This window comes from Oryza brachyantha, chromosome 12 (assembly GCF_000231095.2).
Source record: "Oryza brachyantha chromosome 12, ObraRS2, whole genome shotgun sequence".
Taxonomy (NCBI): Eukaryota; Viridiplantae; Streptophyta; class Magnoliopsida; order Poales; family Poaceae; genus Oryza; species Oryza brachyantha.
In genome coordinates, this window is record NC_023174.2 from 2,587,150 (window position 1) to 2,720,139 (window position 132,990).

The following is a 132,990-nucleotide window of genomic DNA, read 5'->3' on the forward strand; positions in this document are numbered from 1 at the left end:
AGTAAGTAGAAACCCAAACAAAATCTTCTGCAGAGCTGCTCCTGCATTTTCCTTAATAGTTCTGCAGAGGATCTGGACTAGTATAAACTCTTCTACAATTTTTCTTTTTAGATTATTAAGTTATATAAAGGCCATAAAAATCACGCTCGCGTGCACCATACACACACATTTGTACTGCCTTTTCCTTAGCGATTACATCATTTATCTTAAAAAATAACTTCTATTGATGAATATGGATAACTGGTTTATTCATAGAAACTATTTTTTCTATGATAGAGGCAATAGAGATAAATTCACAAACCTCATAAAAATACTCTCTCCCATAATAAGTGTATTTTTATAATGTCTATGTTCAGTGTTTAATCATCCATCTTATTTAAAAAAATATAATTAATATTTATAGTTATTAGATAATAAAACAGTAATAGTACTTTATGTGTGATAATTTTTTTAATAAAACGAAAGGACAAACTTTGGACGTAAAAAATTTATAAATCCAGTTATATTGAGACGGATGTAATATTAATGGAGTTGATGGCAATGTCCAGGGAGTGGACTGAATGCACCGTGCAAGAGCCACACTGCACAATGGATTCATGCAGAGAAAAATGCAAGACAGAGGCCACAAGCCGCAAGTGCAACAGAATGACTGCCGGTTGCCACAAGCATGCTAAACCTGAGCAGTGTTGCTGCTATTTTTACCCATAATCATATTGCCATTGACATGAATAATAATAATAATAATAATAATAATAATAATAATAATAATAATAATAATATATGTGTTTGATGATAGGATTTTTGCCGATGGTTAAGTTACATCTCATGTAACCTATTGATATAATATCTTATGTATTTTGTGAAAGTGGGGGTGGCGTTGATTTATATAACCCGATGCAAAAAAATATAATAAATATGGTTGCCTTTATTAATTATCTCATGCCCTACTCATCCGTTTGTTAATTTTAAATATAGGTTTGTGTGGCCTTATCTTGCGTTTATGTTTATGTTCATAGACATGTGTTTTAGCAAAATGTGCTCTTCCAAAGATTATATTTTACATCATAAACTTAAAAGAGACCAAAATATAATATGATATTTTATCTTGTCCTTTAAACAATTAGTCCACTAAATTTTCACGATACAATTAAGTGAGGGAGACGCATGCGACATGATTGTCACTTGCTTCTTCAATTTGTGTGGTTTTTGGAAGGATCTTTCATTTTGCCTAGTCAAATGCTTCCCGGTTTTATGAGCTTGTTTCACTTAGTGATGCATTGCAGCGGCCGTGTCTACATTACAATCATCACAAATTATGCTAAACTTGTTATGGTTGTGTAGCCGCGACCATACAAATGTAAAAGATTGTAAGGTTTAAATTATGCTCCTAAGTATAAAATATCTTGCACTAGCTTATCACATAAATCATCTTCCCTTTAAATTTTTATCAGTTTCAGTTTCAACTACCATTCACAATAAATAAGAGATATTATCGTGCTTTTACTGTATCCTTAATTTTTTTCCCAAAATAACCTACTGTACCTTACATTTTTCTAGAGAAGGATATTTTTACCCGGTCTCTATATCCAATCGGATATACGCAGTTATTTTTTAAAATTCAAAAACTTAGCCCAAGTAAGGAATTTACCCCTTAAATACCCAATCTGAAATTCAAGCTCCTAGATAAATTTGAACCCATATTTGAGATTTGAGATAGAATATTACGTCTTCAACTTGGAGTAGAGAGACATTTGTGGAGAAATAGACGGCATCTCTATCTCTTCCCTCAGAAGAAGAAAAGGAAATGCTTCCGGGAAGGAAGCAGCAAAAAAGGGACCGGAAACGTTAGAATACGACTTCTCTCCCCTGACAGCTCAGCCCGCCCGCTGGTACGAAGAATGGCAAAAAGAAAAAGAAAAAAGGAATCCTCGTCAGCAAGTGGGTCCCACCACAGGCAGGCCCCGCTGCTCGCGCCACGTCAGCGAGTGACGGTTGCAACTGACATAACTGCCCCACGTTCCGCCCCCTCGTCCTTTCCAAAAGGTGGGGGCCCACGCCGTCGAGACAGCGTCAAGTTCCCTCCTCCCGTTAGGCAAATTTACGAAACTATCCCCGGGATTTTGTAATGTATAAGGGGGTATTACCGTAATTTGGCGATACTCCGAGGGTGCAACGTGGGCTGCCTCACCGCCGCAGACTCTGGCTGGGTCAGCGCCCCCAGCCGCCAGGTGGGACCCACCTGTCAGTGGGGCCGCCTGGACATCGCCCTTGTTTTGTTCTTTTTGGTTAATGCGTGTTTAGTCAGACAAATGCGTGATTTCGGTGTGTGTTATTATGGAGCTGATGCTGTCAGTTTGTGTTTCTTTTAACAGTACACCGCATAAGCTTATAACAGCACGCATCCTCGAAGTAAGTCACCACAGGCGTCTCGCCGTCGATGGATACGTTGTCTATTACCGAAAGTGCAAAGCTGTTAGAATCCTAATATATTCACTTCGACAAGGAGTCGAATGCAGGATCTTAAATGCTACTAAGGTCTTTATAACTATTAGGCTACAGGTTCTTTCGGTAATGGGTTGTGTTTTTGGATGTGCTGGTTCAATTAACCTCTGCCCCCCTTCTTTTTCCATCTAAAGAGAAATGTAAACGGTGGTGAGACTCGGTTCTTTAGAAACTTTGCATCAGGCCATATTCCGTTTTATTGTCAGTTATGGATTAGCATTGATATTTTTTCCCATATTAAATGGGACGTTCTGTGCAAAAATTTTCTAAGTAAAATGTTTCCATCTGATACTTATAGAACAAACTTTTAATTTTATATAGTAGTTAATTCAGTTATCTCTATCATAAAATAGTTATTACATAATCTGGAGAATCTCATGAGAAAGAACAAAGCATAAGTCCAGTTATTGCGGGGTTTCATTCTTATTAAATGGCAATGCCACGTAGATAAATAGTGGTATAGAATTTATGACGAGAGAAGTGACTTGAGTTTTATGGAGATTACACTTGGTGTACACAGTTGCCTAAATCATAAAACTAGATTGAAACATCCACTAATACTACGAAACTGAATTGAAACATTCATCGAGAGAGTAATTCATTTCATCTTCCCACATTTACTCAACTTCTATAGGTCACTTGTATGTAACATTTAAGTGATGCATTAGCCTATGCAACTGTAAAGCGAAATTTTTTTATTGAGATGGCTTGTATCATTCATTCACTCAAATATGTTTTGGTGATATAATACTTTTGAAACCCGCACAATAAAATAATGCATCGAAAATAGCTCCAGTGTAATGCCAGATTCAGGATTTTATACCTTCTTATTTGGATTCCTGTCATACTCCTATATATGAACAGCATGTCATGATTCCAAAGCTGTTTGAAAATCAAATAGCACGTGGTATTCTGTGTAATTAGGCTGATAAACTACAAAACGTTACACTTAAGGTTCCAGAGATGCAATGTATATGCATAATTTGTTGGATCCCTTCTTCAATTGGTTCATTGGGAATCATCATAGCACATTTTTATATAAAGGTGAAATTATAGTAGGAGCAGTTCCGTAGTTGGGACAAAACCACAAACCCATAATAATTGGAAACATGTCAATTGTCAAAGCTCACAACTAACCACATCCCAACAAAAGCAAAAGGCTCATTAATCATACGAACAAATAACTTAAGCAATGAGTTGAGATCAACTAATTAGTAGTAGTACAAAAAATTTACCTACATCTCCAAAGGACTCAAATCCAAAACAACTCAACCTCCCAAAAAAGTGAACAAAAAAACAACATTCCAAAACCAAAATAAAATAAAACAAAAATAAAATAAAATAAAAAACCCATCCTATAAATAAATACAGCAGCCTGTTCCAGCCTCCCAAAATGACCCAATTAATCCGGTTTAATTAAACCTAATTACGTTGGTAATCTAAAATTAATCAGGCCTCCCCTCCTAATCAGACGCCCTCATATAAAAGTCCCCACCCCCTGTTGCTCCGGGCCACCCACTCCGCTTTTCCTCTTTTCGTTTGCGCCATTTCCGTCGTCGCTCTCGCGTCTCGCCACCGCGCGCGCGCGAGATCCGCCGGCGATCTCGCCGGAGGACCATGCCGGTGACGGAACACCAGGGCTCCTCATCCTCCCCCTCGCCCTTCTCGTTCGGCCGCTCGCTCCTCTCGCTGCGGCGCGACCACGCCGCGATGCCGTCGGGCGAGGAGGCGGACCTCGAGGCGTTCCAGCGCCACGTCGCGGCGAGCCTCGGGGAGCTGCTGCCTGGGGAAGGGGAGGGTGGGGGTGGGAGTGGGGGAGGGGGAGCGGGAGGGGAGGAGATCTTGTCCGTGGCGTGGATCCGGAGGCTTCTTGAGGCGTTTATTCTTTGCCAGGAGGAGTTCCGGGTGTTTGTCGCGCAGGCGCGCCGCCGTGGGGGCGCACTCCCGGCCGCCGGGGAGAAGCTGGTGGTGGAGTTCCATGAGAGGGCTGTGAAGGCGCTCGATGTCTGCAACGCGGCGAGGGATGGCGTCGATCAGGTGAGGCGGTGGGAGCGGCTCGCTGATATTGCGGCGTCCGTGCTGCTCGCGCCGGGGGAGATCCATGAGGGCCAGCTCCGCCGCTCGCGGAAGGCGCTCTCCGACCTCGCCGTGCTTCTCGTCGATGACACCACCGCCTCCGGCAGCGGCGGCGTCGCGTCTTTCCTGGCGTCCCACCGCAACCGCTCCTTCGGCCGCGCGCGCGCGTCGCCGTCGCGCTCCGCCTCCGCGCTCGCCGGCGCCTCCTCCGCCACCTCGGCGTCCCACTTCCGCTCCCTCTCCTGGAGCGTGTCCCGCGCGTGGTCGGCATCGCGGCAGCTGCAGGCGATCGGGGCCGGGCTCGCCGCGCCGCGCGCGCACGAGGCGGGTCTCGCGGCGCCGGTGTACGCCATGGGATGCGTGCTCCACCTCGCCGCGTGGGCGCTCGTCGCCGCCGTCCCGTGCCCCGACCGCTCCGCCGCGCTGCAGGCGCACCACCTCCCCGCGGCGCCGCCCCGCGCCGCGTTCCCATGGGCCGCGCCCCTCCTCACCCTGCAAGAACGCCTCGCCGAGGAGGGAAAGCGCAAGGACAGGCGCAATTCCTGCGGGCTCCTCAAGGAAATCCATGTCCTCGAGAAGTCCACGCAGAAGCTCGCCGAGGCGATCGACGCGGCGCCCATCCCGCTCTTCGGGGACAGGGAAGCCGACGTGCGGGAGGCCGCGGCGGAGCTCGCCGCCGTGTGCGCCGCCATGAGAGACGGGCTGGAGCCACTGGAGAGGCAGGTGCGCGAGGTGTTCCACCGCATCGTGCGCAGCCGCGTGGAGGGCCTCGACTCCTCCATGCACAATGCCGATTGATTGATCCTATCCATCGATCAAAAATGTCTCCTTTTGATTCGGCAAACGTGTTGGTCATAGGTAGATTTCTTGTTCTTGGTTTGCTTGTTTGAGTTCCAATCGTAATTGAGTATAAATGTGTACCTTCGTGTAAAGAAAGGGGATTAGAGAGGGCCATCATTATGTAAAGATGGCTACTTTGTTCCTGTGTTTTTGTTCTGCTGCATTTGGTATATATATCTCATCATTTTTTGTTTGTCGAGTGCGTTTTCGGATAAATTTTGATGATTCACTTCATGTTCTACAGCTCGTCAAGATCATTTTAAAATTTTGATCTTTGTCATAGTTAAGGGAAAAGCTTCCTGGCTGTTGCTGATTGGCATTGTTGTCTGTTGATGTAATATTGCTTTTAGAATATTGCATGCCGACATTAACCTGAGGTGTCATTCCAGTGGAAAGTTTGTGATGGAAATGTGGTTAAAATATATTCACTGTTATTGACAGATTTAGGACTGTTGTGCCATATGGTCTTATTCTCAATCTTATCAAATGCTGATGACCAATCTCATGGTGAATCTGTCTTTTCATGAAAAGGAAGAAATCTGAACAGGAAAGAGATGGCCCATCTTTCACTTTTGTGAATTCAATTTGAAACTTCTGTATAATGGAACATGAAAACATGTATATTTGCAAAAAAAAAGTTTATGAATAAAACTTTTATATATGCATTCTTAGTGATTTACAGTAAAAGTCAAGGCTGAAAATTTTAAATTTTGACTTATAAACAATAGCATACTTGAAAAGATGGGGTGGTAGAGTATTGGAGACCACCATCCAGTTTTGTCACCAAGGTGTAGGTGACTAACATCAGTTCTGTTGTGTCTACAGCCATGTGATCTTGTCCTCTTTTTTTAAGACAAGCCTGTTTAATTGTTTAGTCAGCTGTCCATTTCTCCACTTTTATACTCTTACATGTTTCAAAGCTGGGTCTTGCCATACTGGTATTAGTGCTTAATTGTCAATGCCATGAACACTGCCACAAAGTCAAAGTTATTCCTATTTGCTTTGAAGACTTAACTGGGAGGAATGTCTTCTTCTCCTTGAGGCATGTGGATTTCAGCCGAATTATTAACTTATAATAAATGACATCCGCCGAGTTGTGCAATTCTTCGTTACTGTCCATTCTGCATCTTCTGGAAACCTATTTCATGCAGTGTGTAAAGCTACGGGATAATCTCCGTCTGTTTGAGCGTGTGTTAGAAACGTGCACCATGTTAAAAATAAAATAAAATTAATGGTAGTTTCAGAAGCTTCTGTTTTGTTTGGGCATGACAAATTCAGCAGCACAGATCCCTGTGGTCACAGATTGTGGTTGCTGTTATACCTGTGACGAGTTGTTGATAACTGATACCTACTGCTGTGAGCTGTATGGGTCCCTGAGAAAACTGTCATGCTGAGAACCTGTCTCCAATGTGGTAGGCTCCTCCAGTTGTTGCTGCAATAACAGCAGCACATCACTGCAAATCCCATCACCAACAGGTCAAAGAAAGAAAGAAAGAAAAGATGCTCCACTGCCGTGACGTTTTCGTCGGCGGCGACGGCGACACGTCGGCGACGACGGCGGTCTCACGTCGCCGGAGGCCGGCACGGCGACCCGCCTCTGAAGATTCTTCTCCGATGCTTGGTGACATTGAGGCCTTGACCAGGTACTAGTGCCTGTGATGCCAATGCTTGGTGATTCAACGGTCCAACTGAATTGTTCCACACGTCGGTCCTGTGACAGGAGGGTTCAGACGTGCAGCAAAACACGGCAGCATGTCTTGCCCACAAGGGACATTGCCATGAGAGGGACAGGAACAGGATCATACAGCTTTCGGGTTTGTGCACAAGTGCATCCCAGCAAATTGACCTGATACCAGAAAGAAGAAAAGAGAGTGGTTTCATTCCTTCATTCATTCGTTCATTCATTCATCAACTTGATGTTGGAAAGGAGGAAAAATAGGGAATTTCATTTTCACCAACCAAACAGTATCATCCATCATGGATCTTTGCCAGTTTCACCATGGGATGATGGTTAAAAGACAGACAAACACATATCATGCTTATTTTGACATAAGCTCTGGCTGGCTGTCTGGTCATCCTAAACTGCAGTGTTTACATACACCAGACAACAAGGGATTATAACTGACGGCAAAAATCTACAGGGGCTATAGGTTGAAATGAAATGAAGAAATCAGGACTATTTGTACAATCAAATCTAACAGGCTGGAAAAATCGTTACTGCGCTAGGAACTTTACAGTGCTACCAATCTTGCTGTTGAATTGCGGTGAAAAATTTCCACAAGGGTATTTTTTCTTGCTTGGTCAGTAGTGCACTATATAGGTTTCATACGGGGTATCCAACCCAGTCATCGAAAAAGCTCAGGGAAGGACCACATGATGAACTTGGCATAGATGTCAGTCTCCAGGAACTCTATGTGCGCTGCTCTGCCAATCATGGTGTTTAGGTTGCGTCCATGAGCAGACTGATCAAAGTTCACATCGCATCGCATGAAGATCCGAGTCTCAGATGAGGGTGCACGGATCTGATCTAAGCAATTGTTCAGCATTTCTGTAAAGACTTGCCCCTTCTTTGAGTTATCTGTAGATGCAGCAGGGCAAAGCTCGATTCTTGCTGAATGATACGGTACATAACCATCCTGGCAAGGCAAAGAAAATGTTATAAACTCATGATTCAGAGCAACCTAAAAGATTCAGAGCATGCAGAATTCTGATTCACATATAAATTGAAGCTGTTAAGCACAGAAAAGAGGATAACCTGTGGTGAAGATAAAAGTATGATATTTTTGAAGTTCTCCAATGTCTTCAACTGAAAAGGAATGGTGATAGTCAATTTTTGCTGATCTGATATAAATTGGCAACAGGTTGGATTGCTGAGTGTGCTCCAGAATGAAGCAGGGTGATGCCATACCTTACAAAGTTTATAAAAGAATGTATTCTGGGGATCTTGATCATCACTGAAAGTGAGCTGATGGATGCACTGCGCTCCCTTGAGCTTTTTTAGAAGCCAGAGGCCAGAGTTAAATAAAGAGTTTGAGCTGTACCAGTAGCCCAAGTGAGGCCCTGATATTGACATGTACGTGTACAGGTTCTTCAAGTATGGTTGTAATGCTGGTTCTATTGAATATGCAAAGATTGAGTTAGCTCACTCCAGGAACTTGCCTGTAAGGAATTCATTGAGAAAGTCAAGTAGTACCTGCAAGCGCGGTTCTGATGATAACGTTCCCAATTGAGTGACCAACAAAACTAAGCTTCAATTCTTTGCAGCCTCCATACTTTGCAAGCTTATCAACTTTCTTTTTCAAGAATGCAACTACTTCCCCAGCAAGCCTACCACCCATTTCTTTAAAATCACCAGATGTTTTATCTTCGTTAGCCTCAGACATTAAGCACTCAGCTCCAGGATCCAACAGAAGCCATTGATTTCGTACAAGACGTAAATCCAAATGGTGCCCCTGCTTTTTGTATATCATAATAAGTTCAACAGAATTGCATTATGACTCTAGAACTTTAATAAAAGTAGTGGTACTTGCCTGAAACCCATGTACAAAAATGACAGCTCGCAATATGCGACCACCTTTTTTACCAGCACTGCTTTTCAGCGCCAAAGAATCTCCTTGTAGTTTAGGAAGTACAATCGTATCCTTTTGTTCTGAAGAATTTGTTGCCAAGTCCTTGCTAGAGCCATGTTGCGGAACAACCATGACATGTTGTTCTATAAGAACAACAGGAACACGCGAAGGATCCGCATATATATACATATCTTGAACAGAAAGCGTGTTGATCTGCAGCATGGTTTAGATCAGTAAACAAATTAAATTAACAAGTTTCTCACTCGTAAAGCTACTCCAAAAAATAACAAGCCAAACCTTCATCTGTGCTATGCTTTTCCTGTGCAGTTCAGCCCGTGAGGCAGAATTTTGTACAGGCTGCGCGTTAATGCAGATTATTAAGTAGAGAGAAAAAGGAGGCAACACTGTTTTCCTCAAAAAAGAAGTTATTTAATTTATGCATTACAGAGAAGAAAGTTACATCATCATGGAACTTCCTTGAGCCAGAAACTCTCATAAGGGAATGACGGTGAGATGACTCTTCACTCATACTACGTAAATAGCGGTGTGGTATCTCAATTTTTGAGTGAACAGTCCAGATTGACCATTCTGATTTCCGGTCAAGGGCCCAAATTTCACGCAGGTGGTCCAATATCTTGGTTTTATTTATCCTGTAGAGACAATGAATACATTGTTGGACAATGATAGATAAAAATCTTAAATAAACATGGGCAAGGCAAACGGACAGCTCCTAGGGCCACTGAAGAAATGTATAAAGTGAAAATAAGAGAAACAGTGAACTTAACCTATGAAATTTCAAGAAAGCATTCCATAGAAGTGAAAGTTGGCTGCTCACAGTTAGAAACAATTCTAACAACTCTTCCTTAGGAAGTGTATACAGCATAACATCATTGGCACCATCAACTGCACTATTGGGTTTCTGTAGAAGTTGTACAAATAAATATCAACAAATCAGCAAGCCTCATGCGATGAACACGTTCATAGATCACTGGAGCCAGATAAAGGAAGCATACCTCCAGAAAGTCATGTAAAATGCCAGCCAAGTGCCCAACACCCTTGGTAGTTGCTGGGAAAACCTTATTAGAATTAGGTAGAGCTGATTTTGCAGGCTGAACTGCCTCGTATTTACCAAGACTTAAGTCCGCAGCATCTAAATCCTCAATTGTTTTACCAATTGCATCACTGATTTTCTTTAGTTCTTCAAGTAGCATTTCCCTAGAGGTTAATAATGCCTTCACAATGTGATGCGATGTTGGTCCTAAACCTTGGTCTGGTATCTGCATATTAAATGCCATCGTTACTTTGTATACCCACCAAACAGAGAAAGAAATCGCCAAGATTGAGCATACTACATTATCCTTCATGCTGCAAGAACCAATTGATTTGGGAGTAAATGATATTTTATGATAGTATAATGCTAGCTTCTACATGATCATTGCTGCATCTTAAACAAATTTACAGCAGCCAATGGTATACTTTCTGAGAGATGAACCCTATAGTAGTAAATCTACTCTGTAGACGATCTCAACAAAAAAAATCCAAAGCAGTTCTTGGGGTTTGTGCCAGGATTTGAAATGAAAACATCCTTAGGAGTTAAATTTCAGGTGCTGAACTAGGAATTCATAATCACACCAATCAAGCTATATAGTTTGCAGTTACCTAGTTTTACGTTTATGTCAAAAGGTGTTCAAGCCATCCAGTTACAAACTTAGACATGCTTCCATAGAAGCACCATTTCTTTTACAGATGCTAATAAAGCTAAAGTTCCACAAACCTGTGTACCTTCAATGATGATTTAGCTGCACCAGCTTTGAGGTACACAATATGTAAAGTCAGATCAACAAGCACGGAGTGGAATGCGTCAAAGTGAACTGGACAATATGAGTGTGAACCAAGGAGTGCTCGGCGTGGGACTCTAAATTCATGCACAGCAGCCGAAGATGTGGCACTAGAAGCTTGAATATCAGATCTATAACAGAAGAAACCAATAGCAGCATAAGTATTGATGGCTAAAAATCCAAATTCCATAAAATATGAATGCATATTCGACAATGTGCACCATATTGAAAGCACTACACATAGGATTACAAAGCATCTGCTCACCCATTCTCCAGTGTAGGGGCGTATATCAGCTCAAATTTCAATATAATAGATGAAGCAGCTGGGCCCTTGAATAAATAAAGCAGATGCTCTGATTAGGCTACAGTAAAATTTATTGAAAAAGGAAAGGGGGTAATTAAAGTGACCAACCTCTTCTTCACTGTTGAATATATTAAAAGACACCATAACTGATAGATAAATGTCTTGTCTAGCATATTTAATTCGAAATGGCTGTGTGTAGAAGCTGTTATCGGCATCATCTATTTTCCAAATCCCCAACGCATCGTCCGCACCAACATCAGGAGCTGCACAATCCACCTAGCATGTCATTACCTATCAGCTAAAGATTGGAAATGACACAGGTTCTAACAAATGGAACCTATGCAATCAACAGCAACTATTTAAATATATACTTTTTTTCAGATTAAACATTTCTCCAGCTAATAATAAACATAGGAAATTTTGTTGAGTGAGCGCACATTCTACAGTATTAGACCCATGTTAGATACTGTACCACAAAGTTTGTCATATTCACAGGCTAAAGATCATCCTTTAGTTGTTCCCTCATTGTCCAGCATTGTTTAGCACCAAAAGGGGCAATTATCATAAAGCTCGGTGTCAAGACAGTTTGACCAATGAGTTCATCCATAAGGAATATATATGTATATCTCTACAGATATTCTGCATGATATGGTAACTAATGGAATCAAGAGCAATGATGCATGACAAGTCTGTATTTTAACTTTCCATATACAGTCCAACAACCTCTTCGATGTTATCTTAAGCATAATTCATTGGTAACAAAACAGGTTTGGTAGTTTAATATCAACAGGTTAGCACTAAAATTGTAACAAATACCCTCCCCGTTTCAACAGTTAGATTTTTTTTTTCACCGTCCAACTACAGAACTTCTTCTTTTTCATTACTTCCATGCCCTAAAGGAATACAATAAACACAATCAATTATTGGCAATGATCAAGCAATTGGTTCACTTTTGTCAATACGCCAGTAGCTTACAAGTACTCATCAAGCACATCGATTGTAAAGGTGCCAATGTCACTACACAATTCCATCAGAAGCATCTTGAAATCATGAAAGTACTAATAGAAGTAGATGATGAGGCCTTCATATGCAACATCAGAAATGATGCACGCACCTTCATACTGCACGACCCTTGCAGGTGAAGCTGGTGCCTTTGCACCACCTTCCTCCCAGGTTGCACTAATCTTCATTTGATACCACCTGAACACAGTGCAAAACTAGTGTCAGAACAAGGCAACAAAGCACCTCGCCCGAAGACAACTACAGGCACACGTAAAATGTTGAACACAAAAGCCAAGTTCTGCAGTAAAATGTTAAAAAAATGTGGCCAACTTCAAAATTCAGCAGCTCGGCGACAATGTCCACAGTTCATAAATGAAGGCATAACTCAAGTACAGCAAAAGAAAAGTCCAAAAGAACGATCTGAACTTAAAAGACTCCAAATCAGAAACAAAAGACATTTAGCCAGAGTGAAAGAATGAAAGATTCACCCAAAACTGCATACATTTTTCTCGATCTGTCACTCTAAAAAATGTGACCATAACCACAAGCCGCTTCGAACTTTCCATTCTACCCAAAAAGAAACAGAACCCAAGAACACATTCACGGAAAAGAAACCCAAAAGAAAGGCCAAAAAGCGAAACTCTTCACGCTCCCGTACCCTTGCTGGAACAGATCGAGGTTGTGGAAGCGGTGGATGTAAATGGCCACCTCGTGCACCGTCTCCATCACGTCCGGCGAGCGGAAACTGAACCCACTCTTGTCCTCTGTACCGGCGGCGGCGGCGTTGGAGTTGGCGTTGTGCACCCGCCTAGAAGCCGGCGAGACCCTCCTGACCGCCCCAAGCGGGCTGTCCTCGACGCCGCCGCCGACGAGGCACCTCATGCGGCTGAACATGGCGCGACGTCGCCGCGCCTCCTCGCCCGCCCCGATCCGCGCATCCCTGCCTCGATCCCCCCGGCGGCTAGGGCTACCGACCTCTAGCCCTCCCTCCAACCCTAGGTTCTCGAAGCTCCTCCAAACTCCCTACAGCAGGAGACGCCGCAGCCGGCGGCGGAGAGACTTAAAAAGAAAAAGATCAAACGCCGCAGCAACGGCGGTGGAGGCGGCGGCGGCGGCGGCTGCTGCTGCTAGACGCCGACGCGTCGAGCCCTCGCGGCAGGGACCGACGGAGGCGGCGGCGGCGGAGTGGTCCCCACTCCTCAGTAGGCTCGCCAAAATTGGCAGATCGGGAGGAGGGCGCAGTAAACGGCGGCGGCAGCGGGTGCCAAAGTGGGAGACAGGCGCCGCGGTGAGGCGCGCAGAGGCCGCGGCGTGGGCCCACCTCGCCGGCGGCCGCGGGGTGGGGGATCGGAGGCGGCGGGGTGGTGGGGTGAAGCGGCGGCGGTGGTGGAGCTGGTGAGGTGAGGAGAGAGAGAGACGTGAGGGGGAGGGATTTTAACAGCTCGCCCCACTCACTGACATGTGGAGCCCGGCAGAGCCGGTGCCGGTGGACCCCACCTGTCAGCGGACCAACGCCGGGTGGGGGTGACACGTGGGGCCGCGCGAGTGGGCGGGCGATTATGGCCGTAGCTGGACGGGTACAGCGGGGTGGGTGGATTAGGGCGCGCGTGCTGCTGGGGCCCACCTGTCAGAGACCGTCCTGGCGCCATCAAGCGCGTTCCCGGAAAAGCGCCCGCTGGGACGAGCACGCGCGCCGCGAATCCCGTTTCCTCTGCAACGGAAGCGGATTTTTGAGAATACGCCTTCCTGGCAGTAGTAGTAGTACATCGGTGGGCCCAGCGCGACGAGGTGACAGCATGATTGGGCATGTGCGTAGGTCAAGCGATTTTTGCAACCTGACAGCGACACATCTCGTCGTTCAGGGAAGACAACAACGTCGATCAGAACAAGGAATAATAATTTAAAAAACGCAGAACAAAAGAATTTTTTTGCACCGGTACTTGGAGCTTACAGTGCCCACAAACCATCGAGTTTCCACGGAAAAAACAGCGAAAAATGATGCTGATAGATACTACTACTCCAGATAAAAAGTCCGTAATTATCCCTGCAGTGCAGTCACTGTCAGTAGGACTTTGAACGGGAAAAAATTCACGTTGAAAAACACCGGGAAAAAGATCCCTCGGGTACCACCAAAAATGCACCGTTTCAGAAAAAAAATAAAAAAGAAAACATGGGTCCACATGTCAGGAAGAGAAAGAGAAAGAGAAGGAAAGGAAAGGAAAGGAAGAAGAGGCGGATGCTGCTGCATGCAGAGGGCAGAGCAGGCAGATCCAGAAGGGAATTTGGAAGGGATCACCCATGATTGCGTTGGCCCTGTCTGCCTGGTTCGCTGTCGCCTCACTTCAGACCCCTTTTAATCACCGGAATAAAAAAATTGAAGAAATATAAAAAGTATAGGTTTCTAACATAAATGTATTTGTATGTAATAGAGGATTACAAAACACAGGAAAAATACAGTAATTTGAGGAGAGATATAGACTCAAATAATTTTTTTCATGATGTTCAACCTCTTGTTAAATTTCCTCCAAAATTTATATCGGAAGATGTATTTCATAGGAATTTCATAGGATTTCATAGAATTCATTCCTTTGATTCAAAGGGTTTAGTAGAAAAATTCCTATAAAAATGAAATTCTCTAAAATTCCTATAAAATTCCTTTGAATCGAAGGAGGGCCTTCATCTGTCTTTCTTCTTCTTTATTTCCCTTCCCTCACCGGCGCCCGACTAAAGATGGCAACGGAGACCCGAGACCCGATGGGTATCTACTCCATTAGGGTATGGGTACGAGTTAAATATATTACCCGTAGATAAGTAATTGGGCAAATACTTTCACCCGATGGGTACGCGGGTATGAAAACGTTTTTATGATCCCCATACCCGTTTACCCATGGAAAATAAATACCTGCAAGTTTAAATGCATGTCATGGCCTAATATCAAATTACCCTAGCCTAATTAACCAAAACCATAGGTATTTAAACCATCCATACCTTTTCCACCACACTATATGAATGTGTGATGTCCTAAACATCTAGCGTCTATGCAATATACTATATGGAACCGTGATATTTAGATTATTTTGAACTTTTACGGGTATATGGGTGACCCGACGGATAAGGTTTCCCCAAGCGGGTATGGGTATGGAAAAATTTTCTTACCCGTGACGTGTATGAGCATTTTAATGGTACGAAATTTTACTAATGGGTATGGGTATGAGATAGCAATACCCGATGGGTATTTACTCATTGCCATCCCTACGTCTGACCGGCCTCAGCCTTCACATGCGGCCGTCACTGTTCTAGCGTACGTGTACGAAGTCGCAACGGCATATATCCCGGACTGCTCGCTCCTCCGGCCAGTGCATCTCGCATCATGTTCCTCTTTACATTCAACCGATCACGTTCTCAGGATCCGTCTGCTCTAGCCGCCGCCGCCGTGACTCGTCACCAGCTAAGAGCAAGTTCAATACTATAGCCAACTACTAACTCCAATTCATCTATAGTCAATCTAATAGTTAATTCATACAATAGTTAGCTATAAAATAGCAATACATGGTCCCACATGTCATAAACACTGTGTCTTGGAGTCCGTGTGCAGCTGGCTATAAATTAGTAGCTCATCTCTCTTCTCTCTGCCCTCTTATCTCTTTAAAATATGGTTATAGATGGCTTATAGCCTGCTACTGTACCTGCTCTAAGATAGCTCACGGCTCACCCTCACGGGCTATGTAACTATGACGTGTGTGTTTGTGTTGATGTTGTGTTCTTTTCTCGCCCTCGGAAAAGGGGTTATTTTGCGGTGACTGGTTGCGTAAGAATTATTAACAGTACTAAGAATATAGAATGGCTAAAATCTAAATCTTATTTTAACTATATATATCAAAATATTCTATCTCTAAGTTAATGTGTACTTCAACAAACTATCTATCCTCGCCCTCCAAATCCTAAGGACAGGGAGGATGACATGTGGACCTAACCATGTGAGACACACATGTGGCAATCCTACTGGGTAGAGAATGACTTGCCAGATTTAACCATAGAGAACCATGTTTAGCCACATAGTTTTTTTAGAATAATTTTTTAACATAGCTGTTAAATTTGGTACAAATAGATAGTCTCTTAGATATGTTCTAACATATGAGTGCAGAGATGAATAAGCACACATGTCAATGACGATAACGGTCAATAACAGATTCAAAGGTGAATGGACCTCAAGTGTTAGCAGCTGCAATGACTATAGTAAATCCATGTTTGTTGATTGATGGTCAGATGTAACAAAATGTCTGGAGGTGATTGTTCGATATTTTTAAATAAAAAATAATTTATGAAGAAAAATTATATATACGTATTTTTAGAATTATAAAAGAAAGGCTAAAAATGGTAAAAAAAAACCTATAAAATCAACTTTAAATATAAGGTTGAAAATTTAAATTTTAGTATATAATAACAAATACGAGAAGGTGGTGGGGGAGGATGTTAGGTACAGAAAATCCTAATCCGGATGACCGGATCCCACTGTCGTTCACTGGTGCTGCCGACCGGCGCACAAAGGCCTTGAGCTCTCAAGGGGAAACAGATCCCTCTGTGATTCCACCAGAGCACCTCCCGTATACCAGCGAATCGTGTCATTTGGGATGCGTTTGGTTTCTTCAATCTGGTTAACCTAGCTCGATAGATGCAACATCTTTTTGTTTGGTACCCAAGAGAGCACTTGGCCAGTTGGCATGGCCCGTGTTCCCTTTCTGGTGAAGCAGGCTCAAACCGGCCAAACTAATGATAAGATTAGAGAGTGATTAACATATATGAAGCCATATTAGCGCCGGTTAAATTGTATCAATAACTAAAATGGTAAGTAACAACCAATAAATTGTCTATAAGATCACTAAACATTTTTTATATATTTTTCTTATTTAATGCAATCAACCGAACAACATCGTGACACATTCAGGCTCACGGCAGCCAACCGACCAAACAAGGCACGCTTACATTCCCATGTCATGGTTGAGTATGACATATATACTAACCAAACACACCATTGAAGACTTGGCCACACAGACACAGCTCTGCGGAACAGATCTTGATTGATTATGTAAGGCAGTACTCCTACATATACTGTGGTTGTTACTGCTCAAACATGTACGACAAATCGATAATGCATACGATGTTCACATTCAATGGATCACCACCAGCAGCTCACTGCTCACCCTCACAGGCAATGTCGTGTTTTCCCTAGATGTGCTGTTCCAACTGGTCCGAAAGCTTAAGCCGATCTATAGCCAGCCAGACATGACAAATATTATATAGGCGATAATATTATCAATAGGCAATACTAGAATATTCAGATCCAAATCTTGTCACCTCGTGCTCAACAGAGCCTCATTTTCTTTCAAAAAAAAAAGGACTCCGCATCCACAGCAAAATCGGCCACTTCTTACGGGCAAGTCAAAATAAACAACACGCATAACAACAGAATTACCCGAGCCCGGAGGCGATGAGACCAGTTCTCCAAAACCTGAAAACTGGGGCCATGCACAAGACACCACAGGCAACATTCTGGAACAGCTGATTACTTTTTGCTTTCACCTCTTGCCAGGCATCATGGAAGGGACGCAAGTTCATCGTACGTAAAGTCAAAGAACATGGTCGTTGACATATAAGGTTCACCGTCTATAGGCCCATATATCAGCCACAAAGTTGGGCCTATATCAGCCACAAAGTTTCTCGGACTTCTACATCAAAGAATCTCATGTCGTCGTGGCATATGGTCCCATGGAGGTTCAAGTAGGCCTAATCGTTCGGTCTCGGTCTTCGGTCTCCAGAGAAAATTCGGTCTTTCAGAACTCGGATCCGATCGGTCTTGAAAAAAACGCAAGACTGAGAAATTCGGTCTCGGTCCCGACCGAAGTGCCCGAAATTTCAATAAAGTTTAAAAATCACAGAAAATTTGAACAGTACCTCCCCAATTTTTGGGACATATTTTTAAAGTGAAAATGACACATTTTATAAGATAAAGAAATATCATGAACTATAAATAAGAGGAACTAAACATAGAATTCCACAACACAATTCATAAGTTCGGTCTATTCGGGTATTTCGGTTACCCAAGCCCTCTACCCAAAGACCGGAGCGAATTTTTCGGTCTTTCACCTCCTCTACCTGAGACCGGGACCGAATTTCTCGGTCTCGATCTTTTCGGTTCGGTCTCTCTGATCTCGATCTCGGTCTTTTTGTGCCCAGGCCTAGGTCCAAGACAATGCAAGCAGGGGTAAGAGTCCAAGATCAGGATCATACAGCAAATCGCTGCACGGTTTGATGACTTTGTTTACAAATCTTGTGTGTGAACACCAAAAAAGGGCAACTATATCCCATTTAAGGTTTATTTAAGCACCCCCAAATCCCTAAATTTACAAGCTTGGTATCCAGAAGAGAACAAACATTACACCTGTGCTATGAGACGCCTCCGGCCTCTCTAGAGTCCTGGCTGTAGTTCAAGATTCACAGAGAACTTTACAGAGAAGCAGATTTCTGCAGTTTCAACAAGGAGGCACGAGGGCAAAACGCTTCCGTCTGTAGCGTGATGGTAGTTTTCTCTCTAAGCCGTATGGTCATCTTCAACAAGACCTGTCCCATGCTGATTCGCTCAGAGCTAGGGTGAACAAACGTTCCCAAGTTGCAATCATCTTGATTGAACCACTCTGTAGTTCAGAATCAAATCCTCAGGCTTCTTCCAGACATAAGCCCGCACAGTGGCCAAGCTCATTTCAGGCAGCAAAACCTGCTCCATATAGTAATATTTAGCAAAGTTGCGTAAGAACCTGATGCAAGAAAAGCATAATGCAGATCTCCAAATTGAAATAAACAGAATTCAGCATTTGTCTTTTCTTTTACTGACTCAGAGGATTAAATCAATCATACTTGTAACAATTTATAGCAAATTAATCTCAAAACACCATTGCTAGTTGTTAGTCAGATGACGTGAAAAAGGAAATTTCATGAATCAAGCAATAAGAGGTTGTAGACAAGGTAAATTTACTGTACATAGTCACAGAGAATGCTTATTAAAGATTGTTTGATAAACAATTGATCAGAGGTTAAAAACAGTTGAGAATGTAAAAAAAAAACATATTGTGTCCACATGCTGCACTAGATTTCAAAATATTTGGAGCAAACACAAATACATGCAGGATTAGACTTAAATCCGAATTCAAATCTATTATGAGGGATTATTAGGGAACACATTTGGCGGAACAGAAAAGGGGTAAGTTTTTTTTCTTTATTAGTGGTAACATTGGCCCTAAGTGCAGGGGCTTGTCCTTATGTATGCAACAGGACATTGAAAGAAAGAAAACAACAGTCGAATTTAGAAATACTTGCCTGGCTGTTACACAATATCTCTACAGACGGTTTTGATTTTTGCCATGGCTTTAGTCCAAGCCGTGATGAACTATCTAGCGCTGAAAATTGTGATTGGCCAGAAGTTAATCCCATTGCAAATGTGCTGTCAGCATTTCCGTCCAGTGGTCTATCAAGTTTCTCAACCACATAGTTAGCAACCTGTCAAAGAAATGGCTTCAATAGAGATAACATGATAGACTGGCAATAACAAATGCGAATTTGCTATAAAAAATGGAAACACTTTCTCTACTCAGCTGATTTCTTATACAAACGATGGCTCCTCCCTGCTCTTCCGTTTTGTATCGATTATCTTTCTAAATGAATGTTGGTTTGCATTTACACTAGAATATCCTTCCTGAGAACCAAGGATTTAATGACCTGTCCAGTGTTAGCGTGTTTTTGTTTGTAATTTTTTTTCATTCATGATTAGTAGCCTTGTTTGATTTCACTTCTGTTTTGTGAGATTTATGGATCAGTATTGCTATTAAAAAAGGTGGCATCATATTAATCTGCATTGATACTTTTTTAGGGAAATAGGGGATTAATCTTGTTCATTTTAGTTCTATATATAAGTGCTAGACAAACCAGTGTGTTAGATTTAAGATTTACAATGTATTTGAAATTTACAGTGTAAATATATAGAGTTTACAATGTAATATATGGAATTTATATGAAAACTACATGTTGAGAAAATTGGCTGCTTTTTGCTGAAAAGTATGGCACCATAACTATATACAATCCCCAACAAGAACAATCAGTTCATAACATGTAGATGCAAGTTGTAACTATATACAATCCAGTCATGCTGTGAATATACGTATGATTATTTAAAATCCAGGTTCATGAAGTATAAATACCTAGTAGTAAGATCACACAATAAATCAATGAGAACCTAGAATTAAAAAAGGCATGGTTCGGTACCTATTGTCACTCCTGTCCATACATACAAGATGCAAAAAAAATTAATTAACATCTGTTTTAGCTATTTTCACTCTTCTGTTATGCATGCAACCGCTTCAAATTTGTTACTTTCATGGATCGCCAGCAAATAGTTCCATAAACTTTTTTTGTAGAAACAAATTCACAGTTTGTTACTTAGGACCGGTTTATGGGGGCAGATATAGTGGATAACAAATTCTCAGTTTTCCTAAAAACCCGTTTTTTTGCGTTTTGAGAAAAGAAAAATGACTAATCATGGTTTTCCTAAACTTGTTTATTAGCCGCGTCTTATTCTTCCCCAAACAAAAAAATCCGTAAACCCAAAACAAATACTAGAATATTAGTCTTGCTAAAACAATATCTATAATTCTTGGGATCCAAACAGGAAACAGCTACTGCCTTACATTTGCTTATATATATATCAAAAATTTTGAAAACAATCTTACTTTGTGAATCCGCAATATCCGCGGAGCACTAAGTTTCCCTTGTGTTATGTTCGGAGCAGGTGACCCTTCAGCAGGATGCAAATAGAATCCACACCTGCATTAAAGAAAATAAAATAAAAACAGCAACTAGTTTATTTGATGGAAGTTATGCCTACGGAAAGACACTGTATTACGTCATTTTTGCAGAAAACATCAATCCCAATCTCAATTTACTTATATTTTCATTGTTTTCAGTAAATACTCAAAATACGATCCATCATTAACAAGAAAATGGGACATATCCAAAAAGGATATGGTGCACGTTTCTTTTTTTACATCCTTGGGGATATAGCACTGACAAAAATAAATACCAGTGAATTAGGTGTCTTGCAGATATCTTAATAAACCTTGTATAGAAAATTACCAGTGGTTCAAACATAACAGAATTAATAAATTTAAATCCTTTAGAAAGGAAGTACAGATAACAACATCCACTATATACATTGTCAGAACAACTATTAGTGCTGAAACTTTCAAAGAGAATATCAGCTAACCAGCTTTGCCAAAATAACATGGCACAAACCAAGTGTGTGTGTTCAACATGTTCGGTGAAAGAGGCAAAATAGAGGTTAAAAACAGGCTTTATGTAAATTGGTAGCATGAAAGGCACATCTCACATCAATTACAAACTGCTAGAGAGCACAAATTTGAATTCCTGCAAAGTGACGAATAAGGACATAAACAGCATCACCAAGATTCAAGGAGGAATATCAAAAAATCTACTCAAACAACCATCTCAGCGCCCTCTAGGCAAAACATACCTAAATCTTGACTTAAGTTACAGTTCAGCAACAAAAGCATCAATAGAATTTGGGCTTACTATCGCAATTAAAATGCCTTGGACCCTTGACCTTCTAAAAGCCATGAAACACTACCTTCCAGGATAGTGTATCTCACAAGAAACTTGAGCCATAGTCCAAAGATATACAGAAAAAGATATCTTAGAAGAAAAGAGAGTAGAAATGAGCAATTACTTTGTATTCTCTTTTGGAAATCGATTGTGCTCAACACAGTCCACAATCCACCATGGGATATCACTCTCAGTTCCATCCAAATCTGTAATTCTCTTTCTCCAAGGCCCTCCACTAGAACCTTCTGTGATGATTGATGGAGGTGAAACTGTAGAAAATTCAAATGAGGGAAGCATCTGACTTGCATGGTTTTCAGCCCCATCATCAACCTCAGATCTTGGATGTGGCAAATTTCTCAAGGATACATCCTTTCCTGTTGAAGTGTCACCATTCGACAAGCCATGTGAACCAGATCTCTGCTTTCTTTTACTCCAATGAACTAACAAACCACGGAGAGTCTCCTGGGCCAAATTAATCTGCAATTTTTTTTGGAGGAAATTGTGAAGTTGCATCAAGTACAAAACTGATCTCACTTGCTAGTGGCAAGCATATTATGGTAGAGTGAATTTCATCATTATGTGCCACGGATGGTTTTAAGCAAAGAGTGCAAGCTAAAATATATCAAGGAAAAGAAAAGCATCTAAATTCTAAATAACAGAATAGTTGAACTACCAGTGCATCAAAAGTTTGAAGAATGATAAATAAAACAACCCGTTGAATATTATGATTGTGTGCAAACCTTAAGATCTTCCTGTGCTCCAGCAACATTTAAGTCAACTGCATATATCTCTGCAGAAAAGCATTGAGGTGTATCCAGGTGGACGGACAGACATCCCAATCGAGCATCCATGGTAAACCAGGCAGGTATACTAACCTAAAAATAAATACAGAAATTATGTATTAGTAGGCAGCAGATTTTTACAACACGTAGAGATTACGAGTTTATCAGTAAATACCATCTCAAACAACTCTTTTTTCTTATCCTCAAAAGGAACCTGCACGGACAAAGTAGAGTGGCTCAACGTTCTAGCAATTATCCGATTCCATTCAAAAAATTCAGAAGGTTCTCAGTCTGAATTAGAGGGCCCAAAATTAGAATTGTTGCTGACCCTGAACATATATATCTTTTTTTAGGAAAGAGTTATTCGCTAAATTGAGCAAAAACAAGAACCTTGCCAAAGTCTTCGATAACAGCTCCTCGAGTAATCTCCCATAATTTGACTGAACCAGCAGTGTCCTATGAAATAGGAGCAAGGTACATAATTGAACTCCTTGCAGTCTGATAATAGAAGAACAAATGAGGGAAATAACACTCATGATCACCTTTGTCAGTACATGCCTTCTATTATTCAGGATCTCATGCTGAATTATTGCTGGAATGCCAGGCATAACGGAAGATGGTTCTTTGTGTATAGGGACCTAAAGTGATATAGACCATGATATATAAGCACTCATTAAGCACCAAAAAATGTTTCCCATGGGTAAATAAAATTTTCAACATTTACTCAGGCGTGTCACACAGTTATTCTGTTGAAAGAAACTGTCCACTTCAGTGTGGCAAAGCATGGAATGAATGTGTCTATGACATGTTGGGTCACTAGGCCAAGACTTTAGCCATGTATCACACCAAAAGTGTGGCAGGCCAGCACCAAAGAACAGCCTTAAAAAGTCAAATTTGGTTAAGTCATGGCACATTGTAGCATGCATGTTACTTTTAAAGATCAGTCAATCTCAAAGTTAAGTTCACAAGGTATACTGCAGAATCTCTTATACTCTACACCTTCCTTTTGTCTTTCAAACTTAACATAGTCAAGTTAGTTTCGATGTGCACAGGTATGGCAGTCGCTATGGCATGTGGAACTATCATCAAGACTTAAAGTGCATATGGGCAGAAACACAATATCACTGTTCAAGATAAAGTACGTCTGGAAAAGTAATGATTTATTATAGATGGCAAATGCATGCTTACAGGTGCTGATCCTTCTAAAGAAGCTCTTGCCCTGGAGAATGACAAATTCCCAGCTAAGAATGAACCACCTTTTTTGAAAAGATTTTCTGGATTCTCCCTTTCAGCTTCCCATCCATGCACAGAAGAATCAGTTGTGGCAACCCATATCATATCATCCTGCAAGGACAATTGTAGGACTGGGTGCTCATTTGTGCAGAGTAAGACACTCTCTCGGTTGCCTAAATCTGTCAAGTATACCTGCCATCCAAGAAAACAGGAAAGTTCAGAATTCAGAAATGAAGCAATTATGAAATATATTTGATAATATTTGACTCACCGACTGATCTCTTCCGCCACTATAAACATGAGTAAACGAAGGAGTGCTTGCAAGTGCCCAAACAGAATCAGTATGCACAGCATAAGAATGCACACATCGCTGCTGTCCCAGATCCCATAGTCTGCAAAATCCAAACATGTGCAGACAAGTTATCCGAAGATAATATGTTTTAGTACGTGCATACACACATGCACAGGATAATGGAGTGGTCGAGACCTGAACTGTGTATTTACCTTATCATTGAATCAGATGAGCCTGAAAGACAGAACCTGTTAAAAAATTATAAACGAAATTAAATATAGTAAAACGAATTAAATGAGATTGAATAGAGTTAGATTACTTACACCCCCTCCCCTCCAACCCCCCCCCCCCCCACACACACACACACACCCCACCCAACTGTCTATATCATCTATGTATGAAGTGGAAACATAATGTAGACAGCACCCTTCTAAACCACGGTTCATGCTCTTAAGAACATTTCAATATCTCAGGATTATGACAGATTTTAGACCTACAGATACTAAATACAAAAGGGGAACAAGTAACTGCAGGAGACTGGGAAAAAAAACACCTATAAGTAACTACTGTAGAATAAGAGGCTGGGACTATTGTAGAATAAGAGGCTGGGATAGATTTAGATGACAGTATTGAAGTGGGGCAATAATAGGAGAACAGAAGTAAATTTTAAGGGATCTTGTCAAGGAAAAGAAACATTATTGTCTAGAAGAATCTAGAAAAGCATTCCATGATGACTACACACAAACCTGCCAGTAGAGTCAATAAGTAAAGCCCTGATATTGTCAGTGTGCCCTCTCAATTTCACCTTTTTTGAACCTGTCCTGGAGTCCCAAAGCCGAACAACCTACACTAAACAAGTACATCTAAGGAAATATGGCAGAAGTCTTTTCAAAAGAAAGTCCATAGAAATTTCCACTTATGGGGCCTTGTAACCCCCAAAGAAAATTTACACACTCATTCTCAAAGATGAAGAACATAATACCTTTTCAGTACCACCAGAGACAAGCAAGGTTCCTGTGTCATTCATTGCCAATGCATAAACTGAATCTTTATGACCTTTGGCAGCAATTGGACTGTACCCATGTGATTGACCATTGGTGGAAGCAAGGTTGCTGCTAGAATTTACATTGCACAAGGTTGTCAAAGCAGGCCCACAGTTTCCATTAGGAGTTTCGTCCTCTTTTGCATCTACAGATTTGGCCACAGGAGCAAGAGCAGAATCAAGGTCCCATATAAAGACCTCACCACCAAGGCCACCAGAGGCACAAATATTACTCTACATTGAAGAGGTTAAAAAAAAGCATGTAAAACCAAAGGGATAAAATTAGCAGTTCCACAGAAAAGCATAGGGTGGATCATATACATTATTTTCAGCTGCAGCAAGACAGGTCACGTAATCAGAATGCTGCCGGAGAGTCCTGGTGCAAGCACCATCTGACAAAGAATTCCAAACCTGTGAAACAACTAGGAATTAAAAAAAAAACATGTAGATCCAAATGAATATATAAAAATAACAGTTGAAACAACAGACCTTTAGAGTGGTATCTGAGGAACAGGAAACAAGATTTTGGCCAACAACAATGGCATCATTAACCTGCATGAGAAAGATATCAGTTTGAACCATAGAAAGTTCTTCAGGAATAATAAAAGAGTCCATGTTACAAAAATGAGGTCAAATATCCCAATTTTGGAAAGATGGATTTCTCTATTCAATGCCAGAATCCCATCCCAAGCTATAACACTTAGACATTGAAACTATGTAGTCTTCTTTCCATCTTATCCTCTTGTTTTTGGCCACGATGATTAGAAGCCTTTATTCAAATAAAAGTGGCAATGAATCATTAAAAACATGATAACAATTACAGGCATTGAGCCCTTCCCACAACTTCTGTTACCTAAGAACCTCCCTAAACGCCACAGATAAGAAATATAACCCTGAAAAGACAGCTGGCAAACTAATCTCACAGACGCATGTGTAAACACCCTTGTGTGCTTCCTCTTCATGTATGTGAAAAATCCAATGGTGTAGCCACAATGCATTCAGCCTTGATCATGAAGCCAAAATTAAAACTTGAAGGTGAACTTTCTATTCCCATGAGTGACAATTCAGATAGTGTGATCACGAGAAGCTATCAATCAAGGGCCAGAAATTTCAATCTTCTAGTGTGCTTGGTCTGTTTTCAGACTAGAATGGCAAGTCAAAGAATCATGTCACTGATACCATCTAAGAGCATCTCTATTTATGATTACCTACCCAACTATTGCTACAGTATGCCTCATCATGAAATTTTGTAGTAGCAGTAGTAGAATTCAAAACATAGCGGTCAAATAATAATGCTAAGTCGCTGGAATAGAAACAGAGAAACACATACCCAGTCAACATGTGACTCAAAAGTCGCCGAGAAGCTTGGAACTCCATTTTTTGACTCCCATCTCTTCAAGGTACCATCCCGACTCCCAGTAAAAAGATAATCACTTGTGCCAGAAGTAGATGCTTTTAGGTATGACAAGCAGTTGATCCCAGCACAATGCTGAAAAACAGATGCAAGGAAACGCATGAGACCTTTGCGCTGAACATATTATTTTAAATTGATTGGAACCATCTAAATTAAGAGGGCAGCTAGATCTGAAAGGGGAGCTACCTTTTTGTTATCAGCGTCATTGAGCACATACGTAAAGCGCTTCTCCTTCCTCGGCCGACTTGAACCTGCCGTGTTACCAGCACTCCCAACACGATGCATTGAAGGGTGCCTAATCTATCTACGACGGGAGCAGCTTAGCCTAAAAATCATTGACAAACAGCTTTAATTTAACAATAGATGAACATATCAAGCCAAGCTGCAAATATTGGGATCTCACGAATATACATCAAGCCAAACTACGAAATTTCACAATACTACAAGTAGAAATAACACCGGACACCCCCTTGGCACCGAATTGTCATCCTACCGCCAATCAGTGGGGAAACCTAACACGCAGTGGCGGATCTAACGTACGGCATGGGGGCTCAACTGAACCCCCAAACCTTCTAGGAACAAAAACTACTGTCACTAGCATCAAGGTCTAAGGCAGAATTAGGAGAGAAACTTCCGGATCTGGATGACAACCTAGGGTTCATGCAAATCCCAGAAAAAAAAAAGTGCGTGGATAGATAGAGATGAATGGACGGATGGATGGAATCGTGGAAGGGTGGATGCTCACCGGCGAGGATGCAGCAGGACGGCGGAGGATCGGCGGAGACGGCGGGCGAACGCGCGAGGAGAGGAGGCGAGGCGAGACGAGACGGGAGCGAGAGCAACCAACGCCGTGCGAAGACGAACTGACGAGACCGGAGGGGGCGTCTTTTCGGGTAAAAAATAATGAAAATAAAGATAAACGCGCACGATAAATTTGCGCTGAATTTGTTGATTTCATCGAAACATAATGCGTCATGCCTTGATCTCTTTCATCCCAAAAAGTTTGTTTAATCTCTTTTTTGTTCGATTTGGTTGGGTACTGGATTTTATCTTTTGGTTTAAGAAATTGTTGATGGGCGTATTTAATCTCTTCCTGATGTAATCAAGCAAAAGATTTGTTCGGCTAAGGATATTATTGACTGTGTTTTTAATTTAAAGTATATGTGTTATCGCTAACCGTCCAAAGTATCTGAACCAATTATTAAATGCCTATGTATTTTTTTAAGTTTTGTTGACTTAGGCTTTAAAGTGATATTTTAGCATCCAAATTAGTAATTTTAGGTCATACGATCATAAGTCAAAGGCAGCATTCATTATATGGGGATTTAGATGGTCATCTCTCGGGCGTTTAAGGAAAAAGTCAAATGAAATATTTGTAAATAAAAAATAATTTATGAAAAAATTATATATTTGTTTTAGTAATCTAAAAGCAACGGTTTAAAAATAAAATACGATTAAAAATTTTAAAATTAACTTCAAATTTAATGTTACAAGTTCAATTTGACTTATAAGCATAAGCAAAAGCGTAAATACTGTGCTGTCAAAAAAAGTGTAATTAGTTGGGGGACTCCATAAAGGCTGCGTTCGAACCGGCTGGCTGTAAAAGCTAATTAACCGCACAGAAAACGATAAACGTAAGTAGTATATGATTAATTAAGTATTATTTATTAAAAATTTAAAAAATAGATTTATTTGATCTTCTAAAACAAGTTTTATATAGAAAATTTTTACATAGAATATATCATTTTAGTTTGAAAAACGTGCTAACGAAAAACGAGACGTTTTTTTATCTCAACTGGGTGAAACGAGCGCACCCAAAGATGTGGCTCTATCTTAATAACATGTAATTTACTATAGTACACTAAGGCCCCGTTTGGTAGGAGAGCATAAGTTAACTTATGTCCTGGTACAGAAAACGTAGTAATAGATTAGTACATGATTAATTAATTAATAATTATTAAAAATATAAAATAGATTAATATGTTTTTAAAACAACTTTTCTATAGAAATTTTTTGCAAAAAATACACCGTTTAGCAGTTTGAGAAGCGTGCGCACGGAAAACGAGGGAGGCTTAGTTAACTTGTTGGCATGGCCGAACGCAGCCTAAAGCTTTTATTGTATTATTTTCCAATTAAATGGAGAGAGATTTCTCTGAGAAGATGGAAATGCCCCTCAGGCCCTCTCTTTCCCCCTTCTTGTCCTATTCTCTAGGTAAAAAAAGGAAAACAAGAGGATTAAAAAAAACAAATCGTTGTTATTCCGTGTTGCACTAGTTGTGGAAAAAGGAAGTGGCTGGACAAACTTGTCTTTTCTGCACTATTTTTCTCTCCATTTGTTTAAGAAATAGAAAATGATGGTTTTAGTGTTTTTCAGCAAATTACACATTTTTTTAGTATAATATAGGATTCATGTGTTTTACCATGTCCCCATGCTAATTGCATGTTTTCTGGATGGCATATACCAAAGTCTGCCTAAGTTAAACACATAAAAAAAACAAAAGTATATCTAATTATAGCTTTTGTCTTATTAGTAGTATATATGTTTTGCATACTCATCTTTTTGCTTTCTTCTGCATATGCTTAAATTTGTTGGAGATGGTTTTGACGTTTGCTTTACAATCAATAGATAAATATATATATATATATATATATATAATTTATAAATTAATTTTTATATAAGTATGTCGTTTCGTTTTTTCCTTTAAAAAGCTAAATGGTGATACCTCTGTGTTTATTGGGCTTCGAGCCCAGATCCACGAGCATGAACATGTAGATGGACGTGAGCCTCTTGCCTAGGAATAATTAATTTTTTTGCGGCTCTTGCATTTGGTCATAATATACATTTGGTCATAATAGATTTATTATCACTGGATCCACGTATCGTAGACACGTAAAGGACCCACCTGTCATAGACAGCGAGTGACAAATTTGTTATCATCTATTTTTAAGAGTGGCAAAAAATTAAATGCCCCTGTAGACGTAAGCCTCCTTAAATTAGGTTTGGAAATCTTTTGGTGTATCGGTGCGTCTTCCATATCAAATTCAAATTGTTTGTGAGTATCTCTGTCCCAAAATATAAATATTTTTGGGTTATTTAGTGGGATTAAGGTTTAAGAAAAAGGTGAGTTTGTTTGGGCAAATCGGTTGAGCAACCTTCTTGTTTTCTATTAACACATTTCTCGAATAGCGTATTTAAAAACTTATATATATAAGTTGCTTTTAAAACAAACAAGCTTATTTTCTAAGTTTAGAATAATCAATACTCAATTAATCATTTACTAATGAACTACCTCGTTGAAAGAGAATCCATTTTTGGCTTAGAAAAATCCACCACAGTGATCTTACAAATTTGCATGGTAGGTTCTTAGGAATACCAATGCCCCCCCCCCCACCCACCTACCCAAATAAAATAGGGTTAATTAGATCCATGTCATTACAAATATACCAATTTAGAATAATACCATTGCAATTCAACTAATTGAAAATATGCCATTATAATTTTTACTTTCTAAGAGACATTTTCATTTTCTACTCCATAAAGGCTGTTAGACCTTCATATTGCCCAACATGCCCCTAGGACTAGAGGTGGACCACGGCGACCGACCGGTGTGGAGACGTCGAGGGCGGCCAGCCGACTGGTGCGGCGACGGGGGGAGTCAACGGCGACAGCTTTTCAAGCAGCTTCATGTGCATCAAAACACCTTCTGCCCTCTCAACCTTGACATCATGGCATAAGTGCAGCCTCAAAATAAAAGAACAAGCAAAGAGATTGATTAAAACCAAGGGGGAAAATTTACTGTTAGGAACATTGGGCGCGCCATATCAGAAATTAGAGCATCGAAATTTTAGTTTTGACATGTGTGTATTTGATCAAAGATGAAACTTTGTGACGAAATCGAACATTCAAACGCAGAGACGAAGGGAGAACTAAGCTTGGATAGGAACCTGGCGTTGAAGCGGGGGAAGTGCGTCCAGAGATTGTCGGCCCAACGGCCTCGGGCGCGTCGGCGTCCCTGAACCGCTACAGCATGTCGTGGTACACCCCCAGCCTCATGTGCTCTCTCGCTAGCTTCCATGGTCCCGACACTGGCACCGGTGCCGGATGGAGCCGACCACCGTCCATCAGATCAACCTACATGTGACACGCTCAACAAAATGCGCACAACAACTGGATGGCGAGGGGCTGGCGCGGCGACGACGAGGGCGGTCGACCGGCGCAGCGATGGCACGGAGACAACAGCGGCCAGGGCGCATCAACAGCGGCAGCCGGGGGATCAGTCCTCTCTTAGAAGATAAGATCGAGATGAAGTAAAGGGCATTTTAGGCAATACGAAAATACAGTAGTCCTTTAAGGTGTAGAAAATGGCATGTCTCGGAGAGACGAAAAATTATAATGGCATATTTCCAATTAGTTGAATTGTAATGACATTTTTTAAACTAGCGTATTTATAATGGTATGGATCTAATTAACCCAATAAAAATACCCTTTTATCTTTGTTTTAAGTCTGTAAACGGAAGACACACTGGAAAAGATCAAGCGCGTCTATCAAACACACTAAAAATTCCATTTTATACGGTATAACAATATGCCACAAAGGCGTAAAACCACAAAAGGCGCCTAATACGTCACACAATTACGTCATGTTGGATGATGCGCGCGTCGTCCAGTCCAACACCGGCGCCACTACCGCGCCAGCTCACCTCACTGCCCGCCCGGCGCGCGCTGCTGCCGCCGCCTCCTCGCCGCGAGGATCGCGAGCAGGATCACCGCCGGCGCCACCACCATCCCTAGCGACAGCCCGCCGCGCCTCCTGCGTCGCGGCCGCCGGCCCTGCCCCTGCCCCGTCCTGCGCCGACGACGGCCACTGCCCGTCCTGTTCCCGCCTCCGTCGTTCTCCGATCCGCTGCTCTCGCTGCTTCCAGAGGATTCTTCGTCTTCTTCTTCCTCTCCGGCCCTTGGCTCCGGCTCCGCTTCTTCGGCGGGTGGCGGTTCGACCGCCGCCGGTGGATCTTGCTCTTGCACCGGTTGTTCTTGCGCCGCCGGTTCTACGGGCGGCGTCTCCTCCGGTGGCTGCTGCTGGGAGGGCTCCGGATCGACGGGAGGTGGTTCCTCCGCCGCCGGTGGCTCTGGGTCTGGCTCTGGCTCTTCTTGCGCGGTTGGCGTCTCCTCAGCTGGTGGTTCCACGGCGGCCGGCGGCTTCGGCTCCTCGGGCTCGTCCGCAACAGCCGGCGGTTTCGGCTCCTCGACGACGCAGGGGATGTTGATCGGGTCAGGCGCGTCGGGGGGAGGCGCCGGCTCGACGTGGGGCGGCCCGACGACCTCGATCGGCGTCTCCACCGGCAGCTCCCGGTACGCCGGCTCGAACACGACGTCACACTCGATGTCGACCACCGTCGGCGGCAGCTCCTCGACCGCGACCGGCGTCTCCACCGCCACCTCCTCCTCCACCAGCACGTCCTCCTCCACTGGCACTGGCGTCTCCACCGCCACTTCCTCCTCCACCGGCACGTCCTCCTCCACTGGCACCGGCGCCTCCACCGCAACGTCGCGCGGCGGCTCCGGCTCCGACTCCGAAGACTCGACGTCGATCCAGTCCTCGTACTCCAACTCGAGGCTCGATGACTCGTCGTCGAGCTCAACCTCCGTCTCGACGGCGACGTCGTCCTGCTCAGGCTCGACCTCGAAGTCCTCGGCGTTGGACGACCCACACTCCGTGTCCGCGCTCTCGACGTCAAGCCGGCCCTCGCCGCAGCCGCTCTCCGCCGGCGCCGGCCGCAGTTTGGGCATGACGACGACGAGCAGATCATCGTCCTCCTCAAACCCGACAGAGATCCGCCCCACCTCGACGCCGTCCGGCACGTCGAACACCCTGCAGAACCCCTCCACCACCTGCCGGTGCGCCACCCGGAGCCTCCTCCCGACCACCGCCTCCACCGCGAACGAGTCCTCCTTCCTCGCACCGACGACGACGCCCACCTCCCTCCCGCCCTCGCCGACGACGACCTCCACCTCCTCCTTGTCATACCCTGCACGCAACAGCTAGCTCGCACCAACAATGTCGATCGACCAAATCAAAGGGCGGGGACAGGTGTTGCTACGTACCGGGGAGGTGGGCGAGGACGAGGAAGGCGGCGTCGGTGTCGGAGGTGGCGAAGGCGAAGTCCTCGCCGGAGACGGGCTGGCGGGAGACTTGCACGGCGAGGTCGAGGTCCATGGCCATCTCGTGTTGCCATATGCGTGGTTGGTTTCTGTTGATTGCTTAATTGGCGCCAAGAATAACAAGATTGGCTTTTTCGGTATCTAATCAAGCAATCTGTTAGTGTGTGTGAAAAACTGAAAGCTGATTAACCAGCTAATAATGGACAGATAACCTAGGGGGAGAGAAACTTTGGTTGCACGTATTCATTTCTTTGCGACTTGGGTTTGGAAGAGATGCTCTTGCTGCTTTCAGCCGTTTGTTATCAAAAGCCTTGAGAGCTTCCTAGCACTAGCTTACCCATTTTCTTAAAAAAAAGTACTAGCTTACTCCATCTAATTACATAATTTTATTTTAAACGTGGTTAAAATCAAATTATTATAGTTTGAATATTATTAGCTTTTAAAATATTTAGGCCCCGTTTAGTTCCCAAATTTTTTCCCCAAAAATATCACATCAAATTTTTGGATATCTAAATTAAGCATTAAATATATATAAACATTAAAACTAATTACACATTTGTGGAGGAAATAGTGAGACGAAATTTTTGAGTCTAATTAGAACGTGATTAGCCATAAGTACTACAGTAACCAACATGTGTTAATGACGGATTAATTAGACTCAAATGATTCGTTTCGCGGTTTCCAGGCGAAATCTGAAATTTGTTTTGTAATTAGACTAAGTGTAATACTTCAAATGTGTGTTTAAAGTTTTGATGTGATGTTTTTGCAAAAAAAATTTGTAAACTAAACAACCCCCCTTAGGTTGAAGATACTAAAAGTGTAAAACATGATTATAGTCTTAGAAAATATTTTCATACAGTCAATTTTTTGTTTAACTTGTTTATATATATAATAGAAAATTATAGTCAAATCATGTGATTATTCAAGATGTCAAGAATTATGGAACTAAATGGAGCAAGTACTAATCGTCAAGCTGAACATGCTCTGTGCTTAAAATAATATTGTTCTAACTGATAAAGACAGAACAAAAGTGTGAAATGTCCATCAGATAATTCAGATTGTTGAATTGCTGTTCATACCAATACATAATAGCGTACTTTTTGTTGGTGTGGACCGTGTTGAGGCCCATACTAATTATGTATTTACTCCACCTCTCTAGGGTTTAGGAGGAAATCAACATTCATTAATTCACAATGTTAGAATTTTACAGGAACTTTAAAGACAACAGTTTAATTTCTGTAAAATTCTCGTAAATTTTCTGTCCTCAAAGCTGTCTATGTAGTTAACTAGTTAAGCCCATCCCACCTTTTCCATCTACTTTTTGGCCGGTCAAATTTGTTAAGAACATTTCCAGAACTATTTACACACGCTGATGGTTTACAGAACTCTTTACACACGGCGGCTACAAACACTACTTCAAGTTTGGGGTGTACACGCAGATGGATCCATCGCATTACACAGTGGAGAGATGCCAAGGTTTACACGAAAAAAGGGGTGAACTGAAATTATGGTCTGAAATATCACCAGAAGAAAAACTCTGAATTTGCTTGAATTGTCCCAATTTGATTTTTAATGAAACTACCTTTCCGGTGTCAACTTGATGCTTTAAAATTTACAAACGTTTTGATTGTCAGAGTGTTAAGTAATAACAAACAAAGAGGTCAATATCACCAGGCAAAATTAAAGTACATATATGGATTAATCGTTAATGGACACAGTACATCTATCTGCCCTGAGATAATTCAGTAAGTAGTAGTACATCACCTGTTTGGTCGAATTAATCAACTTCTTAACCAGAAAAAAAAAAGAACAGAAGAAAAAAAACAAATTAATTAACACATGGCTTAAACCAGTAACTTAATCAGCTCAAATTAATTCTCTCTCTTTTTTTTCCCGCCATCCTGATCTGCCTGCGTGCGCGCCAAGCCAACCAACCAAATTGTTATGTCCGCCTCCTGGTCATGGAGGCGGCGTTGCCGTCGAAGAGCTCGTCGATGATGGTCTCGACGTCGTCGGCGCTGAGCTTGACGTACTTCTCCGTCTGCCTCCCGGCGCTGAAGGTCTGGGAGAAGCGGCCGAGGAAGGAGCGGTAGGCCGGCACGACGACGGCGGCGATGGAGACGCGGAGCTCCGACTGCAGCTGCTCGTCGCTGACGACCCAGGCGCCCTGCGTGCGATGGATCTCGTCCATGGCGGCGTTGAACTGCTTGAACCTCTCCTTGAGCACCGGCTTCTGCACCGACCCCTTCACCGTGATCACGCCGTCGTCCCGGAGCAGGCCGAGCACGCGGCTCCACGTCTCGCGCTGGTAGTTCTTGTGGTACTGCCTCAGGTTGGTCGATTGCTTCCTCGCCCACGCCTCGCCGAGCATCGCGTTCGTCTCCGGCGAGCCCCTGATCTTCTGCAGCATGTACCTCCCGTTGTTCATCAGGAAGATGTTGCTCAGCGACGGGTCCTTGTACAGCCTCGACTTCCCCTCCAGGTTCCCGTGGAGGAGCTCCATCACCTCCATCAGCTGCGCCGCGAACGGGCTGCCGCCGTGGCCGTCGGCGTCGCCGCCGTCGGAGTGGTTCCCGTGCTCGCGGAACACCTGCTCCAGAGTGCTGTTGTACTCGCACGCGTACTTGAGGTAGTTCATCACGTAGCGGGTGAGCGGGTGCACGGCGCCGCCCGGGACGGGCTGCTTCCCGGCGTCGGCGCGGATGGAGTTCTCGAGCTCGCGGAAGATGGCGGCGGCCGTCTCGCCGAGGCGGGAGCGGACGGAGTTGAGCTCCGCCTTGAGGTCGGTCAGCGCGGTGCTGTTCCTGCCGTCGTCGGCTGGCTCGGCGGAGAGGAAGGCGTCGATGACCGGGGACGCGTCGCGGATGGCCTCGTACATGTCGAGCACCTTGAAGAGCTTCTCGGTGGCGCGCTTCGTCATGGCCACCGCCTCCGTGAAGTTGAGCATGTGGAGCATGACGCAGCGGGAGAGGTCGGCGAAGATGCCGCGGCCCACGGCGGCGTGGCGGCCGGCGAAGACGCGGCCGCAGAGGTCGTGCTCGGTGGAGAGGCCGACGTTGATGGTGTGCCGGAACGCCTTGGTCCACGCCACGATCTCCGCCTCCAGCGCCTCCCATGTCATCTTCACCACGTCGTCGATGCTCGCCTTCTCGTACCCGAGCGCGCGGAGCAACGCGTCGAACGCGTTCCGGCGAGCCACCAGGAACATCTGGGTGCACTCCGTCACGTATCCGGCGGTGACCATGGCGTCGGCCATGGACCGGAGCCGGTCGACCGTCTCGGGAGGATACGGGGGCGCGGTCTCCCCTATTCCGGCGCCGGCATCCGCCGCGATCGGAAGGACGCACCGGTCAGAATCGTGCTGCGCCTGCTCGAACGACGGCGGCCGCTTCATCGTCTTGCAGCAATCGCCGGCGTTGGTCGCCTTGGGGACGCGCGGGCCGTCGAGCAGCGCCAGGAACTCGTCCTCGAGGAACGCCATAGCGCGGTGCAGCACGGCGGTGACACGGTGCGCGCCGGCGGTGTGCTTGCCGCCGCTCCCCTCGGGGATCTTGGCCAGCGACGCCGCGAGCGCCGCGATCCGGGAGATCGCGGCGAGCAGCGCCCGCGGCTCGCCGTTGGCGTCCGTGGCCCACCTGTCCGCCGCCGACTCCGACTGCGCGATCTCCATCTCGACGGCGGAGGCAAACCTCTCCAGCGCCGTCTCGCTCACCGCCTCGCCGCCCTCCCGCCCGGCGATGAACGCGTCGATCTCCACCGACAGCGCGGCGAGGTCCGGCTCCCCGCTCCCCGCACCTTCCGCGCCACCGCCCTCGGGAGCACCGTCGCCGGCCGCGCCATCCCGCTCCTCCTCCTCGCCCTCCTCCTTGATGGCGGCGCCGGCGGGCACCGGGTGCAGGTCCCTCCTGAGCTCGTGGTGGTCGCCCTGGCGGGCGGCGCCGAGGGAGAGGTTCCGGTCGATCGCCTCCCGCTGCCTGATGCCGTCGTCGCGGGCGCTGGCCGGCGAGAAGCTGCTGGACTTGTGCGGCGCCTGGCTCCGGCTGTCCGTGTCTCGTCGGCGCAGCGGCATGGCTGATGGATGGAGGCGCGCGTCGCAGCAATGGTCGATGGGTGGCGCGCACGGCGAGGAGGAGGAGGAGGTGGTGGCGGGAGAGAGAAGCTGTGGTTGGGTTGGGGTGGGTGGCCGCGAGTTGTGGCGGGTACGTGCGCGCCCCGTTTGAATTGGTCAATGCTTCGGATTTAGCGGGCTTGAATGAGAGGTGGAAGTACAGGTGTCCCTCCCCTCCCAAATTATGATTATTTGGTTTTTTATCGATAAAGCTAGTCGGTATATTTGTAAACACAAAATTAATTTATGAATAAAACTTTTATGTAAGTATTCTTACCGATAAAAAACAAATACATGCAAATAAACTTCGATGATAAACACGAAAATCAGCTCCAAATTTAAGATTTATAATATAAATTTTGGCTTATAAGTATAAAGAAAAAGTTAGAATGCAAGTGTTGAAAACACGTGAAATATATTATTGTTACAAAAGTTTTTTGGGTATAAGTAGTGTTTGAAGTTTGGTTTTTAAAACTTTGATCAGTTTGGCCAGAGTTTTCTTTGATAATGGAAATCAATCCGGCGAGAAATGTTCGAAAGTTTTCATGGTTTTAGTACTTAGATTACTTTCGTCGTTTTTATTTTCAATAATGGAAATAAATCCAGCCTAGTTTCATTATCATGCATCCCCGATTTAGTTAGAAATTATGAGTTCGAATAGGGTTATGTTCTTTTTTCTGACAGTGGATTTTAGATTTTTAATGCTTTCTAAACTTCTAATATTATATTTTTGCAACATTTTCTTAAAGTGAAAGTTTCTCGTATGATTTTTATTAAGAAACCAAAATTTTATCAACAGAGTCATCGTTTATATCCTTAAATGACCATTACAAAACCAGATATTCAGTCTCCTGAGTAATATTAATAGGTGTGTTCTTTTGAGCAGCAACGCAGAATGCTCTCTGATGGAGTGGCCATGCCATGGTGGCAAGGACAGGCTGCCCACGAAGGGAGCAGCTGAAGCCTCCTATGGCTGCCGTTTTGACTATGATGGCTGCTCAAATGCACAATCAATTTTAAAACAGGGAAGAGGTGAGCACGAACTGGCAAAACGTGCAAAGAAAAAAAAATATCTTGAAAGCAGTCAATGCTCAAGGTTGACATTTTTCTAATACTACATCTTGGTTGCTTTCTCTTCCACCAGATTATTCATCAGTTTTTGCACGCATATTTTACGACACGCTAAACGGTGTATTTTTTTAAAAAAATTGTATATAAAAGTTTATCATAACACATTTGTATATTACATTTTTTTTTCAATTTCATAATAATAAAATTTATTGTTTACCATAATAAATAGCTATCAGAAAACCGGATAATCTTTCATCAACCAAAATAACACAACCTTTATTATCCGCTTTAAAGCTCCAGTGTTCTTTCATAAATTGTCCAAGACCTTTCTAAAAGGAAAAAACCGTTCATGCGGCAGCATTGCATTGTCATGGTACAGTATGGCCTTTGAAGCTCAGATATACAGGCAAATTAATGTGAGCATATACAATATCCATATTCCAAGTTAACATAATCTTGCACAACCAAATGCTACTCTTTCTTTCTCTATTCTGAAGTTGCAAAGGCAAAGATGGCCTTCAGCCTTCAGGATTCAGTGATGTACACAAAAGTGATGGGAAAATGGCAGCAACATCTTAAACAAGCTACATTCAAAGTGAAGAAATTGCCACACAAACGAGCACTGTAAGTCTGTTAGCCTTTTCTTGATAAGGGAACCCAGATGCATAGCCTCATGAATTGGACAAATACTACAGTGATCTGCCGGAGGATAGGCTAGGCTAAATAGCCAATGTAAAAGTGATGGTACAATACCGAAAAACAAATAAAAAGCAGTCCATCCTCTTCTTTTTATTCTCGTTGGGTCTTTTGGAAATTACAGATTTGCAGGTCTGCATGATGATCACCGGTGCTTTCCAGGGAGGCCGCCTCCACCCTTGCGGATGAAGGCGTTTCTATTTTTCGGCTTTGGTATGTCGTGGATATCCATCACTTGAATTGTCCTCTGCTTTTTCGCTGCCAAAGTAAGATGAGGAAAAACATTAGATACCTTTTGATGAATATTTACTTTACATTTAATCAGCCATTTATCCTTATATATATTATTCTATGTGCAAGTCACAACGTAGGAAAGAACACTATGTCATGAAATTATTACCATTTTGTGCTTCCTGGTAGTTTTCTTGGAGCCTCTTTCTGGCAGAATCAAGCTTCTCAAGATCCATAAGAGTATCTTTCTGCTCCCTCATAGTCCTCTGCACAGAGTATTTACGAATACCAGTCAAAATGTAGGCACTGCTTTGCAACGAATAAGCAGAGAAGATTCAGAGTCGTGTATGCCCTAGCATCTTCTCTCACAGCAAGTGGAACATGGCTAACTTTGTCACTATTTTATAGGATAAGATCAAATGTGTAATAAGTGGTGCCTTGCAGTCAAAAGATGACAACATCTGGGGTCCATGCTGATGGAAGTTGCTCTAACTTTTTGTTTGGGAGAACCTTTGTTGATATATTCTAAACAAAACAAAGAGCATAATCTCTGTACAATAACAACAAATGGGCTTAACAAAATAATAGGATGGTATGATTAGCCTTACAACTGGAGCAGAGGAGGAACTAGTGGAATAGCTGATGCTGCTATTCTGCTTGTTATTATGATATGCAGGGGCCGGGCTTGTTCTGCGTTTCTCAATCATTGACTCGATGCCGTTGTTATTGCTAGATCTCTCTGAACTCAAACCATCTAGTGTCCAAATAAAAGTTCTATCAGTACAGTAAGAGATCTTTGAAGCTAATAGATGCTGCCTAGAGGGGGAAAAAGTAGATGTGGGAAACTGGGAACTCACTGTGCCTCTGTGGGCTGGGAGAATACTTGAAATCTGAAACCTGCAACGAGATAACAATAAAACAGGTGTTCATGGCTCATTTCTTCCTTTCTTTTATAAGACTTGAGCAAAGTATGGTTCTCATGCAACGGAATGTGGTGTGTTAGTTAAACTAACAGTTGAATGGATTGGGTTAGGAATATTCCTCGCACAATAGCGTGTACCAAAACCATAGCTTTCTCCAAAACAAGTTTTATTAAAAACTGAAGGGAGTGTGATGAAATTAATTATGGGGCATTGCTAATCAAGAAACACTGTGTTTGCCAACATTGGATTGTTGAAGAGCAAGTTACCTGAGCATTTTGGTAGTTCCTGCCTTGGATTTTATCAGGCGAGTCGCCATCAGCTGCTACCAAAAAGATGAATGACATCAATCAAAATTATCACTTAAAGCAAAAACATATCAGGAAAACTCTGAAACAAAACACAACACCATACTTAGAACCGAGCTGCCACCATCCCCACCGGAGTTGTGCAGCCGCACCCAGTCATCCACTATCTCCTTCCATTTCCTTCATAGAATCGCACAAGAACCAAACAAACGAAAAAATCAGAACACGATTTAATCACCACCCAAATGCATAGGACGTACTCCTAATCAGAGAAATCCGTTTTCTCTATCACCTGACGAGCAGCTTCACAAGCTGCCGGACTTCACCGGACGGATGCTTGCGCAGGCCGTTGACATGGCGGCCGATGTCAGTCTCCTGCACAAATCAGAAACACAAACTTTTTTTTCACTCCATCCTCTGCGCCAACAAAAAGCGGATCAGCAAAAGAAATGGGGGCGGAAAAGTGTGCTTCTTCACCTGGAGAGCCTTGTAGGTGATGTCCATGTCTGCGAGGCTCTGCAGCAAGCTGACCAGCTCGTCCTCCGACTGTGACGAAACCATACACAAAGTACAGTTTGGTAACAGAAGAAGTGAGCGAGTGAAATCGTAGTACGCTTGCCAAACCGGAGTAAAAATGGGATCTTTTTAAGGGACCTGGTCGGGGTCCTCCAAGAAGTCCCTGATCGCCAGGATCTTGCTCTCCATGCCGGCGCCGGCGCCGCCCTCGTCGTCCTCGCCGTCGAGGCCGTCCACGTCCGCCTCCTCCTCCTCGGGCGAGGCCGGAGAAGCCGCCGCCGCCGCCGCGGCCTCGGCCGATCTCGGCTGCCGCCGCGCGTCGCAGCCGCGGCAGCCGGCGTAGAGGCGCTCCACGATGCCGTCGCGGCGCGCGCGCAGCTCGTCGGGTCGGTCGCGCGCGGCCGAGGTGAGGGCGGCGTCGACGAGCTCCCACACGTCGGCGTCGCCCCCGAACGCGGCCAGCGCGCGGCGGAGGCGCCCGTCGGGGTCCATCCGTCCGCCGGCCGGCCGGCGATCGCCGGAAACGGGTCTACCCGCCCCCCAAGATCCGATAAGACAGAGAGGCTCCGAATTTCGCCGCAGCGAGCGAGCGAGCGCTACGCCGCCGAAGTCGCCGTCAGCCCCACCACCACCTCCGATTGGGGCGCGGCCATGCCGATGCCGGGATGGATTGGTGCGGTGCGAGGCGGCGATTTGGATTGGCGCAACCGCGCAAGTGGGGTGGAGGTGGGATTGGGGAATCGGAATTCGGACGGGAGCGCGGATTGGATCCGATAAGAGAGGTTCTGGACCCGCTAAGGGAGTGGTGGGCCTACATGGGTTGGTTAGGAGTTGGGGCTTGGGAATTGTTTTTTCAGATGCGAATTGCTGATTGGTTATGATTCAGAGCTGCAGGAACTTTACAAAATTTATGTAATTAGTTAAATTCATGTCTGGCATTTAGTGTTAATTTTTTTTGGTAGATCTATGATAACTTTTTCAATTTTAAGAGATGTTGGCCGGCTCTTTGGAGATGTATTCCTTCCGTTTTTTATTGATACCGTTAACTTTTAGATCCACACTGAAATATTCCTCTTATTCAATATATATATATAATCATTAATTATTCTTTTATGATTTGATTTATTACTAAACTAAATTTAAGAATAATTTATAACTTTACATATTTATATAAAAATTAAATAATACGAATAATCAAATCCAAAAATCATCCGAGTCAATTAAAAAGCGCGTGCCCAGGTACATAGAGCATCTATGTTTATACCGTGGTTTGAAAACCTCTAGCCTAGTTCTATTTGAAACTAGGTGTGGAGAAGTTGTAAGATAACTCAGCATACGTGTGTTGTGCATTTTATTTATATTTTGAAAAAAAACGTATTTTGTACTAGCCTTTATCTTTTGAAAGTCTATAAATCACAACACACCTTAAATTATTTAATATACATGCATCATTGATCACAGTGGGTTTTATTTGTAAAAGTGCAAAAATCGTTTAGGTGTGTATTGAAATAGTTGTGTTCGAGCAATAATTAATTATACTTTAGAGAATAAATGCAAGTGCTCAACATCTAGCTGCACCCACTCTCGAAATGCACTAAGGCCAGTCTCAATGCTTAGTTTCACTATACAATTTCCAAGATAGCTAACTCGATGAAACGATACATAAAGCAACTACTCACAGTGCAACATTCCATTGTATTATTTCTAAAACTAAATAAAACATTTAATTACTGCTGAAAGTTTGATCATATGTAGAGAGTGTTGATTGTATGAAAAGCCTCGAACCCCTCAATGCAAGTTTCACTGCGTTACCGAGGACTTGTTAACGGTGCCCAAAAGCTTTATGTTCATGAAACTAATTCGTTATATCTTCTCATAGTTTCATGCAAATATTTCATTTTTTGCTGATGTGTCACATAATTAATGTGCATGACACATCCATGAAACCTTCGAGACTGGCCTAACATCCGGCACCGCTCCATAGACCATCATCACCATGGTTATTGTCACTTTAGACATTAACATTGTAGTTGTGATAGTGTATATGAACATGATTTTATTTTTTATTTAGATAATAGATGAGAACATCCGATATTTACTTCAAAAGAAGCCACAACCAATTACTACCTCAGTTTCATATCGTAGGTATTTCTAGCCTTGTCTAAATTCATTATTGATAAATGTATACAGTTTATATATATGTCTAGATTTATTAGCATCCATATGAATCTAGACAATGCTAGAAAACTTACGTTATGAAACAAAAGGAGTATTATATAGTGTGCACCTAACACATAGAACTATCAAATTTTTAATGATGACAAAATGTAAATGGGAGACATTGGACTAGAAAGGAGATACATTATGTATAAGATAAGCTATTACTAAATATCCTTCAATATTTGGTGAAAAATTGAATGGACGTAGTTTCTAAACTTCTGCATGCATAAAACTGAGTTCCTTATCATCATCACACATTTTGTAACTGAGCAGAAAATCGGAATGAGGATTACCTGCATATAAGATTAGTTAAAGCTTTGTAAAAAAACATATTATTTATAGTAAACATAAGAGCCCAACAAAACGTAGATGTTTCTACTAGTATTGGTCGTTCATTTTTGAATCAACGACAATCAACCAACTTCCAATCATATGCAAAATACTTATCAGTGGATTCAAAGGAGATACACGTAATTCTCCAAAGAATTTTAGCAATATGACAAACAAATAAAAAGTGGTGTACAATTTCATTATGCATACAAAATCAACATTTCCTACTACAATTCCATTTTTTTGGCCAAGTTATATTTGGTTAAAATAACTCTTTTAGATAAATACCACACGAAAACTTTTATTTTAAGAGGAACTTCCAGTTTTTAAATCAAATTGTTTCTCTCTGGAGCATGGATGAGTACATCGAATGAACAGAAAATTGACCATTCTGGTGAAAATTCCATCTAAAAATGTCTTCATCTTCATTAAACCTAACATTCACAACTTTAGCAACTAAGATGCCATAAAGTAAGATTATGTAACACTAAAGCTCTTTTAAAAGAGATATTTAAAGGTCCAGTCGAATGCGGTATTTGAGCCCGTAGGGTTCGTCCAGTACCAAGTTATGTGCAAGATAATAGAAACAAGTTATGTGCAAGATAATAGAAATGAGAAAGAGACAAAGATTTTTGTTCTCCCTCCGATTTTTTTGACACTTTTTGATCTACGTTTGACCCTTTGTCTTACTAAAAAATTTATAAAGATGGTTAGTCGCCACCATCAAGATGATTAGTGATCGAGGAGAATTAATTTGGTCAATTTATTAAGTTTCTCGCAAATGTGTAGTGACCACAACATGTGTAGCTCTGCCCCTTGCGCCATTCATGTACACATGGACTTAAATATGTCTCAAATACCGAGGGGTTATTTACAAAAAAAATAATTTGTTAACAAAACTTTTATTTTTAGAAATTTAAAAACCAATGCTAAAAAATTAACTTCAATGAAAAAAACCTCAAAATCAACTCTAAATTTAAGATTGAAAATTCAAATTTTAGCATATAAGCATAAGCAGAAACGAAAATATGGTGTGCGAATTTTCTAGCATTTTGATATGGAACTTTATATGTACAAAATTTATACATAAAACTTTTTTTTTGATATAGAATCTTTCTATGTAGAAACATCTCACATTAAAACTTACTATGAATGAATTTGGAACGAATTTAATAAATAATTGAACTAAAAAAACGAGCGAAAATGCTACCATGTGAACTTTCCCATTTATATGGAATGGGCCGGGCGAGTACATTTGCAAATGGGCCCATTTCCGTTGGCGGAAATTCAACGCGACGTGTGTTGGCGGAAATCCGACGCGATCACGGGGAGGCCCAACCGCCCAAGGCTCAAGCCAGTTTCTCATCCGCGTTGAACCAACGCGACGCGGCTCCCATCAGCGTTCTGCCCCTGCTACGGAATAAGGCCTCGATCAGTCTTAAAAAAATTTCGCCCAAAAACATCACATCGAATATATAGACATCTAAATATAGCATTAAATTTAAGATGAAACGTAAAACTAATTACATAGTTATGTGGGGAGTCGTGAGACGAATCTTTTAAGTCTAATTAGTTGATGATTAATCATAAGTGCTACAATAACCACATACGCAAATGACGGATTAATTAGGCTCAAAAGATTCGTCTCGCAGTTTCTAGGCGAGCCCTCAAATTCGTTTTTTCATTCGTATCCGAAAACCCCTTTCCATCAAGTTAAACGTCTGAAGTGAAACTCAAAAATTTTTATTTTTCCAACTAAACACCTCCTAATTTGAGAACTCACTTTATATCTTTTCGGTGTATTCCCTTTAAAAAAATTAGACCATATTGCCTATCTGATGTTCACTACACCTCCTGTATGTACAAGAAAAGTTTGGTAAAAAAATTTATAATGACATATCTTAACTAGTTCTAAAATTATAATGACATCCTTATAATTTTTCAAATAGTACTGACATATTTTAAAATTAGTAAATTTATAATTGTATGATATGATATAATTAACCCTATTTTTATTCTCGGTAGAAGTATAAACCGAAAAGCACAAGCAGAATAATAACATATCTACCCCGGCTGCCCTTGCGTTCTCACCACCTCATTTCCTCTCGCTCCGCCCCTCCGGTCCCCTCCCCTCCCCAACCTCTCCCCGCGCCGCCGCCGCCGCAGCTCGCACGCCCTCCCTCCCCCGCACGCCGCTCTTCCTCGTAGATCCTAGTTGGCCCGCAGAAGACACTACCCGCCGGCGATCCCACTTCTCCCTCCCACGCCAGAGGAGAGGCGAGGGGGAGGAGGACGAGGGGGACCCGAGTGGCCGCCGCCGCTTCCACCGACCTCGTCCCTGAGCAAGCAGCCATGTTTGGATCGAGCAGCCGTAAGAACCCCCCCTCCCCCCCCCCTCCCCCCCCAATCCTGCGCGCTTCTCTATCCCCTCTCGCGCATCCGCCATTCCTTTCGGCCGTGCTGCCCTAGCTAGGGTTTCTGGCTCCTCGTTGCTCCGCCTCGTATTAGTATTGAATTTATTATTTCCAGTAAAACTGCTCCGTAGATCTGCAATGCGATGCGATGCTCCGCGCTGCGTGCCGTATCACGGTGTTCATATCACGGGGGGTGTCTTCCACTGTCGATAGCATTGTGGATCATGTTTTCTGCGAATTAATTGCCTGCGATGCATTGCTTGTTAACTGTTTTCATTCCTGCAACGCAACGAGTGTATATTAGCATCTGTTATGTTGATATGATGCGATATGATCTGAGATGTCTGTTCCTCGCAGCATTTGGGCAGTCGTCCACTAGCCCTTTTGGCCAGACGTCAAGCAACCCATTCGGAGCACAGACAGGATTTGGCCAGGCCAGCACTTCCGCCTCCAATCCTTTTGCGCCAAAACCGTTTGGTAGCCCCACCTCAGCGTTCGGCGCGCAGACAGGAAGCTCACCTTTTGGCGCGACGTCCACTGGGGCCTTTGGCCAGCCATCCGCTCCAGCGTTTGGCGCCACGTCCACTGGGGCCTTTGGACAGCCGTCCACTCCGGCGTTTGGCGCGGCGTCCACTCCGGCGTTTGGCCAGCCATCCACTCCGGCGTTTGGCACTCCGTCATCCTCTCCATTTGGAAGCTCTACGCCAGCTTTTGGTGCATCACCAGCACCTGCGTTTGGCGCCACATCATCCACCTTTGGCAGCAGCGGTTTGTATTTTCTGGCATTCCTTTTATTTCTACAATATCATTTTCTTCAATTTAGAAAGCAGCGGTTTGTATTTTCGGATATTTACTAGATGCTCATATTTTCTCAACATTTCATTTCTACAATAGTAAAAGTGTCTATAAAGCTGTCCTAGCTCTCAAATAGGCCATTTCCTTTTCTGGTATGCACAGTTATTCAATCTTGTTTCTATAAATTGATGCTCCCACTATAGTTTGTGCAGAAAAAAATGCAATGCTTGAAATAATGTTCTTATTTGATTTTATTCTTTGACTGGCAATGCTGGTTGCCTAAGTTTGCTGAAAACATGAAAACTCTAGAACAGAGTTAGTATAGACTGTCTGTCTAGTGCCACTTCCTAGATTGTGCTATCCAGGACAACAGTTTGGAGCTGAATTTGCTATCTATATTGACTATTTTAAGAATATTTTTCTTGGGTGTTTGAAGTTTGTGAAAGGTGACGTGACAGTATTTCTTTGCAGTCTACGAAACAAAACAAGCAAGCAAAAGGTGATATAATCTTGAGAGTATTTCATCTGCCTTAAGTTTTCACTGTACTGTGTACCTACACTTCCTTTCGTGAAAGTATGAAATTTCAGTAACTTGTATGTGAATATGTGTGCCTGCCTCATTGTTTTTAAGAACAGTAAACGTTCTTGATGAGAGTAGAAAGGCTGACATGTGGATCTTGTAGTTCTCTCACAGTAGTAAATTCTACTGAGCATTTTGAGTAACCATGGTTATACCAGAAACATGAATCATGATGTGTTACAATTTCTACTTTTGTTATACAGATGCTCAGTTGAATTTTCCTGATAGTGGGCTATTGACAGCCCATGATGTTGTTGTTTTAATTGCTCTTCAGATCTTGTATTCTGTAGGACATGATATGACATAACAACCTGCAAATTTTCAGGATCATTGTTTGGACAAAAGCCAAGCTTTGGTGGTTTTGGTTCCTCTCCTAGCCAGTCCAGTGCTTTTGGGGGCACATTCCAGCAAACACAACCAGCATTCGGTAGCAGTGCTTTTGGTGCATCAAGCACGCCGGCCTTTGGCACCACAACCACACCATCCTTTGGTGCCACAACTACACCTTCCTTCGGCTCAACCACCCCAGCATTTGGTTCAACATCAACATCTTTGTTCGGTGCTACCAGTGCCCCAGCATTTGGTTCTACAGGCTTTGGATCTTCAGGTACCCCAGCCTTTGGTGCAAGTAGCACTCCAGGATTTGGAGCTTCGAGCTCAGCTTCGTTTGGCACATCAACTAGTGCTTTTAGCTTTGGCTCTTCACCATCTTTTGGTCAAACAACATCTACATTTGGTAGCACTCCTTTTGGAACATCTACGTCTCCTTTTGGTGCACAGACTTCTCCATTTGGTAAGTTCTCATTTTGTTTCTCTCACAATTATGTTTAACACAAATTGGCTTGCTTAGCTGTGACAGACACCATGTTACTGTCTTACCCTGACATGCTATAACTGTTTGACCCTGTGTCTTGCATCTGTGAACCTTTTCTTTCCCTTATTTTGTGCTGATAATTCAGTCTTTGTTGTTTTTTATCATGGTGATACCGCATTTCATCCATTCCATCTTGAATGTTTTCTTGTTGGGGTTTCAGGTTCACAGACAACAGCACCGGCATTTGGCCAAACATCATTTGGGAACCAAGCTGGAGGAACTAGAATTCAACCTTATAGTCAAACTCCTGATGCGGACAGTGCTACAAGTGGTGCTCAGCCCACTGCAAAGTTGGATTCAATATCAGCCATGGAGGCATACAAAACAAAGAGTCATGAAGAGTTGAGGTGGGAAGATTACCAGCGTGGAGACAAAGGTGAGTCTCTTTTTGGGGAGTGAGTTGTTTGCTTCATTTGCTATCTCTTGAACCATCATAGTTAATTGCATTTGCATGTTTAAAAGAAACGAAGTAACTATTATGTACTAGTTTCTGCTAGTTCCAACTGATTTTTTGTTGATTAGAATAACAAAATCGACTGATAAAACTAGCTCTTTTATGCTCCTGTAGTTCATTCTGCATTATTATATGTTTGGTTCCATATGCCTTTTTCCGTATCACTGTTGAGCAACTCTTGATTTTTGAACCTTCAGGTGGACCTAATCCTTCAGGAACTCCAGCAGTGACCCCTAGCTTCCCATCCGCACTGAACAATCAATTTCCCCAAAACACGGCAAGTGCATTCCCATCGACGTCTGTTAACAACCCATTTGCTGCCAAGCCTTCAACTGGTTTCGGTTCTACTTCAACATCATTGTTCAATTCACCATTCAATAATACATCAGCAGCAAGCTCCAGTCCGTTTGCATCAACTACAAGTAGCCCATTATTTACTCAAACAAGTAGTTCTCTGTTTGCAAGTTCCACTCCTGGTTTTGCTTCTTCTTCTCCATTCGGCACATCGTTAACAAACCCCAGTTCATTCAGTACTGGCTTGTCCTTGGTTAACACTCAATCAGCTGGGCTGTTTAGTTCATCCCCAGCATTTGGGCAACAACCGTTTAGCCAGGCACCATCAGGGTTTGGATCTAGTACGCCAGCTTTCTCTACTGGGAGCCTATTCAGCACACCTACCCCTGGGATGACTGGTGGACTGTTTGGCAGCGCACCTTCACCTTTTTCATCTGTAAGCATCTATATTCTAGCTATTTTATTATTTAGGCTAGGTTGATTTCCCTTCTAACACTGATACATCTATGTTCTATCTTATTCTCTTTTCATTTGCTCCTTATCTTTCCTTCTTAAAAGTATCAGTGTTAACACATTGACTTTGCTCCTGATTCAGACCGCGTTTCAACAATCTGCACCCGCTCAAACTCCAAGCATGTTCTCTTTCCAACCTCAAGCTCAGACAGGTTAGTGTTTTATCTCCTAACCAATCTCAGATTCTTTTACTTGATAAGCAAAATTGGATTAACTTACTTTTGTTTGTGTGCATGCATGGTTACTGTAGCTGCAACCGGTGGATTTCCTGGCATTTCCAACACTATGAATCAGACACCTTTTGGACAGCCGTATGATCTCTTTCATTTACTTCTTGAATGCAAATAATTCTTTTTTCCTTTTTTATTTCTTTCTTTTAGATAGGTGAAACCACTGGTTTACTTTAATATGCATTATGTTGAAATTAAACCACAGTGTGATTGTTCAAACTGATATAACGCCGAGATTAATAGAACAGGGTTTTGACAAGTATCACAATTTAGTTGTCCTCACAAATGAGTTTTGGGAAAGCCTATAATTTGGGACACATTATTATGACAGGCTAATGCATCATCCTTTAATTTATAACTTCCTGTTTCATATTAAATGCAGAACTCCTAGCCAATCCAATATGGTCATGCAGCCAGCTCTTGTTACAAATCCCTTTGGTACTCTGCCAGCCATGCCTCAGATGTCCATTGGGAATGGTGGATCAGCCCCTTCTGTTCAATATGGAATCTCAAGTTTGCCGGTTAGTATTCTTACAATCTTAATTGTTCTAGTAGAGTACATGGGCACCTACGCAGTAGTAGTTGGGTTGTTCACAAGTTCCTCTGCTGAACATTTCCATGCTATGAGTAGGAAAGACAAGAAAATTCCATGTGTTTGATAGAGACATTTGCTGCTTTCCAGGTTGCTGAAAAGCCTCTTGCGAGCAGGACATCATTATCCATGGTGGTTCCTAGGCATTTGTCGCAGAGAAGGATAAAAGTGCTTCCAAGAAAATATAATCCGATATCTGATGGCAAGGTATACTTGCAAGTTTGTGTCACAATATGTTTTACGCTTTTCTTTGTTGAAGTTTTCTCATTAAGAAAGCATTAAACATGATGATAATCTTTTTTTATCCCTTTAGGTCCCTTTCTTTGCTGATGACGATGAATCTCCTGCAACACCAAAAGCGGATGCCTTTTTCATTCCTAGAGAGAACCCAAGAAATCTCATAATCCGTCCAATTGATCAGTGGCCTTCACGTGGCACTGTTGACAGGCAGCCCATTCCTAAGAGTTCAGTTGATATCAATAAACATAAAGGTAATTCTTCTTTGTTCAGTACTGAAATCCTACATCACTGACATGCAATTTCATGTTAAATTTTTACCCCTTTGTGTCTCTCGTCCATGACATACGATGCAATGACAGCTTGCACGGTGTCGTAAATCATCATTTAGAATTGTTTGTTTCCTTCATTTTGCCTCTACTATCGCTGCATATTTAACTGTTTTGCTGTGAACCTAAATGTGCAATTATGAATTGCTAATTTAAGGATGTTTTGCAGGCGCTCAGGCTGAGGAGTTCAACAAGAATGTCCTTTCGCCAACCAGGTCTACTTTGATTGAAAATGGCATCCACCCTGATGACCGTGCATCAAATGGGCCTGAGATTGTGATAAGGCAAGGAAATGGTACTTCTGTTGAGAGGCTTGTGCCTAAGCTGGTGCATGCCGACTATTACACAGAGCCTAGTTTGGAGGAGCTTGCTGCCAAAGAACGTGCTGAACCAGGCTACTGCAGTCATGTTAGGGACTTCGCTGTGGGACGTCATGGTTATGGTAGCATCCAGTTTATTGGAGAAACTGATGTGAGGGGCCTTGATCTGGAGTCGATTGTGGAATTCAATAACCGTGAAGTGATAGTGTACAAGGATGACAGCCAGAAGCCTCCGGTTGGTGAGGGCCTGAATAAACCCGCTGTAGTGACTCTTATGAATATCCAATGCATGAACAAGAAGACAGGTGATCTGTACACAGAGGGTCCAAGGGTAGACAAGTACAAGGAGATGCTGGTGAAGAAAGCCGAGGAGCAGGGTGCTGAATTCATCTCTTTCGATGCCGCCAAGGGCGAGTGGAAATTCAGGGTTAAGCACTTCAGCTCCTATGGTTTTGTTGAAGCTGAAATTGGCACTTGCTAGTGTTCTTTTTTCTTTATTCGTTTTCCTATTCCTTGCTGTTGTAACTGTTGTGAAGGAGGATGCTCAATGGTGATGTAGTATTAAATAGCGCCTCCTTATGACGTGTTTGTGCTCTTTTTGAGTATGTAGCTGCTTTCGTCCTGCCATGAGTTTTGGTGTCTGTACTCTGTACATCAATACAGTTTGAACTGTACAGTTCATGGTGTCTGCAATGAAAATTATGCCATGCTAGCTGAGGTAATGTGAAGCAGATCCATTCTTGCGTTTTTTTTTATGCCAGATTGCCAGTGCAGCTCAAAGCGACGTTGCCGTGCAAATGCAACCTTTCGGCAATGGTGATTTCCTCCGGCTTAACAACGAAGGTCTGTTCAGGTTCCAAACTCAAGGCCCTCTTCGTTTTGGAGGAATTTTACAGGGATTTTAGAGGAATTGAAACTGTTTTCTCTGAAATTCCTGTAAAATTCATGTGATCCGAAGAAACCCCAACCTGAGAAAGAAGCATGAGGGTTGCGCTCTTAATCCAACGTCTTGCGGCATGAGCTGATGACTAGCTGTTTCAAAAATGGTTATATTTCTAGTTTGGAGAGATTCTTACCGGAATATAGTTTTTTCCGGGACTGGTCGGATTGCATGAAGTTATTACTTGTGTCAGGAACATGGATTGAGACGGTTTTGAAAATATTTGCACCGTCACCTTCGCTTACGCTCATGGTTATATTCTAAGTCTTAAATTATGAGTTGATTTTAGAGTTTTTATTATTGTTTGTTTTTCAATCCACTAAAAACACATTTAGCAAATTACGCATTTTCTATTAAAAAGCCAAAAGATACCTTCTCATACTGGATCAAGATTATCTGTGGTTAATGCCACCATGCCTTTGTCACAAACATGTGGGCACATGGTTCGTTGAGCCCACATGTCAGTTACAAAAGCACTATGCTTTTGACTGTAGAGAATCTCGATCCCTTCGTACTCCTGCATGTGAGACAACTCAATAATAATAAAACTTCATTTATCTATCTTGATTTACACACGTACTAGCATCGACATAAACCATAACATAACAGTGACACCTAGTTTACTAATAGTTCTTGGTGTAAACCGTGACAATCGGGACTCCATGCAGTCCGATCAGTCGCAGTGCTGCATGTACACCCCAAACTCGAAGTAGTACGACCTGCTCACGATCACGTCGGCGGAGAACTTGCGCTCGACGTTGACGAACATGGCCACCATCGACACCTCCGCGTCGTGCACCACGTTCAGCCGGAACCACCGGTCGTAGATGTCGCCGGTGATGGCTGGGCCATCGTAGAATCGGAGCACACCGCCGTAGACGTGTAACATCAGGATCGTAGCATGCTCGGCGCCCTTCTCGTTGTGGATCTGCATCACTGACACCCCCGATGTTCCGGATGGCACGTACCCGTACCCCTCGAATTGCCACACTCCTGACGAGTAGTCGTGGCCCTGCGATGATGAACATGTGTTCTTAGGGCATACATAATGCTCCAATGTGGAACGTGGCTCTAGCCTACCACGTCGGAGCATGCTTGCCATGCAGCTGTGGACCGTGTCTCCACTAAGCTCCAAGGATCTTGCAAAGGGCATCGGTTCCCTAGCCCAAAAAGTAGCAAAAAGCAACAGAGAGGAAGGAGAGAGAAGCGAAAAAATAGCAGAGGGAGGAGAGAGGGGCCAGATCTGCCCAACTCCGGCCGGATCTGCTGAACTCTGGACGCCCGGATGTGGCCGCCGCCGACCCTCGCGGTCGGCGCCGAGCTCTCCCGTGCCCCGCTCCCCACCTAGATTTGCCGCTGAAGACCGTCTCCGACGCGCCACTGCCGGGGCCGAGCTTTCCTGTCCCGAACGGGGCCGCCTCCGACCTCCATGGCTGGCGCCGAGCTCTTCCGCACCTTCTCCCCACCCTAGATCCGCCGCTGAAGAACGCTTCCGACGCGCCACCGCCACCAACCTCCGCCGTTGGAGCCAAGCTCTCTCGCCGCACTGGAGAGGGAGAGTGGTCGCCGAAGATGAGAGCAAAGAGAGAACGAGAGAGAGACAAGAGAGGGAGAGGGAGAGGGAGAGGGAGAGGGAGAAGAGAGAGAGCCAGGAGAGGGAGAGAGTGGGAAAGGAGAACAAGTAAATTTTTTTTTCATGGGACACATATAAAACACCGTGTACTATAAAGATAGTATCCTATGTGGCGCATATCTATTTTTCTCTATATGCATTCGATCAATCGATCAAGAACCCTGCATTGTACATGTCCTTAGTGATTAAAAAATTAATATTGAAAAATAAACTATATTATTTTTTAAAAAAATTTCTTTAAATATCGTTCAACACAAAAATTAGTTTGTTTTTTGAGGGGAACACAAAAATTAGTTAAATGTGACAGGTAAACAAAAGCAAAATTTTAAAAAGAGTATTTACCCGAGCCTGACTTCGGTGCGAGGGTTAGTGTGGGTGGCAGTGTTGAAGAGCTTGTCGGAGTCGTACACCCAGAACGTCCGTACGCCGTCCCGGTACCGGAACCACCGGCTCTCCGCCACGTCGTACGGCCTCTGCACCTGGAAGTCGCCGTCGGCGAGGCCCACCTTCACGAACCCAGCGGTAGGATCCCCCCCCCCCTCGGCCGCCGCCGGTTGAGGCTTGCATGGCCCGGCGACGACAGAGACGCCGCCGCCACGATGAACGCAGCAGCAAGGACAGGCCATGAGACAGAAGCCATGAATGCCATCAGAGAAATTTGTTTTTTGAAGAGGATTCTTCGACACAATTTAGATTATGAGCACTGCAGACCCGTTTATATAGTTGTTAGCACGATTGATGAACACAGTAATCAACTAGTGTTTTCGAAGTAGATTGTGTTCAATGTCTGACACGAGCGTAGATAAGTGCAGTGAGGAACTGAAGAACCAGAACGAAAACAATTAGCAAAATCAGCTCGCACGCCACGAACAGGAGTTTGAATATAGGGACGGCCGACGACAGCGTACGGCCGACGACTGCTTCCCGTGATCAGTTTGCAATTTTTTTTCAAAAGATCACATCGGATATCGGATATACGGACACACATTTTAAGCATTAAACATAGTATAATTATAAAATAAATTATAGATTCCGTCAAGAAACTGCGAGACGAATCTTTTGAGCCTAATTAATCCGTCATTAGCATATATTGGTTACTGTTAAGCACTTATAGCAAATCACGTACTAATTAGGTTTGAAAGATTCGTCTCACGATTTCCCCCATAACTATGTAATTAGTTTTAATATTCATGTATATTAAAAATTCGATAGGATATTTTTGGAAAAAAATTTTAGAACTAAACATGGCCTTAGCCAGTCGATTATTCATTTTCTTGTCTGATTTACCGAGTAAAAATGCTGCCCCTCCCATAAAAATATTTGTTATATAGCATAATATTTGATCAAACTTTTACAATTTCGATCATGGATTATATTTTTAAATGATTAACTTAAATATGACAAATGATATATATAGATTCTTCTCAAAAAATATTATCACGATATCACAAAATTATTGAGTTTTATGAATTATTTTTAATACAAAATTGCTCATCTGAGTTTTAGAAATTTAACCAAATCTTTTGCTAAATGATAAATATTTTCGATAAGAGGGAATAATAAATTTTACGATTTCACTGTGGTCAGATTATATAGTAGATTTTTTAATAAAAAAGACAAAAACTCACACCAACCGTTGTACTTAGTAATTAGTATCAGCCATGTTTTCTCTACTCGAGTCGTCAAAAAGTGCAGTGCCGATCTTGCCTTTTTGTGTTTCAGTACTATCCATTTGTTCTGCACTTCTGCTTTAGCGAGGGAGTGTTTATATTGAGAAAAATTTTAAGAGAATGTGCCACGTTAAATGTTTGATCGGATGTCGAAAAGGGTTTTCGGACACGAATGAAAAAACGAATTTCACGACTAGCCTGGAAACCGCTAGACGAATCTTTTGAGCCTAATTAATCCGTCATTAGCACATGGTGGTTACTGTAGCACTTATGGCTAATCATGGACTAATTAGGCTCAAAAGATTCGTCTCAAGATTTCTTCTGTAATTGTGCAATTAGTTTTTTAGTTCATCTATATTTAATGCTTTATTTAGATGTCCAAAAATTCGATGTGATATTTTTGGAAAAAAAAATTGGGAACTAAACAAGGCCTAAATTATTTGTGTTTGCAAAGCTGAGCTGGCTTCGGGCAAGTACAAGTGTTATGAGAAGAAAAAAAAACTATAGACAGACAAGAAAAGAATGAAAATGAAAAAACTATAGGCAGACAATAAATATTTGAAGCATTGAAAATGGTAAAAAAACATAGACAAATAAGAAAAAAAATGAAACAATGACAAAAGAAAGGCAGGCCAGAAATATTTGAAACATTGAAAATATTTGAAACAAAAGAACAGCACATGGTACTATCCACTGAGCTACAGGCGCTGTTGTTAGAGATAACTCGTAAGGTGGTGTTTTACGAGGGATTTATTTTTTTCCCGTGTTCCATACAATGTTTGGACGCTTATTATAAATAGTAAATGTAGACTATTAATAAAACCCATCCATAATCTTAGACTAATTCACGAGACAAATCTATTTAAGCCTAATTAATCCATGATTAGCCTATGTGATGCTACAGTAAACATGCTCTAATTATGAATTAATTAGGCTTAAAAATTCGTCTCGCGGATTATCACTTATTTATGAAATTAGTTTTTTTATTAGTCTATGTTTAATACTTTAAATTAGTGTCCAAACATTCGATGTGACATAGGGCTAAAAAATTTAGCCCCATCTAAACTAGCCCTAAGAGTCTCTAAATCTCCCGAAGGAACTAAATTTATGCATATTGCGTCATTGACCAACCACAACAAGGTAATTAACAGTACCATGTGCTGTTCGTCAGGTCATTCAGTTACAGAATCTAGGGTGATTAACGGTATACTTGTAAATAAAAAATAATTCATGAGTAAAATTTTTATATAAGTGTTTTTAGCAATCTAAATGTCAATGCTTAAAGACTCCAAAATTAACTATGAATTTAAGGTTAAAAAATCGAAATTTGATTATAAGAAATCAGATTTGACTTTCTTCCTTAGCTTAAATCGTGGCTGTCCAAGGTATACCATTGTTTCTCTGTCAATGGTTATTCTATGAGAGTAGTAGCTTGTTGCCCAAATATATTGCTCCCTTTATTTTATGTGAGAAGCCGTAGGATTATAAATTTATTTATATATCCATATATATATTTTATACGTGTATAAGTAAATTAGCTTATTAGCGTCCATATAAATCTCGAAAGTTGAAAGAAAAAACCTTATAAAGTGGAACAAGGTAGTACTACATTAACTCGTCAACATCTATAACCTCTTGCCTTGCCTACGACACCGCATCAGTTCCAGAGTTAGTTTCAGAGGATATGTTGATACCGGCAACAGTGGTTTTACGTGACGGATCTAGCCAACAAGATTAGGGAGGTTTAAACAAATTAGATAAAATTTCATCCCTCATTTCTACTAATCTTTGACATAAAATTTTAGGGAGGTATTCGTGTAGGCTCCAATAAATTTAAGGCCCCGCTACCCTATTGGATCCGCCATCGTACTGGTATTGCAATTCATTGGCGCTACTTATCTTACTAAGTACGGATTATTTTTTTTAGATAAAAGGGCTCTTGTGTGGCCAGTTGACCGATGCAAACGTGGTTGGCCAGATGTCTCTGAGAAGATCCGCCGATCGAGCACGAGCTAATTGTGTTCTGGGCGCCATTCCTGCCCCTTTCCTGCTGATGCATCTTGGTGTGGTGCAGGGCAGCGTTGAGGACGATCGGACAGTGCATGGCTATGCTACCTGCAAGTGCAGTTTGGCTGCAGCTGCTGTATGGTCACATGGAACGCTCGTTATTTCTCTCTCGGTGAACTTTTAGCTTTATGTATGGGTTAAATTTATACGTGTTAGGGACCTATAAACTTTGCAATAAGTGGCTATAGCTTATCCATTATAAAAAATGGAATGGAAGTTTATCCACATTCACGCCGGGAGAAAGGCGGATGCAGACGGAAAGTATTTTCGGCTAATGGATGTAAATAGGACGAACAGTCTAGTTGACGTGGACAAATAATGTTGGATCTAGATGTCGTGACAATATAATAATGTCACACCAGTCAGAATTTAACATGTTCAAATACGGTGCACGACTTACGTAAATTACACGTGTGCGTCCTAGCCATGCTCGAGTTTTTTTGCTGATCATAACGACGAGCAGTGCTATATGTACGATTGTCGTATGTACGATTCATGACGTGCAGCGACGGTCCAGCAGCGCACAGATCAGCGTGTAACGGAGCGGCAAATAAATCACAGCGACGGTGGCGAAAATCGTACGATTTTCTCGTACCCAAAGCAATTCCGCATAAGAACAAACAAAATCTAGATTGTTTCGCATCTTGTGCAAAATAAGCCAGGCCTGCGTTTTTTTTAAAGAAACATTTTCTTAGCCTTGTACTACTATGGCCGTGTTCGGCATGGAGGGTCTTAGTTAACTTATCTCTGGCACGAAAAACATAGTAATAGATTAGTACATGATTAATTAATTATTAATTTTTTAAAAATATAGAATATATTAATATAATTTTTTAAAACAACTTTACTATAGAAAACTTTTACAAAAAATATACTATTTAACGGTTAAAAAACTTATGTATGAAAAACGAGAGGATATAAGTTAACTTACCGGGGCATCAAACGCGGCGTGTATTTGCTTGATAAAATAACAAAGCAGAAGTGTAAAATATTCAGATGGGCCTAATTTGGGCTGGGCTCAAAGTATTCGTTTAAGCACATTACCCTCCGTCCCCTCCTCGCTCTAGCTAAACCCTAAACCCGTTCGCGCTCTCTACTTCCCGCCGCCGGCGGCCACCTCGAAGCCACAATGGTCGCCGCCGTCGCTGCCGCAGCTGATGACTCCATCGACTACAAGCTCTCCGCGCTCCTGGAGGAGGTGCGGCCGAGCGCCGCGGCGCTCCGCGCCGCGCGCGAGGCCGCGGATGCCGTCGCGGGCCTCATCAAGAGCGTGCCGCCGCAGCAGGCGACGCCGGAGGCCGTTCGTGGGTTCGTGAGGGACCTGGGGCTCGAGAACGAGAAGCTCGCGTTCACCTTCCGGCCGCCGGAGGCCGTGCGCGTCGCTGGGAGCCACGCCGCCGGTGCCGTCGCGAGGCCCGACATTTCTCTTGACCTCCTCGTGCGCTTGCCTAAGGTACGGGATTTGTCGCGGTGCAACTGCTTCGTTTGAGACTCGTTGGATATTGCAGTCAAATCGACGAAAGGTGTGATTTTTTTTTTGTTTTCATGAGAGCCGTGGGCATTGTACCTTCAAAATTGCGAGATAATATGTTTTGGTGGGCGTTTGGGAGGGATGTCCTTATGAGCTATGGCACAGAATTTCCTCATTCTTAAGCATTTCTTGTTAATTGATTGACAGATAGTACAGAGGCTGCTCAGTTGTGCTATATTGTAAAATGAATCCTGTTGGCTTAATGCGAAAGTTATGTAAAACAGCCCATAAATGACATACATTTTGCCCCAACATGTCACTTTGATTTACTCTGTTTCCCAATTCCCATATGTAAATTATTGCGGAACCCATTATCTGTTAAATTACACAAATTTTATTCTAATTCTCATGGTTTTCATCGTATTTTAGAAGACTTTGACGGGCACATAAGTTATGAAGTAAAGAGTAAAAAACATTTAAGCAAATCACTAAATATAATAATAAAAGTAAAATATTGCTATTTTGGCAGCAACGTAAACAAAATTTGGTCAAAATATGACGAAATTTTGAAAAAAGAACAGGTTTTTTCTGGAGGGCCTTCTGAACTTGGCGACAAACCCCCAACTAATAAGTTTCATGTTCTTTGATGAAATTACAAAACTACAACATGTGCCCTTTTAAAAATAATAGTCAGAACACGTAACTGTCATATACTATCTACAGAGATGACCCCACCTCTTGATTTATTGTGGATAGGATCTGTCTGGTACATTTAGTGCACATTATGTAGATGTTTCAAGTATCATGTTATTACTAAAGTTTTAAGTTACCATGTCATTGATCATGGAGTGATCTTTGATTTTTTATTTTCTGATGGTTCTCTTCAGGAATGCTTCCATGAAAAAGATTTTCTGAATCACAAATACCATGCAAAGAGGTGTCTTTACCTCTCTATCATTGAGAAAAGCTTGAGGTCTTCCCCATTAGTCCGGAAGATTTCATGGTCTACCTTCCTAGACGAGGCACGAAAACCTGTCCTTCTTGTATACCCAGGTTGTTCTTCTTCCCTTTTTCAACTTAATATGCATTAGAAGAATCAAATTTGATGCTTCTGCATGCATGGAGTTTCAGCCCTTACCTTTTCTTTTCTCATTTTTCACTACTTTATTGTTGCAGCAACAGAAATTGCAGAACTTTCTGGGTTCTATGTCAGGATAATACCGACTGCAAGCTCTTTGTTCAATGTTTCAAAGATGAATTTATCAACTAGAAACAATGTCCGTGCATATGGAAAAGGTTATATGCCTGTTCCGGAATTGTTAAATTGCTGTGATGTTGATAAGAATGTTCATTCTTTTGAACTATTACCATCACATATAGTTTTGACCTAGGAACTTTGTTTCTTCTTCCATTTAGTTTTTCTGATCGGGTTTGCATTACAGGTGGCATAAACCTGCCCACACCAAAGTACAATTGTAGCATATTGGAGGATATGTTCTTGGAGGAAAATGCAGAGTTTGTCAGTAGTTCGATTGCAGATTGGAAAGCCTTGCAAGAGGCATTGGTTTTGCTAAAAGTATGCGGTTCATCCTTTATTCTTGTTCATTTACTTATGAAAAGCAAGAATTAAATGCCCACTCATTTGGAATCTATTTCTACTCTGTTCAATTGTATGTTATTGTTACACTTTTTTTTTTTTGAAATGAGCAGTTCTTATAATTACTCCCTCCGTCCAAAAAAGACTTTATTTTTTGGTTTCCGTGTCCAGCTGATCATCCGTCTTATTTGAAAATTTTATAAAAATTAAAATAAATCACGTGTAAAGTACTATTTATGTTTTATCATCTAATAACAATAAAAATATTAATCGTAATTTCTTAAAAAAACGAAGAGTCAAACATTATTTATGCTCAATAAGTAGGACTTTTATAGTATTTATTTTTCCTGGAAGGAATTCTGAATTTCTGATATCATTTCCAAATGCAGGTTTGGGCACGTCAGAGAAGCTCAATATATACACATGATTGCCTCAGTGGATACTTAATATCTGCCATCCTTGTGTTCCTTACTGTGGACTCCGGGGGAGGCTTGATTAATAGATCAATGACAGCAAGACAAATTTTCCGCATTGTTGTGAAGTTCTTGGGTATATCTGTCTGGGCAACAGAAATTGATCAAATTAAAAGCATTTACTGATGTTAATATGTTGAAACACTTATATTTTCTTGTAGCAACTTCAAAGATGTGGACAAAGGGTTTGGTGATTCAGCCAACTAAGAAGCGTACAATCACCAAAGAGGTCTGTCACAATTTTTGTACATGTATTCTTTGCCTTACTACAAAAACATCATATTACTCCCTCCATTCCACACTGTAAGATTTTCTGACCTTGTCTAGATTCATCCATAGAGCAATGTATATGTTTTGTATATGTATTTAGAGATTCATTAGCATCCATATAAATCTTAGCAGGGCTAGAAAGTCTTACAACGTGGAATGGAGAGAATACAAGATTGACACCTTGTGCTTACATATGCTTATCTTGCTACACATTCCATGGGGGCCCTGCACATGTGTGTCTAGTATCATCATATGCTTACATATGGATTATATAGTTCCACAGTTCATAATGCAACTCTGGATTCATCTGTTACTTGCAGTGCTAATGATTTCCACAGTGTGATTACATAGTTCAGCCTTTGCATTTGTGTGATCTCATGGCTGCCTATTTTGTCAGGACATGGCTTGTTTGCTGAAAACATTTGATGTTGTCATCTGTGATGTCTCTGGACATGTAAACTTGTCATTTCGTATGACGAAATCAGCTTTTATAGAGGTACCAATTCTTTTCTTGTTTTAACTCAGTTTCCTTTTATCTCTATATTGTTCACATATCAATAAAGTTTCTGCGCTTATGACCTACAGCAGAAACTTTATTGTAGTTATTTTCTTTTAGCTCTTTCCGCTCGCAAACTAATTTGAGCTGCACTGTGATAGTTCATGCCTTAGACTAATGGTTTTGTATATCCAGCTTCAAGATGAGGCAGCGTGTGCGCTTAATTGCCTTGATAAATGCAGAGATGGTGGATTTGAAGAACTTTTTATGACCAAGGTTGATTTAGGTGCTAAATTTGATTCATGCTTGAGGTATGTTGAATGAAACAAATATGATGCATCACTTTCATGCATACTGTGCTCTGCACTTTTCTGGAGCCTTCATCGGAGAGAACAGTAGGACATGTTAAGCCCATGTATGCCCTTGCAATTTCATAGTAAGCAGTGACTTTTATTTATTCATATATCTATTCTAGAAATCATATGGTTCATACAGTTTGGCCGACAACACTAGTGTTACACTGAAAAGTTGCCCTAGGGGGTTAGGTCACGGAGTTTTATTGAGCTATTTTTCTTGACTAGTATAAATTCATATATCGTAGAGTTTTCCATCAGCTTGCAAGTTGTGATTTCAAAGGCTATCCAATCATCAATACAGAACAAGCTAATAGCTGATCAAGTTTGCACTTATATCACTTTCTGTCAGGATAAACTTGAAGGGAAACTCTAAAGTTACTAGATTAACCTTTTGCTTGGATGATTTGTCTTGGAGAGAGCTTGAAAAGGATGTCCAGTCCTTGCTGCAACAAGGTCTGACAGATAGAACAAAGATGATCCGTGTCCTGTGGAGAAGCACACCTTCTGAATGGAACATAATGGATGTATGTAGTATAACTTTTATTAGCCACTTTTCATTTGTATTTCAAGCCAGTGACGAGCACACATTTATAGGGGTTTTCAGAATTTGGTAGCAGTCCTCTGCTTGTTGGCATAATGCTTAGCTCATTGGAAAAGAGTTTCCGTCTTGTTGATATTGGTCCAAATCCTGAGAATCGAGATGAGGTACTTAGATGTTCCTTTAAAATTATGAAGCTGTAATCAATTGTATGTCTTGTAGTATAAAACACTAATATTCATTGTTCTTGTAAATCCCAAGGCTATCAAATTCAGGAGATTTTGGGGTGAGAAAGCTGAACTTAGGAGATTTAAAGATGGAACTATTGCTGAAAGCACAGGTAATGTTGTATTATATGTTCTATTATTTACTATTTCCTATGAAGAACATACATCATTTTGAAACAAGCTCCTAATGGATCCTACCATCTAAACTGCAGTGTGGGAATCTGAATCTTGGGAGAAGCACACAATTATTAAAAGAATTGCTGATCATGTGCTTATCAAGCATTTGGTCTTGCAGAAGGAAGACTTGATTCATGTGGTTGATCAGTTAGACTTTTGCCTCCTGGTTGGTGGCCAAGGTAGATTTTGAGCTTTCTACCTGGTGGAATGGTGGTCTACATATCCATGGTTGTGAACTTGATTTAAAATATGCAGATCCGGTCGCATCTTCTGGAGCTTTGTTTGAAGCCTTTGATACTTTAGCAAAGCAATTGCGCCTATTAGATGATATTCCTCTTAAAATATCTACAGTGCAACCTCTAGACCCAGGTTTGATAGATAAATTTTGGATTTTTTATATTTACTCCATCATTATTTTCTCTGATACGGCATTTACTTCTGTTTCACTTTTATTTTGTCCTAGCTTTTAGACACACATCTGTGTTTCCACCTGAGCCTCATCCGTTGGCATATGAAAAAAAATCTTCTCAGAGGCTGCCAAATTTTACAGCAACTTGCATCCAATCATTAGAAGTAATGATTCAGGTATAACGCCACAAGAGCTGTAATCTTCTGTACCAGTTAGTTAGCCAGGCCTCATTGTGTTCTTACTTAGGTCTCTTTCTTTTTCTAATCATTTCAAAAACAGCTAGAGGGATCTGGCAACTGGCCCTTGGATCCTGTAGCTATGGAGAAGACAAAATCTGCATTCCTTTTAAAAATGGGTGAAAGGTATTTGGGTGGCTTTAATAAAATTTATAGTGTTTACATTGTCTCTTTCCTTTGTTGATTCAATCTGCTGTTATTTCAGTCTGGAGGATCGAGGAATGCTTGTTACAGCCAGTGAAGATGAGGTCAATGTTCTTACATCTGGATATTCGTTCTTGCTCAAAATATTTCACGAAAGAGGTTTGCTGTTACAAAAACGAGGTTAGCTTCTCATTGTATATGCATTTTTTTTTTGTCTTTTAGCCCGCTTTCTGGAAGTTTTATATTTGTATTTTCATCACCTTGCAGCTGGAGATGATAAAACACAAAATGTTCCATCAGAAGACAAGGAACTCTTTTTGCGGAGCCAGCACTCAAGTATGATAAATGGTTTGCATGGTCGTTACCAGGTGTATGGACCAGTAGTCAGGTAATTGTCTATGTTCCAATGGTTGATAATTGAACAGCTCATACCTGAAATATGACGCTTACTACACCCATGCTTATGTTGTATATGTTTCAAAGGCTAGCAAAACGATGGATTTCGGCACATCTATTTTCTTCATTTATCTCAGAGGAAGCAGTTGAATTGTTGGTTGCATACCTATTCTTGAAGCCATATCCATTCCATGTCCCTTCTTCACGGGCTGCTGGGTTTCTGAGGTACCACTCTGGAACCTTCTGTAGGATCTCATATCAGCTTCATTTTTTTCGTTATGTAATAACTGATAGTAACCAGTAATCCTACGAGTTAGCTTAACCATGTCTTATTTCAGGCAAAAAAATGTCAAGTGTTTATGATTGTGTAAATATGGAAGAAGACAACATTCATAAGATCCCATATTCATCAAAGGAAGCACAATAATTTTATGCCAAACCATGTCTTCAGTATAATATTTAGTCATAATGTTGTGTAGTAGGAATGATATGCATGTTTGGAATGAGGAGCGTGTTCTATTTAATTGGTATATATATGATAAGAACCAGTTATGTAGTCCTGCTGTTAGGGATGGGCACACCTGCCGGTAATGGTTTGCCCATTTTAGATGAGTTAAGTTCAGTTTTTGGGCTTCAAAATGAAATTTATTTCATTTGGTTGAACTAAATGGCCCAACCATTGTCAGCCCATGCCTATCCCTATGTGATGTTGGTTATTTTGTAATAAATACTCCAGAATAACGAGGACCTTTTATCAATAGTTTCTTTTACTTAAATACGAAGCTTATAGGCTCGTGAAGTTATCTTGCTATGTTTCAGTATTTCCTGTTCCCTCTTTCCTATTTCCCTAGTTACTTGTAAATCAATGGAAGTTATACAAATTATCTGACCAATTATTACAAATTGACAGGTTTCTGCGATTACTTTCTAGTTTTGACTGGACTTTTTCACCCATGATCATAGACATAAACAATGACTTCAACTTGAAGGATGAGAAGGACATAAATGTTAGTACTCTTTTCAGTTTTGTTTCTTTATTGAATCTTAGGCTGATACCATACTGAGTGACTGATCGATGCAAGTACAGGAGAACTTTATGCTGAGCAGAAAATCTTATGAACAAAATCCTCACGATATAGAGCGTGCAATGTTTCTTGCTACATCATATGATAAGTCATCTGAAGCTTGGACAAAACATTCACCAAGCAAGCAGGTAGGTACTTTATTTCCTGTACAGTGGAAAAGATAATTACTGTTTGGGAACTGAAGTTTAATCAAAGATATCCTAAGGAAACAGAAACATGTAATATATGTACTATTTCCTTCTTGTACAATACAGGCATCTTTCTCCCTTTAGTACTCAAGATTTACACTGGTTTCAGATGGAGTTTCTTTATTTCATTTGTTCACCTCCTATCTATTTTATAAACCATAGGTTCTTAAACGGATGGCTTCTTACGCTAAAAGCAGTGCAGAGCTTTTAACAAATCTTATACTACATGGTCAATCAGGCCAATATACATGGGAGGTAATCTCTCTCTCTCTTTTTTTTTTTTGCCATTGCTTGATTCCTTTTATTTTCTCCTTTAGTTCTGACTAGCTATGACTGTTGTTTACACAGTGTGTCTTCAGAACACCTTTAAGCAATTATGATGCTGTTATTCTCCTCCACCAAGAGAAGCTTTCTCGTCCTCACCATGTACTTTTTCCTGCTGAGACCCCTAATGGTTAGTTCACTCATTCTGGTTCATCAAATAAGATCCAGTGTGGTCCTCCTTTTAAGTTTATGCATGCCTATCTTTGTGTCGACTTGGAGTGCATCAAATGGATAAAAAAAACCTGCCCTGTTTTCATAGTTTACTTGTTACAGAACTCTGTTTTTTTTTGTGAGTTGTATTAATAAGCACAAACACAAATTTGATATCACTTCTGCAATTAGTAGGAAACAGCTGTGCATTTCCTGTTGAACAGAACCCTGTTGTTTTTCTTCATATACATTACATACAATTTCTTACCTTCCTCTTTTCTGGATGCAAAAATAACCTTTATTACGGCCTTGTAGGTAAGTTGGTAATTTGTGGCAAACCAAGTAAAGATTTCCACCCTTACATGCCACTCAATAAGGGAGTTGTGAAAAGCTTGCATGATGCAAGAGAGAAACTTTTGGTAAATTTTGACCCAACCACATACTTCTTGCGAGATTTGAAGGTAAGTTTGAAGCTCTTGACTTCATGTAAGCTTTTTACATCCATTCAGAAGGAAAATAATTTATGTATTTTTATAGTGTGCGTTTCCTAAGACCTTCAAGCTGTGGTATGATTCAATTGGAGGAGATGCGGTTGGTCTAACATGGGAGAACTCAAAGGTATTACTCCAACAATTGAAACTCTTCTTTTATCCTTATATAAATGCCCCTTTGGTTCCAACTGGACAAAATTTGAATGTAGTGCGACTTGGTTGCAATGAACTTTTTATTTATCACAAATTCAGAAGCACTAAACTGACTCAATATTTACATACGGCAGAAGCGTGGCAGAGATGAGGCTGATGAAACCATGCTAGAGCCAGCATCCATCCTAAAGGAGGTTGGAAATGCTGGCAAAGGTTTGGTAAGGGGCGTATATCTCCTCAAAGCCCCAAAGCTTCAGTAAACCATAGAAGACTCGCCAAAGCTTTGTGGAAAGGAAAGCCTTTTGCTGTTTGTGCAATAACACAACTTCTAACCTATTTTCTTACACTGGCAAAAGGCAAGGCAGTGGATTCAATGGCACCGAGTTGACGTGCTGGCAATGGATCAACATGTAACAATGTACTCATAAAAAGGAATGGTTGTGTTTAGAACCGAGTTGATCAGGCTATAAAAAAGCATGTATCCAAATTTTGATTCTGAGGTAGATAAAAGTATAGCAATGCAATTCTGATCCTTGCATCACCGTTGTTCCAGTTTGAATATTGTTAAGGCATACCCCATCTTGTGAAAACTTGCATCTGAGCTTGTCAGTTAATGTGCCAAATGTTATGTCGATTTGCCTTTTGGAATCAAGACAGGTTTAGGTACTGAAATAAGAATTGGGCATTTGACTGACTGAACTAGTATGACTGTAGGAGCATCTACGCGAGATAATTACATTGATATGTACTATAATCACCTAATCCAATCGTTTTACTTTCATCTAGAACTACGAAAGATTTGTGCGGCTAACAACTGATGTATTTTCCTCGAGTTCCACATAAAGCAAATTTTCAGGGTAATATTGGTAGTACATGTTTAGTTTGGACTGCCGTCACTAAATATCCCTTTTCTATCTGAGTTACTATCTTAGATCTAAAATATAAAGATATGTAGGTTAATTTTTATATTTTGGGTTGATTTGTATTCTCTAAGCATTTGATTAACTCTCAAATCATTGGAATAATTGAAACCACAAGAATTAGGACAAAAGTATGTATATAGTGATTTAAATTTTGAATCCTAAAAATGTTTATATTTTAGGATAGAGGGAGTACGTTCATTCTGGGATTTATTTTTATTGTAGTTATTTTTAGTCTTTGTTTACTAGATCGCTAAGAACATCTATATAAAAGTTTTATTCATAAATTATTTTTCGTCTAGAAATATTCCGTCTTGCTTTTTTTTGTAAAAAAACATCCGATGACCGTATGTTAAATATGGTCAACATTAGGCAATTGCAAACGCCATAGCGTCCACCCCACCTAAAATGGTACTACATCCGTTCCTAAATATTTGACGTCGTTGACTTTTTTATGCACGTTTGACTATTCGTCTTATTTAAAAAAATCAAAATTATTAATTATTTTTATATCATTTTATTTATTGTTAAGTATACTTTTATGTATATATATAGCTTTACATATTTTTCAAAAAAAATATATAAGATGAATGATCAAACGTATATAAAAAAAATCAAGAGCGTCAAACATTTAGGACGGAGGGAGTAATTATCAGAGGAAGCGGGATTGATTCCTCAAATACTTAATGTTAATGGACAGTGCAGAACTGGAGAAAATTCAAAGCAATTTTAGATGATGCAGCATTCAGGCATCAATTCCTCAAATATGCTCAATTCATAATGCAACATTGGGGAGAATTCAAAGCGATTTGAAACACATTGGGAAATTCAATGGGAAACGGTCGATTTTCTCAAATATTCCATGTTAATTCACAATGCAACACCGGAGAAAATTCAAAGCGATTTGATAAGCATTGTGAAATTCAATGGGAAGCGACCGATTTCTCATATACTCGATTTTAATTCACAATTCAACACTTGAGGGAATTCAAAGCGATATAAAATTTCAAACTAAAAAAATAATTTTGAAAATATGATTTTTGAGAAGCATTGGAAATTCTTGCTCTAAAAATTCAAACTAGAAGAATATTTGAAAAAAATATCAAACTAGAAGAATATTTTGAAAATATAAGCATTGGAAATTCTTGCTCTAAAAATTCAAACTAGAAGAATATTTGAAAAAAAAAATCAAACTAGAGGAATATTTTGAAAATATAATACAATTTTTTAGAAGCACTAGAAATTCTTGCTCTAAAAATTCAAACTAGAAGAATATTTGAAACAAATTTGGAATTAAAAAATTCAAAAATGCTTTCGTTGAGAGTCGAACTCAAGACCTCCCGCTTACTAAACGGGTGCTCTAACCAACTGAGCTACGAAAGCTCATATGATTGAAATTTAACAAGTACTTATACAGACGGTGATCCAGTGTTTTTTGTCACTCTTTCAATATTACCTCATCGCACCGAAAGCAGTTAATTTTAATTATATAAATTAAAATAAAAATTGAAAATAAATTGCTTGTCGAGTCAGAAGAATTAAATTGTGGTCAACGTACAATTGATTTGGAAAAATATACGTTGCATGATACAGATTATAATTGAGAACCGTAAATTGTGCTCAGTATCATAAATAAATTAAATAAAATAGATAGTATTTTTTAACAAGGTAAGAGAAGGCGGAATATCAGTTTGGTTTCTTTTTTAAAAAAATAGAAACATGCGAAACATCTACTCGTTTCTTTTTTGAAATATTTTTGTGTCCTATTTAAGCGAAACATTTTCTTGGTTTCTTTGTAAAAAAACAAAAACAAAATCTTAACTTTGTTGTGATTGTATTTTTATTGTTAACTGTATTTCTACTTATATTCATTTTCTTTTAAAAAATAAAAGTAAATTAAGCATACGACGAAATCCACGCCGTGTATATGGTGCTGCCAAAAACACATCGTCTCTATGGCGCTGGAAAAAAAATAAATCTTGCAAAAAAAAAACGCATCGTCTATGGTGCTGAAAAAAAAATCTTGCCCCAAAAAACACATCGTCACCAGGGCAACGAAAAACAGAAAATAAATCCAGCAGGAGAGAGGATTTGTATTTTTGTGAGCACGCGTGATATGCACTTGTTCTGTTGCGACCTGACGAAACTTTCCGTCTTTTTATAATAGAGATTATAAATATATGTGGAACTTATGTTAAAACTTGGAACCAAGTTAGCCAGATTTCATGCGACTAGTAACATAGTGCTGACCATCTTTTGCTAACCAAGACGAACACCTGAAAAATTGTATACGTATAGGTAGTACGTCAAAAACTACTAACCAACTCAATTGTGTAGGGGTACAAATGGGAGGAACATGAACATCAGAACACAAAAATACGCCAGAATATTTGGCAGAAAATTTGCGTGAAATTCTCCTCTCCGCGTGCAATTCAAAAATCACGGGGGCGATTTTGATATATTTGAAATAAAAAATAATTTATAAATAAAAATTTTATATAGGTATTCTTAACGACATAGCTGAAAAATAAACTTTCGTAAAAAAACTCTAAACCAATTCTAAATTTACGTTAAAGATTTAAATTTTAGTTTATAAGTATAAATAAAAGCGAAAAAAATATGTGTGGCCATCATGGTAATCTCAAGAGTGAAGTCACCATTCATCTTATTCAGCAAACGAAGCTAGTAATTTATATACATATGAACGCTGCTGGAATGCGGCGAGATGTAACAGACGTGTTGTCCTCTACGCAGCCGCCGGCGCCGGCGACGGCGGGGAGTCCTCGGCGGTGAACCCGACGGCGGCGAGCATGGCCGGCCAGCAGCCGCGCGTCACGGCGCGCACGGCGCGGCAGCACCCGGCGACGAGCCGCGTCGTCTCGCCGTCGAGGAAGAAGAGCACGATCTCGTCGGTGCACGACCGCAGCTCGGACATCGCGCCCCAGCACTCCACCAGCCCGCCGCCGCCGTCCAGCTCACCTCCGAGGGCCACAGGCGCCAAGAACGCCGCGGCGTCGGCGAGGGCGAGGGCGAGGAGGAGCACGCCGGCGGCGAGTCGCGGGACGGACGCCATTGTTTTGCTTCGCGCGGTGATCAAATCGACGCTGACTACTGTGAACATTTTTTATAGGCGGATGGGCGCATGCATGGGTTAATTACGTGATTAGTAGTAAGTAGTAACGCGCCCACGCAGGGGATGTGATTAATTAACTGAGTGATTAGTCGACGGCGTGCATGCAACTTAGTGGAAGCGAAGGGACTAGGAGGTTTTGTGGGACTTTTCCGGCTCACTCACCCAAGGATTTGATTTTCTTTTTCATCGATTCTTCCCCTCACGACAAAATCTCCTAGCCATCTCGATCGGTATGTACCATCATCGATGAGATACTAGACGTGATGGAGGAGATGTGGCTCACTCCTCGAATGCTCGACAACGTCGTGATCTCCGAGGCATTCGCAGGATTGGGAGCAGAGGGAGGCGGCCGATTAGAGATCCATAGAGATAGACCTCTTGCGTTACCGTGTCGCAAGAGACGTGGCAGAGTCTGTCGTCCATAGCTGCAGGGCCGCTTTTGCAGCTGCGGTGACCGCGAGGCAAGCTTTTATGTCCACAGGTGATGTCAGCGAGCGTGACAGGGATATCCTGGATGGCGTCGACCTCGACCCTCGTGTCGACTGAGTCCCCGTCATCTTCTCTCTGGACCTCCATGTCGACTCCCGGCATGCGAGATCCTGCGCCGGTCACAACCTTTACATCGGCTAGTACCGACCCGGCATGCTCACCGCGGGTTTTACCTCGTCTGGGATGCCTGGACCAACTCACTCTACGGTATCCCTACGACACGCTCTTCCTAGTGACTAGGTCCTCTACGCCACCGCCGACAAGTGGCCGGACCAACGTATCCCCACCAGTAAGGCTAGCCTCTGGACCTGTTGATCATCTGGCTCGTCTGCTCACTTGGATCCGCAAGCCCGTCGTCATGCCGCCCAAGGTGCGCATGCTGGCCTTCAACCCCGATGCCACATTCTCATTCGGAACAAACGTACTCTGCTGCTGGGTAGACCTCCTCATCGGCATCCAGACATGTGATTTGTTCATCACCGCAGAGCTAGTTCTCGGTTTCATCCCATTGTCGAAGGGGTGTTCTCTAAATTCTCCCTACACTTAATGTGGGCCAAGAAAGCTACCAGAGGAGTAACAGTCTATATGTTGTGGCAACAATGATGTCATCAGGTTTGTCTCCATTGATGTCTACCACGCAAAGCGATCTACCAACATCAATGACCTAATCATGACCACATGGTCGTTGATGCCTAACCTCAGGAGACTATGTTCTGTATTAGAGACCTCGTCTGGCCTTCTGGCCTCAAGCTAATGTCGTTGTTCATGCTGGTGTGCCCTGTCAGCATTGTTGAGGACGATGTTGTCTACCTCTACTTGGACGAGGACCTCATGTTCATACATACTCGGGAACACATGGTCAACATGAACGTGCGGCGTAGGGAAATTTTATCGTTCTCCAAGTTTGCTATAGAGATGAGACTTCTTTCTTGCTTCTTTCCAAGCAACTTCAGTTCCTATTTCATGTTAAACTTCACTGCAGCTTGCAAGCAACTAGCATTCTAACATAGTTATGTGGTTTAGTCGGGGCATGAAGTGATTAAGTATGTGGTTTAGCCGGTACATAAGCTGCCAATTTTCATATTATTTTAGTTGTACATGTTAGAATTGGGTTCTTTGACCACCTCAATTATTAACAAATATTTTAGTTACTAGAAATATATGACGTTATTATTGTAGAATATAAGGTGCATTCAGAAGAAGTGATTTGTTTGCTCGCATTGATTATACTTGGTTTCCCAACCTTTATATTGTTATGTTGCATAGAGTTTATTGTGTGTAAATTACTCTGAAGTCTTCAGTATGACTTAAATTTAATTGTTATTAGCAAATTCTAGTCTAATATGTTGTTAGTATACTAAGTTTGGTTTAGTACGTTGTTTGATATAACTCCAGTTCGTGTTTCTTTGGAATGAACTTCTAAGTAAGAAGTCCGAGAAATAGCTAAGAGAAAAATAGGAGAATGAAATTTAAGAATTATAAAAAGCTAACGACTCAAATACTGATAAGTTAGCATGACCATCAGCTGATGAACTACTGTGTGAACTAACACTGAATTAAGATTGTACTATCAAACTGTGGCTTCTTAATTTGAACTTAAGATTGTTATATCTGTGCTAGTCCTGTTATTATTCTTATGTGAGGGATTATGTTGGTGCAGCATAATAACAATTAGACTACGCTATCAACGTTGCTAACTGATCATAATTATGACGAAAACAATGCCAATACACTAACTATCAATATACATATCTACTTGCATATATTTTGATGCTATTATGGCACGTAAAATATATATCAAATCCTTCTAAAAATTAACAGTGAAACCGAATTTGTTAGTTTTAATACACATTAGGTGCACTAAAAACTATTTGTGCTAATTATCCTTTTGAATTTACGCTATCAATGTTTGCTTTATGTGTTTCTAAAAAGGAAAGCTTGTGTGATGTATGTTGTTAACTAGCTCTCATTCAATTTGACATAGAGTAGTACATCCATCTTATGACACCATACACCACATTAGATAGTAAGCTAGATTATACTAGATTATTCTAGACTTTACTTAGTAGGGCATGAACATACATATGAATACTACATTTTTCTAGAGATCTCTATAATTTTGTACTACTTGGCTATTGTTTCATGAGCATTTGAGAGGCTTAGTCATGCATGAGTTAACTAGAAGTTTTTATAAATGAATTAGATTCTTAACCATGCATGAGTTAGTTAGAACCTTCAAGAAATGCATTAGCCTCATAGCCATACATGAGTTAACAGAAAGATTCAAGAAAATAAATTAGCTTCAACAAAAAAAATGCTAATATTTTGAGTTAAGCTTTACTGTAATGTAAATGTTGTTGATAAAGGAATTCCATCTTATCCTAGCTTATCAATAGATTGTTCTAGATAACATTGTGGTAGAAAAATCTATGGTATGTGCTTAGAGAACAGTGTTTTAAGAACAGAGTATTAGTAACTCGGTACTATTTATACATTTTGATGTTATCTTCTTTTCTTGCCTTGTAATACATTCTGAGATAGTTTGTGTCTTTTATCCAACGGATTGCAGCAACATGGATGGTTCTATCTGTTCTTATCCCCTCTTACTATAGAGTTTCAACCACAAAGCTGGATTCCTAAAAGGTCACGTCATCATAAAATTACAGTCATCCGATCAAAAACGGTTAGCTTTGGATCTGTCATCACGTGTACATAGATTTCAGCTCATGAGATCCACTCATCCTCTTTAGCTCAAAAGACCAGACATGCTCCTCCCACCACTCCGCGCGGCTCTCCTTTCCCCGCTGCCCTGCACCGCGCCGCGCACACATGAACGACTCTCCTCTCCCCGCCACCAGCGCCGGTCCTCCCTCCTCCTCCCCCAACCCCGCGGCTCTCCTCTTTGCGCCGCCCTATGCCCCGCCCACGCATAGATGAGGATTCATCATCGCACCAGGCCCCTCGCCTCCCCTCGCGTGGCTCTCATCTCCCCACCACCGCATCGGTGGCCCCGCCGCCCTAACACCCTTCGTCAGCCGCCGATGACACTATATCTGCACTGACCACCAGCGACGTTGTGCCTGTGATGCACTGTCCGTGCGTTGATTCGTCGTGTCGGGCCCCTCGCCTCCCCCCGTGCGGCTTTCCTCTCCCCGCCACCCTGGTGCCCTTCGTTGGCGGCCGCCACATCAGTGGCCCTGCAAAGCATCACACACATCTCTAAGGCCATCTGGAATCAATGCTCAGTTTCAGCATGCAAATGATACTGTAGAACGCCAATATCCTATTGTCATGGTAAATTGATCCACCCTCAAACATTTCCATCCACATCCTGTAGTGAGCAATTCCAATCCAAGCCAAATATCATCCATTATGCAGTACGCTGGCTACTCTCGAGATGAAAACATCTCCAAGGATCCAAGACCATCAAATCCAATCCAATCCAGCCTGAATATAACCGAGACATTAGCGACTACTCCGAGATATGTATTTGTTCATTGTGCTTGCAATCCATTACAAATTCAAATTCTTAATTGATGTTATAGTTCTTATTATAAATCTAAAACTGCACGCATGTCAATCGTTCATACTAATGTTTAAATTTTTGAAATTTCTAATATGCCCGCAGCAATGCGCGGGTATCAACTAGTAACTAATAATATGCACACCACTCCTGTTGTAGCTGCTCGTGCTTCTCGTGTTAGTAACACTCAGATTTGTGATTCTTGGAGCAGCGCTATTTGTGATGAAGTGGATCCAAGTTCTAACCCTGAAGAGTTGGAATCACCAAATGTGTTCCATCAGGATCATGATGAGCAACAAACACAATGAAGATGAACTCCTCCCCGACATCCCTTCATGTGACTTTCCTAAAGCTATATCATTTAAATTCCTAGATGAAAAGCTAAACCCCTAAGCCAGAATAGGATGAACTTGAGGAGCACAGCCTTAGCCGTGTTAAAGATACTGAAGACTCTGTTGATGCTAAATTTGTGAAGTATAGTATGTTCAGTTTTCCTTTTCTATAGACGTTATATCTTTTATTTGGGAGAAATGTATGTATTTACAAGTTATGTCTTCTACAGTTTTACTTGGCAGATCTCTGTACCGCAACATATGTGTTTCTGTTGCAGCTAAGCATGTCTCTGGTGATAGTACAACTTTTGGTCTTGTTGTTCTATCATAAGCTTGTTTCCTGCTGAAGCACTACTGGGTTGTAGTTTGTTACAGTTAAAGAGGATGATTTGTATAATGAAGATCCAGCAACCCCATGCATGCCTGCAAGTGACATGTTTGAACCTGGGAACTATTGACAGAACAGAACAGAGAACTTCGCTGTTGTCTGCTTCAGAAACGCAACCATTCAAGATGGTCAGAAACTGAACGCTTCTCGTTTTTACAATCTCAATCTGTGAATGGTGTACAATCTCACAAAGCAAACGGCAAAGTGAACGTTTGGCTTCTTTCTCTAAAAAGCCAAATGGCATATTTAAAAACAAAAAATAATTTATGTATAAAAATTTTTATATGTGTTTTTAGCAATCTAAAAGTCAAGGCTAAAAAACAAAGTAAGATGAAAAACCTCAAATTTACTCTCAATTTAATGTTTAAAATCCAAATTTTGGCACATGATTAATAAGTTGTTCTCAGTTCCTCTGCTATATTTTATCCCCCAAAAACAGATACTTGGCACATGATGGATACTCCCATCTTGCTAGGATACTGCCCTGATTAAGCTAGCTAACAATCAAAACAAGCTTGGATTACAGGATTAGTTATAAATTGTTCTGGCTTACTCTTATCACATTTTGTTCCAAAAAAACAATATTTTGAGACATAACTGGATAATCTTGATCCTGACAAATCTGATTAGTTGAGATTAATATCCAAAAAACACCTCTTTTTTCAGCTTGAACGATCTTACAAATCAAGCAACACTTGATTAATTTCCTACCGAGCAAAAGCACCAAACCAAACTGCCGAGATTTACTCATCAAATTTACTTGTGTGCAATCTTAGGCTTTCTTCCTCCGGCGGATTCCCAGCCAGGCTCTGGCTTCCTCTACCCGGCGTCCGCCGCCGCCTCTTCCTCTAGAACAAACTTCACCTTCTTCGCGGGGCCGGAGCGCCCGCTGCTACCGGGCCGCTTCAAGCAGCTTTTCCGGCCCCACTTCGCCCCGGCGACCTCCGGCGCGGCGGCGTCGCCACGCGCCTGCATTGAACCAAGGGCACTCAGGGAAGCAGATGAGGGACCGAGACGGAGGAGGGGGGATTCGATCGGTCGGTGTGATGCTAGTATGCTACTACGTACATACCGGGAGGAGGGCGGTGGCGAGGCGGGCGGAGAGGTCGGCGCTGGAGCCGCCGGTGGGGAGGCCGTGGACCCTGCACAGCGCCTGCAGCTCCCGTAGCATCGCCGCCGGAGCACGACCGGAGGGGCTAGGCTTACCTTTTATTGCTGGGAGTCTTTCTGGCTGGTGGGAACGACAAGTCTCTCGAGTGGGGCCCACATGGCAGTGGGTGAGCATATATGGCCGAGGCTTCTCGGAGAAGGAGGCCAACGGAAAATGAGGCACCTTTTCAAAAAAATTTCACCTTAGATATCTAGTATTAAATATAGATAAATCAAAAAACTAATTACACAGTTATATGAGAAATTGTGAGACGAAACTTTTGAGCCTAATTAGTATATGATTAGTCATAAGTGCTACAGTAACCCATATGCAGGAATGACGGATTAATTAGGCTCAAAAGATTCGTCTCATTGTTTCCATGCCAGCCGTGAAATTCGTTTTTTTATTCTTGTCCGAAAACCCCTTTCGACATCCGGTCAAATGTCTGACGTGACACGTAAAAATTTTCTTTTCACCAACTAAACACCCCCAGTACCACTGTCATGCTGAATTCAGCAATAAAAATGGTTAATGTTGATTATTGCTTGCTCAGAGCAGTTCACCTACAGCTGATAAACCGTAAAGCGTCGAAAAATAAATAAAGTCACGTAATTAGCCCTTCCTTTCAGCGTTTGGAGCAATTATCCAGTTGGACTCAATCGTCCCATGATTAATTAAGATCTATGTACCGTCGCTGCCTCCGTTTTATAATATAAGATGTTTTACTTATAACATTTGACCATTTGTTTTATTTAAAAATTTAGTATAAACAAAAAATGATAAGTTGTGCTTATCAAAAGTAAGTCACAAGAAAAATAAATGATATTTCTATAATTTTTTAAATAAGACAAATGATCAAATATTACAAGGAAAAAAAATCAAATATCTTATATTATAAAATGAAGCGGGTACGTAACAACTACACCCTCATCTTTTTGAGCCAAAGTTTGAATAACCTTAAATTTAATTTAAGTTGATTTTAAGACTTTGTTTATTAATTTTAGCTTTGACTTTTAGATTGCTAAGAATATGTATATAAACTGCATTTATAATTATTTTTTATTTACAAATATATCGTTTGGCTTTTTTTTATAACAAACAATCACCATATACTCCCTCATTTAAAAAAAAACCAACTTTTTGGTTTTTGTGTCGAGCGTTTGACCATCCGTCTTATTTGAAAATTCAAGAAATTTTTAAAAAATTAGTCGCACATAAAATACTATTTATGTTTTATCATTTAACAAGAATAAAATTATTTTTTGAATAAGATGAAGAGTCAAAATTGTATGTAAAAACTAAAAAGTTGATTTGTTTTGGGACGGAGGTAGTACATATTTGCAAGATTCATTTATTTTAAATTTTAGACACTTTTATGTACAAAGTTTTCCAAAAATTGTATCCGTTATACTTGATAAACATCTCAAGCTAATTGTTAAGTAGTAGGATCCTAGCAACAATATTGAGAAATATACAACTTCTTATCTTTCGGCTGCTCCTTATGCTTCTACACCAAAATCTAATCATCAATCTTAAATTTTTAATGGAATTTTGGGTTTTTTATTTAGTTTATTTTTACATAACTACTGTCATACGGTATGCTGTTCGGATGGTACATGTAAATAGAACAAAGAAAACGTCTGCGCGCCTCTGCCTCCGCCGTCTCTGAGCGTACGTCTGCCTCCACGCGTCGCCACACCGTACACCGCTACGCCGTGCTCTCGCCACCACGTGTCGCATGCCTCACGCCACCGTGCTCTAATGCGTCTCGTGTCACCGCGCGTAGTTGATACTAGATGAGATAAGCTCAGTTACAACTAAGTAAATAGATAAGCTCACAGTGGTTGACCATGAGGGGAGCTCCACGACTACAAGCCCTACAACGACTATCCCTCCATTTCCATCTGGCGACAACAATAGGGGCTTTCGATACCGCCATCCAAGCATAGCAATGACCATTATGGTGGAGGCTATGGAGGAAGATGGGATCATATATATGAGTGAGATCCGATAGCATGAAGCCTACATTTTTCACATCCCTCACCTTTATGCTCTATGCATCACTGTTCGTCTTCCAACTCGCCAAGACTAGCTCACTAGCACCACCCTTATTGCGCCCCGTCGCTGCCTCCCCAAGCTGCTACCCATCTACAACACTATGCACCAACCTTGTAGAGAGAGGGGTGGGAGAAATGGTTTAGATAGACGTGGAAAATATTTGAGAGAATGGGACAAGTGGGCTCAACTTTTATCCTAATTGTCAAATAAGTCTCAATAATTTTGATAATAATTTTGACTAACCGAACATCCACTTATTAGAAAACCAGTGTCTTTCGTGACTACCACGCCGTTTCGACACCACGTTGGACGAAACCACTTTATACCTGGTTTGTGGTTAAGTGATTCAGTGACAACCCATAGTTTAGGGATCTAAATTAGACTTTCAGAAGCTGTAAAGCCCAGCCAGCCACCGCCACACAAAGCCCTAGCTTACGAGCCCACCCCTACATTTCCGCATGGCCCAGCGAAACCCTCCATTCGGCAGCCGCCTATATATATACCCACCTCCCTAGGGTTTACGTCCTTCGCCTCTGAACTCAGCTCGCGCCGCCGCCGCCGCCCCTCAGGTAAGCGCGCGCTACCGCTCCTCCCTCTCCTCCAGCCCTCGCTTCGATTCGGATTTCGTCCACCATTCGGTCGCATCAATTTCGCGGCGATTTTCATGGTGGTGATCTTCTTTGTTGCGGATCTCATGAGCTTGTGGGTTTCGGTGCAGGTAAGGAGGAGGGAGAAGGATGTCGCACAGGAAGTTCGAGCACCCGAGGCACGGTTCCCTCGGCTTCCTCCCGAGGAAGCGCTCCTCTCGCCACCGCGGCAAGGGTACGTGCATCCTTCAATTCCACCAGCTCGTTTGGTGATGTCCGTATCGATCTAATTCGTCGCGATGTCGTAATCTGTTATACGTGCTAATATTACCTGGAATAGATTCAGCTGTCTAATTGTAAAAATGTTGTATGATTCATGCATTTTCGATTAGGCTAGTTGTAGTGTTTTATTGTTAGCTCATTTCATTTGGATCATTTAGACATGTCTTTAGCATGCTTGTTGAATCTGTAGTTTGTGGCGCAAATGTGCTGTTTGACTTTGCATTCCAGGATATAGTGGTTGATTATGTTATCCTTGGTGTGTTATCTATATGCGGCTAACTTAACAAAAACGACTCATGTTTATGTTTTTTTTGGTTTATTGATTCCTTTTGTTATGAAAAAGATGACAATGCATTAGTTTCAATGTGCTGGTATAACCCAATGGAGTTTATCTTGCTTCTGTGCAACTCATTTCCATGATTAATCATGTGTTCTGATGCTAAGTGCTGTGTTATTTCAGTGAAGTCCTTCCCCAAGGATGACCCATCAACGCCTTGCCACCTTACTGCCTTTGTTGGCTACAAGGCTGGAATGACGCACATTGTGCGTGAGGTTGAGAAGCCTGGCTCCAGTAAGTATCTTGGCATCCTGCATTTGTGTTCATTGGAGTTCTTATGTAAATTTAACAACACATTGTGCTGACATTGTGTAGAGCTCCACAAGAAGGAAACCTGCGAGGCTGTTACCATCATTGAGACCCCACCTCTTGTCATTGTTGGACTTGTGGCCTATGTCAAGACCCCTCGTGGCCTTCGCTCTCTTAACTCTGTCTGGGCCCAGCACCTTAGCGAGGAGGTGCGAAGAAGGTTCTACAAGAACTGGTGCAAGAGCAAGAAGAAGGCTTTCACCAAGTATGCACTCAAGTATGACAGTGATGCTGGCAAGAAAGAAATCCAGATGCAACTTGACAAGATGAAGAAGTACGCCTCCATTGTTCGTGTTATTGCCCACACTCAGGTGAGGTTGCCAGGGTCTCTTTTGTTCAGAATTCTGAGGACTAAGATGTTCTGCTCACCATATCTTGTTTTTGTGAAATTCAGATCAGGAAGATGAAGGGCTTGAAGCAGAAGAAGGCCCACCTTATGGAGATCCAGATCAACGGTGGCACTATCGCTGACAAGGTGGACTATGGCTACAAGTTTTTTGAGAAGGAGGTCCCTGTTGATGCGGTTTTCCAGAAGGACGAGATGATTGACATCATTGGTGTCACCAAGGGTAAGGGTTACGAAGGTGTTGTCACTCGATGGGGTGTCACCCGTCTTCCTCGCAAGACCCACAGGGGTCTCCGCAAGGTTGCCTGTATTGGTGCCTGGCATCCGGCTAGGGTGTCCTACACTGTTGCCCGTGCTGGTCAGAACGGATACCACCACCGCACTGAGATGAACAAGAAGGTTTACAAGATTGGCAAGGCTGGTCAGGAGTCTCATGCGGCCTGCACCGAGTTCGACAGGTAAAATTCTCTTCAGAACCAGTTTTGTTACACACATTCTCCTCTAAAGGTTGTGATCTGTACCTGACAATTCCACTCTGGCAGGACCGAGAAGGACATCACCCCTATCGGCGGCTTCCCGCACTACGGTGTGGTGAAGGGCGACTACCTCATGATCAAGGGCTGCTGCGTCGGGCCGAAGAAGAGAGTGGTCACCCTCCGCCAGTCGCTGCTGAAGCAGACCTCGCGGCTGGCCCTGGAGGAGATCAAGCTCAAGTTCATCGACACCTCGTCCAAGTTCGGGCATGGGCGCTTCCAGACCACAGAGGAGAAGCAGAGGTTCTTTGGCAAGCTCAAGGCCTAGGTCATCAGAATATAAACTGCCGCGACGAACCTCACCTGATAGCTTTCCCAGTTTCTGTTACTCTTGTCCTGAGTTGTGTCAGATATTTGAGTACCCAGTTTATGCTTTGCTACTGCTCTGAAACTGCTGGTGCTGCGGATGATGATCAAACTGTTGAGATTTATGAATTTTGGACTCGATAGTTCTGTGTTTTGCCCATGCCTTCGCATCCTAGCTGTTTGTTTTGGGTAGGATTTTTTTGAATCAAATTTGAAATTTGTTTGGAGAGCCTAGCCTGGACTGAAATACTAATTCCGTATTATACATACATGAACAAAGCATTAAGCTCGGTATTCTCTCTACTCGCTGACGGATGGTCCTACATGTCAGTGGGAAATGAGGTCGTAATAAGTACTACTACCTCTATCCTAAAATAAACCTTCATCCTGAAATAAACTTTATTACTGAAATAAATTTTATTTTTTAGTTTTTAGATAAAACATTTATTTTTTAGTTTTTAGATAAATGTTTTGACTCTTCGTCTTATTTAAAATTTTTAGCTATTAATATTTTTTATACTTTATGACTAATTTTTTAAAGTTTTTTATAAATATTTTAAATAAGATGAATAATTAAAGATAAAAAATGTTATTTTTCAGTTTTTAGATATAATGTTTTGAGTCTTTGCCTTATTTGAATTTTTTACGATTAATAATTTATTTTTACTAAATAATAAAATATAAATAGTAATTTATGCGTATCTAAATTTTTAAGTTTTTTATAAAATTTTTAAATAAAACGAATAATCGAACATACGGAAAAAAATAAAAAAATAAGGTTATTACGTTAGAAAGGCAGTTCATGCGTTGCCAACGTGTTCTCCCTCACCAGTGGTGGCAAATGCCTTTGCTGCCGGCGGCGTCGCCGCTGCCGCTGTCGCTGGCCGCGGCGGCGTCCCGTCGCGGCCGCGCCGTGGCCTGCGCTGCGAGAGGCGCGGCTTCCTCCTCGTTCGACGCGGCAAGGTTCGAGGCCGAGCGGCTCCGGCTCGACGCAGAGGCGCGGGCCGGGATGGCGTCCGCGGCGGCAGGGGCGGACGCGGAGGCGGACCCCAAGGCGTGGAAGTGGGCGATACGGAGGCGGGTGTGGGACGCGCTGGAGGCCGAGGGCGTCGCGCGCGACCCGCGGCCCGTCCACCACCGCATCCCCAACTTCGACGGCGCCGCCGCCGCCGCCGACTCGGTACGCGCTGCCCTCTCTCCGCCACACATGCATGATCCATTCGTCCCTCTCACCTGCAGAGACGACCTGTTGCCTGTCGCCTGTGCAAGCAATCGTGACGACCTGCTGGGATTGGGGATGCAGGGCTTGCGAACAGTGTACTGAACTGCCAATATGAACTATGGAATCACATGCTGAATCACATCTTCGGTCATTAGAATAATTATTAGTAACTACTGCAGTTCTGAATGTGTTTGGAGATCATGTCATCATAATTTTTCAGTTTGAGGGGATGGGATTGCAACAGGCCCATATATGTGTTTGATGGTATTGTATCCGAATGACATGCAGAAGCTTGTCAGGTTCTATCCCGGAAACGTCAGTCCCAAATGAACTACTCCGTAGGTTTCAAGATGTTTGCAACTTAGCCTTTGTGTCAATTTGTCTGGATGAGTGTAAAAATGTCTTCACATGATGTGCCATAAAGAATGGGTAACACCTAACATACATGCATGGACTTGCGATGCAGAATTGCCGTGGAACCAACAAATTGCGTTGGTCCTTTCAAACCGTGTTCAGTTTATTCAAATATGATGTACTTTTGGTCTGTACTTGTATAGCGAACATGATCTGTGCTTCTACATGACTAGTTCTAAGTTCTGCTGCACGGCGCATGGGCTCATCGTTGGATTTGTCCTTGTTGTCCTTCAAGCCTCTTACACATGAATTCTCGATATTGTTGTTTGATGACTGTATATTTGCTTATGTTTCTTTACTGATGTGGAAATGTTTAAATCTTTCACCAGTTGGGGAGACTCGACGTTTTCCAGGATGCACAATGTGTGAAGGTCAATCCTGACTCCCCACAGAAGCAAGTTCGCTTCTTAACACTCTCAGGTCAGTTTGGTGACACCTTTAATACATGTACTCACTCATGAGATACTTTGTGACTAATAAATACCCTAATACACATATATTCCATCAAGCACCCAGTCCCAGCAGCTAGCCATGTTTCTGCTATTGCTCTTTTTGGCAAATTCCCTTGACGTTCCAAGAGTATGGGTTCAGGTCCAACTCCAATAGATAATGATTTATCAGAAGCAAGTGCAAGAGCAGTAATTCTGTCACTGAGAGGCTGATTTTGTTGTTCTCATCGAAAACCTTTCTGTGTATGATTACCTGTGTTGGCTGGCATATGACTGATTGTTTAACTTGTTAGCCTTTTTTATTTTTATTTTTTCTATTTGTGTGTTCATGCACGCAAAGAACTTGCTCCTGATGTCTTATTTGGATGGATAAGGATTAAGCCCAGGTTGGCATGGATGTTAGTACAAATGTACAATTTCCGGCACAAATCTGATATCATTAATCCATTCATATCGAAACAAGCCTTGAGTGAGCTGCCGGTTGCATGCTCTCCTGAGAGGGCCTTTATGACGATTGGGCAGTGGATGTTTGTAATGTTTTTTAGTAGTTTGCTCAAGGCTCTGTAGGTTCTGCTTTCTTTCCATGAAAATTGATGATGGTGGATCAATTGATTGATTTTTGTGCTGCAAGCCAAACCATAATGTTTTTAGTAGTGCTCCAGGCTTTTTTTATGCCATCTGTTCCTTGTGAATCTGATGCATATCTTAATCTACTACTCATTACAAATCTATGATAGAGATATGCCCTCAATCAGGTTAATCTTGGATCATCACAGGTGATAAAATGTTGCTGACTCCACAACCTCGGCTAAGGACAGGATTTTTCTCAGTTCTGGAATCTCACATGATACCCACTGGATGTATTCCAGAAGCATGCACTTCTGTTGGTGCAGCCAAATACGGCAGACCAATAGGTCTAGATGAAAAAGTTAAAGTGAACTTGATCGTGATTGGATCGGTTGCAGTTGACCCAAGCACAGGAACACGGCTAGGAAAGGGCGAGGTACCTATTTTCTGCTCGTATCTGCATATCTACAGTTAAATATTTGATGTAGAGTTAATTTGTTTTTTTTCTTCTGTACATTTGAATGGTACAAATTAATAGGGTAGATGATGAGTTTTGACCTGCTTTTCTTCTTCCTTTGTGAGAAAAATCAACTAATAGGGTTTTCACTTCTGTCCAATGTGGGCACTACGTTAGAGAAGTTCAGCTGAGCTTTGTCTACTGAAACTGCTTACTCCAGCTCATCTATTTTATCAAAATGGTTTATAGGGATTTGCAGAGCTGGAATATGGGATGCTTCGTTATATGGGATCTATTAGCGATTCAACCATGATAGTTACAACTGGTGAGCTTTATATTGATTCAGCGGGTTATCCATTCTTCTTGGATAAATATCACTGTTTGGTATGACAATACAAGACATTATATTAGTAACTGCTCTTTCTTATGCATTAGCCTGTAGCTAATTGGATTGTAATCTCATAGGTCAGGTCCAGGCCCTCATGGTTATAATTTCAAATCTAATGTTTCTTATAAGGAAGTTAAAGTCTTCCATACAACCCAAACATTACTAACTACTGTAAATTGCCAACTGCAGTGCATGACAAGCAATTAGTGAATGACATTCCAGTTGAGAAGCTGCTAATTCATGATGTACCAGTTGACATTATCTGCACTCCGACCCAGGTCATCTTCACGAATACCACAATCCCAAAACCACAAGGTCTTAATGACTCTTTATCATTTGATATTTTGGACTTTTGGTAAACCTGCAAACAAGCCTTATATGACCAGATTTTGGGGGAACTTCTGCATGCAGGGATTTACTGGGAAAAGTTATCTCCAGAAAAATTGGGCCAAATACGAATTTTACAGGAGCTGAAGAGACGCATAGAGAATGAAACGGGAACTACACTTCCTTGTGGCCCTTCTGAGAAGCTACCACCAACAGCACAGCGAAGAAGAAGAAAACGAAGACGATGATAAGTGAGTATGTGTATCTATCTGAAACAATCTTATTGAACAAATAATTGTGCACATCTTATTTTTTGCAAAAATGAGAAATCTCTAGCACCTTATCTTTTCTCTTCTGTTTATACTCATAAGTCAAAATTTAAAATTTTCAACCTTTTGTAGTTGATTTTGGATTTTTTTTTATCGTAGTTTATTTTTCAGACTTAACTTTTAGATCGCTAAGAACACATACATAAAAGTTTTGTTCACAAATTATTTTCGTTTGTAAATATGCCGTTTTGAAAAAACCAACGATCACCCCCAAAAACATACTGATATAATTGAAATGTCAAACCGCTTAGTTTTACCCTGGGGAAACAACATATCACTTCCCATAGCTCTTCAAATATCACTATATCAGTGCATGTTCTTGAAAAATACTTAGTTGTGTGGGTAGTGTGCTATGCTGAGTATGCCAATTTGCCATGTTGATGTTAGCGAAAAAAAAACTTCTATGCGGAAAATAACATGCAACCACATTCTATGTTTACTGAAAATCTAAATTTCTGTGCAATGTACCACAATGCTAAACACATGTTCTTGAACTTGCCACCCTGAAAAAAGCAGTTCCCTTGAGGCTTCAGAGGACGTATAAAGTATGTTTATTGAGAACAAATCCTTTTGAGAAAATGAGATGTGATACTTGCTAGGATGATTCTGTTTAGTATGTACAAATCAGTGACATTTGCCATCAAGAAGATGCTTCTCAGTGACTCGAGTCATTGAGGAATCAAAATTCCATGCCTCTTCAATCTTAAGTTCGAAAGACACTGACCGATTTTTTGCAATCTTCAGCATGAGGACAGCTAATCTTTGGAATCTGATGTGCTCCAGTCACATCACAGCACCTTGTAAGTGCTCGGAAAATGCTGTACTTCTGCAAAAGACACAGTGTCGCATGCACATTCCACGTTGAAAGTTGCAGCAGAAAATACTCCCGTTTGTGTTCTTGTTAATGCAGCTGTTGTTAGTCTTAGGGCATTTTTAGTTCGGGAAATTTTTAGGATTGGTTATCACATTGGATATACAGATATATATCTAACGTATTAAACTTAGTCTAATAAAAAAATAAATTATAGATTTCGTTAGGAAACTGCGAGACGAATTTATTAAACCTAACTTATTCATCATTAGCAAATGTTTACTGTAGCACCATATTGTTAAATCAGGGCAGATTTAAAATATTCGTCTCACAATTTACATGTAATCTGTTTAATTGGTTTTTTCTTGTGTCTATATTTAATACTCCATGCATGTATCCAAATATTTAATATGATATCGCGAAATTTTTTGTTTTTGAAACTAAACAGTCTTAGCTTTGGTAAAAAAGAAAGTAGTATGAAAGTTCTACAGAAATACATTTTCAGTAAGGTTAGGTTAGGTATCAAACTATCAATCAATCGGTCCAGTGAAGTGTAGAAATGGGTCTTCGCTGCTTCACTGACCTTGAGCTGGTGGTGATTCTCCAAGTCAGTTTAGCATAACTAATCACTATCGCTATTTGGCACGTGCCTGAACTACTATTTTTTTCTGTGCTGACGTGGTGTCCACTGCAGGTGTGTACGCATGCCCATGGTGCTGACTTGGCACGTTTGCACGACGCGATTGGTTGCCGTTTCGTGGCGTCTGGCAACGCTAGAGGCGTGGCAAATTCACCATGTACTCGTTTCCTTACAAAAGAAAAGAAAAGAAGAGAAGAGAACAAAACAACAACATGTTAGCTAGCGTTATCAAAAATAAAATATTTCGAACATTGTCGACTCAATGGATGAATTTCATCGATTATTTGGATTTTGGAACAGATGGGCGTGGCGATAAAAGCAAATTGTCGTGTTCCAAACTAAACTTGGTCTTGGTTTATTGCTCTTTCTTTATGCTCATTACGCTTTACGTGGTTTCGTTTAACTTGAAGGCACCAACCAATTTTCTATATTTGTTTGGATTGGCATCACGTAAATATTTGCTCAAATTTACCAAAATGGTCATCTCTTAAATAGGTATTCTCTTCTTGTTACTTCTTATACTTCTTTTCCCATCATTTGCATTTGGTTTATCCAAAGAACTCAATATCAAGTAGCTGCAACTTCTATATTCTATTCAATCAAGTAAATGCTACTAGTAAATTATATCCATTGTCTAAAAGAGAGAATTCTTTGTACACCATTAAAAATTGTTTGGTTTCCTTATATCACTCGAAATTGGCTCTTCCTCTCGTGCCATTGTCTTAAATCTATCCACCTCGTGATGCCACTACCATCAATGAACTATGAGTTGGCTGTTAAGTCAATGGAAAAAACACATATTTAACCTTAAATAAAAAAATCATATATAACAGTTTATTACTAATGGTGTTGTTGGATAAAAGAGATGAGAAATTAAATTTTTAATAGTCTCATATGGATTTTTCCTTAAGGAAAATACACATTTTTTTCATTAACTTAACCAGAGGAGGAACTAGCCCAAAAATCGAGTGCCGAGCGTGGACACTTTATTAGGATTGTTTATTAGGATTGTTAGTGTGTTTAAAATTTTTTTACTTACTTTAATACACTAAGTATAACACAATGTAGATCCGCCCCTGCACGAACTTAACGGTCAGACGATAGTTTATTGACAATAGTGATAAAATGGAGTGGATAAATTTAAAACGATGACATATAAGAGAAAAAAAACTAATTTCAAGTGGCATATTAAATAATTGGTCTAATTTCAATGGCATATACATAATTCTCTCTATCTAAAAACGCTTCTGGTTGGTTCAAAAACTGGCATGTCAAAGACATGACGTGATACTACCTCTATGTATGTTTTTATATGATGCCATTAATTTTTATATTTATATGTGATCATTCATCTTATTTAAAAATATTATCTAAATATGTAAAATTATAAACTATACTTAAAGATCACATAATAATAATAAATCAAATTATAACAAAATAATTAATAATTGTATATTTTTTTAATAAAACAAATAATCAAATGTAAATATAAGAGTAAAAAATGTCGTATAAAAAACATGAACACAGTATTTTGCTAAGAAAAACAAACAAACAATAGGGATTAGTAGTTTGCAAACGACAGAATTCCCGTGTTTACAACTCTTGCAATCGTGGCCGGTGGCCCTGAAAATGATTTGATAAACACAATACGTGGCGTCGGTTTCGATCATTTATTTCTCACGGGGCGTTTCGGTGCCGTTTGAACCCGTTGACCGCCGCACTCGTGGCATGCCACGTCTAACATCAGGTTGACCGTTGACTGATACTGGAAAACGTGGTCCCCACCTGTCAGCGTCGCTGTCCGCTCGCTCAGGAATCGGATCAGCGTCACGTGTCCGAGTCCCGCCGCTGCGGCGGCGGGTAGAAACCGTACTCCGCCCACGCCGCCGGCGAAGTCGTCGGCCACTCAATCCCGCCGCCGCTCTCCGGTTGCCAGAGGTAGGTGGCGGAGGCGGTCGCCTCTCCTCCGAAGTTGTAGAGCAGGGTAGTGGCCGGCGGCGTTCTTTGCGGGGCGCCACCGGACAGCGCCGCCGGCGGCTCGCCGGCGCCTTGCAAGAACCTGGCGTACTGAGAGTATGGATCACCGCCGGCGCCGGGAGAGAGCGCCTGCGACTCCAGCAGCGCGTCCGGCCGCGGAGGTGGCGGAGGCCGCTGAGCTGCCGGCGTCGGCGTCGGCGGCGGGAGGGTGGCGCACTCGGGGAAGTTGAGCTTGGCGCGGCTGCCGCGGAAGCCGAGCGCGGCGGCGTCGTAGGCGCGGGCGGCGTCCTCGGCGGTGTCGAAGGTGCCGAGCCACACGCGCGCCGCCTTGTGCGGGTCCCGGATCTCCGCCGCCCACTTCCCCCACGGCCGCTGCCTCACCCCCCTGTACCGCTTCCTCGGCGTGCCGCCGCCGGAGTCGCCCGACGACGGCGACGGGAGCTCCTCCTCGTCGGACGCCACCGCACGACGGTGCCGCGACGTCGCCGCCGGAGACGCAGACGCAGGCGAGTGCGCCGGGACGTACTCTGCACACGTAGAAAGAAAAAAAACAGAGGAGATTAGGACAAGAATATTCTGTCTTGATTAGCACTAATTATGTAATAAGATTCACTTATTTTCAAGTATCCATACATATAATATATAGATAAAAATAGCAAAAATATCCGCTTCACAATAGTTTGAGCTGTAATTATTTGTTCTAAAATTAATTTAATCTGCTTACTTTGGTTACTCTGTTTTGATTAATTGATTCCCACTTCCTCTGTTTTTTGTTCTAGTAATAAAAATAAACAGCAATAGGCATGCAAATTCTCTTGCATTATCATAATGATCCTTAATTTTTAATGTAACTATGGATTAATGAATGAGTCACAAGCTCATCTAATAACGTGGCGATTAAGGAACACGTGTTTAGTTGCTAGTGAGCTGCCAATCCCATCTCTCTCTTAAACTTTCTCCCTAACGAATATTTATTTATTAATCCCATAGTTCTCTTAATCTCGTTCCTAATGAATGATTAATTTTATCAGTGGTGATGACGTGGCGGTGGTTGGTGCGACGCGTGGATCCACACGTGCAGATTTGACAGAGGCGTGTACTCTCTTTTGTTGGGTTATACGCACGTTGCACGATGCGTGCACGTCGTGTGTGTTGGTCTCTATACACCAGCTTTATGACTGCACGTATATATCCTATTAGTAGTTGATTGATAATATATTAATCTCGAATAAAAAAAAAGGGAAATGAGACATGATTAATTTAAAGCTTATCGTTCATTTTGTCGTGTCATTCATCGGTCATTTAAATTCCTCTTAGTGCCAGTCATATAGAATCACAGATTGTACAGAAACAAAGGTTTACTGTTTGACTAAATGGTTTCCTCTATTCTATATTTTATTTTATTTTATTTTTGCTTTTTATAAGGATTTGCAAACTACTTCTTCTGTAAATAAAAAAAATACCGATTTGTATTCAGGAATTGAGTGTTTTCAGATGGAGGGTATATATTATAAAATATAAACTATTTTAAAGCCAGTCATTTATTCATCACCGAAAACGAAATACTCTAAATTTTAGTTGTTAATTTGTTGAAATAAATGGTTAAGAGAGGACTAGTCACTCCATGAACAATGTAATGACGATTATTAGTTTGGTTTTATTTACTAGGTCCGAGGTAGACTTAATCAACCATGTTGCATTCATTCTAACTTTTACTACTGCTGCATGCGCATGCGTACGTACCGGCCGGAAATGGCGCCGCCGTCGACGACGGTGCGGCGGCTCCGAGCTCGCTGCAGTACGACCACCACGCCTCCTCCACGGCGGCGCCCTCGGGCTCTCTCTCGGCCGGCCTCTTCGCCGGCAACGACACGCCGCCGCCGCCGCCGGCCACGACCGTGGCCAGCGCCGACACCATCGCCGTCATCTCCTCCGCCTGCCTTCGCCGCGACAGCATCGGCGCCAACGACGCCGCCGATGGTGACATCGACGCCGGCACCGCGCCCTCGCCGCCGGCGTCCAGCGGCCACCGACGCTGCTGCTGTCCCGGGTCCGCCACCTCGACACAGCACATGGACAAACTCCGGCGAGCCGCGCGAGACACAATTATAGAGCAGCAGCTCAAAAGCTTTAGCAGCTCTCGCAAACGCTAGCTAATTGAGCTTCCATGGCAGCAATGGCGAGTGATATATATAGATGGAGGTCAATGTAGACAAGACATGCAAGCTGCAGCTCAGCAGCTAGCTGATTAACCTAAGCATATGCAGTAACCTATGCATGCATGTGTAGTAGTAGTTGTTGTAGTAATTTGCTAGAAGTAGAATTAGTTAAGGAGTAGACAAAAGATAAGTACCAATTAAGTGATGAACTGATAATCAGTCACTTGTGCCGCCATAGACACAGTAATTTAACCTGCCAAGTTTATCTATCTAACTATTGGATGCATAGATACAGATAGTCAGATACAATGCATATATACAGCTAGCCTGCCTACCTCGGCAAATTCTGTTCCTTACCCTGTAACATTAGAGCTATATTGGTCCCTTGAAAAATATGATACCCACACATATTAATAAATATTATTTTATTTACTCGTGCAATGTTTTAATTTCATGGTTCAGTTAGTCATCTATATTTCTTTCAATGCAAGCTTTCTTAATTAATTAAATAATTAATTTCTAGACAAGAAAAGCAATTAGGAATTTGGAGCTATCTTCGGAATTTCTGTTTCTGCCCTGTAACAATAGAGCTATATTGGTCCCGTGAAAAATATGATACTCACATATCAATACATATCTTTTATTTACTCCAGCAATCTTTTAATTTCATGGTTCAGTTAGTCATCTATATATTTTAATTCAAGCTATGTTAATTAATTAATTAATTAATTAATTAATAGGCAAGAAAAGCGAATTAGGAATTTGGAGGGGAATTGGCTTTGACCAGACATGATTATCTAGGTTAGGTTTCACATTCCATTGACCAGCCAAGTTGGAAGCTCTAGCAGTAGAGGTGGTCTGCTGCCGATGGTGATTGACGGATGAACACTACTTTGGGTAGGCTTTGCCTTCTTCCAGTTTGGATGAGCATGACGATTAAAATTAGGGAGCTGCAATTTATGCACATCTGTGCATTGTTACTGCTTATTATGTCCACGCGGTGTAACGTAAGAGTTTATATTACTTTTTAGATACATATAGATGTTAATAAATTTAGACGTATATATAAAATAATAAGTAAATTTATGCATAGCTAAGATGTCTTCTAATATAAGATGGAGATAATATTAAAAAGATGGTTGGTTTAATTGAATTGGAATCTTTCCCACGCACAAATTAAATAGCTCCAGCTTCGTTGATTCGCTTATACTTCTTAACAGTTAAAAAATATTTTTTATATCTGAGTGATTAAAACAAATTTAGTAAAATAAACTATAATAAAAATCTTAAAATCAAGACCAAAGTTAAGTGTTAGAAATCTAAATTTTAGCTATGTTATATCGGCAAAACGATGGGGTGGAATATGATTGTACGTATGCTTAGTTGGTACAGAGGTCAGAGGTCAGAGGTTATAGTTTCTTTGTATGAGGAGAAAATATTCGTGTCATTGATTGTTTTGTTGATAATTTGCACGTTTGTCATTTGGAAACCGTTTTCCTACCAATCGAACAAATTCGTGTGAAGATCTTATAAGATTTCAGCGCTTCAAAGATATACTTGAATGTCAATGCAACATGAAAGATATAATTACTTTATTGTCACCGGATTAGAGAAAAGTTGTCAAACTGAGAACGATGCTATTGAACATTTACAAAACATATAGTATGTAAGATTTACATGCATAAAAAAATGTCATATTTGTACTATGCCTTAGTTGACTTAAATGTACTAGTAGAACATAGTCACAATTTCTTTAATAAATATACGTTGACAGAAATATGACATATGAATTACTTGTATATGTCTTTTTTTTTTCTACACTGTTGACGGTGAAAGTCAAAATTGTTTAACTGCATTAGTTGGGATGCAGAGGTCTTTGTTTTTGACATGCAAAGGTTTAAAATTGTCTACTCCAGCTAACATTTTGACAAGGGGAAAGCCAAATTGAAATTTTATTGTGAAAATTCCATAATATATATAAATTCATATAGTCCAAATAGGGTCTACTTTTTTTACACTTTTCATGTGCTCTATAGGTTGTTTCATGCATTTATCGTCATATATGTTTCATTCTCCGTTATATGGCACAGGTTTTTGGTTGGATGAGACGATGTTGCGAGGTCTTGTATACTGCAGACAGCGATGTAAATCAAGAGGTATATATGGAGTTTTCTCCTTGATTATCGATACACTAAGATAACACACATAATATATTATATCGTGATATCAACAAATACAGAGATTTAATATATAACATGCTAGGGTAGATAAGGATGACCAAAAATACTTGCTGTGACTTTTTGAGTGGTCTCACCAAACCCACTAACAATACATACAACTTATCAAAAATATAAGGTATATATAACCATATTAACTCACGAGGAAAATCCATGGCAAAAATAACTTAGGTATGCATAGAGTTCGCTATCTATTGACGATGACTGATTATATATAAAAGAACTAGGATCCGGACAATTAATGTCCACTTATCTTTGGCTTATTCTATTCTATGAATAAACAAAATGACATATTTACAGATGAAAATAATTTATAAATAAAACTTTTATATATGTTCTTTGCGATCTAAAAGATAAAGTTAAAAAAATTATGATAAAAAACCTAAAATCAACTCCAAATTTAAAGTTAAAAATTTAAATTTTGGCTTAGAAGTATAAGCATAAATAAAAAGATGATAACAATAATTTATAGAATGTGTGTTGAAACTCGAAAGCAAATAATTTGAATGGTTGACTGATTGATGCACTGATGCTCATTATAATTACTAATGGAGGATTGGAGGAGTAGTTGTCAATTTGTCATATACATGGTTTTGGTTCTTAGACTTTGCCTTTAGTCAAAGTATGAGTACACTATTGTATGACATGCGACATCCTAGGCCACGTTTGGCACCAGTTAGTCGTCCCCTGCGTTTTCACGTACACGTTTTCCAAACTGCTAAACGTGTATTTTTTTTAAAAAAATTTTATAGAAAAGTTATATAAAAATCATATTAATTTATTTTATATTTTTTTAATAATTAATAATTAATTAATCATGTACTAATCTATTACTACGTTTTCTGTGCCAGGACATAAGTTAACTTATGCCTCCACCGAACGTGGCCTTATGCCCCACCGAACGTGGCCCTAGTCTTCAAACAAAAATACCACCCTGCAGACTTTAGTGTCAAAAAAGAATAATTAAAAACTTTACAAACTAAATAGTTGTGGGAATCTTTCTTTTAAAAAAATCAAGCTTTTTAAAAAGCAACACACGTGGGATTGTAATTCCTAGAACAAACAATGGACATATTTATTGGTTTTGTATTTTTGTGTCATGTATGACAAATGAATTAGAACTTGCAAAAGATGGGAACGCGGAGATTTGCAAAGAGAGAGAGGGAGAGAAAAAACAATTCTGCATATATACAGGGATAAAAATGGTCAAAAGAGAGTATCATTTTTGTGAAAATGTTTGGAAATTTTTCACATGTATACATTTAACTATGGTGACTTCAAGACAACACTGAAAAATTATATTAACAAGTAGAAGAAAAATGGTAAAAAAATGATACTATTTTTTCAGAAATGGTATTAGTACAGTTGACAAATTCTATACCATTTACACCCCTATATATATACACGTAGTTGATCCAAATAACTTTCAGTGTTATTCATTTGATATGTGGGATGAGAACCGATACAAATAAGGTAGCTATTTGTACTGGGTATTGCCAAGACTTGACACAAATAAAAGAACCGACATAAATGAATAGCTATTTGCACCAACTTTTCTCTATACTCCGCACAAATAACTTTTCATATGTTTTTCTAGCATATGGTGTCTGAGGGCTATTAGTGTCAGGTTTTAGGGAACCGACGCTAATGTATCAGTAGATTTTGAGTGTTTCATGTAATATACATGGGTTTTTGCAAATTTATCACTAGTATTTTTAAAAAATTGCAAGAATGCCATTTGAATGACAGTTCAGATGGTATTTTTTAAATTTTCTACTAGTTTTTTTAAAAGAGTTGCAAGAATGCCACTCGAATGACAGTGCTAGTGGTTTTTTTAAAATTTTTTAGTGACAGTTTTACAATAACGTTTAAAACCGATGAAAAATTTACCATTGTCCTTATATAAGGTTCCTATGATTGAACTACTCTTGGAGATCGAGTGTGAACTCCATGTGGCCTATAAGTACGTAGTACTTACGATCTTTTTTATATTAGGAACTAAAATACTGGCTAGATTAAATCAATTGATTTTCCAAATGGGAAACCCCGATGGAATTGAACTTTGCAGGCATAGCCAAGCACCATTTGTTCTCAGTTTTTTTTTGACAGCATGCGTGTTAATTACTTTTTTTTGGCTTAATATAGCTGGTTAAGCAACACATGGAATGGCATATGCCTGTCTACCGAAACATACTTTTCAGTGATGATTGTGACAAATTTGAAGTTTAATTTGGAACATCCGGCTAAGATAGTTAAATACTCTTCATTCTTCGAGAAAAGCCTATTTTACAGTCTGAACTTTGAAGAGAAACTAAAAAAAAAAAATTAATCTTCTAAAACGGACAAAATTTAACTATAAATTATTAAACATTCACTTTTCAACCTTTTGATTATGTTTGGAGTGGTTTAAGCAATGCTGAAATTAATGCATAACAAGGGTGTTAACATTTTTATTCCTAACTCAGGAAAAGTTACTTACACGTGCTTAGAGTCTGAGTCTTCTTGAATCTTTCACTATCAATCCTGTTTAACCTAAGGTTCATGTCAAAATAAAATTTAGAATGGATTTTGTTGGTTTATTTATGTAACATAGCTGAAATTAGAGACCTGCTGCTGGTTTCCGTCTCTTTTGTGCGTGTGTTAGGAGACGCATTCGTGGTTGAGTGGGCGTGGCAATGCACGTGTAGGGGTGGTCCAGATTGTTTGGCCAAACAATATATTTACAAAGAAAAAATAATTTTTAAATAGAACTTTTATATCCGTTTTCTCAGCGATCTAAAAGTTAAGACTGAAAAAATAAACTTTGGTGAAAAAATCTCAAAAGTCAAAAATTTAAATTCGGAGCAGTAGCAAAAAATATAGGGTGATAGGCTTGTCATCTAATACTATTATACTAATAACTTCCTTACTACGTTCCATATTATAAGACTTTCTAGATTTACCTATATTTATTTGTATATTAATTTATATATTTGTATAGATATCTAGATTTATTAGCACATAAATGATTCTAGCTAAGACCAGAATGTCTTATAACGTAGAATGGAGGGAATAGTTGTGAGGTGTATTTAACAATTACTACACCTAGTAGGGCATTTAACTTTTTACCACTTTTAGAAATAATGCATAACATATTTATCACCCACTGTCTATTTCACATGGCCCTCATGTGTCTATGACATGTGGACCCGGGGTAAATATGTTAGCGTTATTTCTAAGAGTGATAAAAAGTTAATTATTCCGTCTCAAGGAGGGGTGTGTTTAGTTAGCGAAATTTTTTTTGGGATGTCACATATGTTTGATTGGATGCCAGAAAGAGCAAAAAAATAGATTTTATAGCTCACTTGGAAACTGTGAGACAAATCTTTTGAGCCCAATTAGTCTATGATTAGTCATAAGAAATACAGTAACCCTATGCTAATGATGGATTAATTAGACTCAAGAGATTCGTCTCACGATTTCTTTTATTACTATCCACTTAGTATTTTATATATGTTTAATGCTCTATCTAGATATTTAAAAATTATGGTTATTTTTTTTAAAAAATAGAAACCGAAAGGCCCTAATATATTTAACAATTACTACACTTGTCATCGCTGCTTCACTTGTCAAGCTGTCATGTAGACAGAGCAGATCAGTTACATCCGTATACGTGTCACAATGAGAAGCCAGAATAACATATATACCCTCTCAATTAGGGAGCGTGTCAAATCAAACATGTGGCACTAAACTACTAATCACCGACATATATAGCTTCATTTTCACTTCTAATAAAAATGCTAATCAAGAATATAATATATACCTTTATTCTTGTTGTCCAGTCTTGCCTGTAGACACGTGTCCCAAGATGACTACCCCATTATATATTGGCCTCTTCACATGCTAACGCTGATGCTACAATAACGCACGTGCAATTATATTTCTGGATTAACAATTTAGTAGAAAAATAGTGAACGGAAAAAGAACAGTATTTATTTCATTGCGGCTAGCAACATGATTCAAAGTACCTAAATTTAAAATTTGGAAAGGTAGACAAGTTCGAAACAACATTTAGATGTGTCCCCGAACATTAAAAAAAAATATATTTCTTTAGATTAGCGTCGAACATATATATAATATTCATCAAAAAAGGCAAAAATGTTTCGGCTAAACTAGGCCCTGCTCTTATAAAAATATCAATAAAAATGTCTAAGTGTGGAAGGGTCGAGGGTTTCAAAGTTGTTGCCGACATAAACAGGACAAAAATTTCAGTTTGTTTGTTCTCTGATTAAGTTGATCTGCTCCCTTAATCAAGCTACAACCATTGGAGCAGCACATGTGTAAAGTCAGCAAATTTGGTCAAACAGCGTACGAACAATAATATACATTTTATTAGCAGCATTATTAGCAGTATCTGCGTGTCCGTCCATGTTCGATGAACTTAATTAATTATAAAATTTTCCACTCTGATCTTCGATCTTACGGCATGTTTTCACACAACAAATGTCAGCAGCTTAAGTTGTTAACGAGTAGCTATAGATTTTTTTTTTGTAATTTTGTGGTAAATTCTATGCTACATATAGTTTATGTCATTTATGAGATGAATATTATAGCTTGAGGCCCCATCATATGCGAACACAAGATAGTAGATTGCAGATTATTTTATGATTGCTGTTCAAGGGCACATATAAAGAAATTAAATATAAATTTTCAAGAAATTTCTATATTTGTGCCAGGATAATATAGTACCAGGCCTGCGTTGTTCTTTTAGAAACATTGTGCTTTTGAACTTCGTGCTATGAAATTAGCTAGAAATGCTCAGCCAAAACATACAAAATATTGAGAATTGATTCTAGAATGTAAAATTTCTGGTTGATATGATAACTGTGACAGCACACCGTTTGGTCAAAGAAATTGTTGTGTGGTGGTTCTTGAAGTAATGGGTGTGCATTTTCAGAATTGCAGATATGGTTAAGCATCATGTATTCATGGTGTGAAAGGATATACAGCCTGCTGGTTGCAATGACCTGAGTAGCACTCAAGGTTCTGGATTTAATTCTCACATAAGTATGAATTTTACATTGGGTATTTGAGAGGCTAAGTTCCCTACTTAGACTAACTTTCTAGAGTTTCCAAAATAAAAAAAGAATAACTGCATACATCCGAGTGGACCAGGTAAAAATATCCTTCTCTATAAAATATCATGGGTTCATGGTGGTGAGAAAGGAACAAACCTATTTCTTCCCGTTCATCCCTTTTTTGGAGTGAAGTAGATATGTCATGGAGAGTATATGCTGTACACGTGTTAGTATTGAGTTGGACATGACATATTCTAGTGGTGGTCTTCCACTCGTGGACCACCATTTATTTTTGTTCAATTTGAACAAAATGCGTGAAAATTAAATCTTTTGGATTTATGGTCAAAAAGTGGCGAATTGTGGTTGGAATCTCATTGGCAGGTTTACCGGCCCGTTTGTTTTATGGATGCAAAATGTCTTGACATGAAAGGATTTGGCAGTGTTAATTTCATGGCAGAAAAACTTACCGTGTTGCTTTAACGATTTTTTTCCAGGTCTTTGACCTCATATGTAACACATGAATTTTGCATGATTTTTACTGTGCAATTGTTCTTTTATGCTTAAATAATGAATGTGCATGTTTTCCGAACTTTGAACGGTGTGATTTAAAAAAAATCTTTCCATATATGATTTTCTTAGACTACTATTTTAAATATTGTTTAAATTTGAAATAATAATTTATTTATTAATCTCTACCTTTGAATAATTATCCCAATCATTATTCAACTATTCAGTCCCCCCAACACAAAAAGTACACCTTTTAATCCAGTTCCTACAAAAATATTTCAGAATCCCTACATTCCTGAAGAAGCTTAAGAGTGATAGTACCTAACAATCATGCCAAGTCCACACAACAAAAAGGGCTCGTCTTTTCGCTTATGATTATGCTTATAAGCTAAAATTTAAATTCCCAACCTTAAATTTACAGCTGATTTTGGGTTCTTTCATCGTAGTTTATTTTTCAGCCTTTGTTTTTAAATCCTAAGAATACATATATAAAAATTTTATTCATAAATTATTTTTTTTTGCAAATATGTCGTTTCACATTTTCCCTCCAAAACCCAAACGATAACCAGCAAAATCTCCGTAACAAATATTATGCATGTGTAAACACACATCCATCTTCCTTTGAGAGAACTTTGAGCTGGCCAGATGCTCTCTCCTGAAAAAAAAAGTTTAATTCTATCCCAATTAATTTCACCAACAGCCCAAAACTGGTGACCTTCTGCAACTGGATAAATCACTGAGCTGTCACGTTTTCCTCTAGAAGACTGCTTTCAGCAATAAAGATTCAATGGAATTAAGTAGGTCAACTAACAAAACAGTGGCAAACAAAATGTTAGGCCATGTTTACATGCATTTGAAATAACAAATGACAAAAGTTATATTGGTAAAAGTTTTAGCATTGCATTTTTGTAACTTGGTGTTTAGAGGCATGCAAAAGTTACCATTTTTTTTTGCAAAAGTGAGATGTGGCCTACGTCCCTATGTACTTTTTGATGAAATTTGCTAGTCCAGACTGCCAAATACCAAATGCAAGTTGTCATTTTCTTAAGTTTTGCCATTTTGAAGGATCTAAATAGGGCCTTAGTTCGAGAGTGAGGGAAAAAATTTAAGCAAAACGAGGTATCTTATTCACGAATGATAAATTAGTGGCTTGGAAAGTGTGTTCAGAAAAAAAACAAAGAGAATTCTCTTTCTATGTACCAGTAAAAATTGACAGGTTTTTTTTATATACCACACAAAATTAGGTTTTCCCCTTTATGCATTGTTTTAACATTGCACACCCCATAATGCTACTACTATTACAAAACGCTGGTTGGTTGTTAAGTCAACTGAAAAAAAACACATTTACCCTTAAAGAGATATAAGAATATATAACATTTGGGTAAAATATAGCAGCTATATGTATACATATGGAACAATTTATTATTATTAGAGTTATTGGGTATAACTATGAGAAATAAAAACACATGAATTTTCAAGGGCAAATAAATATGTCTTTTTTCTATTGACTTAACTATTAACTAACGATTTAGCGACAGTAGTGGTACTATGAGGTGTGCAAATTTCAAACAATGACATAGAGGAGAACAGTCCATTTCAAGTAAGATACAAGACACCGATCAATTTTCATTGGCATATGAAGAATTCTGTCTACTACAAACAAACAAACAGCACTGAATCCGCCAAAGCAGCCGTAACAGCCAAGTTGGTACGGCAGAAACGCTGACCCTGATCGTGAAATGAAAAGTGACAACAAAATCTGCATTACAAATAATTACACATGTGAAATGCGGACTCTTAGAGTAACTTCAATAGTATAGCCAACTACTAGCTCTAATTCTTCATCTATAGTCAATTTAATAACTAATTTATATAACAGTTATCTATAAAATATTAATACATGGTCTCACATGTCATACACACGTGACGTCTTAAAGCCCGTGCTATAGTGGTTTTAATGGCTTTTCACAATGATAATTAATGGTTTTTCACGATGATAATCATGGTTATCGTAATAATCACGGTTTTCACGACGGTCCTACCACCGACTTTGCAAACCCTGGTAAACACACATCCACTTCCTTTTAGAGAACTTTGACCTGGCCAGATGGATCTGAGATCCTCTCCTGAAACAACGTTTAATTATGTCCCAATTGATCTCACCAACAGCTCAAACTGGAGACCATCTGCAAATGGATTAATCCCTGAGCTATCACATTGGCCTCTAGAAGCATGTGCTTTCAGCAACAAATAAATTCAATGGAATCAAGGAGGTCAACAATACCAAAGCAGTGGCAAACACATCAAGCTGGTACGGCAGAAAACGGCAAATACACCAAAGAACCAAGTGGCAAGTGATCAGTGATGACAAACTGGTCTGGGAAGTCAGACCTCTCACTGTCCAAAAGGATTCTAGCACCGTCAGATGGCTGATCGCCTTGCGAACAGCTACACTGACCGGTCAAAAAAGAACAGATGAAGAACCAAACATAAGTGTTACTTCTCAAGGACATTGACCTCATGTCGAAATACAAGAAAATGTTTTGATGGAGACAGCAGAAAAAATGTCATGCATTTCTACTTTAGTAGCTATATTTATGAAGGCATCACCACTGAAATTCAAGGATTTGGTTAGCTGTCAGCCTGTTCACCCTCTGAATTTTACTAGTAACTGCTAACTTCAAACAGCACACCCAATTTATTGTCTCACCACGAATTTCTCCAAAGCACATGAGAACATTTCTGCAGCTGCATGATTTTGAGATGATGGATGGCTTCAAGATCACCATCTGATTATCCTGTAACAACAATTGAGCGAATCAAAGCAGTACGAACAATTGAGATGATGGGTGGCTTCAAGATCACACATCTTCCTCCATATGTTGGCATGGAATAGGAACCACACTGCAATCCAGATGGTACCTCAGTTTTTGTACATTTTACTGAATGCCAAGTTACCAACCATCACACAGTTGAGTTAAATTAAACAATGATTCTATGTCTGTATGGAGCTACACAAGTTAGTAAAATGCCATGTTGTATGTGAGCTTCCGCTTGTGCTGCTTCTCAAATGTAATAATCAGGTCATCAATAATTTCTTCCCAATCATCAACTGCCCCTTCAAGCTGAAAAGGAAGCAATAGATGAATTAACTTCTCATGGTTCACCGACAACATGCATAACTACATTTCTGTCCAAAAAAAAATGCATAACTACATTAGCTCATTTCAAATATTTCAATAGTCCCACTTTACAGAAGTGCTTGCCTACCAAGCCTACACAAAGTACTAAAGCAAAAAATATGGTAGAAGGAACTACCGAAGAGAAGCATACGGAAAAACAATAGCAATATATACTTCAAATCCGACTTTCAGGGGTCATCTTTAGGGCTATTAGCGGAAAACGCCAAACAACATATTTGCAAACGGAAAATGATTTGCGAATAAAACTTTTATGTACGCGTCCGTAGCAATATAAAAGCCAAAGTTGGAAAAGAAACTTTGGTGAAAAAGCCTCAAAATCAACTTGAAATTTAAGGTTGAAAATTCAGATTTTGGGTTATAACCCAAACCCAAAGCCAAAAGGTGGGAATGTCAGATACTGGAATGCACAAGTGTGCAGATTGATGCTAAATGCATTTACAACATAACCGTACTGTCAGTTAGCTATACAGACCAGTGTAAATTAGTAATATGCAGATGTAATGTACTCACCCCGTTTCATATTATAAGATGTTTCCGCTCTACCTATATTTATCCACGTATCAATATATATGTTTTATATATGTATCTAGATTCATTGACATCCATACGAATCAAAGGAGGGCCATGACATCTTACAATGTAAAACTGAGGTAATAATATTTGGAGTAAAAAATGGATTGTGGATAGCATACAGACCAAGGAAGCAAACAAGCATCGTATAACAAGAGGATCGTTTAGGAAAGTAAATCACACACACAAAAAAAAAACATAAAATACACCTCAGCATATTTTATTTTTCTCAAACATGCAAGAGAATTGCGGGTCATTTCATTAAGAGGAGAAAGTTACAGAAGAAAGGGTCCCTCTCGAAGAGCTAAATACAAATACACGCTTAAAGAGAAAGAAGACAACTTGCGACCAAAGACAACCCCAACAGGACAAACTAAGCATCTAGGGTGAGCAACCAAATAAGGAGTCCATGAAGCGTGGAGGCACCAGCACAGCACCATAGGCTGCTCTCTTCCGCGCTCAGCATCTTCTATGGAATGGAAAACTCATTATGCTGGGTGTTAACTTATTCCATACATTGTTTTTGCTACAAGTATTTATGGCACCATTTGTATGTTATGTTTTAAACAATTTGAAGTTGAAGGTGTCAGAGTTCATTACAATATGTAAGTGATTGACCATCTAAATTTATGAGGAAACAAGGTACCATGCCTTTTCCCTGCAAAAAAAGGGTACCATGCCTTTATTCCCGAAACACACTCAATTTTGGCTATATGTTTCTCAGGTGCACAAAAAAGGCCTATGACCTACATTTGGTTTCAGAGGGAGTATATCTTTCTCAACTGAGGCCTTGTGAAAATTAGTAAGATGCAACATGCAAGTGCATACTACATGCGAGAAATTTGTGCCATAAGTGTTTGTCTTGCATGATGTGGCGCATGAGACAGTACACCTGCGGTAAGTGCTTAAACCTTAATATAATAATCAACTAGGGACAATCATGCTGGGTATTAATTTACATGTTCTTCCCATTCTAGAGACTGCGGAATGAGGTAAACTATGTAAGTGAGCATGAGTTTTTCAATGGGTTGGGAGCTGATGAATGATCAGTGAAAAGCTATGCTAGTAGCGCATCCAGAAAATTAGGGATGGGAGTGTGAATCAAGGTTGGCTCAAAGGGTGTTAAGATTTTGCTAGGCTCCCAATTTGATCAATGATACATGATTGTGAGTTACAGTAGGATTTTTTTTTTTTGGAAAATTGATAAAGAGGACATTAAGATTGGCATTAGTTTAGTTTTTTTAATCCAACACTCTACTTTCCTATTTGAACTTGACATGTACCCAACCAAACCCTTGTAGCATTTGTTGGCCCAAGAGACTGGGGCCAACGCAAACCACTTCATTAATATCAGTAGTAACTGTAGCATTTTACATTTTCATTTTTGAAACAACAAGATAACCAGATCAATAAGTAACAACTTAATGGAAGGAGTAGCTTTATGAGCTATATCTATGTTATGGCACTTGTACCTTCTGACACAGCTCTAAAGCAAGCTTTGCCCCAACACCAGCTTCTTCATGGTTATCCTTCACATCCATATTGATTATCAGTGCGTTCTTTAGCATCCTCTGCTCACGGTTATGCATATCTGCATAAGAGACACATACTAGCCCATCTGAGTGGAACATTACACAGCCATGTAATGGTGTAATACCACATTGACACAATTGTTACTGATTGACGCATTTGATACACCGGGATCATGCCCATGTTATTAGTTGATTACCATCGACGATCAGGTCGAAGACCCTCTCCTCAAAGCTGAATATCACATCAAACAATCCATCGCCGGCATTGTCCTGCCACCTCTGTGGCGCCAGCTTGACTGAAGTGTTCCTCTTCAGCATTGGCAGCAGGCCGTTCCTCTTGTACCTGAATGGCACACCACATAATCAATTAATAATAAAAGCTTCCCATTTCCGCAAATCAAGAAGGATCACATATCGCAAAAATCAAAATTTGCCAAGAATTATCTACGGAACCAATACATTTTGAACAAAACCCCCCAAATTCCAATCAACACTATTCTTGGATCTCCCCAAACACCCACCAAATCCCCACGAAGATATCGTATAGTCGAAATCGAACCAAGAAAAAGAAGATCATGCCATGTCCACGGTCACCACCACAAAGAAACACTGAAGCGAAAGGGGGGAAGGGAGCAGCAGGACGGACAGGTCGGGGTCCTTGCGGCGGAGGTCGTCGTAGATGACGTTGTAGGGGGTGCCGAAGTCGTAGACGTTGGGCTCGTGGAGGGAAGGGCCCGGGAGCTTGACCTGGGTGCCGGTGCCGTAGGAGGCGACGTCGAGCCCCGCGCGGCCCAGCAGCGAGTGCGCTTCCATGCTCCGGTTCATGTTGGACGAGCACACCATCGCGAACCTCATCTTCCTCTTCGCCTCCATGCCCCCCCCCCCCTCCCCCTCCCCCGCCGCCCCCGCCGCCGGCAAGGTAGGGTCGTTCCGCCGCGACGCCGCCGCCGAGCTCGCCTGTCACTCCGAGAGGCGGCGGCGACTGCTGCTGCCGTGGTGTGGGTGCGTGGGTGCTCGCTTTGAGATTCGTGAGTATAGTGGATGGACGGATGGGATGGCTTGGAGCATCTGCTTGGGCTAGGCCTGGTCGGCCCAGTTTACTCGTAAAAGTTTATTGAGCCAAGATCTTTTGCGTTTAGGCCTTCTTTTATTTACTTATTATTTTCTCACTAGGGCCACTATAACTTAAATCCAGTAAATTGAAAAAAAACATAATAAGAAGAATACTTTGTCAATGCCTTTTTAATTCAAATCCTACGAGAAAAGGCAGAAAAAAACTTTTAAAAGGGTGCCATAATATTTGCATAGCGCAAAATCGCATGATTTCACAGGAGGCAATGAATGAAAAATGAGGTGACGAGTCTGATGGCCCGAAGGAAAATTTTCTTAATAAATAACTTTAAAATGCAAACTTACCGATAGAACATTAAACGTTTTAATATTAGAGGGATGTGTGCACGTGCAAATATATAGGTGTATCTATCAACGGTGGATATACAGGTGATATGCCGAACCGATCTTATATGGCATACTGAAAGTAATGTCTTCGTTAATCTTAACTTTAAGATATTATACCTCCGTTTCCGTTTTTATATTGTAGGTCTTTATAGATTTAAAGCATTCGTGATAACCGATAACGTTCACTGTCACGTGATATATTAGCTCAACGTGCAAATCATATTTGTAAATGTATACATGGTCTTGCGTTTATACCGTGGTTAGAAAATAATAACGGATAAAAATCTATATTTTGTTAAAATATAATATTTTATACTTTCTCCATCCCAAAACAAATTCATTTTTCAGTTTTTTATATAATATTTGACTCTTTATTTTATTTTTTTAATATTTTTATTTTTTCTAGATAATAAAATATAAATAATAGTTTAAGCGTGAGTAAGTTTTTTTAATTTTTTATATAAATTTTTAAATAAGAGAAATGGTGAAATTAAAAAATAAAGTTTTTATAGGAAAAAGTGGAGGCAAGTTGCCAGCACGTGCGCAAGACCTAAAACCCTCGTCTCCCACTTCACCGTGGGAGTGGACCGGCCGACCGCTCGCTCTCCTTCTTCCCCAACGAGGTAGGGTTCCGTCCCGCCGCCATGGCGCGCGCCGCCGCCTCCAGGCTCGCCGCCGCAGCGACCTCCTCATCCTCCTCCCCGGTGAGTGAAGTTCTCTCCCACCTCTCCTCCTCCTCCTCCTCCTCCATCGGGACCAGGGCTAACCATCCCCCTTCACCTCCTTGCCCTGCCCACAGCTCGAGCTGTTCTCCCGCCACCTCGCCGCCGCCTCCTCGGCGTGGGGCGTCGCTCCATCGCGGGCGCCCAATCCAGGTGAGTTGTCCTCTCTGAGAGCCCCCACGCATTCCGCGTGGGTGAATGGATACGCGGATAGTTTTGGCTATCGCTGATCTGGGTGGATTGCGCAGGGAGGGAGAGGAGGAGCGCGAGCTGGTGGTGCCCTACCAGGTCGTTCCATGGTACGTTCTCCGGTGGCTCTGATGCTTTGTTGCGTCTAGTGTCATGTTTACATTTTGTGATACGTATAGCAGTTAGCCTTTTGAGTTTGGCATAATGTTCATTTTTATGGCCAATTTTATTGGTGGGAAGTCGAAGTTCAAACGCATGATCTAATGCTAACTTTGATATCTTACAAATGAAGCCAAGGCAGTTATAAGGGGATTTGGTGGTGAAGTTCTGTGCTAGGGTGTGCAGTTGATATCTTTTTGTCGTGTTGTTATTTAACTTCAGACAGTAATAATAATAATAAAACTTTGAAGTGTTTATTGGGACACTCATATCTATGCTAACTTTCTTGGTCACTTGTATATGCTTGGTAGATTATGTTTCCACTGGAGATCTTAAAAACACACCGATAGATTGCAATATCGAATTTACTTGTTCACAATGTTTCAATCAACAAATGAAAATTTTGTTCTCTCTTATTTCACTTTAACTATTAAAATAGCGAATTTTGTTACCTTTTATTACTTTTAGTTTTACTGAACGGGGCAGTGGTCTGGTAATTGGTGAATGCCATTTGTCTGAATAACAGAACAAGACTCAGTTGTGATTGATATTGAAATTCATGAGACAGATGTCATATTTATGCTTAAAATTGTTCTTCCTGCCTCCCCTTCTTTTTGACTTTCTTCCTGTCCCCCCCCTTTTTTTTTGATATTTTTTCCTCCCCTTTTTGTACCAATGTATTTGTGCCTTTTTAAGGTGGTAAGACACGGTGTTTTAAAACTAAAAATTTATGACAAGCCAAATGCATATGAATTTTAAAGTGCTAGCGTGATCCCTTTAATTGTTTTTGTGTTATTGAGTTATTTTGGTGAAGTTCCATGTTTATTCTGTTGAGCTGTATGATAATTGATTTTTTACATTTGTATGATTTAGCCACAAGGAGAATGAATGCAAGGGATTACTATGATGTTCTTGGAGTGAACAAGGATGCATCTGCATCGGACATAAAGAAGGCATATTATGTGGTATATATATTTTTTACTTTTTGTTGGTTAAGATAATGCAATATTGACTAGATTTGATTTGATTGAATTTTGGAGGGCCCTTATCCTGCATAATCCCAGAATGTTTGTATCAGAATGTTGAATGTGAATCATGGTCTAAATTCTAAACCAAATATATGGAGAAGTTCAATATGTCGTTTGGCTTTCCACCATATGCTTTCGTTAATACTTAAAGTTTAGTGATCTATTAATTTTGGCTATAGTGCTAAAAAATTATGATATAAACTTAAGATTAGCAGGGAAAAGCTGTTATCTTCCCTATGGCTTTCTCAACAGTTTCTGGAGTTTACTGGCTGTCCAGCTCCAGCATGGGATGGCCATACCCAGTTTCATATTTAAGGGCTCCTGCAAAGTAGGGGTGGGCATTCAGTCTGAGCGAGATTTTCGGTCTTTAAAAAGTTCGGTCTTTGCACACACACACAACCAAGTTAGCAGGAAAATTTGTCAGACCGAGACTTTGGTCTTGGTTTTCTCAGTCCAGTTTTCAGTCTTGACTCTTGACCGAGTAGACCAAAGAGGATGGAACTTCAAAAGAATTAGAAAATTGAACACAAATCAAATGAAGAACAAGTGAGCAACACAGATCGACTATTACATCAAGCGAATTAGAGCAGAAATCAGATCGACTCACATGTTGGCAGGGGCCTTGTATGCTAGTTGCCACATAGACACAGGCAGTGGGACCTGTGGATGGGCTCCCAGACTAAGATGCAGCCCCCGAGGCAGATCAGTGTAGGCCACCGGCGGCTAGCACAGTGGGGAAGCCAGCCGGCATCATGCAAGTTGCAACAATCAGGGCTCTTCAGGGAGGGCACCAGATCCATGGGGGCAGAGTGCACGAGGCCTAGCAGAGGGACCCGACAAGGCCTAGGCCGCAGCGAGGGCACCCTAGCGCTGGAGGAAGTTGGGTCCTCCCTTTCTCTTTCCATGTTTGGCTCTAGGAAGATGACGTGCGGGCATGACAAGTTGGGGATAATGACCGGGCTCTTTATTTCCTCGCCAGTGCTGGTGGTTGGCCCACTCATTCAGAGAAGGGAGATAGGCTGCTTCATGGGACTTGCCAAGTTGGATTGTGCGGGGGAGACTAGGAGATGGGCGGCTTTGGTCTGGTTACTTCGTTTAGCAAGCCAGGATGGGCTGAACTCACCGATTTAGTTTGGTTGTTTACATCTTGCGCTGAACTAATGACCAAAGACCGACTGTTTGATTTTTTCAGGTTCAGTCTCAGTCTTTTTGGGGTCTGGTCTTCAGTCATCAGGGTTTTATGCCTACCCCATGCAGAGTAGATTAGACATGCAGCCATGGGCACTCCATGCAAATTGCAAACTGCATGGACTTTGGAGTTTGTAGGACCATTTTGCTCTAGCTCCTAGATTATGTGTGCTTTAAGGATCAAGAGTTGTATATCTAGTTGCATGATTTTTTTAAGAAACTAAATAATTAAATATTGTGTAACTTTTTTGTTATTGGAATTGTATATCTGCGCACCTGTAGATTTAGTGAGTATGACAAGAATGAAGATGAAACACTTGATCCTGCTCTGGACCCTAATACTAAGGACCAGAACTTTTAGCATGTTGTCTATTAATAGAAAATATGGATATTATCCCAAGAATATTTTGATAGATCGTTGTCCTGGGAGGCAAGTGATTCATGATCATATTACTTGAATAGACCATTTGGACAGTTGTTACATTTGCACAAATACTGAAGTTACAGTCAGCAGTTTATTTATTTCTACAACAGTTTTTGCAAGTAAAGAAAACGCTACTTCCTGAAGAGGCTTATATAATGGGGCTTATGGGAGAAGATATCCCTCACAGGAGAATGTGTCCCTAAAATCATATTCCAGTAATATTTCTCACTTCATGCTTTGCTTTGCTTTCTACGCTTAATTCTTAATAACTTGGTGTTGTTTGTTAAACGATGTGCATGATCTTTGACTTGGTGTGTTTTTACCTGTTTCTCTACATTCCCTTGTTTTTTTATAACATAAAGTTTTAACTAAACTGATTAATTCTTCTCCAGCTCGCAAAGAAGTTTCACCCTGATACTAATAAAGAAGATTCTGACGCTGAAAAGAAATTTCAAGAAGTTCAACGTGCCTACGAGGTATAGAGTCCCAGTAACGATTATTTATATTTCATTTGATTAGCCATAGGACATATTTTTTTCTAAAGGGGCTGTTCGTTGTGCTTATCTCAGGTTTTGAAGGATGAAGATAAACGTGAAACATATGACCAGGTTATCAACTCTTTTCTGTGATAATAACATGTTGCTATGCTGCATGTGCTTATTTTATTTAAGTTGTAGAAACATAAAATTATCTTCATCGTAGTTTGTTTTTTAAATCAAATGAAGGAAAGCTGTTACCCAAACAACAAAAAGATTGAAAGCAGTTGGACGAAACAGGAAAGCTGTTAGTCCATGCTGAACGGAGCCTTAATATGACCATAAATGATGAAAATATATAATTTGCCTTTTACGCGTTGCGTTCAATTGTTCAACTGGATTTTCTTTCATTATGACTGTTTTGTTTCAGCTTGGAGCAGAAGCTTATGAGCGCCAAGCATCAGGTGGTGGCCCTGGCCCAGATGATTTCTCTGGGAGACATCCATTTGGTGACATTTTTGGTGATGTAAGAGTAGACATTCCTATTTTTTGTATCCGTAATTTGTCACTGGCCCATTTTCAGGTTTTGATTATAAATTCACTGTGTGTGGAAACCATTCATGAAGCTCATCATACATAATCAAATATTTGATATTTCTGCTTGATTACCTTGTATTCTGTATTTTTTTATATCCCAAGTGTGAAGTGTGTAATTACTTCTATACAATATTTACTAGACATGCCTGATGATTTTATTTTGCCATGTCAACAGATGTTTGATAATCCTTTCGTCATGAGAGGAGGTCGAGATGTCAAGGTTCTATTGTTGTTTATTAAATGATTTGTGTAACAACGAAAACTTGATGATTTGATACTTATTTATCTTCTCTTCTCAAATATAGGTTCCAATTGAACTATCATTCATGGAAGCTGTCCAAGGCTGCAGAAAAACTATTACATATGAGGCTGATGTTTTCTGTGATACTTGCAGTATGTGTTGCCACTTGTTTATTCTTTCTTTCTTTGATGCATGGGATGTTGGTTATCTCTGACCACCCCATTTCTTTGTTTTTGTGGCTTAAACTTGTCATTTGTTGATGAAGACGGAAGTGGTGTTCCTCCTGGCACTATACCTCAAACATGTAAATCCTGTCGAGGTGCTGGTGTGGTATGTATCCTTTGACAAAGTCTTTTCCCAGAGTATATCACATATGGATATTTATAGATTACTTTAATGACCTTCAAAATGTTGTCATTGAGTGCAGATATTCATGCAGAGGGGTATAATGAGTATAGAAACTACTTGTTCTCGGTGTGGTGGAAGTGGGAAAATTGTGAAGGTGCATTTCTGCTTTAGTTACATATTTTTTGTCTATTTCTTTCTTGAAGGTTAGATAGTACTTCATGATAAGTAAAGCCCATGGTGTCTTTATTTCAACAATTTCAGTGAGAATGGTAAACATCACTCCTATGAGTGTATTTAGTTCGTTAGAAAATATCTCTATCATTTTAAGGAATACCTTTTTTGTCGAACAGTGCAAGAGAGTTGCATGTCATTGCATTAAGGAGGAGAAAATAAATTACGAAGTAGCCAAACGCATGCACTGTCAAAACAAAACAGAACTAAACTTTACAGAGGCACAACATAACACACAAGAAAGCCTCCGTAGGCTAAGAACCTCTGATGGTTAATTGGGCTAGCAGAAACTCAAGCCCTATTGCACTGGCCATACACCAAAAGAACACTGGGGGCAGATCTGTTAAACACACAATCACATCTATGTTTCCAAAGTTCCCAAGCAATTAGAGTTACAGGACCTTGGAGGCTTGTACGGTTAATAAGGCTAGTGGCCATACACCAAAGAGATTCCTCCTGGGCTATAGTCTGCACGACCAAAACAACACTAGGGGCATACCTGTTAAACACACAATCACATCTGTGTTTCTAAAGAGTATGAAGGTCTTTCCTGGCCTCCCTTGGAACTTGCTTCGTAGCATGCCACCACCAGCTGTAAAATGGAGCAATGTCCATATGAGGTTTCAGTAGCCCAAAATTAACAATTTGCAGCACTATAAACCAACATACCTTACTAAAACACATGATATGAGGATATGCTGAATATCTTCCTCCGCTTGATCACAAAAGGACGCACGGCAGGGTGAGGTAGACCACGCTTGGCTAAACGACCTGTGGTCCAACATCTCTTCAGAAGTGCAAGCCACAGAAAGAACTTACAGCACAAAGTAGACCATGTCTTGCAAATACGCTATGAAGTCCCAAATCTGATCGTCCCAAAGAAGAGACCCTTATAGGCTGACTTCCAAGTGTACTCACCAGTCTAACACAATTTCCATACATGCTTAAGGTCAAGGAATACCTTTAAATTTGGGATGGCAATTCTATAATAAAACTTGATACGCTTTCCAATAGTTATGAATTGCGATTGATATTGGTCATGTGACTGTACAGGAGATTTGTTGTTGCCAAACTTTCTATTCAATGTTGATATTTGGTTCTAGGATCCTGACTTGTTTGTATTCTATAATTTGCTTGAAGAATTTTTGCAAGACATGCAAGGGCGAACAGCTAGTGAAGGGGAAAAAATCAGTTAAGCTCGACATAATGGCTGGTATGAAAAACTAAACTATACCAATTTTTGTCTATGCTTGACATGCGATCCTACCTTGTAACTATAACGTGAAATTTCTGCATATGCTTGTCTGCTTGTGGTTTTGCCGATATGAAATGTAAACTTTTGCGGCCATATCAGTGATTCCAACTGTACAACTTGGTATAATGCAGATCTTTATCTTTTGATCGCTGACTAATAATGTCAAGAAATATGGCACTTCAGAAGAAAATTAATCATCTCACTTCCAAGACCATTTTGCCTTTTTTTGTCACTGTTTGCCTCTTTTGCTTCAAATTTTAAAGTGCATGAGTTTATATTGAAGTGTGCATAGCATTACTTGCATTTTGGGTGTGATATAACTGGAACACTTTTTCCAGGTATCGATGATAGTGACACTATGAAGGTTTGTGGAAAGGGTGGTGCAGATGTTGAGCGCAATAAACCTGGTGATCTTTATATTACCATCAAGGTTCAGTTATTTTATTTTATTTTTGAAAACATAAACTCTTTGCTGTCAGTTTGATCAATTCTTTGCAAATGAACCTTGTATCCATTTTCCTAGTACAGATCAGAGAGGATCCTATCTTCCGTAGAGAAGGCAACCATGTGCATGTTGACGCTATTATAAGCATTGCACAGGTCAACTCTCTTTCCATTTGTTTTCCCTATTTGCTGTTATTATGATCATATTTGACTTAGATCTTTATGTATACATTTCACGTAAGTTACATTGATCTTTTAGAAAAAGGAAAACCATGTAGCACAGGATGACTGATTCTGCTGTCTATTACCATATCATGGACATACTCCATTTCTGATTAATTAATAGATCTAAAACTGCATGATTTTCAGGCTGTGCTAGGTGGAACTGTCACAGTACCAACCCTTACGGGCAATGTTTCAGTCAAGGTATAATATCATGTTTTATGCTTTTATGCATGAAACTAGCCATGTCATCCAGTTATTTTACTTGATCAGTTTCACACAGGCTTACCATGTTTGTGGTATTTTCTAGGTTCGCCAAGGTACCCAACCAGGAGAAAAGGTTGTTCTCCGGGGCAAAGGTTGGTTATTTGAGTCATCCTAGAAATCCCTTGCACTGATACTTGGATTTGCTGCATCATATATTCGGTTCTTACCCTATGATATCTACTTAAATATTCACTAAGAACATTGTTGTGGTAAACGCATTTTGATTTTTAACTAAAAAACTGCAGGAATAAAAGCACGGAATTCCCCAGCTTATGGGAATCAGTATATTCACTTCAACGTCCGAGTTCCAACGTACGATACATTTTCCAAACTAGAGTGTTATATAATTTCATTGATTAAAGAATTTCATGCCATTCCTATATACTGACAATATTTGTTCTTCACAATGTTCAGGGAAGTGACACGACGACAGCGCGAGTTGATGGAGGAATTCGATAAAGAGGAGTGCAGCGAAGGGGAGAGAGTTGCAGCAGCTGCCTCTGGATGAAATTTTGGCGCACCCATTCGTTGATTGCTTATACATAATAAGTCGATAGCCGCAGCCCCTATTACAGGGGCTCGGTATACCGTATTATACATGATGTAGTCTTTAGATTGCAGGTTTTTCATTGTATGATATGCACGCTAAGGCTAAATTATTTGTAACATTTTGACCTTTTATTTATTATTGTGGCACTGATGTAGCAGCTAGAACTGTAGGAACATATAATCTCAGCAACATTCCTAAATGAGAATGTAGTAGAACCGAAGGAAGGCTGTGTAGTGTTCCATGTCCTAACTGCATATTGTGGATTAGCAGGGGTGGTGCCTGGTAGAAAAAGACCAAAAAGGACCGGGACCAAGATAAATTTGGTCATCGATTTGGTCACTAGATGGTGGGGCCAAATTTTATTTGGCCATTATCCGGCCAATTCGGTTAGTACACTTGTTGAACTAACAGGCTTAAATTACTTAAGTCCAATATGCAATAGATTAAGTAAACCCTAGAGGAGAATCCATATTCCCTTGTGCCTGTTTGCCGAAGCTGGAGAGTGCAAATTGTATGTGATTTTGTTATGCTAAAATTTTAGTCCTGATCGAGACCAAATTGGTCGGTCCTGATTTTGTCCAAATCCGATCCGTCTTTAAATTTTGATGACTGAAATTTCATCGAAGACTGACCGAAACCAAATTGCTTGGTTAGACTGAATGAGCACCCATATACAATGGCATCCCAAACTCATGAATGCACTGTGCATGTTATTATTTCTTATGTTCTCTCGAATGATACGGGTGTCTGAGGGTAAACTCTTTTAAGCAGGAAGCCGTGAAACCCTCCGTTGGGTTTAGACCGGGGATACAGGTGAGAACGTGAGGACTGAGAGAAGGTGAGGGAGAGATGGAGGGTTGGGCCCTCTCGGGAACGATGTGAACATGGTCGGGTTATATAGGTTCGGGCCACTAAGAAGCGTAATACCATACTTCTATGCGTGGTTGCTTGGGGCGTAAAATTACAGGTGACTTGGCTAGCAACAAATCTTATTGGGAGCTTATTTGGCCGTCTTCAAAGGAAGCTCCCCCTCTCTCCCGATGTAAGAGCCTCATTTTATACCATAAGGGCTACCATAGGTGTTAGGCCCCATCTTACAAGGGAAAAGGAAACATTCTTTTATGGGTAACTAATACTCGTCAAGTCTACTGACGTGTAGAACGGCACATGCCTCACTACGGCATGGGCCGCATCACGTTGCGATGTGGGCGAGGTCCATGACATTCTTCATTAAATGCTAAAGACTTTCGACTGCTTAGTCCCACCGGACGACGATGAGGAAGAACGATTCGACAAAGACAAAGTGCCGGTTCAATCTTAAGAGAAGGGCAAAAAGGACTCTCATTAATGCTCGACAGGACGGGGTAGACGTGAGCCACGCTTTCCTGCTAGGACCAGGCGCATGCGCGCAGGATTCCCTGTTTCCAATCTGTCGTCACATCTGTCGTTTCTGATGCAGGCGGTCTACCACGTCACTAACATGCCATTTTAGTGCGGTGCTCTGCAGAGGGCAGAGCGCCATTAAATATAGTGACTAGGTATCGAGTGCACCAGTGCGTAATGTTTTTCACGCCACATGCCCCCTTATGAATGGGACAACGGAGCGGGGGTCGGGCTGCCCGACCCTAGGCGCGGGAAGGGAGCTGCCTCTCTGGCCTCAGGCCTGACCCCTCTCAGGGCGTGCCACGTGGCCCAAGGGCACCTTTCTCCCCTTTACACGGCATACCCCCGGGCCTATATCACCTACACAGAGTATTATGTGGCAAAATGTCGGTGCGATACTTATGCATGTTAAAATTTTGTTGGCACACTTTCACGCTCCTACACAGTATATTTTGATGCAAAACTTTTTGTATAAATATTGATCATCTGATCTTTCTAAAGGATTTCTTTAATTTTGTAGTAGTTAATTTAGTCGTTTACGTTGTTGTTGTTAAAGTATAATATCATGGAAACAAACACTGAGAATGCCACATACCTAAAAGTTACGGAAGGTAACCGTTAGATATGGATTAGAAGACATGAAAAATAAAAGATACCTTATGTAAGAAATATTATATATAGTTCGATTCGTGTACAAATAGAATTGTCTTGCCCGTGTATAATAAGGATGCCCTGAGTTAAAATTAAAGACCAATGTCTCCCTAGAGAAAAGGACATCAAATCAAGACTTAGACAAGCCCCCAACGCTCCTGCCCTAGCCTTCAAGCGCTGCCCCCCGACGTCGCCAAAGCCGCTGCCCTTAGGGGCTCCGACGCCCATCGCCGCCCCCATTCCCTCGACACCAGCACACGTATCTTCGCTGCCCGACGCCGTGTCCCTTCACAACGCTGCCCGATGGATTATTGAACAAAAAATTTATGTGTTGAACATTTTAAGTATGCCATTTGAAGTTCTTTATTGTATTGAACTATGTCATTTGAATTTTAAGTTGGATTGTTGAACTATATTCAATTGTCTTATTGGAAATTTGTTAGCTATTTTGGGTGGACAGGTATACCCATGGGTATCTTGTGCCCGTGTTTTGGGGGGGTAAATGGGTATACGTGCGGGTATACGGCACCCGCGTGTAACAGGTATGGGTAGATTTTATGCCCGTGACACAGTAACGCGTATACTCACGGGCATAAATTTAACTGATGAATACATGTATGAGTAGTCAATACCCATGTCCGATTGCCATCCCTAGCTGGGCTACTAGTGATGGCGGTTGTCCGTATGATAATTGCCTATGCTCCTAGTGGTAAAACGTCCCCTGGTGCCCCACGACCCCCTCTCTCTTCTCTCCCTCTTTGCTCTCTCATGTTTGCTATAGGTGTGTTATAGGAACAGAAGATGTCGGTGACCAAAAACCTTGTCCTTGAGCCCTTTTGTTCCACCAGAGACTACTCCTTGTCACATCAGCCAAGGTAAACCCTAGTTGCCCAGTGTTTTCTTTATTTCAGCAATTTATTCACAAATCCGGTAATGGAAATTAGTTCACATTTTTTTATCATGAAAATTAGCTCACATATGTTTGATGTGAACAAGTATTAATTTGTGATGCGGGGCAATTAATTTATGATGAGATGGTTTGTGCTTGACCGTGATATGGTATATGTTTATCTTTCTTTGGTTTTTGTATTGTGTAGATGGATAAGAGGACCAAGCTTGTAATTTTTGCTACAGCTGCAAATACGTTGTTGTTGATGGTAGCCATGATTATTGAGTCTAGAAAAAGGCAAAAAGATGGACAAAGAGATAAGGTATTAAATATGGCCCGATGTATGAAGGGGATAGGGTGAGAATCAGGTAACTTCACACTAAAATTTGGAGGAATGATACAACTTGCTTCAACAAGCTTAGACTTAGAAGACCATCTCTCTTTTGGTTTTGTAAGCATTTTAGAGATTGTGGCTTGCTTGAAGATACCATCCACATGTGTGTAGAGAATAAGTTGCTATGTTTTAAAATATAGTGGGACATAACCTTAGAGAATATGTTAGTTTTGCTACTTTTGGTAGGTCCGGCCGGATAAACAGTCAGTTACTTCGATAAGGCATTTCATACTGTTGATTTTAAAATTACTTTGAACATTAATGTATTAATCACTATAAAAGATAACCTCATCAATACAATATGAACAGTTTAATATCTAACAATCTCATTTCCATCTCTTCACGCAAACATGTGACAGGATCACTTGTCAACATAGGATTTGGATCCTGTGCAGTCCTTAGTGTGACTGCAATATAAGCAGTCGTACTGGGACCGTTTGATGCAAATCTAAGAGTCCTGATTTTATGGTGAGTTCACAATGAGTAAGTTACTGTAGCACTAGAACGGCAGCATCAAATTTTATCCGTTCGATGAAAAAATGGATGGCCACGATTGCATGCGGTCTCTAATGTACAGTTCTCACAGACATAGCATCACAAAGCAGTCCTCACAAAAATCTATTAGTTATACCTGACGAAGCTGGGCAGTCTGCCCAATCAGGAGCTCACCGGCCGGTATAACCAGAGCATCCTCTATGCGTGACTCCTACTACGACGGCCTGCTAGAGCCCGTAATTGTTTGACTTTTTTTATTAAAAAACCAAACGATATAGTTATAAATAAAAAATAATTTATAAATAAAATATTTATATATGTATTCTTAGCTATCTAAAAGTCAATGTAAAAAATAAACTTCAACGAGAAAATCCCTTAAATCAGCTCTAAATTTAAGGTCAAAAATTTAAATTTTGACGTATAAACATAAACCAAAGTGTGCAAAACAGTTAACTAATTATCATCAACACCGACTGCTGCCGCATTCTTTCTCCTTTAATAACCCACCGACTGTCCCACGTTCTTCTTTCCTTTCTAACCTAGATTTACTTGTTTTTCCTTACTAACCTGTACGTTTTCCAAACGACTAAAGGATGTTTTTTACAAAAATTTTCATAAAAAAGTTACTTTAAGAATTATATTAATCCATTTTATAGAAAAATTGCTTTAAGAATTATATTAATCCATTTTATAGCAGGCCGCGTTCCACCCCAGCACACTTGCGCAGAAAGTTCCGAAAGTTCCTTGGGTCACAGGATTGTGTACAAACTTCAGGATGCCCAAGAGATATTGCGTCTGAATGAAATCTCCTAAGCGCATCTTTAAAAAATACAATGTTTAACAATTTAGAAAACATGCGAGCAAAAGCCAAGAAATAATCTAGTCCAAAATAACACAGCCTAAGCCACAGAATTTATGGATATAGTTTCAAAACAGCATAGTTTGTGAGGAGCAATAAGGTGAAATTGAAGGGATGCATGGAAGCTGTACCATCTTGAAAACCATATGCAACAATCCCATGCAAAAGTCAGGAATCACAACTCAATGACGAAGACAGACTGATGTATGAGTGAACAAAAGAGTCTCATGCTCCCATTGCATTGCGAATTATTTGCTTATTCACCAGATTACAGCACTGTCTAGCCAGACCCCAAAAAAACTGTGCATAAATAAGATTCAGACCGCCTGCCAGCACCCACCACAACGAAAAAGAATGGCACCACAAGAGGCAAACCTCCCTTGGATACATATGCTGTTTTTTTTTCCGCGACCCAACAGAAGAACAGAATCTAGACAGAATAAACCCCTAGAGCTCAGCTTGTAGTTTCAGGAATATGAAACAAGAACCCACTAAGGGTTGCGTGTTGAAGCAGTGCCTAATCCGCACGGGATTGGCCAGCACGAGATGACAGGATGATGCCAACAATGAGGCCATAGAGAGCAAGAGCTTCAGCGAAAATGAGGATGAGGATCATACCCACAAACAGCTTTGGTTGCTGAGCATTCGCCCTGAAAAGAAAGAATATGATTAGGAAGGAGTAATAAAAAAATTATAATGTTTGAACCTTAAAGAAAATCTTCATTGCAACTGCATAGATGAGAACGACTTCACATTTGAGCCATGAAATAGTACAAGTGTATAACATGTTTAATCTGGCAATTCTAACAATTCTCTGTTCAAAATATCAAACAACATACAAGTCAAAGAAACCACATGTTTTTACTAGCACAGAAATTTAAAGCTTCAAATAACTCTTGCCATAGTAATGCGCTGCTCTAAACAGGGTTTCTCTGACACAACTATCCAAACTATTTTAGGAGACGATTTGGAAACCCTCAAGTGATGAACTCTTCACATGGAAATAAATTTAAGCCTTGTCCTTTGTTTGAATCATCAAATAAGCTAGAACAGAGGAGACAGCTTACAAAATACCAAAACAGCATATATATGTGAAACAAACTAAAGATAGGGTACCATATCAAACTGCAAACTTAAAATAAGATGGAGAAAATAGATGTGAAGCAAAAGTTGAAATAACAGCATAAATCAGCAATATAGACAATATATTGTGCCAACAAACTGGATACCTAACCTACAAAAGTGAAGAATTTATGGAAGAGGTGGCCTCTTTTATTCAGATTTGTATAAATTAGAAAAAGTTCCCAATATATAGACAATATATTGTGCCAATAAATTGAATATCCAAAGAGCCGCATAAATATTGTGGAACATTTCACATCTTTTGGTCCTTGGTGGATAAATACATAGAATGATCTTATTATAAACATCTAAGAAATTTGGGGATTAATACTATGATCCATTGTGACAACATCCTTAGCTCCGTTAGAACGATAACACCAAACGGTTTAATTCACGGTTTGACAGCATTTTTCTAAAAAAGTTATAGCACTGTGAAGCCTGAAATTTAATTGATTGGATCCATGATTTAACCCACCGAAGCTAACTATTTGACATTGATAGCAGTACAAGTAGTCTGTTAGTTAAATAAAAGTATAAAACACACCCCTTTTTAGCACACAGTAACGTGAATTTGACATATCAATGTTAACCGGCAAGCATAGGACAGAAGCTCCGGAAAAAGTATAGCTTTGTCTTATCATGAAAAATTGTTTTTCAGTATTCATTCACATAAACAAGTATGCACTTGCAAATGTAATATAATTTACTAATAGTTTGGTACACATATCATAACATTATCTAATGGTATGGAGAATTATTAACAGCAAGAGGAGAAAATAAAGCAAGCAGTTTTTTTTACCTGACTCCGGCATCACCGACAATGCCAATGGCCATGCCGGCAGCAAGACCAGCAAGGCCACAAGCAAGTCCAGATGAGAGGTGCGCGTAGCCATCGAAGAGGTAGTAAGGCTTGGCCTTGGGGTTGATCCCTGTGCTGATGATGACGGCGATGATGAGACCGTAGATACCGAGCACACCAGCCATGACCACGGGCACGATGGACTTCATCACCAGCTCCGGCCGCATCACACCCATGGACGCCACCCCGACGCCGCTCTTGGCCGTCCCGTACGCCGCACCCATGCCTACACCCACCCAGAGATCTCGTCAGAATTGCATCGTGGATCCAATCCGAGCTTCTCTCTCAGATCAGATCAGATCGGATCGAAGCGCGCAGCACGCGGATCACGGGGGATCCGAGCAGCCCAGAAGCCCAAGTGCCTCGCGAACCTCTCCATCCCCCCACGGAATCGAGCGCGAAGAAGAAAAAGATCGGGAATTTCGCCAGACCAGACCAGACCACCGCACCTCACGCGCGCGAAAGGGGGGGGGGGAGAACGTACAGGAGAAGACGAGCGCGGAGGCTGCGCCGAGGAAGCCGAAGAAGGGGGCGGTCTCATCGCCGCTGAACACCGACGACATCTTCGCCTCCTCTTCTGATCGTCTGCCGCTGCGACGGTGAGCCCGCAAGCTCTCTCTCTCTCTCTCCCCTCTCCGGTCGCCGCGAGCAAGGGACGTGTCGAACGGGAGAGAGATCGTGGGATTGGGATTGGGCTCTCGTGATCCGATCTGAGAGAGGAGAGAGGAGAGTTTGGATTTGGGGGCTTGAGGTTGGGGAAGACGGGAGCCGCGGAGAAGAGAAACGAGAGGCGCACGCCACGGCGGGGTTGGCTTTGGACGGTTTTGCCCCCAAGTGATGTAACCAAGGTACAACGTACAAGTGTCCAATGTTATAAGGCCATTCACTGTTAGCTTATGTGGCGTGAAGCCTCGACCTATCATGGCGGAAAGAGAGTGTCATTCGCCTTTTTTCGTTCGGCTTGTGAATCTCTACGTACCCCTATAAAGAAACGTATACCTCTGTCTTGAGCGCGGCGAAGAAACCTCTAGAGCGACGCACTGGAAGAGCTCGCGGCCCTATCATGTTCCCTAGGTGTCCGTCTCTCTAAATCGCCTTCCTGCACCAGCGTCATCGTCCTCACGAGCGCCACGTCGCCGCCACCGTCCCCACGAGCTCCGCCGCACCCCAACACCAGCCGCACTCCGATGCCCGATGTCGTCACCTTAGTCGACGTCGCGGCCACTAGGGCTGGACAATCAGTTAGTATGGTTTATTCGGTTCGATCTATTTGGTTTTTTAATATTTCGGTTTTTGAATATTGAAAACCAAAATTTACACTGAAAAATTATTAACCGAAACTAAAAACCGAATTATTTCAGTTAGATTATTTCGGTCATCGGTTAAAAACCAAAATGTATGTGCAGTGCTCATAGGACCTACACGTATGTGCAGGGGTGAGGCAACAAGCATCTGGGGGGCGCTGAGCCACCAAGGAAGAAATCAAGGAGTGCGGCATCGAGGAGGTGAGGAATTGCAGACCTGCAATTGTGTTGCGCCGCACAGGCACTTCACGCACAGCTCATTAACTCTCACGGAAGGAGACCGAAGAGTGGATGTTGCATCGCATATTCACACTTGCCTATTGGGTTGGGCTAGGTTACAACTTACAGAATATAAGCTAGCGAGGTGTTAGTTCCGTTAATTTGGTGATTTCAGTTTTCTAAAAATAAAACCAATTAAAAACAGAAAACCGAACTAATTAATTTTCAAAACCGATTTAAAAACAGAAATAACCATCGGTTATTTTGGTTCAGCTTCGGTTATCATGTTCGGTTTTCGATGAATTTGCGCAGTCCTAGCGGCCGTCGCCCGAGCACTGGCATGGACCTGAAAGAGAGAGAGGAGAGAGTTGCAAGGTGAAAGAGAGAGAGGAGGGAGCTGCGGGGAAAGGGAGAAGAGAGGAGGGAGAAGTGGGCCCTATTTAAAGCTGCGGTGAGTGGTATATGGGAAGTAACCTACTGTGAATGCCCTAAAGAGAATGCTAGTATTTTATTCTTTGAAACTTTGTATTCAGTCTATAAAAAAAATATTGGACATAAAAATTATCTTTTTTTATTCGATACTAGTAGGGATATACTAGGGAACATGTTAAAAAATATGTTTTCTAGCCCAAGAACATTGCTAACAATCCCTTAAAATCCTCTAAATCTAGGTTGGCAATGGGGCAGGGACTGCCAAATGGCCCCCGCCCCGGCCTCGAAATAGAAATCGGGGAGAAAACGGTCCTTGTCCCCGTCCTCACCCCTGTCGGGTCCCCGTCCCCGAACGGGCCCCGGCGCCCCATAAAAACTAGTGTGGAGAGAGGGGAGTGTGACTGTGACTCACCGTCGCCACTGACCGTCCCGCTAGCCCACGATGTTGCCTTGGGGTCGCTGCGCCACCCTATCCCTTGACTCCCGTCGCCGGTCGCCCCGCCCCGCCAGCCGCGATGTTGCCTCGCCGCCCCACCAGCCCGCGGTGCTGCCCGACCAGCCTGCGGTGCCGCCTCGACCGCCGTCGATCGCACCGCCTCACCGCCCCGTCCCACCGTTGGCCGCGCCCTACCTGCCGCCACCAGATAGACATGAGATGTGGGCGAGGGAATGTGAGAGAGAGGAGGAGGAGGAGAGCTAGGGTTAGGGGTTTAGATGGGCCTTATTGGGCTAGAAAGTTTGTAAAGCCTCCTTAGGTCCCCGCGGGTGCAAACCATTCCTCGACCCTGGCCTTGGCTCCGGACCCAAATCCCCGTGGGGCCAAAATGCTCCTCGGGGCCCTGGCCCCACGGGGAAAATTGCCAACCCTATCTAAATCCTAACATTAGGGGATTTTAGATAAAAATATATGTATATATTTCTAACAGATCTCTTAATCATCCTCCTAAGAACCCCCAAACCCCCTTATTCTTCTCACTTATTCACTCTTTTCATATATAGCACACTGCGACACTCACTCTCAATTATAGGCCGTTGCTCCTTCCCGTGGGCAAAAGATGTTCCCACCTCGATAAATAAACTAATTTTGGTCGGTAGATCTGTATGAGCCCACATTTTTATGTTTAGGGAATCAATTTTAGCCAACTTTAGGAGGGGCAATTTTTTTCACATGTTAATTTCTATATATGGTTCCCCAAAACAAAATTTTAGGGATGAAATTTAGCCAATTTGTTGGTGACGCTCTAATTCCCAAATTTTAGTTTTAGGACCAATTGTAGACACCTTTTGGAGATGCTCTGTCACTCTGCCTTCAAAATCCGCATTAGTCTGTTCCGTACACTGAGCTAACCCCACGTCCACATAATATCTCGCTATACTTTCATACTCAATTGGTGTAAAATGGTTAACTCAAGGATACCATGGTTGGAGCATAACCCTCACGCACTTAGACTTCCAAGTTGGTACTAAACCACCACTATACAACTAGTTCCGAACCACAAGCTTCAAACGGACTGAGGTGAATGCTTAAGGGATGACACTTTGGCAACTCAAAGTTTACACAACAGAGGTCGAGAACTCCCTTTGGGTTTAGACCATGGTCAAAAGCACATTCATATCTTTATGCTATAATACCAATACAAACACCCCAAGAATCATAAGAACCATGAGATGTCACTAAACAAGCATCTATGCCAATTTTTTTTGTTTTGGCATAGATGTTTGGTTGTTTAGTGATATCTCAAGATTTTTATGATTCTCGGTGTGTTACATACTCCAATGACATGTTTGGTATAGTTTTGGTTCCAATATTTTTGGTGCTAGGTATTCATAACTCAACGTATTCATAGATCTAGATCTATAATTAAACTAATATCGTATAAATGAATCATTTTGTTTCTAGTTTTTATGAAATATAAAATTTTAAACCAATATAAATTTACTTAAAACTCAATAATTCAACATAGATTTTGAGATCGAGAGTTGTGGCAAAAAATGACCTAAAATGTTGTTTTTATCTCGTACTTGCTGTGTTTCAAAATGTGCCACTAGAAGGCTCTGGATTATAGTGGTTGTGGTTGTGTTCCTCGAATTTGCTCCCATGTTGAGCTACCTACCTAGATCAATCAGACGGTTCGATAAAAACTCCGCAAGCAAAGTATCGTGAGAGAACCTATTTGTGGGTTCGCCCAAGGGATGTGATCTAGAGAGTCAAAAAAAAAAGTTTCGGGTGAATCAGAGGGAGATGTATAAGAATAGAGTCTAGGGAGTAAACAAGTTCGAGACGCGCATAAGCGTAACACCCTACTCCTACGATGGTATGATAAAATGTGTGTGTCTGATTTATATATATTCCAAGATGATGCCCTTGTTTTACCATTGCAATGGGATACCATAGTGTCTATGGATAGGATGACCAGGAAAACAATAAAAGCTTCTCATGACTTATGGGAGGCTATTGAATATGGCCACATCGTCATAGCTAACAAACAATTATCTCAGCCTTACTATTTATGGGTCGCGCTCACAAGACAATCTCATAGGGCGGTCACATAGTTGAAATCTAGATTATTTATTTATTATTTTAATTAAACATTTAGAGATAGTTTTTTGTTTGAAAAAATTGCAAATTAAACCCTAACGCCAACTAATGGACGATATATAAAACACCCACTAGCTAGGCAAGATATATAATATCAAATGTCGATGGAAGTGGTGAAGAGGAAGGGCATGTTGATTTTGCAGGCATCCCCCTTAACGCCCTCGTAGTGGACATTTTATCCACTTCTAGGGGCCGCCTGCAAAATCGCCCCTTTTCTCTGGCGCTCACAAGTGGGGATATTTTGCAGGCAGCTCCCTGCTCCAATTAAAATGCTCAGTAGGTAGACACTAAGGGCATTGCCTTTAATAATGCCATGTTTAGTTCACAAAAACTTTTCCCAAAAATATTATATCGAATCTTTAGACACCTAAATAAAACACTAAATATACATGAATATTAAAACTAATTACATAGTTATGGAAAAAAATCATGAGACGAATCTTTTGAGCCTAATTAGTACATGATTAGCCATAAGTGCTACAATAACTAATATGTGCTAATGACGGATTAATTAGACTCAAAAGATTCATCTTGTGGTTTTCAGGCGAAATCTGAAATTTATTTTATAACTAAATCACGTTTAATACTTTAAATATATGACCGTACACGTCGACATCTCTCTTTCAAAAATTTTTTTGAACCGAACGGGTCCAAAATATGTAAGCACTGGTCGTTTGTCCAACAGGCCCAAAACTAAACGTGTGCGCACGTGTCGTTATTCTGCTCAGGCCCATCGTAATATGGATCGGCATTCTTTTCGGCCCAACTTAATATGGGCCACATATTTAATATGGGCTCGCCCAAGCAATACCGTCAGGCCCATAAAAAGATGGGCCGCGAATGGGAGGAAGCCCGGCACCGGCCCATGACCTTTTCCCTTGCTCCATTTCTTATTGTGGGCCGCAAGATCTGGGCCCAGCGAAGTGGAGAGGATCGGTTGGTGGGGCCAGAGCAAACAGCGGCCGCAGCAAACGAATCCATCGCGCACGAAATCTGAGACCCAAAAGCCGCCGCCGCCGCCGCCGTCCCCGTCGATCCTCCCACCTTCCGATCGACGCGCGGCCACCGCCTCCCTTCCGGAAGCCTCCGCGCGACCTTCCGCAAGGTACGCGCACTCCCTTCGCTCGGAGCATGCGCCATCGTCGCCGACGATGGGGGGCACGGTCGGTCGGACTGGGTAGGGAGGGACGGCTGCTGCTCGCCTGCCTGCCTGCATGGCGGAATCTAGAGCACCGCTGCATGCTACAGCTCCAGCGCTTCCTGATGGGATCCACAGCTTCCGCAAATTCTCCTCTTTTGGGGGCGCATTGGCATTGCGATTGCGTCGTGTTCTATGCTTGAGACATTGCCAAACAGTCACTTTGTTTTTTTTTTTTTTTTTTTTTTTTTTTGGCTTTAGGTGATGAGTCAAACAGCAAAGTGGAGCGGTTGCACAAATGCAATGGGCCGCCCAAAGGATGAACCCTTGCAGTTTGTCTGTTGCATGTGGAATTTCTTGTGCATATATTGCTATCTGATCTGAAAGTTCACTATGTAGCAAAGCGGAGGGGTTACACAAATGCAATGGGCCGCCCAAAGGATGAACCCTTGCAGTTTGTATGTTGCATGTGGAATTCCTTGTGCATATATTGCTATCTGACCTGAAAGTTCACTATACAATGGGCCGAAAGGACGAACCTTGCGGGCTGTTTGTTGCGTGTGGAATATCTTTGCATATTGCAATCTGACATGAAAGTTCAGCTATTAGTTTCTGTTTGTTTACCTTGTGATATTTATCTTTTGCAGGTTCCTTCTTCAGTGCGCGTGTGAATCTATACTTAACCTCCCATAAGAGTGCAGCTGAGCTGTGAGAATATTCTTGAAGAATTATGAATCCTTATTTCGTTGGTCTTCTTGTACCCATCGCGGTCTCTCTTCTACTCCAGAAAAGGAGGAAAACTCACAAGATGAGAGGAGTGCCAGTTGATGTGGGTGGAGAGCCTGGTTATGCAATACGCAACTATCGATTTGAACATCCAGTTGAAACTCACTGGGAAGGGATCACCACACTCGCTGAGCTCTTTGAGCAGTCATGCAAGGAGTATCTCCACATGCCACTCCTTGGCACCAGGAAGCTCATTTCCAGGGAAAAGGAATTATCATCTGATGGGAGGTCCTTTGAGAAGCTTCATCTTGGAGAGTACGAGTGGAAACGCTATGCTGAGGTCTTCAAGAGTGTTTGCAACTTTGCGTCTGGCCTAATTCGATTAGGCCATGAGAAGAGTGAGCGTGTTGCTATTTTTGCTGAGACACGGGCTGAGTGGCAAGTTGCTCTGCAGGTAATCCCCTGTTTCTTCTTCTGTACTTGATTGATATGCTAATTTTGTGCATTTATGTTTTCTATTTATGTGCAAATTAGAGGGGGTATGCTGTTTCTTAAGTAGATTGAGAATGTAAGGTGTAACTACATTAGTGAAATTTCAAACTCCACAAATACAGGTGGTGGATAATCAATAGTATTCAACTGGTAATATCCTCAAAAAAGTATTGAACTAGTATTATGGTATGATAGTGCAGTTGTTTTTTAGCAGTACCATATAAAGTGAGGTGCAGGATATTCAGATTTGTCAATGGGTGGCATAACATTATGTATCAAATGACAGGAGATAGGAGGTACATGAATGGTTTTGGCATCCTTGTGTATATGTACATGCCATCCTTGAACATGATATACTATGAAAAGTATAGTACCTTATGAAGATACCAAATCATCAGAAATAGCACACATGCTACATGCTTATATATTTCATAATTGGCTTCTTTTAAAATACATTCAGCCTAATTTTGTTTCCTACTCTCCCCCTGTAGCTATTTAATGCTGAGACCAATCCTGTTCCTGCTCATTGAGATCTGAATTCTGAACTTGAGTTATTATTCTTCTATTTGCAAGGCATGCTTCAGGCAAAATATTACAGTTGTCACAATCTATGCCTCATTGGGGGAGGAAGCACTGTGCCACTCACTAAATGAGGTCAGTACAGTCACTATCTCACGTTCTCTGTATAGATAGTCCTTGTTTGAGGGTTTCTTTTTTTTATATCATGTGGTATGTTTCTAGTTTTTATGAAGACAATGATTTATTCTTATCATTTTTTTCTATACGAATGGGCATAGCACTTTTCAGCAAGTGCTAACATTTTGTTCCAGAAACTATCGCAGTGTAATTGGACCTATCTTCGACATTCTTGGTTTATTTTTAGCTAACTTTGCCCTTCTCTTCTCCAGACTGAGGTTACTACTGTCATATGTGGTCAGAAAGAACTGAAAAAAATGATTGATATAAGTACACAGCTTGACACAGTAAAGCGAGTTATCTATATCAACGAGGAAGGAATTTCAGCTGAAGTTTCGTTAGCTCAAAACAGCACTAGCTGGATAATTGAGCCGTTTGAGGAAGTAGATAGATTGGGAAATGAAGCACCTGTTGACGCAAACATGCCTCTCCCATCTGACGTAGCAGTGATAATGTATACAAGTGGTAGCACTGGATTGCCTAAGGTTTTCCCAAGCCCTCCTGTTTTTCCAGTTTCCTCATTTCAGAATATCTTTATGCTACAAATTTTGCTATTACTTCTAGGACTCATGTTGCTAATACGTCATGATATACATAATGTTGGAAATATAATCTAATTTATATATTTTCTGCTATTGAACTAACATCTAAAAATGTTTTACAGGGAGTTATGATGACTCACCGTAATGTCCTGGCTACACTTTCAGCAGTTATGACCATTGTGCCTCACATTTGTAGGAAGGATATATACCTGGCCTACCTGCCACTTGCACACATTCTTGAGTTGGCAGCTGAGGTGACTCTAAAAGAGCATCCTAATGTGTTTCTATCATTGGTACTTAAGATTAATTTCCTGTATGGAAAAATATTTTCCAGGCACTCATGTCTGCTGTTGGGGCTTCCATAGGATATGGATCACCTCTGACCCTGACTGATACATCAAACAAAATAAAAAAGGGCACACTAGGTGATGCTTCTGCACTCAAGCCAACATTGATGACCGCTGTACCTGCTATACTTGATCGTGTTCGTGATGGTGTGAGAAAAAAGGTACTGCACTTTACGCCGTTTTGTCCAATATTCTTCATTTCATTTTTGATTTCTTGATTGGTATTTTTCATATTGTAATGGCTTTAGGTGGATGCAAAGGGTGGTGTAGCAAAGCAGTTATTCGATGTTGCCTATAACCGTCGACTTGCTGCAGTCAATGGAAGTTGGCTGGGTGCATGGGGATTAGAGAAACTCTTGTGGGACATGCTTGTCTTCAAAAAGGTGCGTGCAATTTTGGGAGGAAAGATTCGCTTTGTACTTTCAGGCGGAGCACCTCTATCAGGTGATACCCAGAGATTTATCAATATATGCCTCGGGTAAGATAACGCATACCATCATCCCATGTTGTTAGTTGCAATTGTCTTGACCATCCTTGTTTATCATTTCATACATTTAAACACAATGAACTGTGATGTTTGTCTCAACATGCATAGAGACCTGCAAATTCACAAGTTTATGCAATTTCAGGGTTCCAATAGGGCAAGGGTATGGTCTGACTGAGACATGTGCTGGAGGAACATTTTCCGAGTATGATGACCCATCTGTTGGTCGTGTTGGTGCTCCACTACCTTGTTCGTACATCAAGGTAATTCTTGTTTTTATTAGCCATATTCTGATTTTAGATGAATTCATTTTTGTAGAAACCCTTGTGAGTTGAAGTCTTGAAAATCTTTTGTATTTGAAAGAATATGTTGATTGTTTTGGTTTTGAGATCACTGACAAGCTCATGCTTTGATATTTTTAACTCACTGGTCTTTTTTCAGTTTGTATCTGATTGATTTCCATATTAGTGGACTAGTAACTATTATCTGTTGACATTTCACAGTTCTTGACACATTTGCAATTATATTCTCCAGCTGATTGACTGGTCAGAAGGTGGATACTTAACAAGTGACTCCCCAATGCCTCGGGGAGAGATTGTCATTGGTGGTCCTAATGTAACTAAAGGCTATTTCAAGAATGATGCTAAAACAAATGAAATCTACAAGGTATGTGGTTGTGCTGTGGTTTGCAGAGTACTTCATGGCTTATTCTAATAACCTTCTGATCAGAATAATTTAGTAACTCTATACCTCATATTTTGTTAAGGTTGATGAAAGAGGTATGCGATGGTTCTACTCTGGTGACATCGGGCGCTTCCACCCAGATGGCTGCCTTGAAATCATTGACCGTAAAAAGGATATTGTGAAGCTTCAACATGGTGAATATGTGTCTCTCGGGAAGGTCAGAAATAGTTTTGTTGTGGTCAGACAAGATGTTGTTAGCACTTCTTAACTGATTGAACCATCACAGGTGGAGGCTGCTCTGATTGCGAGCCCATATGTGGAGAACATCATGATTCATGCTGATCCTTTCCACAGTTACTGTGTTGCGCTTGTGGTAGCTGCACACAATGAGCTGGAAAACTGGGCTTCACAGCAGGGAGTGACATATACTGATTTCGCAGAATTATGCCAGAAGCCAGAGGCTGTTAAAGAAGTGCTTGGATCATTATCAAAGGTTTGTGTTCGCCAATAACCTCGTGCCAGCAACAAATATGTTTTGCCCTCATAGTTATGTAGTAGATTGTGGCATACTAATTTGAATGAAAGCAAGCTGAAATTTGCAAATCATGTCAGACTTCTAGGATGAAAATTTATTAAACTATACTGAACTAACTTGCTGCATATATTCAGGCTGCGAAGCAAGCGCGACTGGAGAAGTTTGAGATCCCGACTAAGATCAAACTGGTACCTGAGCCATGGACCCCAGAGTCTGGCCTTGTCACTGCTGCACTCAAGCTCAAGAGGGAGGTGATCAGGAAGACGTATGAGAACGACCTTGCTGAATTTTACGCCTGATGATCGATGCTGATCGATCCTTCTCTTTTTTCTGGCATTCTCAGCTACTCTAGGCTCTTATGAGTAAACTGATTATGAATGGATATATTGATTACCGGCAGGAGATAGCCTAAATTTTGGAGCAGTGGTTCTTTGATCTCTTGAGCTAGCATAACTGGATGGATGTAGCCTCATTTCACACTTCTGTTTCTCTGCCCTAATCTCCTTTGAAATTTGGATTTTTCAAAGGAGAAAAATCGGCCTCCTTTGGGCAAATTTAATTCTCGGTCATTTGATACATTGGGCTATCCTATCTGGATCATGTTCATGACAACAACTACACCACTGGCATACCCGTAAAGGAAAGGCAAGGGAAAATGGACGGAGATTGGTCAGTGGTCTCCTCTCCCGGTCGAGTATTTCTGTTGTTTTCTTTGATTTTGATTTGGGTTAAGAACAGTAGTCGGACATTCCACTTTTTGTTAAGTTTTTTTTTTTGATTCGACATAACAAGAACAGAATCACGCTCTGTAGGATTTGAACCTACGATATTAGGTTTTGGAGACCCACGTTCTACCGAACTGAACTAAGAGCGTCCAACCAAGAAGACACGTTTTTGTGTTGTACATGTTTCAAGCTAACCTGTAGATTTGCCTAAAAACTTTTTAAGACTTGTAGTTATTGGGCGCGGGCACCGCGATCAGGCCTAATAGATAAGTTTTAGAGGATATTTGGAAATTGGACAGCAAAAATTCTAACATGAAAATTAGTCCGAGTCTGCCATCCCACCGCAGTGGCCAAGCTAGTATATCAATAGCAGGTACTTCTTCCGTTTCATATTATAATACTAATACCAAGATTCATATGTGTGCTAATGATACATTAATACATGGATGAATTTAGTCAATATTAGAAAGTCTTATATTATGAAATAGAGGGAATATAAACTGGGTTATTTCATACGTTAAAAACATTATAGGGTTAAAGTTGCCTTGGCTCAAAAATATATTTCCTCCATATTCTAATATGCGGTTGTTGATTTCTCTAGCACATATTTAATCATTCATCTTATTCAAAAAGTTTATGCAATGTGGAAATATAAGTTATGATTAAAATATATGATTAAAATATATTTAACAATAGTCCAATCAAGATAAAATAAATAATAATTACTAAGTTTTTTAATAAAATGAATTATCAAAATCAAGAATGAAATGTATTAAATTATGGAGAGGTACCAAAGTTATCCCACACATATAAAAGTTAGAATGAAGACAACAACGAACAACCTCACATCAAGCAAAGGAGCTAGCTAGACTCCAACACCTCTATATTTTGGCATTTGCTAATGTTTATAAGTCAAAATTTAAATTTTCTATTTTAATATAGAGTTAATGTTAAGGTTTTTCACCAAAGTTTATTTTACAACCTTGGCTTTAGATCGCTACGAACACGTATATAAAAAGTTTTATTCATAAATTATTTTTCATTTACAAGTATGTCGTTTGACCTTTCTTTTAAAACCCCATAAGATGACACCCCAAGTGTACATGTAGAACTAGATGAAATGCTCTCCACTCATTAACTCAGTCAGCTTGACACATTATATTTTTTTAATGAACTAAGTTGTTTTGACTTATTAGAGATAGAGAAGCTAGCTCGCGAAGTACCTATGAGCCAAATGACAAACAAGAATTAAAAGGGAGTAGTCCACTGGCCCATCCCCTAGCTAGGCCCTTTTATAGGAACCCAAACAAGAGAAAACCAAAGCCCAATAAAACACAATTTAGCCCTCTTTGTTGCCCACCATCAATGCTTAATGCTACAACTCTCTAATGGTGTAACCCTAGTGCCACCACTTGTCAAGCCTATTTTTGCTCAGCTAGCGGAGAGGTGTCCACCTTTTGCGTCAATGCTAGTGAGCATGGGTGTCTTCCTAGTGGGACGACTGTCAGAAACTCAAGCCTCAAGCTCCATTTGCAATATTGATGACGAAGTTGATCTCATCTCCCTGCAATCCAGTCACGTCCCCTACCGACCATAGCAATGCCTAGGTCACTAGTTGCTCTGCCTTGTCGTCTCCAAGTCAAGTTGACCCCAACTCCAACACCAATGTTATCATGCCGCTAGCCTCCCTCTAGATTTGTTTAACCTTGCACTCAACACCTCCATTTCTTGGCTTGCGAGCTAAACAAGTTGGCTCGAGCTGGCAAACGAGCTACACTTTTTGGCTCACTAAGGTAACGAACTGAGTCAAGTCAGCTCAATATCCTCCCCTCCA

The 132,990-nt window shown here is 41.0% G+C and overlaps 16 protein-coding genes and 2 non-coding genes across 26 annotated transcripts; 7 read left to right on the forward strand and 11 right to left on the reverse strand.

Moving 5' to 3' along the window:
- The first annotated feature begins 4,019 nt into the window (after positions 1–4,019).
- Positions 4,020–5,918, forward strand: LOC121055995 (protein ROH1-like). The gene has a single exon (XM_040529564.1). It carries the CDS (start codon positions 4,120–4,122, stop codon positions 5,374–5,376), a length of 1,257 nt encoding a protein of 418 aa, XP_040385498.1. The 5' UTR covers positions 4,020–4,119; the 3' UTR covers positions 5,377–5,918.
- A 1,426-nt stretch (positions 5,919–7,344) lies between these two features.
- On the reverse strand, positions 7,345–13,502 carry LOC102713693 (protein FAM135B-like). Of its 2 annotated transcripts, XM_006663788.3 has the most exons (14): positions 12,790–13,502; positions 12,244–12,329; positions 11,238–11,392; positions 11,091–11,155; positions 10,770–10,956; positions 10,001–10,264; positions 9,773–9,906; positions 9,448–9,637; positions 9,285–9,344; positions 8,949–9,200; positions 8,612–8,870; positions 8,327–8,532; positions 8,174–8,224; positions 7,345–8,054 (listed from the first exon to the last, which is right to left on the reverse strand). In XM_006663788.3, the coding sequence occupies exons 1-14, from the start codon at positions 13,023–13,025 to the stop codon at positions 7,764–7,766; spliced, it is 2,436 nt and encodes an 811-aa protein (XP_006663851.1). In that variant the 5' UTR covers positions 13,026–13,502; the 3' UTR covers positions 7,345–7,763. The 2 variants fall into 2 exon arrangements, with proteins under 2 accessions (XP_006663851.1, XP_015698716.1); XM_015843230.2 differs by lacking the exon at positions 12,790–13,502 and having other exon boundaries at positions 11,238–11,405; positions 12,244–12,327.
- A 4,894-nt stretch (positions 13,503–18,396) lies between these two features.
- LOC102713965 (WD repeat-containing protein 48) lies at positions 18,397–27,409 on the reverse strand. Its single transcript, XM_006663789.3, has 18 exons — positions 27,306–27,409; positions 26,747–26,885; positions 26,477–26,635; positions 25,636–25,698; positions 25,468–25,557; positions 25,087–25,380; positions 24,851–24,948; positions 24,317–24,352; positions 24,084–24,204; positions 23,768–24,004; positions 23,122–23,217; positions 22,970–23,035; positions 22,755–22,793; positions 22,538–22,672; positions 21,922–22,274; positions 20,909–21,002; positions 19,503–19,682; positions 18,397–18,903 (listed from the first exon to the last, which is right to left on the reverse strand). Exons 2-18 carry the CDS (start codon positions 26,843–26,845, stop codon positions 18,805–18,807), a joined length of 2,259 nt encoding a protein of 752 aa, XP_006663852.1. The 5' UTR covers positions 26,846–26,885; positions 27,306–27,409; the 3' UTR covers positions 18,397–18,804.
- Positions 27,410–31,058: 3,649 nt separating this feature from the next.
- Positions 31,059–32,775, reverse strand: LOC102711031 (fibrous sheath CABYR-binding protein-like). The gene is made up of 3 exons (XM_006664303.2): positions 32,664–32,775; positions 32,010–32,587; positions 31,059–31,967 (listed from the first exon to the last, which is right to left on the reverse strand). Exons 1-3 carry the CDS (start codon positions 32,773–32,775, stop codon positions 31,263–31,265), a joined length of 1,395 nt encoding a protein of 464 aa, XP_006664366.2. The 3' UTR covers positions 31,059–31,262.
- Positions 32,776–34,418: 1,643 nt separating this feature from the next.
- On the reverse strand, positions 34,419–36,893 carry LOC102711309 (exocyst complex component EXO70B1-like). Its single transcript, XM_040529601.1, has one exon. It carries the CDS (start codon positions 36,787–36,789, stop codon positions 34,663–34,665), a length of 2,127 nt encoding a protein of 708 aa, XP_040385535.1. The 5' UTR covers positions 36,790–36,893; the 3' UTR covers positions 34,419–34,662.
- Positions 36,894–38,229: 1,336 nt separating this feature from the next.
- Positions 38,230–41,326, reverse strand: LOC102711581 (probable mediator of RNA polymerase II transcription subunit 26c). The gene is made up of 9 exons (XM_015843329.2): positions 40,709–41,326; positions 40,532–40,600; positions 40,347–40,429; positions 40,161–40,234; positions 40,016–40,068; positions 39,684–39,723; positions 39,435–39,580; positions 38,996–39,092; positions 38,230–38,853 (listed from the first exon to the last, which is right to left on the reverse strand). The coding sequence occupies exons 1-9, from the start codon at positions 41,060–41,062 to the stop codon at positions 38,741–38,743; spliced, it is 1,029 nt and encodes a 342-aa protein (XP_015698815.2). The 5' UTR covers positions 41,063–41,326; the 3' UTR covers positions 38,230–38,740.
- Positions 41,327–45,254: 3,928 nt separating this feature from the next.
- Positions 45,255–51,474, forward strand: LOC102711851 (nuclear pore complex protein NUP98A). Its single transcript, XM_040529337.1, has 11 exons — positions 45,255–45,491; positions 45,892–46,302; positions 47,235–47,702; positions 47,944–48,159; positions 48,435–48,967; positions 49,127–49,196; positions 49,295–49,355; positions 49,657–49,795; positions 49,957–50,073; positions 50,180–50,357; positions 50,602–51,474. Exons 1-11 carry the CDS (start codon positions 45,473–45,475, stop codon positions 51,231–51,233), a joined length of 2,844 nt encoding a protein of 947 aa, XP_040385271.1. The 5' UTR covers positions 45,255–45,472; the 3' UTR covers positions 51,234–51,474.
- Positions 51,475–52,225: 751 nt separating this feature from the next.
- On the reverse strand, positions 52,226–53,951 carry LOC102712131 (citrate-binding protein-like). The gene is made up of 2 exons (XM_040529368.1): positions 53,668–53,951; positions 52,226–53,059 (listed from the first exon to the last, which is right to left on the reverse strand). Exons 1-2 carry the CDS (start codon positions 53,949–53,951, stop codon positions 52,366–52,368), a joined length of 978 nt encoding a protein of 325 aa, XP_040385302.1. The 3' UTR covers positions 52,226–52,365.
- Positions 53,952–58,191: 4,240 nt separating this feature from the next.
- Positions 58,192–66,882, forward strand: LOC102712410 (nucleolar protein 6). The gene is made up of 25 exons (XM_015842741.2): positions 58,192–58,515; positions 59,421–59,586; positions 59,710–59,829; positions 59,976–60,109; positions 60,520–60,679; positions 60,765–60,832; positions 61,271–61,369; positions 61,565–61,680; positions 62,075–62,249; positions 62,320–62,430; positions 62,525–62,603; positions 62,703–62,846; positions 62,923–63,036; positions 63,131–63,252; positions 63,356–63,438; positions 63,518–63,636; positions 63,724–63,844; positions 63,940–64,077; positions 64,763–64,859; positions 64,940–65,065; positions 65,288–65,380; positions 65,474–65,579; positions 65,915–66,060; positions 66,137–66,217; positions 66,378–66,882. Exons 1-25 carry the CDS (start codon positions 58,192–58,194, stop codon positions 66,501–66,503), a joined length of 3,168 nt encoding a protein of 1,055 aa, XP_015698227.2. The 3' UTR covers positions 66,504–66,882.
- Positions 66,883–68,472: 1,590 nt separating this feature from the next.
- TRNAT-AGU lies at positions 68,473–68,546 on the reverse strand. Its single transcript has one exon. It is a non-coding gene; the product is annotated as a tRNA-Thr (tRNA).
- Positions 68,547–78,762: 10,216 nt separating this feature from the next.
- Positions 78,763–81,102, forward strand: LOC102712684 (60S ribosomal protein L3). Its single transcript, XM_015843152.1, has 6 exons — positions 78,763–78,805; positions 78,955–79,058; positions 79,566–79,676; positions 79,758–80,062; positions 80,146–80,555; positions 80,640–81,102. Exons 2-6 carry the CDS (start codon positions 78,974–78,976, stop codon positions 80,896–80,898), a joined length of 1,170 nt encoding a protein of 389 aa, XP_015698638.1. The 5' UTR covers positions 78,763–78,805; positions 78,955–78,973; the 3' UTR covers positions 80,899–81,102.
- Positions 81,103–81,770: 668 nt separating this feature from the next.
- LOC102712954 (5-formyltetrahydrofolate cyclo-ligase-like protein COG0212) lies at positions 81,771–86,963 on the forward strand. 4 transcript variants are annotated; one of them, XR_005812928.1, is made up of 8 exons: positions 81,771–82,116; positions 82,902–82,992; positions 83,798–84,024; positions 84,295–84,370; positions 84,623–84,748; positions 84,845–85,015; positions 85,834–85,889; positions 86,595–86,963. XR_005812928.1 is itself a non-coding variant. In XM_040529422.1 (7 exons), exons 1-6 carry the CDS (start codon positions 81,778–81,780, stop codon positions 85,006–85,008), a joined length of 1,023 nt encoding a protein of 340 aa, XP_040385356.1. In that variant the 5' UTR covers positions 81,771–81,777; the 3' UTR covers positions 85,009–85,015; positions 86,595–86,963. The 4 variants fall into 4 exon arrangements, 2 of the variants coding, with proteins under 2 accessions (XP_040385356.1, XP_015698228.2); XR_005812927.1 differs by having other exon boundaries at positions 84,845–85,011; XM_040529422.1 differs by lacking the exon at positions 85,834–85,889.
- A 1,091-nt stretch (positions 86,964–88,054) lies between these two features.
- On the reverse strand, positions 88,055–90,591 carry LOC121056048 (ethylene-responsive transcription factor ERF110-like). Its single transcript, XM_040529839.1, has 2 exons — positions 90,261–90,591; positions 88,055–89,044 (listed from the first exon to the last, which is right to left on the reverse strand). The coding sequence occupies exons 1-2, from the start codon at positions 90,589–90,591 to the stop codon at positions 88,368–88,370; spliced, it is 1,008 nt and encodes a 335-aa protein (XP_040385773.1). The 3' UTR covers positions 88,055–88,367.
- Positions 90,592–101,327: 10,736 nt separating this feature from the next.
- LOC102714242 (RNA polymerase II subunit A C-terminal domain phosphatase SSU72) lies at positions 101,328–104,737 on the reverse strand. The gene is made up of 4 exons (XM_006663790.3): positions 104,429–104,737; positions 103,980–104,125; positions 103,723–103,841; positions 101,328–101,602 (listed from the first exon to the last, which is right to left on the reverse strand). The coding sequence occupies exons 1-4, from the start codon at positions 104,653–104,655 to the stop codon at positions 101,498–101,500; spliced, it is 597 nt and encodes a 198-aa protein (XP_006663853.1). The 5' UTR covers positions 104,656–104,737; the 3' UTR covers positions 101,328–101,497.
- A 1,061-nt stretch (positions 104,738–105,798) lies between these two features.
- On the forward strand, positions 105,799–113,805 carry LOC102714515 (chaperone protein dnaJ GFA2, mitochondrial-like). The gene is made up of 18 exons (XM_006663791.3): positions 105,799–105,944; positions 106,040–106,115; positions 106,211–106,261; positions 107,184–107,275; positions 109,343–109,426; positions 109,520–109,558; positions 109,857–109,952; positions 110,199–110,243; positions 110,329–110,416; positions 110,530–110,594; positions 110,692–110,766; positions 111,984–112,056; positions 112,437–112,528; positions 112,627–112,698; positions 112,912–112,968; positions 113,075–113,123; positions 113,277–113,343; positions 113,446–113,805. The coding sequence occupies exons 1-18, from the start codon at positions 105,885–105,887 to the stop codon at positions 113,537–113,539; spliced, it is 1,275 nt and encodes a 424-aa protein (XP_006663854.2). The 5' UTR covers positions 105,799–105,884; the 3' UTR covers positions 113,540–113,805.
- Positions 113,806–118,457: 4,652 nt separating this feature from the next.
- On the reverse strand, positions 118,458–121,049 carry LOC102714789 (V-type proton ATPase 16 kDa proteolipid subunit). The gene is made up of 3 exons (XM_015843269.2): positions 120,718–121,049; positions 120,174–120,459; positions 118,458–118,902 (listed from the first exon to the last, which is right to left on the reverse strand). The coding sequence occupies exons 1-3, from the start codon at positions 120,794–120,796 to the stop codon at positions 118,770–118,772; spliced, it is 498 nt and encodes a 165-aa protein (XP_015698755.1). The 5' UTR covers positions 120,797–121,049; the 3' UTR covers positions 118,458–118,769.
- A 4,709-nt stretch (positions 121,050–125,758) lies between these two features.
- LOC102715072 (long chain acyl-CoA synthetase 9, chloroplastic) lies at positions 125,759–130,903 on the forward strand. 5 transcript variants are annotated; one of them, XM_006663793.2, is made up of 13 exons: positions 125,759–125,892; positions 126,187–126,383; positions 126,573–127,105; positions 127,717–127,797; positions 128,052–128,324; positions 128,504–128,635; positions 128,716–128,889; positions 128,977–129,206; positions 129,358–129,475; positions 129,747–129,878; positions 129,979–130,113; positions 130,183–130,389; positions 130,566–130,903. In XM_006663793.2, the coding sequence occupies exons 3-13, from the start codon at positions 126,656–126,658 to the stop codon at positions 130,728–130,730; spliced, it is 2,097 nt and encodes a 698-aa protein (XP_006663856.1). In that variant the 5' UTR covers positions 125,759–125,892; positions 126,187–126,383; positions 126,573–126,655; the 3' UTR covers positions 130,731–130,903. The 5 variants fall into 5 exon arrangements, with proteins under 5 accessions (XP_006663856.1, XP_015698723.1, XP_015698722.1 ...); XM_015843237.1 differs by lacking the exon at positions 126,187–126,383 and having other exon boundaries at positions 126,573–126,633; positions 126,713–127,105; XM_015843236.1 differs by lacking the exon at positions 126,187–126,383.
- Positions 130,904–131,231: 328 nt separating this feature from the next.
- Positions 131,232–131,305, reverse strand: TRNAW-CCA. The gene has a single exon. It is a non-coding gene; the product is annotated as a tRNA-Trp (tRNA).
- Between the last annotated feature and the right edge of the window lie 1,685 nt (positions 131,306–132,990).

What these genes read in the sequence shown, in the direction of transcription:
- LOC121055995 (XM_040529564.1), top strand. Translation starts at nt 4,120, where the DNA reads ATGCCGGTGACGGAACACCAGGGCTCCTCATCCTCCCCCTCGCCCTTC.
- LOC102713693 (XM_006663788.3), bottom strand. Translation starts at nt 13,025, where the DNA reads ATGTTCAGCCGCATGAGGTGCCTCGTCGGCGGCGGCGTCGAGGACAGC. An exon ending in GCTTTCTTGAAATTTCATAG is followed by an intron (nt 9,638 to 9,772) that starts GTTAAGTTCACT and finishes TTGTCTCTACAG; the next exon opens with GATAAATAAAACCAAGATAT. An exon ending in CAAGGAAGTTCCATGATGAT is followed by an intron (nt 9,345 to 9,447) that starts GTAACTTTCTTC and finishes ATTAACGCGCAG; the next exon opens with CCTGTACAAAATTCTGCCTC.
- LOC102713965 (XM_006663789.3), bottom strand. Translation starts at nt 26,845, where the DNA reads ATGCATCGTGTTGGGAGTGCTGGTAACACGGCAGGTTCAAGTCGGCCG. An exon ending in TTATCGAAGACTTTGGCAAG is followed by an intron (nt 22,794 to 22,969) that starts GTTCTTGTTTTT and finishes TTGTCCGTGCAG; the next exon opens with GTTCCTTTTGAGGATAAGAA. An exon ending in GGATATTGCGGATTCACAAA is followed by an intron (nt 19,683 to 20,908) that starts GTAAGATTGTTT and finishes TTTCTTTGACAG; the next exon opens with GTTGCTAACTATGTGGTTGA.
- LOC102711031 (XM_006664303.2), bottom strand. Translation starts at nt 32,775, where the DNA reads ATGGACCTCGACCTCGCCGTGCAAGTCTCCCGCCAGCCCGTCTCCGGC. An exon ending in CGTCCTCGCCCACCTCCCCG is followed by an intron (nt 32,588 to 32,663) that starts GTACGTAGCAAC and finishes TGTTGCGTGCAG; the next exon opens with GGTATGACAAGGAGGAGGTG. An exon ending in CAGTGGAGGAGGACGTGCTG is followed by an intron (nt 31,968 to 32,009) that starts GTGGAGGAGGAG and finishes GTCGCGGTCGAG; the next exon opens with GAGCTGCCGCCGACGGTGGT.
- LOC102711309 (XM_040529601.1), bottom strand. Translation starts at nt 36,789, where the DNA reads ATGCCGCTGCGCCGACGAGACACGGACAGCCGGAGCCAGGCGCCGCAC.
- LOC102711581 (XM_015843329.2), bottom strand. Translation starts at nt 41,062, where the DNA reads ATGGACCCCGACGGGCGCCTCCGCCGCGCGCTGGCCGCGTTCGGGGGC. An exon ending in CTTGTGAAGCTGCTCGTCAG is followed by an intron (nt 40,235 to 40,346) that starts GTGATAGAGAAA and finishes GATTCTATGAAG; the next exon opens with GAAATGGAAGGAGATAGTGG. An exon ending in CTACCAGGAAGCACAAAATG is followed by an intron (nt 38,854 to 38,995) that starts GTAATAATTTCA and finishes TTACTTTGGCAG; the next exon opens with CGAAAAAGCAGAGGACAATT.
- LOC102711851 (XM_040529337.1), top strand. An exon ending in ATCCGATATCTGATGGCAAG is followed by an intron (nt 50,074 to 50,179) that starts GTATACTTGCAA and finishes TTATCCCTTTAG; the next exon opens with GTCCCTTTCTTTGCTGATGA. An exon ending in TGATATCAATAAACATAAAG is followed by an intron (nt 50,358 to 50,601) that starts GTAATTCTTCTT and finishes GATGTTTTGCAG; the next exon opens with GCGCTCAGGCTGAGGAGTTC.
- LOC102712131 (XM_040529368.1), bottom strand. Translation starts at nt 53,951, where the DNA reads ATGGCCTGTCCTTGCTGCTGCGTTCATCGTGGCGGCGGCGTCTCTGTC. An exon ending in CGCACCGAAGTCAGGCTCGG is followed by an intron (nt 53,060 to 53,667) that starts GTAAATACTCTT and finishes GGCGCGTCGGAG; the next exon opens with ACGGTCTTCAGCGGCAAATC.
- LOC102712410 (XM_015842741.2), top strand. Translation starts at nt 58,192, where the DNA reads ATGGTCGCCGCCGTCGCTGCCGCAGCTGATGACTCCATCGACTACAAG. An exon ending in TGTCCGTGCATATGGAAAAG is followed by an intron (nt 59,830 to 59,975) that starts GTTATATGCCTG and finishes TTTGCATTACAG; the next exon opens with GTGGCATAAACCTGCCCACA. An exon ending in CGAAATCAGCTTTTATAGAG is followed by an intron (nt 61,370 to 61,564) that starts GTACCAATTCTT and finishes TTGTATATCCAG; the next exon opens with CTTCAAGATGAGGCAGCGTG.
- LOC102712684 (XM_015843152.1), top strand. Translation starts at nt 78,974, where the DNA reads ATGTCGCACAGGAAGTTCGAGCACCCGAGGCACGGTTCCCTCGGCTTC. An exon ending in GGTTGAGAAGCCTGGCTCCA is followed by an intron (nt 79,677 to 79,757) that starts GTAAGTATCTTG and finishes GACATTGTGTAG; the next exon opens with AGCTCCACAAGAAGGAAACC. An exon ending in GTGTTATTGCCCACACTCAG is followed by an intron (nt 80,063 to 80,145) that starts GTGAGGTTGCCA and finishes TGTGAAATTCAG; the next exon opens with ATCAGGAAGATGAAGGGCTT.
- LOC102712954 (XM_040529422.1), top strand. Translation starts at nt 81,778, where the DNA reads ATGCCTTTGCTGCCGGCGGCGTCGCCGCTGCCGCTGTCGCTGGCCGCG. An exon ending in CCGCCGCCGCCGCCGACTCG is followed by an intron (nt 82,117 to 82,901) that starts GTACGCGCTGCC and finishes ATCTTTCACCAG; the next exon opens with TTGGGGAGACTCGACGTTTT. An exon ending in TCGCTTCTTAACACTCTCAG is followed by an intron (nt 82,993 to 83,797) that starts GTCAGTTTGGTG and finishes GGATCATCACAG; the next exon opens with GTGATAAAATGTTGCTGACT.
- LOC121056048 (XM_040529839.1), bottom strand. Translation starts at nt 90,591, where the DNA reads ATGTGCTGTGTCGAGGTGGCGGACCCGGGACAGCAGCAGCGTCGGTGG. An exon ending in GGCGGCGCCATTTCCGGCCG is followed by an intron (nt 89,045 to 90,260) that starts GTACGTACGCAT and finishes CTACGTGTGCAG; the next exon opens with AGTACGTCCCGGCGCACTCG.
- LOC102714242 (XM_006663790.3), bottom strand. Translation starts at nt 104,655, where the DNA reads ATGGAGGCGAAGAGGAAGATGAGGTTCGCGATGGTGTGCTCGTCCAAC. An exon ending in CGCCGCAAGGACCCCGACCT is followed by an intron (nt 104,126 to 104,428) that starts GTCCGTCCTGCT and finishes TGTGCCATTCAG; the next exon opens with GTACAAGAGGAACGGCCTGC. An exon ending in CTTCGACCTGATCGTCGATG is followed by an intron (nt 103,842 to 103,979) that starts GTAATCAACTAA and finishes TCTCTTATGCAG; the next exon opens with ATATGCATAACCGTGAGCAG.
- LOC102714515 (XM_006663791.3), top strand. Translation starts at nt 105,885, where the DNA reads ATGGCGCGCGCCGCCGCCTCCAGGCTCGCCGCCGCAGCGACCTCCTCA. An exon ending in GAAGTGGGAAAATTGTGAAG is followed by an intron (nt 110,767 to 111,983) that starts GTGCATTTCTGC and finishes ATTTGCTTGAAG; the next exon opens with AATTTTTGCAAGACATGCAA. An exon ending in CTATTATAAGCATTGCACAG is followed by an intron (nt 112,699 to 112,911) that starts GTCAACTCTCTT and finishes CATGATTTTCAG; the next exon opens with GCTGTGCTAGGTGGAACTGT.
- LOC102714789 (XM_015843269.2), bottom strand. Translation starts at nt 120,796, where the DNA reads ATGTCGTCGGTGTTCAGCGGCGATGAGACCGCCCCCTTCTTCGGCTTC. An exon ending in CTCCGCGCTCGTCTTCTCCT is followed by an intron (nt 120,460 to 120,717) that starts GTACGTTCTCCC and finishes GGGTGGGTGTAG; the next exon opens with GCATGGGTGCGGCGTACGGG. An exon ending in GTCGGTGATGCCGGAGTCAG is followed by an intron (nt 118,903 to 120,173) that starts GTAAAAAAAACT and finishes CTTTCTTTTCAG; the next exon opens with GGCGAATGCTCAGCAACCAA.
- LOC102715072 (XM_006663793.2), top strand. Translation starts at nt 126,656, where the DNA reads ATGAATCCTTATTTCGTTGGTCTTCTTGTACCCATCGCGGTCTCTCTT. An exon ending in AGTGGCAAGTTGCTCTGCAG is followed by an intron (nt 127,106 to 127,716) that starts GTAATCCCCTGT and finishes TCTATTTGCAAG; the next exon opens with GCATGCTTCAGGCAAAATAT. An exon ending in TGCTTGGATCATTATCAAAG is followed by an intron (nt 130,390 to 130,565) that starts GTTTGTGTTCGC and finishes GCATATATTCAG; the next exon opens with GCTGCGAAGCAAGCGCGACT.